Genomic DNA, 144,179 nt, shown 5'->3' with positions numbered 1-144,179 from the left:
GTTTCCTTTATTTATTTATTTTTTTTTGTAGTACTAGGGCTTGAACACAGGGCCTCACTCTTTCACTTAGCTTCTTGGCTAAGGGCTGGAGCTCTGCCACTTGAGCCACAGCTCCATTTCCAACTTTTTGGTGGCTAATGAGAGATAAGAGTGTCATGGACTTTCTTGCTCGAGCTGTTTTTTTTTTGTTTGTTTCTGTTTTTGTTTTCCAGTCCTGGGGCTTGAACTCAGGCCTGGGCACTGTCCCTGAGCTTCTTTTGCTCAAGGCTAGCACTGTACCACTTGAGGCACAGTGCCACTTCCGACTTTTTCTGTCTATGTGGCACTGAGGAATCCAACCCAGGGCTTCACACATGCTAGGCAAGCACTCTACCACTAAGCCATATTTTCTAGCCCGTTCAGGTTGGTTTTGAACCATAATCTTCAAATCTCAGGCTTCAGATTAGCTGGGATTACAGGCATGAACCTTGGGTGCCTGGCAACATTATAGTTTTTTTTTTTCTCTCTCTCCTCCCTAGCAGGTGGGTAGATCCATAACCCCAGACTCCTGAGTGAGCCCAGCTAGAATTGTCATCTCTACTGTCCCTTATAATTACAAACAGAGAGTTAGCCAAACAGCCATTTCAGCTAATTCACATTAAGAACACTGGACTGTAGTCCATTTTGTTTTACTTCACAACTAATAAGCTGGGAGGACCTGGAAATACCCAGGCCTCAACTCAACTCACCATCTGCAACATGGGGCCCTGCAAGTACCTTAGAGCTAACGGCCTACTGCTCTTTGGAAGGGGATAGCTATTCTGCCTGAAAACTTTCTTCTATAGCAAAGACACCAAAGTGGGGGAAAGGGAAACTGATGGGAAATAAAAAAGGAACACCAAACTCTTTCACAGTAAGTTTATTTTCTACAATTTACAGCACAGGCAACAGAATTGTGTCCCAAATATCTGGAAAAACAGAAATAAAGGCAGTGATTATGAGCACTAGCAGTGGATGCACAGGACCACCAGACAAACAAAGTACCCCTTTCCCCTGGTGGGGTGGAACTCAGAAATGTCAACTGCTTCATCACTGGGCAGCCTGGCTTGGCTGTTCTCACCTCTGCTCAGAAGGGGTACTGGTAGGAGAGAGCGATGGCTCTTTACACACAGAATGATTTAATACCACCACTGGCGACATGACAGATAAACTCACGATTCCAAATCACTAAGCTGGGGTTTTTTCCACCCATATTTATTTGGTTGTTTGCACATAACAACAGTAGCATTTGTGGGTGAGCAGATTTGAGGACCTGGCCATTACTGCTAGCAAGAAAACACAAACAAGTCAGGATGCCCCAGCCAGGTCAGCAGCCTTCACTCCTGTGTGACCACAGGGTAGGGGGCCCAGGGCTGCCGTGATGGCTTGAGGTGGTGTTGGAACAAGCTAAATGTGTATCCTTTACTTAAAGTGCTAGTATTCCCTCCATCTCAAAACTTTGGAAACTTTTGGATGTGATGGAAATGTGGCCTTGGGATCAAAATAGTCTGGAGCCTGTGGCTGGCTAGATTTATTTTTAGGATTATAAGAAACCTCTATCCAGCCTCTTTTATTTTGAACCTCAGTTTCTCATATGTGGGATTAAGAAACCATAGAAGATTGGGGAAGTAGAAAGAAGCTGGGATTGTGGTCAGATGGTCCAAGATTTGAGTCTCAGTACCTCCTACCAATTAGGTGATCCTCAGTATGTTACATCTTAGAGCCTTGGTTTTCCCATGAGAATTACCCACTGATTTCATTGTTTCATTCCTTCAGTAGACATTTGTTGTATATTCCTTTGCATTAGATAATACCCTGTGTGAAGTGGACACAGCTCCTGCTCACATGATATTTGTGCTCCATTGTGAGAAATTAAGTACAGATAGAAGCCAGGCACTGGTGGCTCACACCTGTAATCCTAAGCTCCTCAGGAGGCAGAGATCTGATGGTCATGGTTGAAAGCCAGCCCAGGCAGGAAAGACCTGTGACACTTATCTCTAATTAACCACCAAAAAGCCAGATGTGGAGCTGTGGCTCAAATGGTTGAGTGCTAGCCTGAAGCATAAAGCTCAGGCCCTGAGTTCAAGCTCGAGGACCAGTACAAAAACAAAAATCACACAAAAACATAAATAGATATGATGTCCTTGGTACCATGCCTGGCTTTTAATAAGCATTGAATGAGTATTTTGAGTTGGCCAGAAATTTAATTCTTAAAATTCAGTAGCATTTAGGAATACATCAATTCCTTTTTCATTTCTTTCCTGCCTCAGGACCCTTGTACATGATACACTGTCTGGCTAACTCTGTCTTTCCCTATCTATCGATATGGCTTCCTCTCTTACGTCATACCTATACTCAGATTTCACCTCTTTAGAAAAGCCATTCTTGGGAAGGTGGGCTCAGTGGTAAAGTGCTTGCCTTGTATGCATGAGGCCCAGGGTTCCATTCCTCAGCACCATATAAGCAGAAAAAGCCAGAAGTGGCGCTGTGGCTCAAGGCTAGCGCTAAGGGACAGCACCCAGGTCCAGAGTTCAGGCCGTACGACCGACACACACACACACACACACACACACACACACACACACACACACACACACACACACACACACACACACACACACACACACACACACACACACACACACACACACAGCACAAAGCCTTTTTTTTTTTTTTTGGTCGGTCGTGGGGCTTGAACTCTGGGCCTGAGTGCTGTCCCTCAGCTCTACAGCGCCACTTCCGTTTTTTTTTCTGGTGGTTTATTGGAGATAGGATTCCCACAGTCTTTCCTGCCTGGGCTGGCTTTGAACCACAATCCTCAGATCTCAGTCTCCTAAGTAGCTAGGATTACAGGCGTGAGCCACCAGCATCTGGCTACACAAAGCCATTCTTAAACATCCATGTTAATAATCCTCTTGGGAGATGGAGATCTGGAGGATCATGATTCAAAAAAAAATTTTTGAGACCCTATCTCAACCAATGAAACCTGGCTGGCATGGCATGCACATCTCATCTAGATACTATCAAAGCATAAATAAAAAGATCACTGTCCAGACCAGCCTGGGCATTAACAGGAAATCATATTTGAAAAATGACAGTAAAAAGGATTGGTGGTTTAGGTCACTTGGTAGAATGTCTGCCTGACAAGCAGAAGGTCTTGAGTTCAAACTCCAGTACCAAAAAAAAAAAAAAAAAACACAAAAAAACCATGTAACACTTGTGGAAGACACTTCAGCAGTTTCTTATACCAAGTATTTGCCTAAAATAACTGAAAACATGTATACATACAAGAACTTGTATATGATATATTCATTGCAATATTATTCATACTAGTTAAAACTAATAACAACCCAACAGGGTATCACTAAATAAATAGATAAAATGTGTGTACACACATGCACACATGGAATACTAATTAGCAATGAGAAGGAATGAACTTGTAAATGCTACAACACGTCTGATTCCATGGACGCAACATTCTGACATCAGATAGGAGTGATTATGGCTAACATGAGGGAACTTTGGAGGATGGCAATATCTGATGGTGACCTGGATATAATTGCAAATACTCACTGAAGATACTGAGGATGAGTGAGGTTAAAGCCACAAAATTATGCTGACTGCAGGAGTCTTGTGTCAGGATTTGGTACATTAATTTTTCCTGTTTTGCTTGTCTCAATTTTATAAACTTTTTACAATGATTATATGGTGCTTTGTAGAGAAAGGAGAAAAACCCAGTAATTGTGTTATTCAACAAGGAATCTATTTTGCTTCAACATTGTTTGCTTGTCATGATGCCCGTATATTACTGCTGTCATCTGTCTTTCCTTTGTGGCACTTCTGAGGGGTGAGCTGAGGAAACAGAGGCAGAAAGGTACAGAGCTTAATAGCAATGCTTTGTTCTCCTAGTTCTTGCCTTGGCTTGGCTCTCACCTGTGTGTGTGGATGAATATACAGTAGATTACTGATAGGGGACTCTCGCTCTCCTTTGCCAACTCTGCCCTCCATTCCAACTCAAGTCAACTCATGCGTCTTCCAGGCTTCAAGAGAAAGCCAGCGCCTAGGGCTGGGCAGACTGTGGTTTGTGGGCTGGGGCGGCACCCACCTCCATCGCACATTGGTCAGTAGGTTATGCATGGTCTCAGGAAGTCAAGAGCCTATTCATCAATGGAGACTCGCAAGTAAGACACCACAGGACACGGCGTCCCTCCAACAGGGCCTCTGGGTGAGGCTTTGGTGTCAACAGGCCTGTGGCCCATCCCAGACTCAGTTCATCTCCCAACTTCCCACCTATGAAAGGGCAGTCACCTCAGGAGACCCAGCCCTGCCACAGGCAGAGGATGGCTGATCAGGAGAGGCCTACATGGCCTGTGGCCTGTCCTTCCTTAGTGCCATGGTTGAATAAGACGTCTCGCTGGTCCCCGGTGTCAGGACACAGAAATTCAGGGAGGACAAAGAAGTTATCATTATAAAAACAGTTCCTAGCTGGGCGCCAGTGGCTCACACCTGTAATCCTAGCTACTCAGGAAGCTGAGATCTAAGCATCATGGTTCAAAGCCAGCCTAGGCAGGAAAGTCCATGAGATTCTTATCTCCAATAAAGTGACACTATGTCTCAAGTGTTAGAGTGCTCGTCTTGGGCTGAAGAGCTTAGGGACAGTGCCCAGGCACAGAGTTCAAGCCCCATGAATGACAAAATATCAATCCATCAATCAATCAATAAATGAAACAAACAAACAAACAAAAAACAGTTGCCAAAAAAATATACCATGGGTAGATCATACAATATTTTAGCCTTTCTAGTCAGGCAGGAAAGCTTGGGGAGGGAAATTTTGAGCAGCTGGGGTGGGTTCAGGGGAGTCACACACACATCAACTATCCCCTAAGTCTCTGCTGGATCACCTGTCATTTCCAGGTTGGAAGAAATCTTGGAGTCTGTGTCCTCCATCCAGGCACTGTTTTCAAAAATCACTTCATTATGTGAAAGCTCACATATTATTTGTGATCGTAGGAAGGTGTAAACCAAGCAGGAGTCCATGGGTAATAGACACACAATGGAATATCATTTAGTTTTAAACAAGGAAATTCTGACATGTACTATAACAGGGAAAAACCTTGAAAAGCATGCAAAGGAGGGAAGCTGCTGCACGGCTTCACTTATACAGGTATGTAGAAGAACCAGATTAAATAGAAAGCAGAATCGTGATTGCCAGGGCTGGGAGGAGGGAACAGGGAGCTCCTATCTAATGGGAACAGAGATGCAATTTGAAATGATCAAATAGTGCTAGAAATTTACCCTAGTGTGAATGATGACACTGAACTGTGCACCGAAAAATGGTTCAAAAGGTAAATTGTACATTGTGTATATTTTATCACATACATAAAGAAACACAATCTCCATACAGACTCCCTAGGCCTCACTGATTCATAAAAAAAAAAAAAACCATCAAGTTGTACCTATCATTATTTAGATCAAGTCTCTGGACAGGCAGGTATGCCCTGTTTTAATTTTTATTGGTATCAGGATTTGAACTCAGGGCCTTGAGCTGGTGCTCTATCACTTATGCCAGACCTCCAGTCCAGCTTTTTGCTGTTTATTTTAGAGAGGAAGTCTCATGGATGTTTCCTCCCAGGTTGACTTTGAGTATCTAGGGTTGTAGGCATGAGTCACAAAGCCCTCTGAGATACAAGTAACCCAGGCTGGCCTTCAACTCATGATTCTTCTGCATCCACCTCTTAAGTGCTGGGATTGCAGGCATATGCTCCCATACTGGGGCTCTGATTTTAAAAAAAGAAAGAAAGAAAGAAAAGATAATAGCAAAATAGAGGGCAAGAGAAGGAGTAACATTGTTCAAAAAGAAATTTACTCTTTACTAACTTATGTAACTGTAACCCCTCTGTACATCACCTTTACAATGACAATAAAAAAAATAAAAATAAATAGCAAAATATATGACTTGAGACCTATGCATTTCTTTGGCATTCACAGTCTCTCAGGACATGTTATCTTTGGGAAAAGCGAAGAAGTATTGTGGAAAGGCTGGTTTGGGAAAGTATCTTAGTTTCTTCATCTTAGAAAAGCTGTGATTTCTGTGTTTTGGGGAGGCCAGTTTAAAGAAGAAAGACTCCCAGAAAGAGGCCAGATGTGTTTCAGACAACTCCTAGCTGGCTTCAAGGACAAATACATGGGTTCAACATGGCTCTTTGGCCTATTTTTAGAGCCTGGAGTCAAAATTCTTCCCAGTAAACAGCCAGCAACTCTCAGGCCTATGTGACACAAGACACTAACCATGCAGGCTGCCAGCCAGGGCTACTGAGAGGTGGGCAGCATGACATACCCTCTCTGAGACCCTTAGCTAGTATTTCCAGACTCACAGGAGCTTGGTAGCCTGCTCAGCACATGGGGCAGACACTGTGCACGGGGCAGACACTGTACACAGAGCAGCCGAGGCCAGTAGTTACCAGAACAAATATAAGAGACTTATTTCCCAGTCCAAGTGCCTGGGTACCAGGCTTCCAGATCCACAGGTGTTCAGAGTCAACAGGTAGGAAACATATGAAGATTTCTAGTGTTCCTCCCCAGCCACACCAACCTTCCCTGAAAGGCACAACACAGTGTACGAAGAACATTCCAGAAGAGAAATTCTCATGTAAATCCTGCCTCTAGTATCCCTGTGATTTTGGCCCTTTTGGGCTTCAGTTATTCGGTTTGTGAACTGGCAAGAATAACATTTCCTTCAGCCTCACTTGTGTGGGTTAAGCGACAGAGTCAGGGGACATGCTTAGGCACATGACTACTAAGGTGTTTCCAGTCCCCACATAGTTATAATACTTAGTGTGGAATAAACAGAGTCAAGTCATCCTGTGTTGAGTCCCCTACCTCATCCCCTTTCTCAGAAAATGCTTCTTGTTGGTCATTAAAGTTCCAGCAATTTTGGTAACAGAATTAAGAAGGAAATATCTAGTGCACTGCAAATTATTGAGGCACACAAGAACCACCACAGGCAGCGCCATTTCCTCCCACCTCCTGGACATGTGCCTCACTTCCTCCAGGTGATGCAGGTGCATTAGGGGGAGCCAGGATGATTGTGGGATCCCCTGGGCCTTCTCTTTCTTCAGGTCCATGACTCACATGTTGGGGAGGTTGAGTTTGTCCTTCCAAAGTCCCCAAGGGCACCTGGCTGAAGCTTCACTTGGCCATCTTCTCCCTCCCAGTAAGCTCCTGCTTACAGAAGACTTGCAGCCTCAGTAGACAGATGTGTTTCCCAAGATGGGAAGTTGATATTAGCTGTCTTTCCAGATGCCTCATGTGTTTCACACTGCAAGTTCTGCCTGGGTCTGGAAGATAGAGGTGGGACAGGGTCCCTTCCTTCCTTCTGAGGTCCAGGCCCCCAGCTGCATGGTGACATCTTGGTAGGGAATAGCCCTAGACATTTCTTGGAGTAAGACCAACTTACAATTAGAGCTGGCAGGGGCAGCACACTCAGTTCTTCCAGGAGAAGTTCTAGATGGAGTACCATAGCCCACAGAACTCGGAGAACTCAGTGATTCATTCAGAGAATAACACACAGGCCTCCTTGGCTCCTGGATATTTTCTGCTAGTTTGGATTTACTTATTTCCTTGTGCCTCCACCTTAGGGGGTCTTTAGGAGACAACTGGAGCTGGCTGAAAGCAGAGAAACTGGTTCAAGGAGGATTTCCAGCTGAGAGACCTTGCTTAGCCACTGTTCCTCTCTAGGCATGAGTTTCTGCATTAGTAGAAGGGCGATAAAGTCCACTCAAGCTGGGTGCCGGTAACCCATGCCTGTAAGCCTAGCGTACTTGGGAGGCTGAAATCTGAGGATCACAATTCAAATTCAAAGCCTGGGCAGGAAAGTCCATGACACTCTTACCTCCAATAAACTACTAAAAAAAACAAAACAAAACAACAAAAAACCCACAACTAGAGCTGTGGCTCAAGGGCTAGAACGCTAGCCTTGAGCAAAAGAAGTTCATGGACAGAGCCCAGGCCCCGAGTTCAAGCCCCAGGACTGCACCAAAAAAGATGAGGGTTGTTCGGTTGAAAACACAAATGACTGGAGGATAGTTAGCGCTCTCTCTCCTTCGTTGCCGCTATCTGAGGGTGTGGCAGCAAAGATGCCATCGTCAACAGCTGGACACTGCGTTGGTTTTGAGCAGGAGGCACCCGAGCACGCTCTCCTACACACTGGGAGCCACAGGCTGGCCGGTACCATCCCTGGATCTTCTCAGATGTTCCAGGCTGGGATGGTGAGCGGTCCTTTCCGGGGCACATCCTGATGGTGGGCCACTCGCCCATTGCGCAGAGGGAGACGGCTCGGCTTAGGACCCCCACTGCTGGGCCCCGATTCGGATGGCAAGCCAGAGTCGCTGGGCTGCACATCCACCAGGACCCGCCTGCGCAGGAACCCTCCGGGCCGCTCGGTGTAGGCCTGCTGATGATGATGGCTGCCCCACTGAGCCGGGCAGAGCTGGGCCCGGAAGGCGGCCTGGAAGCCGCGGCGGAAGTTCTCGTTGAAGTAGCCGTAGATGATGGGGTTGGCGCTGCTGTGGAAGAAGGCCAGCCAGTGAGCCAGGGGGAAGGCGTACACCGACATGAAGTGCAGCTGCGGCTCGCTGAGCTCCGCGTAGTCGATGAGCAGCAGCAACGTCCACAGCGGCAGCCAGGACAGCGAGAAGAACAGCGCCACCATGACCAGCATGTGCACCACCCGGGCCTTGCGGCGCGCCGCGCGCCCGCCCTCGGCCGCCGCCGCCTCCTCGCCGCCGCGGCCGCTACCGCTGCCGTCGCACGCTGGGCCCGGCGGCGCCCGGCACAGCTTGCGCGCGATGCGTGCGTACAGAACCACCAGGAGCGCCATGGGCACCAGGTAGACGTGCGCGAAGAGCACGGCGGTGTAGACTTTGCGCATGCGCTGCTCGGGCCACGCCTCCCAGCAGGAGTAGAGCGGGTAGGAGCGGTTGCGCGCGTCCAGCAGAAAGTGCCGCTCCTCGCGGGTGACGGTCAGCGTGGCGGCCGACGGACACATGATGAGCAGGGCCAGGGCCCAGATGACCGCGATGGAGAGCAGCGCCTTGCGCACCGTCAGCTTCTCGCGGAACGGGTGCACGATGCAGCGGAACCTGCAGCACCCCTCCCGGGGTGGAGGAGAGAGGAGACAGTAGAAAGGGCGTGGGGAAGGGGCGGGGGGGTGGAGGTAGTGGGGAAGGGGAGCAGAGCTAACCTCGGGAACGGTTGGTGGGATGGAGATACCGGATGGATGCTTGTGATCTCACACTTTGGGCATGGCTCAGATACTGCACACGGAGGAATTTGCCAGCAAATTGAAGGCAGCTCACCCCTCTAATCCCCCCTCCCCCTCCCACATTGAGTGGTTAAGAAACCAAGGCAACCACACGGTTTAAAGAGATGGGACCGAGGGAAGAGCCAGCCTGGGAAGAGTGGAACCTGTGTGCGCGCGCGCACTTCTGGCGATGAAATGTTAGCCGACAGCAGGCAACGCAATCTGTGGCATTCGTTCTGTCTTTGGGAAAGCTAATTCCACCTATCAGCAAATACAAGTGCTTAGCTGGTTAAGGATGCCCCCTCACTACCATCTGGGAGCTGGGAGCTGGGGTGTGAAGCCTAAGTAAAAGGCTGTCCCTGTGCCATTTCAGCCAGCCAGCACCCTTCCGTACCTGAAGAGAAGTCTGCTGAAGGTCAACCAAGGGCCTTTCTGCTTCACCTGTACCCTGTGCTCTTGCCATCCCTTTCCCCAGCCTGACTGCAACTAGGCTGCCTCAGTGGGTTTGACCTTGGCCTTCTGGCTTCACAGCTCCACACATTCCAGAAAACACCAGAGAACAAGTAACACCTAAGACTTGTACTAGCCAAGTGTGGTGATCATGCCTATAAATCCCAGCACTTGAGAGGCTAAGCTAAGGTAAGGAGTCTAGAAGAGTTTAAGACCAGTGCAAGCTTCATAGAGAGACCCACTTTAATGAATTAGTTAATTTAAAAGCATGTCGTATTTGCAGTAAGTACAATAGCACTTAAAGGGTGGGGGAGAATCCTGGGGTAGTCTAGGAAGGCTTCTTGAAGAGGTAGAGCTGGAAGAATCCTGCAACCCAGCGCAACCCTTGGGTGAGGGTGCACCTCTCATATCACTCAACAATGTCAACAAAACAAGGATTGACAACAAAAACTGCTCACATCACCCAGACAGATAGTGAATTTGAGGTTAGAGGAACCTGGCTTCATCATGCCAGCTGCCTATCTCAATGGGTTGATGAGAAGATGAGGACACTAGATTGTAGAAGGGGCAGGGCTGAGAAGGGTTCATGATGAAGAGGGGACAAGGAAGAGGATGTGGAATTAGGCAAGAAACAAATAACATTGGCGCTTGACATTTGTGCTCTGAGCCGGAAGCTGTGCCCAAGCTGCACAGATAGAATTGTCCAAAGCCTTCGCCACCCTGTAGAGTTTTTACCATTTTACAGATAGGACTGAGGGGGCTCAGTAACTAAGTGAACTACCAGCAACACACGGTGAGGCAGTGGTAGGGACAAAAGACAAACCTGCTCCCTATTCCCTGGAAGGCAGACAAGAGACTTCAGCTGCACTGAAGATGCTGAGGATGAGGACTAAGAAGTCAATGCCATAGGAAGGTTCACAGGCTTGATGCGGGTCCAAAGGCCTTCTGAACCACATCCCATGTCTCTGGCCACATGTACAAGACTGTACTTAGTCAAGGATCTGCAGGAATTTGAAGCTGAGTAACCTAGGAATGCTGGAGATGGGGACTGAAAGCATGGACTTCAGCGACTAGCAAGGAATTATGGGCTAGAGTGAAGATGCAGGGCGAGAAGCTCCTTCCCAGGCTCCTAGCTCTGACTCCTGAGGCTGGGGTCAGACTATGGGAGGTGGGTGGGATTCCTCCCTCAGGATGAGGGCCCCCTCAAAGCTCCTCCAAGGTCCCCCAAGAAGCCACAGCAAGCTCCCTCAGGAGGCCTCCAGATCTTCCAGAAATGGGTGGTGCTGTTGTTAGCAGGTCCCTCAACTCTGAGGGGCAGCCAGTCCAGGCCTCACCTTTATGGCTCAGGATTCAGTCTTACCTGCAAAAGAGTGGCCCCGCCAGTATGGCATGGGAGACAGTGGCTCTCAGTGCTAGCCCCACCCTAGGGAAACTCACCTTTCCACTGCAATGGCCACCAGTGTGAAAACAGAAGCGGACACAGACATCCCCTGCACCAAGCCGCTCATCTTGCACGTGGCGTTGTCGAAGGGCCACCCTGCAATGACAGAGGACCCCCATGGAATGAAAGAAGCTTGGGAATCTTTCCTCCTTGTCTTGCTAGGGGTCATGCAGCCTCTGCTTACCTACATCCAGGAGAGAGGAACTGACCAACCTGAGCCATGTTTAACTATTAGAACGTTGGCCCAAATGGGCCCAAATGGCCCATTCTCTTGACCCATTTCTCTCCATGAGCATTCTCTTTGTCCCTACCTGACTTTCTGCTTCCACAGTCCTGTTTAGGTTTGAGGCCATTTCATCCTTACACTTGAGTTGTCAAGGAAAGGGAAAGGGGATGATACTAGGATGGTTCTTATCATGTAGGTCCAGATGGTCTCAAACTTTTAATCCTCCTGCCTCCTTCCACCTTCAGAGTGCTGGGATTATAACTGTGTACCTCCACACCCAGCTCATCACTTATGGTCTCCTTGTCCCTAAATCACTGTGGATTTATAGTAAGAGTCCAGCCTAGATGCAGGGGAGTTGAAGTCACAAAAGCTAGCACTTCCTTAGACAGCAAGCTGGTTCTACTTTGGAAAACTATGTACTGTATGTGCCAACTCTCTGGCCATCAGTTCCTCCCAAAGTTATATCCCAAGGACATCCGAGTACAGTCCATAAAAATCTTCACTACAATTTGTCATGATGGAGACTTGCAAACGGGGAGGCTGGTAAATTAGCTTTAAAAACAAAGCAACACCAAACCACACCTCAAAGCCCTGCTTTGTAGCATTTGCCAATTTGTGTATTATAAATCTCCTTGCTTAGCAAAGTTCAACTTCATCCAATGCAGTTGGGAAGAAGTGTGCAATTGGCTCAATGAGCTGGTCTAAGATGGCTCTAGCTACTCAGGAGGCTGAGATCTGAGGATGGCAGTTTGAAGCCAACCCAGGCAATGAAATTACTTGCCCAAAAGCTACAAGTACAGCTTTAGCTCAATTGGAGCCAAGGGGTGCCAACCTTGAGTGGAAAAGCTAAGCAATAGCACCCAGGCCCTGAGTTCAAGCCCAGTACCAGCACCAAAAAATTAAAACAGGAAACTATTGAACACAATCAGTACAACCCAAGATCCCAATTGGACACCTAGACCAGACAGTGCTAGACATAGCCCTGAAAGACAACCCAGAATACCATAGAGACCAAAAATCTCTGAACTTATCCAAAATCATATTCCTGGAATCAGATCCTGAAAGCCACAATTTAAAAAAAAACAATAAAAACCTCTCTTTTAGACTGGAGGAGGTAGTAACTGACTATTAGGGAAGGTATTATTGCATTGCTAGCTGTCCACCGTCACTTGTGTCCTATCAGAAAGGACGGACACCTAGCAGGCTACAGAGTACCAGCATTACTTTGGATGTTGCTAGAAGAGATCAGCTATGAGCCTGAATAGACTAGGCAGGGAAGATCCACCAGGTGGAAGAGAATGAATGTGAAGACACTCTCAGAAGACAGCCAGGCCCGCAAAGCAAACAAGCAGCTATTATTTTTAAATACGAGACTTCAAAACATTGTTAATGACCATGAAAGTCAGTTAGCCCATGGGGAACACCTCTGTATATTGCTCATAATTGGTCCCTGCCAAACATTTTTTCATAGGATTTGGGGTTTTGTTGTTTTGGTTTGGTTTCAGTTTTCTTTTTTGGTTTTTATTTTTTTATTTATTTTTATTTTTATTTTTTTGTCGGTTGTGGGGCTTGAACTCTGGGCCTCGGCGTTGTCTCTCAGCTCTTCAGCTCAAGGCGAGCGCTCTACCACTTGAGCTACAGCGCCACTTCCATGGTTTTTATTTTTTTAATGCTTTCTCACTATTTTTTTTTTTTTTTGGTCCGGTCGTGGGCTTGAACTCTGGGCCTGGGTGCTGTCCCTCAGCTCTTCAGCTTAAGGCTAGTGCTCTACCACTTGAGCCACAGCGCCACTTCTGGCTTTTTTTTTCCTGCTTATGTGGTGCTAAGGAATCGAACCCAGGGCCTCATGCATGCAAGGCAAGCGCTCTACCACTGAGCCACCTTCCCAGCCCCTCTCACTGTTTTAAATTGTTGGTGTTTTTATTGCTGTTAATTGTGTGGTTTGTTTACAATTCACCATGCCATGCATTTTATCTTCTTGTCATCTCCAATACTGGAGGTAGAAATTGTGATGAGTTTTACAGTTCTCTGTCTCTACACACACACACACACACACACACACACACACACACACACACACACACACACACACACACACACACGTAAAGCTTGAACTCAGGGCCTGGGCACTGCTCCTTAACTTTTTCTCTTCAGGTTGGCACTTCACCACTTGAGCCACAGCCCCACTTCCAGCTTTTTGATGGAGATAAAAAATCTCATGGACTTTCTTGCTATGGCTGGCTTTAAATTTTAGTTCTCAGATCTCAGCCTCCTGAGTATCTAGGATTACAGATGTGAACAACTAGCTCCTAACTTGATTTGTCTTATATGTTTTTATGTTTTGTTTTGTCATTCTCAGATTTGACTGCACAAATGCATCAAGACAACAATTGACAAAGCAAAAGCCTTCAACATTGAACAAATGGACTTTTGCACATTGGAAACTGCAAAATGCTCAAGATCATGCTGCTTTGTGGGCAACTGCATATGGGTTAGTGACCCACTGAGGTTTTTGAGCTTGTGGGAGGATGACTTGTCTGTTACAATAGATCAGTTGACTGAAGTCAGGCACCAGTGGTTCACACCTGTAATCCTAGCTACTTAGGAAGCTGAGATCAAAAGATCACAGTTCAAAGCCAGACCGGAGAGGAAAGTCTTTGAGACTTTTATCTCCAATTACCCACCAGAAAACTGGAAGTGGCAATGTGGCTCCAGTGGTAGTGTGCCAGCCTTGAGCTGAAGAGGTCAGGGACATAGCCCAGGCACAGAGTTCTAAATCCCATAACCAACAAAAAAAGCTGGGTTGGGCTGGGAAGTTGGCTCAGTGGTACAATGCTTGCCTCGATTGCATGAGGTCTTAGGTTCAATTCTTCAGTGCCACATAAGCAGAAAAAAGCCAGAAATGGAGCTGTGGCTCAAGTGGTAGAACGATAGTCTTGAGCTAAAGAGCTGAGGGACAGCGCCCAGGCCTAGAGTCAACCCCCATGACAAAAAAAAAAAAAAGCTGGGTAATTACAGTTATCTACTATAATCAGACATTTTGCACTTGACCTACTTTTTCTTTTTTCATTATGTTTCCCATGTTGGCTTTGAACTTACAGTCTTTCTGCTTCAGCCTTTCAAATGTTGATATAACAGATATGCACTAACATACCCAGAGTTCTTTATGAATACAGCTCATCTCCTCAAAATGGTTGTACCTATAACTGTCAATGTATATCTGAGTTTTGGTCTACAAAAACATGTAATATGATTGTGCATTTAATTGGGCAAAGTGGTCTTTGAAGTAGTCATGTTTTTATAAAAGTTTAAACCTTTTAACAGATGTTGCTTTTTGTTCTTTGGTTGGCTTTCCTAGAGCCATGGTACTAGAATTTAAACTCAATTGCTAGGCAGGTTCTCTGCTGCTGAGTCATGCCTCTTGCCCTGTTTTGCTCTGGTTATTTTTTGAGATAGGGCCTCTCTTCTTGCCCAGGTATATATCTAAATATCTGCCTATTTTATAATTCCACAAAACTAAGTTGGTAAGTATACTTCACAACACCCAATTATTGTTTGAGGAAAGGTCTTTTGAATTTGGTGACAGGTGAGTAGACCTGGATTGACCTCAAATTGCAACTTCCTAAGTATTAGGATTGCAAGCATGAGCCACTGGCCTGGTTCTTTTTAGAAATTGTATTTTCCGGGGGTGGGGGAGGGGGGGAGTATTGGGTGGGGGGACGAGGGAAGGCTGGGAAGGGATGTGAAGGGTAAACAAAGGAGGAGGCTGCAATGCTTGATAAGAAATGTACTCATTATCTTGCCCATGTAATTGTAATCCCTCTGTACAGTATGTTCATAAAAAATAAAAAAAAAAAAGAAATTGTATTTTCCAGAGTTGTCTTCTGTGCTGTTCTTTTAAATTTGCTATTGCAATACCTTAAGCTAATTTTGTTTAAAGTACATGGGAACTCTGTACTAGTATGGCAAATTTTCATTGTCTTCAATTATTTTGAAACAGTAAGGAGCAAAAAGAAATGCACAGTTAATTCCAAAGGTTGCCTACTGTATGATTCTACTTAATGACTTTTGCAAAGGACAGACTATACTTTCTGTCCCTGTAGAAAACAGATTTGTGGTACAAATCTCCCCTGCAGTACAAGGGCAGAGGCAGGGGCCAGCTTACAAAGGACAAAGGAGAGCTTTGTGGGGTGGTGAAATTGCCCCATGTGTTAATTGTTATGGTACCTGTGTGATTATGTGTTCATCAAAGTTGTGGAACTGTAAGCTAAAAAAGATAGGTTTTTTAAAATCATATGTTAAATTATACCCTAACAAAAGTAATTTAAATGTAAAACACACACATTTACAACACATTTTCCAAGAAGCTATGATAATGAAAAGACATTAAATATAATCAAACAAAACTCCTGTGGATTGTAGAGGGAGTAGGAGCATGCCTAGACAGGAATGAACAACAACATAAAAACCAAGAGCCTCACAAAAAAAGTGAAGTCACACCATGCATGCCATGAACTATGTCTGCCAGGACTCATTTAACCCTCTCCACTACAGCAAGGGGAGGAGGACGAAGGAGGAAGGGAAAAAGGGAGGGGAGAGAGAAAAAGGAAATATTATGGTTTCATTTAACTGCAGATTATATTAGAAACAACCAAATATCCATAAAAATAAATTGTAGTAAATGCATCTAGTGGAATTCTAAGCAGTTGTAAAAATTTAATAATGTCGTCTATTAACATGTAAACTGGTTTGAATAAGTCTTACAACATACTTTTTTTTTCTTTTTTTCTTTTGCTGGTCCTGGGTCTTGAACTCAGGGCCTGGGTGCTGTTCCTAAACTTTTTTTGCTCAAAGCTAGTACTCTACCACTTGAGCCACAGAACTACTTCTGGCTTTTTATGAGTAGTTTATTGGAGATAAAGAGTCTCATGGAGGGGGCTGGGAAGGTGGCTCAGTGGTAGAGTGCTTGCCTTGCATGCCTGAGGCCCTGAGTTTGATTCCTTAGCACCACATAAGCAAAAAGAAAAAAGCTGGAAGTGGCGCTGTGGCTCAAGTGGTAGAGTGCTAGCCTTGAGCTGAAGAGCTGAGGGACAGCACCCAGGCCTAGAGTTCAGGCCCCACGACCCCCCCCCCAAAAAATAAATAAATAAAAAGAGTTTCATGGACAAACCTGCCCAGGCTGGCTTCGAACCACAATCCTCAGATCTCAGCCTCCTAAGTAGCTACAATTATAGGTATGAAGCCATGCAGCCAGCTACAAGACCATTTTCTAAAAGAAAACAACTCATAGGACTGGATTTCTAAGTCTTTATTCAGAGCAAAATCTGCCTGTCCCTCCCTTCTTCCCACAGTTTCTAGTTCTGCCCCTGGGAGCTACAAGGGGGACTGAGATAACAGAGTGTGATTGCAGATAGGTTGTGAGACACTTATCAGCTTTGTAGCTACAGAGCTATCCCTTAACTTCTCTGACCCTGTTCTCTAATAAAGAATGCTTCAGTGAACTGCTGTGGGGATTAATTAAGATAAGACACGATCCACGAGTAACAATGCCTGCCACAAAGAAAAACATTAAATCAGTGCACCTACTATTTCTAGTCTAATCCCTCAGCTTCAGAATTTACAGTGGCCTCCTGGCCTTGATACTAGCCCAGCAATGATCTCTGACTGCCAAGCCTTTTAGCTTGTTGTTGTTTTTGTTTCCATGCTTTTATAGCTAAAGAGTGGATGCTGTCCCTGGCCCACACTCACCAGTGATGAGGTTGTCCACCAGGGTGGTAGGCATGCAAAAGATGCCCACCAGCAGGTCACTGATGGCCAGGTTGAGGATGAACATGTTGGTGACGGTGCGCATGTGTCGGTTCTTGAGCACGATGAAGCAGACCAGCGCATTGCCCACCATACAGAGGAGGAAGATGAGCACATAGGCCACGATGAACATGGCTGCCACAGGGGAGGAGTGCTGGTAGTAGGAGGAGAAGGTGAAGTTTGCAGCCAGGGTAGCCTCATCATCACTTTCATTCTGACTTAGGAGCCAGCTACCATTGAGAAGTTGGGAGGGCTCTCCTAGGACCAAAGAGCATGAGTCTTGGGTCAAGGAAAGATGACTGACATTTTTACCAATGAACAGTCCTACACCATGAGCCTGCCCCAGTACCCTGATTATGTGTTCAACAAATTACACCCCCACCCACTCACTCACATCCTGATCTCATACCTCATCTTGCCCAAGATGTATCCCCCAGTGTTAGTTATACATGCACGCACACACATACACACACACAACACACACCCTTTCCCTCCCCCATATCAATCCAGGTTCTATTCTTCTGGGCCTTACCTTGGGCCTCAGAGAGACTCTTAACTTCTAAGGATCATATGGCCCAGGTTCCTTATTCTCTGGTTGAACCTCTAGCTGGGTTCAGCCAACGGGAGGCACCAATGAAGTTATAACTCCTGATTCCCTCCCTGCCTGGTCCAATTCTGCCAGCTGATGTTTTCTTAATATGGGCACAACTCAATCCCATTGGGTGACTCCTGAATGTGTTTTGAATGTATCCTCCAAAAGTTTATGTGCTTAATACCCCAAATCCTGTGTTAGTGGTATTTGGAGGTGAGGCCTGAGGGAATGGCTAGGATTAGATGAGATCATAAGGATGGGCCCCTGTGAGAGTGTTAGTGGCTTTCTATGCAGAGGAAGAGAGTCCACAGCTAGCACATTTACACTATCTCACCACATGATGTCCATGCCACATTATGATACACCAGAAGCTGGAGCCTTACTTTTGGACTTGTAGCCTCCAGAACTGTTAGTCTTCATAAATTTGCTCAGTCTCAGGCATATTGTTGTAGCATTCCTCTTCTGTGGCTCTCCCTCTTCCAGACTACAGCAGCACGGTTCCCTCTCTGTGCACCAGTCAGATTTCCCACAATGAGTCCATGGCACAGGTGGCCCCACGCTGTGGGTTTCTAACTCGGGACTAGGTATGTGTTTCCCAAGCAGTGTTTTGAAGGGCTCAGTGTCCAGCCCTGCTCTTCTGGGAAGTCATTAACTGTGGTGACTCATGATGTTGTCTCACAAACTCCCCTCCTGACTTCCTCTGGGACTGGATGTGGCCCATTCCAGGGGACGGTGATTCTCTGGGGAGCCTTTTCTTCTGTTTCACTCAGGGCTTAGCCACTGACTGGGAGAACCACTAGAGGCTTAGGACCTGGGGGCTGAAGACACTCAGAGAGCTGGGAGGAAGAGTGGGACCAATGAGCTGGCACTATCAGGGCTTCTGGGACCAGCAGGGGCCACAACAGATGCCCTGGCATCTTTGGTAATAGGGCGTCGGTAGTCATCTGGCTATTTCCTGCTGGACAGGGGCACCGTGGGGCTGTATGCCGGTTGTCTAGTATGCCAGAGGGGTAGCTGGCAGGCGAGTGTACGGTTGGAGAAGAAGCAGCTGATTAACTGTTCCTCTGGTCATTTCTTGGATGTGGCTCTGGATGAATCTTTTTCCTCTAGCTAGATGGAGGGCCCTTGTAAGGGCCACCAATTCAGCCTCTTGAGATATTGTTCCCTCAGGGAAGCGCTGGGCCTCTACCATCTCCCCTTGACTGGAGACAATAGCATAGGAGGCCTGTCTTTTCCCTGTGAATCCATGCCCTTACTTTTAAGGTGATTAATAATGAGCCACAGACTCTTGACAGTTTTACCAAGATGGGAAATTGAGATGGAGCAGGGAAAGAGGAGAGGTCTTTCTGATGGATAAGAACAGGCTGATGGTGCGTTGCCACCACAGGGGAGGAGGTATCCCATACAATGGGATCCACCAAATCAGGGGAAAGGAAAAGGAGGAGGAGGAGGAGGAGGAGGAGGAGGAGGAGGAGGAGGAGGAGGAGGAGGAGGAGGAGGAGGAGGAGGAGGAGGAGGAGGAGGAGGAGGAGGAGGAAGAAGAAGATGACATGGGCTCATTGGGGGAAAAAACTAATAACAGAGGCTGCCAAGGCCAAATTAGGAGGTGTCCAGATCAAAGTGGCATGTAACTTAACAAGTAGGTCTCACCCCATAAGGGGAGTAGGACAGGAAGGCATAACCAAGAAGGAATGGAAAAATGGCCAGTCATGGATTAGGTGCTAGGAGGTAAGTTGGCGCTGGAGTGAGGATTAGAGATCATGGGGTAGGAGCCAACTCACCTCGCCCTTCAGTGCACCAATCCTGACTCTGTATATCATAGCCAAGTTAATTTCATACCAGCTTACCCATAAGCCCCATTTTTAATACATACTCATACTATTTGCTACATACTTAAACTTTCTGAGGTTTGTCTTCTTTCCTTTTGGAACAAACATTTTCAAACCCTTTCTTATAGGAAACCATTTTTTTTTCAATTCTTTTCCCAAGACTTTCTTTACTATCCTCTTTATAATTCCTTGATCTTTGTGGCTAGAGTTTAAAACTGCACATTTTTCCTTTGACTTGTGGAACTGGGTTATCTCAGAATTGCCTCAAGGCACCGCTTGGGTGGAGAAGTTCGCTAGATTTTAAGGCTAAGGGCAGGGCTAGGTCTCATTCCTCTTAGAACCTCCATTGTGTATCATGCATGTAAGAGGGCCCGTTGCTAGTGGCTGGGAGGGAAGTCCATCAGCTCCCATAACCGAGACCTGGGAAGGAATTAAGGGGCCCGAGTAGGAAGGGAAGACCAAATAGGTAGCCCCTGTATCGTCCAAACAGGAAACGGCCTTACCCACTACCTGGATCGGTTATCCTAGGCTCCAGGGTGATTGGGGTTGGCGAAGCAGGGCTTCCTCAGTCTTCAGCGGCCAGGACCTGAAGGGGGCAAGTCAGGGGAGGGAAGAACTGTACCTCCATGGCTAGGCCCAGAGGGGCATTCAGTCTTCCAGTGTCCCCTTTGATTGCACAGCAGACATGGGTTCTGGGGAGGACGGGGCTTGGGTCATTTCCTTGCTCAGTGCCCCTCCTGGCCACACTTGAAGCAGGGTCCAGGTAGTTGGCACTTTTCTCCAGAGTGTCATAGAAGGCCTTAGGGCAGCAACCAGAGCTTGGGTTGGTAGGCCACCTTTTGGCAAGAGTGGGCTTCACATTCAGCCTTTTCCTATTCCTCACGGGCATGGCAAACTTTAAAGGCCATATTCACCAGGTCACTGATAGGGGTTTGAGGGCCATCCTCTAACTTTTTCAGTTTTTTCTTTATGTCTGTGGCTGAGAAATAAAATGAGAGGCCAAAAAGATTGCCCCAGCCAGAGAGGTGGGATCCAAATGGGTGTACTTAGTCAGGGCCTTAGTAAGTTAGCTAGGAAGGCAGCAGGATACTCATCCCGAAGTTGAGTAATTTCCTGCAGTTTGCAAAGTTAATAACCTAATGGGAGGCTGCCTGTATTTCCAAAAGCCACTGAATCATCTTATCTCTACACAAGGGGCCATTGTGACTCTCAGCTATGTCTGTCTGGTATTGGCAATGAGGGTCCTGTCTGGGGACTGCCTCAGTTTCCACAGGCATGGTTGCATCTGTAAGGAGGATCTCATCCCCAGCAGCCTGGGCAGCCTGATAGACTTGCTCACGCTCCTCCGTAGTGAGAGTGGAGGAGAGTATAACATGGAGGTCATGCCAGGTGAGACATTAGACCCTCAGCTCAGTGGGGTCAGAGAGCGCGTAGGGTGGTGGACGTGCCACAGGTGGGGAGGATAACTGAGAGTGGAGAGGGTCAGGAGAGGAAGGGGGGAGCTTTTGGAGGGATCTTGCTGCATGAGCAAGATTTGAGATATGGGGCGGGAGAGACAGAGGGAGGGATGGGAATATAAGTAGAAGTATCCCTGGACATAAGGAATTTCAGCCCACTTTTAATGTCCGCTCACAGAAATTGCGGAGATCAGTTAGTGTATTGAAATTGAAAGTCCCATTTTTCAGGCCAGCACTACTGGTTATCGAGCTGGTATCTAGGCCATTCCCAGTTACAGAGGAAGATTAAGATCAGGTCTTAGGCCTAGAGGTTTGAGATTAAGCCAATAAGCAACCTAGAGGAGTATACGGGTCCAGTTTGGAATTTTGGTTTCCCATGGTGCCCAGGCAGCCTGGGGTAAAACTAAGGCTGAAGAAGGCATCCCTGTCTTAGCCAAAGAGTTACCAAATAAAAACGGAGGTGACAGAGAAGACCAGGTATCCCTTGATTGTTCTCAGCACCTAGACCAAAGACCAGAGGGAGACCCAGACATGAGCTCGTGATTTTATGGAAACGGAACAGAAGGGGCCGAGTTCCGGAGAGCAAGCCAGGACACCCTGGGAGGGTAGATGGGGACTCACCCAATCCAAATGTGGTTGGATGTGCAGAAGGCTGAGGTCCTGGTCTGATGGGGGGCAGGTGAGAGAGAGAGAGGGGTAGAGGTAGAGGCCTTGGCTGGGTTTATACAGATAACCAATAATATCCCAAGCCACTAGGTGGTCATCCATGGGATATGCACCTCTTAGGCAGGCAAAGGCCACAAGGTCTTTTCAGGTGGCTGTTTACCCCAAAGTAAACTGGGTGGGCTCTGTGCTCTGATGGAGGAGGCCTCCGGAAAGGAGGGAGGAGAAAGGCCAAGAAGGGGCAATGCCCGTTGGTCGCCCTACCGCCTTCCTGGGTTCTGCACCAGATGTAAGGTTTTAGGTGAGGAAAGGACATGCAGGAGAAGGTAAAGGTGAAGGAAGAAAAATTTATTGGGGTACGCTCCCAGGCTAACTCCCTGGTCTGGATCAGAGGTCGCACAGAGTCTGGTTGTAGCAGGGTTTATATGGCTGGGGACAGCAGGAACTCTTAGCATGTAACTTATTTTGCGAGTTTGAGCAGTTTTGGGCTAGTGCCCCCCGAAGAATGATTGGGACAGGTGGTGTATAACTGGGACAGGTGGTGAATAAGGAAGTGGCTTTTCTTGGCTGCCTCTGCCCTCCAGAGGCCTGTCACTCACAAGTTCAAAGCCTGCCTGAGCTACATAGCTTGGATTATTTCAAAAATTACAAAAAGAAGAAAGAGGAAGAGAAGAAGAAAGAGGAAGAGAAGAAGAAAGAGGAGGAGGAGGAGGGGAGGGGGGAGATACCAGGCTTTACCATATTGCAGCTGTGTCTAACCTTAGAGTTCTTCTGGTCTCCAGAAAACAAATTTCCTGGTTGTTTCACAAGTTATTAAATTGTTTTAAGTGAAGATCCAATTGAGATTTCTGTCTTTATCATTTGTTTCTATGTGACAACACTTAGTAGCATGCCACTGTGACATGGCAGGTGGATGGCTCTTCTGCGAGTTTCCCTTGGGATCTCTCTTAGGGCTGCAGCCACATCCCTGCTGTGACTGGCGATTAGTGACTGGTAGCTGGGGGGCCACAGTTCTCCACATCTTCTCTTCCCCCAGGAAGCTAGATGGTACTTCTTCAGGTATGTTGCTCTTCAGGTTCCAAGAAAGCTAATCAGCTTCCTTCTGCCACATTTTTATTAACCAAACTCAGTCTCCAGGACAGCCCAGATTCAAGTCAGTGGAGAAATGGCTTTCATCTCTTGATAGGAAGAACAGCAACATGATCTGGCCATGGATGTGTGGCTTATTGAAGGTCTTCATTGAGCCAGGTACTTGTGGCTCACACCTGTAATCTAAGGAGGCTGAGGTCTGAGGAACTTGGTTCACAGCCAGTCCAGGCAGGAAACTCTATGAGTCTTTTATCTCCAATTAACCACCAAGAAGCTGCATGTAGAGTTGTGACTCAAGTGGTAGAGCATTAGCCTTGAACAAAAGAAGGCCAGGCTCTGAGCCCTAGTACCAGTACACACACACAGACCTTTATTATAATTAATATAATCTGCCACCTCGTCCATATTGCATTTGGTTGATGTGGTTCTTTTTTTTTTTTCCCGGTTGGTCATGGGGTCTGAACTCTGGGCCTAGGCACTGTCCCTCAGCTCTTCAGGTCAAGGCTAGCGCTCTACCACTTGAGCCACAGTGCCACTTCTTTGATGTGGTTGGTTCTTGAGTCTCTTAGTTTACAGGTTCCCCTCTGTCTTTCTGCCCCCTCCCACCCGCTATTTATTTATCATGAACACTGCATTATTTGTCTAGAGAGTTTCCTGCAGACTGGATTTTTTTTTTTTTTTTTTTGCCAGTCATCATGGGGTTTGAACTTTAGGCCTGAGCACTGTCCCTGAGTTCTTCAGCTCAAAGCAAGTGTTCTACCACTTGAGCCACAGCGCCACTTCCAGTTTTCTGGTTATTAATTGGAGAGAAGAGTCTCATGAACTTTCCTTCCCTGGGCCAGTTTTGATCCTCAGATCTCAGCCTCCTGAGTAGCTAGGATTATGGGCTTGAGTCACCTGTGGTTGGCCAGACTGGATTTTACTGATTGCTCACGGTGGTCTTGGGGCCTTGTGTTTCCGGTAATTAGCTGACCAATGGGAAGGCTTCATCACTAGATTGTGTCTGGGGCCCTGGCTCTCAGGGGCCTCAGGTGGCGCTGTCTGATTCTCCACCATCAAGTTCCCCAGCAACTTTTCACTTAATATTTTCAGCAGCCACTGATAAGCATTGCTTACACCCCTAATTGCATTTTACATATAATCCACAGTCTATCATGGCCTCCAGCACTCTGTGTGGTCTGCTCTCTGTTGACATGTCCTGGTCTCATACAATGTCACTCTTCCTATCTCTTTCTTTTTGCTGTTGTTAGGGCTTGAAGTTAGGGCCCTGTTCTCTCACTTGGCTTTTCTACTCCAGGCCAGCACTCAACCATTTGGGCCACAGCTTCACTTCTGGCTTTTATTTGGTGGTTAATTGGAGATAAAAATCTATTAGACTTTCCTGCCCTGGCTGATTTGATTCATGATTCTCAGATCTCAGCCTGAATAGCTAGGATTTCAGAAGTGAGCCATTGGCACTTGGCATAACTTTCCCGTGCCCATGATGCTCTGTCCACATTGACATTCTCTTGGCTTCAACACACTCTTGCTTTTCCCAACCCCAGGGCTCTTCTTTTGGCTGTGAGTTTAAACGTTGCCTTCTCAGAAAAGGCCAACTTGACTACTCTAAATAAGTGTCCCATAATTGTCTGTCCAAGTGTCCTGCGGACACTCTTCAATCCGTCAATATTTTGTTTTCAGGATGACTATTCCCCCCTACCCCCCACCCCCACCCCGTGCTTAAGAGTTAGCTCCTGGAGAGCAGGGATCTCCCTTGTCATCTTATCATTTATTGCCTCAATGAATTGTGATTCAATACGCAGTCAATGATAATGAAATGAATTAATATTTGTAGGAAGCAGGAAAGGAGGGAAGGATGGATTCTGACACCAGGTGACACCAGGGTCCTGCACAAAGCATCTGTGTTCTCCAGGCCCTTCTAGAAAGAACCCCCAGGAAAGCCATCACTTATCACAGTCTGGTGGGAGGGCTCCCCAGGCAGCTTGCTTTGCTGATGCTCAAAATCAACACTGAATGAATCCCCACAATTGGGGGAACTGTGGCTGCAGAGAGATAGGGAAATTGCCAGAACCTTTTAGGCTGCATGCCAGCCCATCTGCTTCCCCTGATGGCTTCCCTTGGCCCTCAAGCAGCTCATTCTCCTTGGCCTCTGTCTCTGGTGTCTCACTGAGCCTAGACATTCATCTCTTGACTTAACTCAGTATCCCACAATGCACACTGGTCATTTATTATTTATTTTTGAGACAAAAGCCTAGGTTGGCCTAAGCTAGCTTGGAACTCACAATTCTCCTGCTTATGCCTACTAAAGGTTGGGATTACAGAGGTGCATCACAAGGAAAAACAACTCCTTCCTGTTCTTGGAAGCTTCCCGCTGGCACTCAACCCCACTTGAGGGCCATGCCAGCAACCAGAGACCTCATTAACACCTTGGACTCGTTCTTTCCGGGACTTGCCCAGTACCCTTGTGGTTATATCCTGTGAAATTTGTTCTTACGCTGAACTCAACTAATCCATTTTCCTTACTGAAGGAGCTCTGGAAGTCTTAGGATGTACCGATAGCTGTCTCCAGGGCTCTCTGATGAGCTCAGAGACTGTGCTGTGGATCACTGAGAGCCGGGGCTAGAGAGAATGGGATTCAGCAGTTCTTAAGATGTGGTTCCGCAACCTGCAGCATCAGCCTTTCATGGAACTTGTTAGAAATGCTCAGGCCTTGGAAAATGGAAACTGTGGAGGTTGAGACCTGGTTATCTCTTTGGGATCTTAAAGCATTGGCTGAGATTGTAACTCAGTGGCAAAGTACTTGTCTAGTATGTGCAAGACCAAGTGTTTGGCCCCCCAGAATTGGAATCCACTCCCTCTTTTTAAAGAACCCTCCAGAAGATTCTGTTGTACTCTCCAATGTGAGAGCCTCATGGCTGAAGGACTTGGAACTTTCTGGTAGGGAAAGCACACACCAGGAAGTCCCAGCCCTCCTTCCTGGTTCCTGGCCTCTTATGATATAATAGGTATATGGAAATTGCTTTTGTTGAAAGGCCCTCACTCCTCCTTTGGGCCTACACAAGTCCAAAGGGAAACTAAAAGCAGGTGCAAAGCTTGGCATCTCTGTCTCCATTTTTGTTTTTTGTTTTATGTTTTGGTGCTTGTCCTAGGGCTTGAACTCAGAGTCTGTGCGCTGTTGCTGAGCATTTTTGCTCAAGGCTAGCACTCTATTACTTAAGCTATAGCTCCACTTCCAGCTTTTTGGTGGGTAATTGGAGATAAGAGTCTCACTGACTTTGCTGCTTAGGCTGACTGTGAACTGAGAGCCTCAGATCTCAGATGTCCAAGTAGCTAGGATTACAGGTGTGAGCCATTGGCTCCTGGCTCTGTCTCTATTTCGTATCTGACTTTGCTCTGAACCCTTCTCTCTGCAGTTACATTGCAGTCATTTGGAGATCCAGGAAGGACAGGACTGGCCACAGACTGACCAGTAGCATCTTGTGAGAGGAGTAAGAACTGCTGCCCCCAGACAAAGCCTTGTTTATTATGACCAGGTGCTCTCTGACCATCCAGATGATAAGGAGACCATACTGTGACCAGGACTGTTTGTCTTACTTTGTACTGGTATTTGGGGCTTGAACTCAGAGCCTGGGTGCTGTCCCTCAGCTTTTTCTCTCGAGGCTGGCTCTCTACCACTTGAGCCATAGCTCCACATCTGGCTTTTTGGTGGTTAATTGGAGATAAAAGTCTCATGGACTTTCCTGTCCAAGCTAGCTTTGAACCACCATCCTCAGATTTCAGCCTCCTGAGTGGCACTAGAATTACAGGCATAAGCCACCAATGCCTAAAGCCCCTATCTATATCCTGGATGCTTCCTTTCCCTCTTCTTGTGGTATGTCCATACCATATAGTTAACCTCCTTTCTCTACCTTTCACTCTCTCTTTATTTGGCATATTGGGCTGAGGGTCCATACTGGACTTGTGGAACCTGGGGAGTTGAACTTCTGGCCTAGAGCTTCAAGCTACATGGGTTTCCATTGCTCATCTTTAAAGACAGAGAGACAGACAGACCAATATTTCCTGGCTCTGACCTTGGAAAGGTCATATCACCTGTCTAGAAACCAGATTCTTTGTTGTTATGATAGAAGTAAGTAGAGATTCAAGGGAATCATGCATGAGAAGAGTTTGGATGACATAGTACATAGGGGCTCAAAGCATTGAAGGTCTTTTCTGAGTGTATTAGGTGATGCAGTAAGTATAAGCATAAAACTTACATAACTCTTAGTTTGGGCCTTCCTGCTGGCTTGAGAGATGTGTGACGAGAAAGCAACTGGCACAGTACCAGTTAGGGTATGCCTTGAATGCACCCACTCCCACTAATAACTGTACCAATGCTGCCACCTGCTGGTTTGTTCTGGAGACCTTTGGTCAATCATTCCACAGGATGCACTGGAAAACACCACAGCATAAAACAGAGCAGGACAAATGGCTAAATAACCACATAAAACAAAAATTTCAAGTTTGTGGGTAATGTGACAAATGATATTTCAGAAGAACCTTTTCTTTTTTGGGGGAAGGGTCCGGTCGTGGGGCCTGAACTCTGGGCCTGGGCGCTGTCCCTCACCTCTTCAGCTGAAGGCTAGCACTCTACCACTTGAGCCATAGCGTCACTTCCAGCTTTTTTCTTTTTGCTTATATGGTGCTGAGGAATCGAACTCAGGGCCTCATGCATGCAAGGCAAGCGCTGTACCACTGAGCCACCTTCCCAGCCCCAGAAGAACCTTTTCATCAGTCAGATTGGTAAAGAGAAAGAGTGCTGAGGAGGGCCAGATGTGGCTGGGCACTGCAGCAGGAACACCAATCAAGGAGCTCCCCAGCCAGAAAACACCTAACTAGGGACCTCCTAGATTCACCATTACCCTTCAGAGGTTTATCCTAATAAATAGTATGGGGCCCATGGCCTATGGAAAACATAGGCTATAGGTCACAATGATTATAAAACAATATACACATGCATTATCAATCCTACTTCTGAATAAAACGTGGGTTCATATAAACTGTCCACAAGAGTGGTGTTTTCCTAATTGATTTTCTTAAGAATTTTCAATTAGCATAATCAGTTATCCCAGGAAGGATTCATTGTGACATTTACACACGTGTCCAATGTATCCTGATCCACCCTACTCCCTTTCTCTCTCTCCTTTACCCGCCTCCCCTTCTAAAACAATGTCTACAGGTTTCACTGTCCTAATTCCATATACACAAATAATCTATGTTAACCATATCCACCTTCATTTACCAGCTCTGTTTGCCCTCCTCCCTTCCCCAATACCCTCCCCCAACAGGATTAGTTTTGTTTGTTTTTTTATGAAGTGGCAGTATCAGCAAGCTCAGCCTGCTGGCTCAGCTGACACTCTACCATTTGAGCTCTATCTCCAGCCTCGCTTTTTGCTAATGTTGGAGGTAGAATCTCATGGACTTTTCTGCTCATGCTGGCTTCAAATCTTGTCCTTCAGATCTCAGCTTCTTTAGTAGCTAGGGTTCCAGACATGAATCATCAGTGTCCAGTTTGATATCTGTGTCTATATATCTGTATCTATATCGATATCTATATCTATGGTGCTGTCCCTTAGCTTTTTGAGGTTCCAGGCTGTTGTTCTACCTCCTGAGCCACAACTTCATTTCAGGCTTTTTTTCTGCTTAATTGGAGATAGTAGTCTTATGGACTTTCCCTCATGGGCTGGCTTTGAACTATGATCCTCAGATATCAACCTCCTGAATACCTAGGAATACAGGAGTGATCCATCAACATCTGGTATTTGTTGGCTTTTTAAAAGATTTAAAAAAAATTAGAGCAGCTGGGCACCATTGATTTATGCCTGTAATCCCATCAACTCAGAAGGCACCAGAGTTAAACTGTCTAAACCTACAGCAACACACCATTACCCTCAAGTTCATATATGCATTGGTGTGCATGCTCACAAGAGTGTCTGTTGTATATCTTATGGGTTTGAACAGAACAGTTTCTGCTCTAAAAATCCTCTGTGCACTGTCTTCATGTCTCACTCTCCTGGCAACAGGAATCTTTTTACAATTTCCATAGCTGTGGGCTTTTTTTGCAGGATGTCATAAGCTGAAATCGTATAGCCTTTGCTGATGATCTCCTTTCACTCAGTAATAAGCATTGAAGGTTCCTCGTTTCTTTTCACTGCTTGATGGCTCATTACTTTTAAAATACGAAATAATATCCCATTGTCTGGGTGTTCTGTGGCTTTTTCATTCTCACATCTACTGGCTTCCAAGTTTTGGCAATTATGTTCAGAGAGCTCCTTTAAATGGTATGTCAGATTTTTTTAAAAATATGAATTGTATGATAAGGGTATGTGGAAGGTTTTTCTTGTTGCTTTGTGTTTTGGGGCTTTAACTCAAGGTCTTGTGCTCTGTCTCTCTGTCTCTCTGTCGCTCTGTCTCTCTGTCTCTGTCTCTGTCTCTCTCTCTCTCTCTTTCTTTCTCTCTCTAGGTCATAGACTGGGACTCAAACTCATTACCTACCACCTTCAGCCACTGGCTAGCACTCTACCAACTGAGCCATGGCCTCCAACCCTAAAGGGCCTCCAACCCTAAAAAGGCTTGCTTGGCTTTTTCTACTCACAGCTGTGTCACTTGAGCCAAATCTCCACTTCTGACTTAATTGAAGGTAAGAGTCTCAGTCTCATGGATTTGTCTTAGAAACTTAATCCTCAGTTCTCAGTCTCTTGAGTAGCTAGGATTTACCAGCATGAGCCACTGGTGTCTAGCTATGTGTAGACTTTTATTAAAAAAAAAACTACTACAGAATTGCCTTCCAAAGTGACAGTGCTGTTTTGTATCCCCACCATCAAGGAAGGAGATCTCCTTCTGTTTGTGTTCTTGCTAGCATTTAGTATTGCCAATATTTGGGGTTTTGCCATTCTTATGGTATGTAGTAGCACCTCCTGGTCATTGTAATATGTAATTCCCTGATGACATTCCCTGATGGACACTTTTCCTAGGCTTACTTGCATCTGTATATCTTCTTTCGTGAGCTGTCTGATCTGATTTTTTGCCTATTTTTAATCATGCAATCCATTTTTCTTCATTGTGTTTTAAGTATATTTTAGAGAAGTTGTTTGCATGTTTTCAATAAGTAGTACTTTATCAGATTTGAATTTATTTTAGAATTATTTCTTTCATTTTTCAGTTTCTTCTCATTCTCCCTACAGTAGCTAGGGACACTTTCCTTCAGCTTTTTCATTCAAGGCCAGTGTTCTACATTTGAGACATAATTCTACTTCTAGCTTTTAGTGTTAATTGGAGATTCGAATCTCATGGACTTTGCTGCCTGAGCTGGCTTCAAACCTTGATCCTTAGATCTCAGCCTCCTGAGTAGCTAGAATTACAGGAATGAGCCACCAACAACTGGCTCAATAATTTCTTTCATGGGTCATACTGTTGGCATCATATTTAAAAGGGCTTTGCCAAGGTCTAGATTTTCTCCTATCTTATCTTCTTGGAGTTTCATAGGATTTTTGTTTGTTTGTTTGAGACAGGGTCTCCCTATGTATATAGCCCAGATTGGCCTTTAATGGAACTTCTTGTGCCTAAGCCTTCCAAGTGCTGGGATTATAGGCATGTACCACCATGACTGATTCCTAAAATGATCTTTTCTGAACAGAGTAGGTGGTACTGTGGTTTGAACTTACTCTTGCTAGGCAGGTATTCTATTGCTGAGCCATGCCTTCAGCTTTCTCAAATAATTTTTCTTTTCTTTTCTAACTTGCATTTAACTTCTCAAATTAGATACATGAGATAAAATACTGACTCTGTCAGAAGCTGTCAAATCCTGGCTGATATCCAAATCACCTAGATTTTAACAATGCACACTCTGCTCCTCCTGTTCCCCAAATGAACCAGAATCTCCAAAGGGTGGTTTGGGGGCACTAGTGTTCTTTTAAAAAGCTCCTTTGATAAGTTCCATATTGAACTGGATTTGAGAACCACCAAATTGTGTAGTCTCTGCCCTTAAGAGCCAAGATTTAATGGGGCTTAATGTTTGGGGCTTGCCAAACTCTTTGAGACTGATGAATTTTATTGCATTTCACTGGCTTTCTCTTGATACAGCATGAAATAGTCCCTGTCTGGAGGGAAGCTGTGGCTTTTGAGAGCAAAGGCTCTTCTTCCCAATGCGTGACCCATACTCTGATGGAACAGGTGAGCACTGAGGACATGGCTCACTTTGTATCCTGTGCCCAGCATAGTAACATTTTTCCTTGGAGACCTAGCCCTCTTCCCTGCATGCATGTTTCAAAAACTGTTCTTCCCTTCTACTAGACGACTACCACCCCTTTCTAGTAGATTCCCATTGTTGGTCAGTTAGCCAGACCACATTTCTGTTGCTTGTAACCCCAGTGTCCTGGCCAATACAATGGGATTAAAATAAAGCATCCCGAACCTCCCAGAGTCTGCAGACTCTTATATTCAGAATATCAGTAAGTATAGGCATGAACCACCAGCACCTGGCAGAATGGTTGATTTGAGGTGATATTGCCTCCCTAACGCACTTCCAGCTTTGTAAAGTTGATACTGTGAGTACTGTGTGTATCATCTAATCCTTGACCAAATGGCAAGAAGCAAGGCCAAAGCTATTTGGATCATCTGAGAAGTAATATCCAAAGAGAAGTAATAGATAAAAACACCTCACCCCTCAGGAATCCATTCTTCCATGCAATTTATTTCCCAACCACACATCACTAGCCAGAGTCTCAGCCTCTGAGTTGCTTGTGTTTGTGTGTGTGTGTGTGTGTGTGTGTGTGTGTGTGTGTGTGTGTGTGTGTGTGTGTGTGTGTGTGTGTGTGTGGAGAGGCTTGGACAGATTTGTTCACTTGGATGAGGAAATGACTCATGACAACAAGCAGTGCTATATCTTTTGGTCATTTCCATTTCAAAAGGAGTCAGACCTTCAATCAGAAAATGCAAAGCTCTTGACCAAATTTGAGTTCCTAATGAGAGCAGCAAAAGGCTTTGGAGAAGGGGAGACTGAGTGGGATTCTTTTTATGTTTATATTTTTAGAAGACTTCATAGAAATTAGCCATGTTATCTGTGCCTGGGTTTGTAAACTCAGCTTTGCGCTGTTGCTAAGCACTCAATGATTGAGCCTAAGAACTGATCCTGTCTCTCCTCAACTCACCGCTGTCCACTGGATATGGCTCCAGTGAGAACTGCATCAATCTGTTCTCAGTTTCCCCAGCAGCAGCTGACATCACTCCTGTTTCCCACTCTTAGCCAGACCACAAAGTGACAAAGTCACCGGGAAAAACCTGTTTGGCTGGGCCCCACAAGGCTATACCCTGGAATGTCCCTAGAATCTGGGCTACTTGTGCAGAAAGAGCCAATGGAATGACCAGAGCCAGTTCAAGGCAAGCTGTATATGAAGGGGTAGGCTTCACTCTGTGTGTGTGTGTGTGTGTGTGTGTGTGTGTATATTTGTTCAAATCCTGGGGACTTGAACTCAGGGCCTGGGCCCTGTGCATTAGCTTTTTCATTCAAGGTTGGTGCTCTATCATTTGAACCACAGCTCTACTTCTGGATTTTTTTTTTTGGTGGTTAATTGGAAATAAGAATCTTGTGGACGCGGGCTGGGAAGGTGGCTCAGTGGAAGAGTGCTTGCCTTGCATGCATGAGGCCCTGGGTTCGATTCCTTAGCACCACATAAGCAAAAAAAGCCAGAAGTGAGGCTATGGCTCAAGTGGTAGAGCGCTAGCCTTGAGCTGAAGAGCTGAGGGACAGCACCCAGGCCCAGAGTTCAGGCCCCACGACTGAGAAAAAAAAAAAAAGCATCTTGTGGACGGGCTGGGAAGGTGGCTCAGTGGTAGAGCGCTTGCCTTGCATGCATGAGGCCCTGCGTTCAATTCCTCAGCACCACGTAAGCAGAAAAAGCTGGAAGTGGCTCTGTGGCTTAAGTGATAGAGCACTAGCCTTGAGCTGAAGAGCTGAGGGACAGCACCCAGGCCCAGAATTCAGGCCCCATGACCGGACCCCCCCCCCCCAAAAAAAAGAATCTTGTGGCCATTCCTGTCTGAGTTGGCTTTAAACTGTGATCTTCATATCTCAGCCTCCTACACAGCAGGGGATTACAGGTGTGAACCACTGGCACCTGGCTGGATTTCAGTTTTATCATCTAAGTGGGGACGATGCTGTCTCCTTGTAACCTGCCTGGGCAGCTCGAGGGCAGTGAACTGCTTTGTGGAAAAGAACAAGGCACATGGTCCCTGACAGCTGCATTTTCAAGGGATACAAAAAAGCAGATGATGGAGGGGGCCTGGGTAGCTTGCTCCTGTCTCTGTTCCTCTCTCCATGAAATCCTTCCCTTGCATGGGCCCTTCTTCACAAGAATGCTCACCTCCAACCAATGTGGGCATCCATCCTGTAGCTCAAGTTCCCAGGCTGGGTAGACAGTTGTGAAGATTGCCAGGGGCCCTCAGAAAGCTACTGCTTTGGGGTTCAGCTGGGCCTGGGCTTGGGGAATGGATCATATCTGCTGACTAATCCCATAGCCTATACCACACTATGGCTGGTGGAGAAGGTAAATAGGAGGGGGAAAGGGATCACTGCCCAGCTAGCTCTAGCAACTTAGCTGGAATTCAACAGGCTGCCTGTCTCTTCCTAGGGGTTAGGAGAAGGCTTTGGGCCCTCAGATACCTTCCAGATTATATTTTTGGTCCTGTCATCCAAGAACTCTCTTTCTGACCCAAGTCATTAGTCAAATCTGTCAGGCCTGTGGGTTCAAGGAAGCTGGGAGCTGAGGAGGCCCGCTCTGAGTTGTTCCTGATGAGGGACTGAATTATCTTACTGCAACATGTCCCCTGTAATCCTAGGTCTTCTCCTCACAGACATAGAACCAGAGCAAGCCCTGGCCCCAGCATCACCCTCCTGTCCCTTGTCTCTATCCCATGCTGCCATCCCAGGACACAGGCCCAGCTACTGGTCAGTCTCCCCAGTAAGCTTTTCTAAGAACATAAGCCATCATCTTCCATTGCAAATTGATGCCATTGATTTTCTGGAACTTCAGGGTTCTAGCTTTCATGTGCATTTACATCTCATCGTCTTAGTTCCAATTAAACTTTCCAGTGGGTAGAGATAACACCCTGTGGGGGTTTCGGCTCCTGGCCACAGATTTGATAAGCATGTGTGCTATTTTCCCTGTCAGGAACTCTGAGATTGCTATCAAGGCTTTAATAACTCCCCCCATTCTGCATTGTTTATCCTCCGATATTCTTGCCAGGGATCTCTATCAATTGTCAGAGGTTTCATGAGATTTTTTTTTTTTTTGCAATATCCTGCTGAACTGATGTAAGTCATCGTTTCACCTCTCAAAAACCAGACTGAAAGAAGAAATTTGGCAAGTTCAGCACAACTCAATGAGCATTATATGATTGTCTTTCTTTTGGAATTTTTTTGTTTGCTTGTTTGTTTTGAAGTGCTAGGGATTGAACCCATAACTTGAGGCATGTCTGGTAAAGTGTTCTACCACTGAGCTACATCCCCAGCCCTGAACATGCCTTGTTGTTGCTGTTACGTTTGCGTGTTATAAAGCATTTCTGAGCAGAGGGGGCAGGGGGAGAGAAAGAGAAAGAGAGAGAACAAGAGCAGTGTTTGTATGTGTGTGTGTGTGTGTGTGAGAGAGAGAGAGAGAGAGAGAGAGAGAGAGAGAGAGAGAGAGAGAGAGAGAGAGAGAGAGAGAGAGAGAGAGAGAGAGAGAGAGAGAGAACATCACTGAAATTTCACACTCAGCTATAACTCAGATGAATGATGTGTTTGGAAGGTTTTGCACCACATTTTCTTGACTCAAAGATTTCAGCAGAGGTACATGCTTTTTGTACTGCCCACAGACCCATCCTACCTACTCCTAGAGGGGGCTCTGCTTTGCTTTCTTTGAAGCCACAACTAGTCGCAATCCAAACTGTAGGAGCAGAGTCACCTTCAACCAGCAGTCCTCGAGGGGCAAACAGCGGCAGTGCCCCATCCTCTGTGGGGCAAATCACCCATGTACTCTGCAATTTTCTCAGAGGATTTCTAGTGGGTTGCAACCTTCAAATGCCCATAACTAAAACTAACTCATTAATGCACCTGTTTTCTGTCTTCTTTTGTTTTTAATAGGTATGTGTGTGTCATGTCAACAAATAAGATTCTAAGCACAGTCTTTAGTGTAGGTCACCGCAGGCATGCCTCATCTTCCATTTAATGTATTCAATTTATAGACATTTAGATGGTCTCTGGTTCTGCATAGCCATCAGCCTGCTCATGCACACATCCTATTAGGTGTCAGGACAGCTCCCTTTGGAAGAATTGTGGATTGTGTCATTGCTTTGTTGTCTCCCAAGTGTTCACTTTGTGTTCCTAATTTCCTCTGGAATTTTAGTAGAGGTCAATATCAACCTTTGCAGTTTAGAGGCTTTTAGAAAAATATCACCTATTTTCTCTTTTTTAAAGAAAAATTAGGATATTTACCCATTTTCAGGCTTTTGGGTACTTTTTTTTTTTTACATTCCCTGTAATTTCTGACAGTGTTTACATGCTCTGGCGCCTCCGGCTCCCTGAATTGTCACTTGTCTGGTTTTTGAGAGGTGAGCTCTTTGCAGGTGGCTCAATGCTTTTTTCTCATCACACCCCGGTAGTGATTTCCTCTTTATGCTCTTTAGCTCATAATTTGAAATGAAATTGCCTATACCCTGCTCTGCCTGCCCCAAAGCCCTAAGTCCTGAATAGATTTTTGTTTTTGGTCTTTACTTAGTCTTTGAAAGCTCTTTGCTCTGCCTTTGCCAATCCCCCCAGCTTTTGCTCACTCCATGCTTCATTAATGTTATTCTTACAAATCCCACCAATCTTTCAGCTTCATGTGGGGCCATATATGCCTTGCATCTCTAGTATATGTGTTCTTCAAACACTTGCTTTCTGGAAAACTCCAAGTGCAGTCCTCCAAGATTTTCCATACCCTTCGTTAGTTCTCTACATCAAGGTTTGCAATAATTGGAATTTCAGCTTTATGAGTCTTTGTAGTAGCCTTCTCTTACTAGCATGGATTTGTACAATATCTTGTCTTCTTTTAGGCTCCCTGATACACTGTAAATGTAAGTTCTGTTGATCAACAGATGGGTGACAGAAAGATATAGGCACCATCTCAGAGACATCCAAGAAGCCAACAGATTAACACTCACTCCTCTTGTTTCTTAGCTTAAATATAGTTTCCATTGTCTGCTTGAGAGGAGGATCTGACTCTTCCCACACCCTCCATATACTTGGTAAAACAGGAGCAAGCAAGGAAGCAAGCAATGCCTTACACCATTGTCTCTTCCTGTCCCAAGGCTAAGAAATCTCCCTCTCTGTTTCCAGAGACAGAATTCCTGTCTGCGTGGAAGCATCTTCTCCTGTCTCCTCTGTGAGGTCTCCATCTCCTCCTCTTCCCCACCCTGTGTGCAGGCTAAGTTGGCCACAGTGTCTCTACAGCCAGTAGCTAAGCTGTCCCCACTTGAATCCAGACCAGCCTCTGCTCAGACAGAGATGTGTGCAGACATAGAGATACCCCCTCCATCTGTCAGTGTGTCTCTCTCACACAAGACACAGAGGCACCCCAGATTTGTCTCTTTTTCCCTCTCTTAGTGTCTCTGTCACACGCATGCATACATGCACTCACACATACATGCACACACATACATGCATGTGTGTGTGTGTGTGTGTGTGTGTGTGTGTGTGTGTGTGTGTGTGATTCAGCTCCTGGTTCTAGACAATCACGGTGTCTAGTCCTATTGCCCCTTTCCTCTCCTTCGACCCCCTGCTCTTGAGTCAGTCCCCCACCCCAGCCCTGGGGTCACTCACCCTCCATATCTCCCACTTCTGTTTGTCCTGGTACAGTCTCCGGTGGAGGGAGGCAGCAGACACCTTTGGTGGGCAGGGGCACAGGGGCGTCTCCAGGCCTCGCTCGGTCAGCCCTGCGCCCCTGCCTGTGCTGTCTGCGGGGTTAGGGGCCGGGCGGAGGCGGGCAAGGGGCGCTTGCAGGTCTCAGGCCCCGCGGGCTCCAGCCGGCTCCCCTGGGGTCCAGGCTGAAGCTCCCGTACAGCTCAGCTGTCCTCCGGACTCTGCCGCCTGCCCGCAGCCCCACGCCTGCGGGGCTGGAGGGAGGAGGGAGGGGGCTTGCGCGGCGCTGTCGCCATAGCACCCGATACACCTGTGCCGGCCGAGGGAGGGCGCCCTGGCTCGCGTCCCCCTCACCCTCTCCCCCCAGAACTCCGTGCCCACCCAGCAGCCCCGCGAAGTCCCGGCAGCGACACACCCATCGCCCACAGCAGCCCTGACAGACGCGCCCTACCAGTGCACCCACATCCCAGCCTCTGTCCCAACTCTCCGCTCTTTATTCCACCCCAGCCTGAGCCCCACCCCCCATCCCCCACCAGCCACCCTGATGTCCAGGGCGCAGATCCTCCTGGAAGGAGATGAGAAGTAGGACTTCACAGGAGGACCACCAGGAAGGAGCTTGGAGGGAGCTCCATCAACTTCTGTGCTTTCCCAGAAGAGGGGACAAGTGTCCAGTAGATGACCCACCGGCTTTGGAATTAGCCAGCCCAGACATTCCGCAGTTTACCCTCACTGCGCCGGACTCCGTTTCTGCTGTAGTGACTTTGAGGAGCGTAAAATGAGGATGGCAAAGTATCTTCCCTGCACATGCTAGCTGCTTACTAATAGGATTGGGGCCACTAGTAGGATTGGGGACCATCATACCCTCTCACCAATTCCAACCCCAGTCAGACAACCAATAGACAGCCCTGAAGATTGGAGGTGGGGGGGTTGGGGGCTTGAACTCAGAGCCTGGGGGCTGTCCCTTAGCTTTTTTGCTCAAGACTGGTGCTCTAACATTTGATCCACACCTCCATTCCTAGCTTGTGTGGTATGTTAATTGGAGATAAGCATCTCACAGGCTTTCCTGCCCAAGCTGGGTTTGAAATTTGCTCCTCACATCGGAACCTCCTGAGTAGCTAGGATTACAGGTATAAGCCACCGAAGCCCTGCAAGCACTGCAGATTTTTCATCATCTGAAGGAAGATCCCAGGTTCTAGACAGAAGAAAGGGAATATTCTGTTCCTTCCTTTCTTTGGAGTGCTAGAGTTCCCTTCTGAAACTTCTTATATCTCTGTGGACTAGCAGTCCTCAATCCTGGCTCATACATTAAAATCATTTGAGGTGGGGAAGTGGTGTTTCAAATACAATAAGCATTGCTGACACTGGGGCAGGTCAATTGCTTCTCACTTGATCCAATGGGATCTGTACCCATGGCTGGTGAAGGCACCTGAGCTTCCTGGTTGGTTTTCTCTTCTTCCTTTTTTTTTTTTAAACTCCTTTCAAAATTCTACCTTGTATGGACCAAGTAGAGACTTATTGCTGCAATCTTTCACCATTCCCCCCCCTCCCCTTGGGGTCCTGACTTCACAGAACTCACGGTCAGCTGTGGGAGATAAAAGAGTGAATGAGTGCTGGCCTTGCCATCTCCCCTATCCCAGCTACACTTCCTAAGTCTTGTACATGACGTCACCCCTCCCCAACTTACAGCCCCTTTTGGGCTGCCAGGTGTCTGCTCGTTTAAACCTGCATGCTTCTAGGTTCCTTAAAAACAGCTCATGGCCACGTGTTGCCCACTTCTCCAATCCCATTGCATCCAATCCCATTGTATCTCGCTCCAGAACTGGACATGTTCCTCACTGACAATCTGGTACTCCTCTTACCCTCTGCTATGCCTTAGTGTGAGCTCTACACTCTGACGGGTGACCATCTATCCCTTTTACTGCCTATCAGCCTGTGTCCTGTGCCACACTCAGCTCTCTGCTCCCTGTGTCTAGAACAACTTGCCTAAAAGTTGTGTGTGTGTGTGAGAGAGAGAAAGACAGAGAGAGAGATAAAGAGAAAGAGAGAGAGAAAGAGAGAGAAAGAGAGAGAGAGAGAGAGAACACAAGCACATGCACATGTGTGTGCCTGTACTGGGGCTTGAACTCAGGGCCTGAATGCTATCCCTAAGCTTCTTTAGCTCAAGGCTATCACTCTACCACTTGAGCCACAGCTCTACTTCTGGGTTTTTTTGTTTTGTAGTTCAGTGAAGATAATGGTCTCATGCACTTGCCTGCCCAGTTGGCTTTGAACCACAATACTCAGGTCTCAGCCTCCTGAGTAGTTAGGATTACAAGCATGAATCATCAGTTCAGCTACCAAGGACATTTTAACACCCTCTCTACCGGTGCTCATGTCTCATCCCTACCGATAAATCAGTAAGTTTGGGGTGGGATTCAGATCAGTAGCGTGTGAAGATCCTGGGGGCTTCCAATGTACAACAGAGTTGAAAACCACTCAGCCACATTCTAGTAGCAGTTATCTTCCTGTGCCTGCCATTCTAGTTGGTGTGTGATCTTCTTCCTTTGGAGTAATGCTTTTGGGTAGTAATGCTTTTGGCTTAACAGTAGAAATGCATTTAAGCTCTGCTGACAAATTGAAGATCAAAGATTCCTGCCTTCTCAGAACTTTCCAGCACTCACTGCCTGCCTTTGATATCCTCACAGAAGTGTGTGTGTGTGTGTGTGTGTGTGTGTGTGTGTGTGTATACCAATACTGGGGCATGAACTCAGGCCTGGGCACTGTCCCTTAGCTTTTTCACTCAAGGCTAATGCTCTATCACCTGAGTCACAGCTTCACTTTTTGGTGGTAGTTAATTGGAGATCAGTCTTTCAGACTTTCCTGCCCTGGCTGGTTTCAGATCTTGATCCTCAGATCTCTGCCCCCTGAGTAGCTAGGATTTGAGATGTGACCCGCTGGCACCCTGCCAATATGTCAATTTTGAAAAAAGCACCCTCTAGAGCAGAGCCTGTCTTCTCATCCATCACAGTGACTACCTCACACAGCAGCCTCGCTGGATGCCACTGGTGTCAATGGAAGACTCAAGGCCTGGGCTGGCCTCACACATGAACTCTTCTCTAAGTGCATTTGGAAGCAGGTTCTGAGATACCCAGGAGAAGGGTTGTCATGAAGCCAAAGAGTGCCCCGAGGAGAAGCTCCCCTGTGGTAGCGATGTCAGGTATTGCCCTGGCTGGAAATGCACATGGGCCTTTGGGGAAAGGAAAGTCATTGGGGTAGCTGCCATTTTGAAAAGGCTCAGAATCCCCAGGGAAAGGGGTCTCAGGGTGGTGGAAATGTGGCCCGTTGCTGGCATATGATGAGCATATTTGATGGGCATATTTTGATGGGGATGTGGGGGTGGGAGTGGTGACTATCCTTCCCAAAAGCCAGAAACCACTCCTCTTCTCTGAAGCCAGGCTCTGAGGAGCCCTTCAAAATGTTTTTTTTTTTTTTTTAATGCTTATTAGTAGCCAGGTGCTGGTAGCTCTTTCCTGTAATCCTAGCTACTCAGGAGGATGATGTCTGAGGATCATGGTTTGAAGCCAGCCTAGAAAGTAAAATCCATGAGACTCTTATCTCTAATTAAGCACCAAAAAATCCAGAAGCGGAGCTGTGGCTCAAGTGGTAGAGTGATAACCTTGTGCAAAAGAGCTCAGGGACAGCACCCAGGCCCTGAGTTCAAGCCCCTGACTACCCCACTCCAAAAAATGAAATCTTATTAGTGAGCTCTCCCCAAGGAAGCAACTATGCATCATTAACTGCATTTATAAGTGACAAGATGGGTTCTGATGGCTGACTCACTCCAACTTCACATGGAGGGAAAGAGGCCAAGAGCACCAAGTTGGTGCTGCAGGTCTCTACAGGCTGCAGGAAGGACCTGGCACCTGCTAGGAGCCAGAAACCTCCAGGAACGTGGTGTTCCCATCTCTGAAGTGGGATTTCTTTGAACTGGAATAACTTTCTCACTCGGAGAGTTTACCTTCTCCCCACAGTCTAACTGTGTCTGAGAAAGGACCATCAGACACACTGAGAAGACCAGTTCTCGGGCCTGGGTTTGTGCTCTGTCCAGTGAAGTTATATGTTAGCTGTGGATTTCTTGGCAGGAGAAAATATATGCCCACCACTGGTTATTTATTGCTTGTTAAAGCATAGATTTTAGAATCTAGATTTCTTTTTTGAAGGGGTTAGTGATTGAATCCAAGGCCTCATAAATACTAGGCACATTCTCTACTACTGAGCTTGCTCAAGATTCTACCTTTTTTTCTTTTTAAAAATTAAATTAGGGCTGGGAAGGTGGCTCAGTGGTAGAGTGCTTGCCTTGCATGCATGAGGCCCTGGGATCAATTCCTCAGCACCACATAAGCAGAAAAAGCCTGAAGTGGTGCTATGGCTCAAGTGGTAGAGTACTAGCCTTGAGCTGAAGAGTTGAGGTACAGCACCCAGGCCCAGAATTCAGGACCCACAACCAGAAAAAAAAATTAATTTACTTAAATTTACTTTTGGTAGCATGGGATTTGAATTTTTGGCCTTACATTTCCTAGTCAGCATTTTATCCCTTGAGCCACACTTCCAGTCCCTTCTCCCCCAATATGGACTTTACTATTTTTTAAAAGAATCCTTTTGAACACTACAAACTACAAAGTAAAAGGAGATTGCTAGAAACCTAGTGAATACATTTTACCTGCATGAAAAAAATGATCAAAACCACTTATTTAATAAATTTGCCCAATCACCAGTTATCAGTTATGACATTCTTCTTAAGGTTACTGTATCCTCATTTCAAATCCTATTACATGTTATCTCTTCAAGATGGACTTAATGGGGCTGGGAATGTGGCTTAGTGTGCTTGCCTAGCATACATGAAGCCCTGGGTTAAATTCCTCAGTACCACATAAACAGAAAAAGCCAGAGGTGGCACTTTGGCTCAAGTGGTGGAGTGATAACCTTGTGCAAAAGAAGCTCAAGGACAGCACCCAGGCCCCAAGTTCATGCCCCAGAACTGGCAAAACAAAAACAGAAACAACAACAAAAAGATAAACTTTACCAAATTTATTGGCTAATAAGAATGTCAGCATTTTTTTTTTTTTGGGTCCAGTCGTAGGGCCTGAACTCTGGGCCTGGGTGCTGTCCCTCATCTCTTCAGCTCAAGGCTAGTGCTCTACCACTTGAGCCACAGCGCCATTTCCGGCTTTTTTCTTTTTGCTTATGTGGTGTTGAGGAATTGAACCCAGGGCCTCAGGCATGCAACGCAAGCGCTCTACCACTGAGCCACCTTCCCAGCCCCAGCATTTTCTTTTATCAATTAAAAAACTCCCAAAATATTAAGGCGTGACATGGATCAAGATGCATTGTACTCATAAACTGATGTTGAATGGAAACTACTTTGTACAACTTACTTAAAGATAAAAGAAGTGCAGGGCACCGGTGGCTCATGCCTGTAATCCTAGCTACTCAGGAGGCTGCGATCTGAGGATCTCGGTTCAAAGCCAGCCCGGGCAAGAAAGTCCGTGAGACCCTTATCTCCAATAAACCATAGAAAACCAGAAGTGGCACCATGGCTCAAGTGGTAAAGCACTAGCCTTGAGCTGAAGAGCACAGGGACAGAGGCCAACCCCAGAGTTCAAGCACCACGACTGACAAAAAAAAAAAAAAAGATAATAAAAGAATAATTAAAAAGCACTTTCCAAAATATTCATTTTTAACATGTCCTTTCATCCCAGAAAAAAGGGGCTACATTTTCTCCCTATTGACCAAATACGCAGATAAATAACAAGAAAGATAAAAATAAAAAGGCAGCCATTAAAATAAATACATTAATTATTTAGAAATATTTGGCTTATGACAATTTAAAAAATGGCAAATAGGGTATGTTACTAGCCACAGGCTTGAATGTTCTTCATTTGTAGCATAGCCTTTGGGTGCTGTTGCTGCTAATTATCTCTAAGTACAAAGAGTCTCATCCAACCCCTCTACTTTGTCTTCAGGACTTCTTTCTCAATTCCAACAAGGATTATAATAAGACTGCAGGCAGAGAGCCATGCCTGACCCAAAACAGCAATCTCATAAAGGTGAAATTTCAGGCAATGAGACCAAAGAACAGGGTTTCTATGGGTAATAACTCACTCTCTCTTGGGCTCTGTATATTGGTTCTGAGATACTCCTCTTAGGAAAAGACCAGACACAGCTGGGTGCAGGTATCTCATGCCAATAATTCTAGCTGAGACCTGAGGATCACAGTTCAAAGCCATCCCGAGAAGGAAAGCCAATAAGACTTTATCTCCAATTAACCAGCAAAAAAAGCTAGAAATGGAGCTGTGGCTCAAAGAGCAGAGTACCAGCCTTGAGCAAAAAAGGCTAAGGGACACCCTGAATACCAGCACAATTAAGAGAAATAAAAAAAGAAGCAGCCTCATGTTTTGTGAGGGTCTGGGGAATGTCAAGGCATGAAGGATTTCCTATTGATGTTCAATCTTGTTCAGCTAGTCAATGATAGACATTCTGTACCTATGATGTTCCAGGCATTGCTCAGAGCTGGGCACACAGCAGAAACCAAAACAGATAAAGAAGCTGGTGAGAGTCTGAAGACAATAAACAATAGATAAAATAGGAATTAAGTATAGTTGATGACAAGCATTGTGAATAAAAGAAAAGCTGAGCAGGCTAAAAGGAAGATACAGGTAGCATAGGCTAGTTAGGGTAAGCCTTGATTTGAGCAGACATGATTGGGCGGGGCAGGGGGCAGTGGGATTGGCCATGAGAATATAGGGTGGAAGAACAGCATGCAAAGACCCTGAGACACGCATGGGGAGGGAGGGGGAGAACAGCTGGGAGCCAGTATGTCTTGTGTGTACTGAAAGAAACCAGTGAAGTCACAGAGGGCAGATAACACCATGCTTGGAAGACCATCATGGGGCCTCAACATTACCCTACAGGGAACGGATCCGAAGCTGATGAGTGACTGGTGACCTAGAACTCTGCGTGCTTATGTGGAGGGTTCATAGGAATGTGTCCAGGAGCACAGCTGTTGGCTTTATTTCCTGTCTGGTCCACTGGCTCAGATCCCTAGGGAAGATGATGCCCTAACTTAGGTGCTCCCCATCTTCTGCAAGGAAGTGCACACACCTAGACTCACACCAGGCTGCAGCTGGCTCCTGGTCAAGGCCTTGAATAACTCATTATCCAGCCTTGTTAGTTGTCCTCAGAGGCCTGAAACAGAGTGTTGTTTAACCACGCACATGGGATGAGCAGAAAGCTGTCAGTTTCTCATTTTTATGAATTAAATGTTCCATCCGCTTTTGGATATGCTCCAAGGATATGTGCCATACAGCTCTGCAGTACCACTAGAAAGGCAAAAGACTTGTCTGAATGCAGAAGGTTTTGCCCACAGTGGCAGCATTAAGCAGTGGTGAGAGGAAATTCTCAGGGGGTGTGAAGTAGGCACAATATTGAGGTAATCACCTGCATCATGTGTTGTTAGCTGGCATGAAATGATAACCTAAGACATACGGTCTAATGATTAGACACCTGTTTGATTTCTTATTTCTTTGTTAAGTGGTCCTTTCATTTGGTGGTCTGTACGGGGATAGGTTCCCTGGTGGATTTGCTCCCTTGTTGCTTTAATTAGAAATAAAAGGGCTTTTGTGACAAAGACTCCTTTTGCTACAGTTCAAAGCCATCCTGGGCACAAAGAATCCCTCTAAAACTCTATCTCCCAGCTAATCAGCCCAGAGCCAGGCTGGAGGCATGGCTCAAGACTCACCTCTAAGTATCCAGCCGAAGGCTGAAAGTGGCATTGTGACTCTTTAGAGCACTAGCCTTGAGCAGAAGTGCTCAGGGACAGTGCCCAGGCCTTGAGTCCAAACCCAGTAAATGCCAACCGGGACAAGCTATCCCAGCAATGGATGCTGAGACACTCACCAGGACAAAGTCAGTCCTGACAACGGAAAACCATGGAGAGGCATAAGAGGAGATGACATCCTAAATGGAGTCACTTTACGCTCCCCCTTTCAAAATTAATCAGAGCCGGGAGATAAAGAGAAATAGTTGCTTGCCCACCTGATGTCCATACCTGTCTACCTTCTAACTGGACAGAAAGTTACAGTCTTGCCTTTGTTACCTGCTATTTGTATTTATAGCAGCCTCTGACTTGTACTCCCAACCAATCCATGATAATCTCCCCTACCCAGTTGCCCAAAAGACCCTAGACACCCCCTTTCTGTCTTCCTGCCCCAACTCCAGTTATTCCTCCTTCCCTGTAGTGGGTGGCAACTGGGCTTATACTCCAAATGGAATGTTTCTGGCCCATGGCCAATGTGTGTTCTCCTATATCATCCATGTTAACTGACCTTGTCACCTTGGCAGCTGTTTGCCTGATCTTTCCAAAAGTCTCTTTCAACAGGATAACATCCCCCGCCCAGGATACCATCTGAGAACAAGTCAAGGCCATCCTGTTCCTACAGGTAACGGGAGACATCACTTACCCTGCCCTGCCTTGCCCAGTCCGGACCCGGACCCTAAAGATCCTGGCACCAGGGATTCCTTGAAATTCCCTAGGCCAACAGGAAATAGCCCAAAGAGCCCTTGACACCCCTTGGCTCTGTTATCTTTAAATATCTCTGTTACCTCCTCCTCAGGTTACTGTGATCCGAAAGCAGGAAAAGTCTTACTCCCTTCCTCCAGGATGCCTGGAGGCAGGTACCATGCTATGTCTCCAATCCGAGACAGAAAAGGCAATTTCAGGTCTTTGATAGCCCCTTCTGGGAATCAATCCCTCCATGGTATATCCCTCCATATCCCTCTCTTGGGCTGCTAACAGCAGCCTTAACAGCAATTTTGCCTTTTATTAATTGTCTCGCATTTTAGATAACTGTTGTCATGGAAAAAGGAGGTCCTTTACCAACCAAACTGTCAAGCAGATGCTTCTTGGATGGTACCCGGCTGAGCAATGAAGCAGGGACCCCTGACTATTTCACCCCTTTACAGCAGGAAGTAGCTCCAGAAGAAACAACCTCCACCCGTACCCCCGGGCTTGGTACCCCCAATTTTTTTATTAAACAACAGAGCAGGGGAATGTAAGCATTATGCCCATCTTTGGTCCTCAGCTCCACCCAGACCTGAGCTCCTCCTTGTCCTGGAGTTCCTGCCATACAGCTGGCCTCTCCCTGTCTCTACCCAGACCCACCTGAGCTCTCATCTACCTCACTTCTTACTTCTGCGAGACCCTGCTGTTACCTAGATAGTGGAGGGTGCCATGTGCTCCTTCTCTGGGGGAAGTATGGCTCCTCTAATAAACCTTGTAATAATCTTTCTCCTGTGCCCTGCCTGCCTCTGTGTGGTCTCCTGGGATGGATGTGATGGATCCTTTCACTTATGACATGTCCCTTTTCTTAGGAATAGGTGGTCCAGACTCTGGCCTCCCTGGCACAGACACCAGTCAGCATACAGGTTGAACCCAGCATCCCAGAGCCATGCTCTGCTCTAGGCCTGCCCTCTTTGGTCTTGGTGTTTCTCCCAGGGCTCTTTAGAGGCCTCTGGGATGGCTGCCAATTCACCCTGCCAAGAACTCCCTGCTCCCCTGGCTGGATTTCTGAGAAAGGACCTACACCTTCTAAAGAGTGGCTTCAAAGTATTCTAGGGCTCAATACAGTATTCTGGGGAAAATTTATCATGAAAAACTGGTAGTCACTCTCAGCTTTGTGTCTGCATTAGCTCCATCAGTTCTTCAACTTCTTCAATTTAGCTGCACAATTCCAGGAAACTCATACACACAAGTCAGATGTAAAGAACTATTGCTTATCCCAGGAATTTCCAGAATCACTTAAAGGAACATTAAACTACTTCATGCTCTGTGTGTGTGTGTGTGTGTGTGTGTGTGTGTGTGTGTGTGTGTGTGTGTGTGTGTGTGTGTGTGTGTGTGTGTGTGTGTGTGTGTGTGTGTGTGTGTGTGTGCACATGTGCGCATGTGCACATGTGCCAGTACTAGAGCTTGAACTCAAGGCCTGGACACTGTTCTATTTAAATTTCTTTTTGTCTGTCATGGGGCTTGAACTCTAGACCTGGCTGTTGTCCCTGAGCTCTTCAGCTCAAGGCTAGTGTTCTACCACTTGAGCCACAGCACCACTTCTGGTCTCCTGGTGATTAATTGGAGATAAGAGTCTCATGGACTTTCCAGCATGGTCTGGCTTTGAACCATGATCCTCAGATCTCAGCATCTTGAGTAGCTAGGATTACAGGCATGAACCACCAGTCTCCCACCCCCTTTTTTCCCTTTTTTTTAAAAAAAATTGGAGGACAGCGGGCTGAGGATGTGGGCTGGGCTGCGCCTCCCAGTGTGTGTCACTGCGGGCAGCTGCGGGGACCTCACGGAGGGAACGGAGTGTTCAGGGAGCACGCCTCTCGATTCCATCCGCACGTGCTGATTCAAAAGCTATTAATGAGGGGGGACCAAGATGGCGACGGGGCAGTAGGGAAACGCCACAGCTCTCTCCAACCAAAAAGAGAGTTCGAGTTCCAACGCTTAATCTCCCCAAGAGACCGACAACAACAAAAAGACGAACACTCAGAGAAAAACCAGAGGCGGAGAATAACAAAAAAGAAAGAGGAAAAGAATTTCAAAACAGAGAAAAGCGAAGACCCCTCCCCCAACCTTTACTGGCCGCGCGGCAGCGCGCCAAGCCGCCGGCCAGCCGGCCTGGCAGGGGCTGTGGGAGCCCCAGAGAAACAGCAGAGACACAGGGGGCCACTTTCAGAACATCTGGTACTGGTTTGCAGAACAGCAGATCACCAGGAACAGAGAAACCTACCAGCCGGGAGTCTCCACGAGGATCCCACCCCCACCCCTCACTCTCCACCCGAGCAGAGAGGCTCCATCCCGCCAAAGTCGCTCGGCATCAGCAGAGTGACAAAAGGACCTGCGGCAGACCACCCGGCCCGCCGGATCGCGATCTCAACGATCCAGCACTCTCCACCCGAGCAGAGAGGTTCCATCCCGCCAAAGCGGCTCGGCGCGACAAAGGGTCCTGTCTGCAGACCACCCGCCCGCCCGATCACGATCGCAACAACCCGGCGGGGTCACTTGGGCCCCAGAGGTACCGAGAAGAAGCTGCCTGAGCGTGGACACTCTTGACCCAACAGCTTCGACAGAGGCAGAGACAGAAAAGAATCACACAGAGCCACCACCGCCCAACCCAGCCCGGATTGCAACAACAACTGACGACCTACACCACACAGAAACAACCAGCTCCAGGGTGAGTACCCCACAGGGGAAGTGTATCCCTCAAGGGAGACCAGAGCTGGAGGGAATCCCCAGACCCTGACCTAGACTCCCTACCCCAGCACCCGGACCACAGGACCCACTAAAACTGGGAACTGTTTGAGAGCTCCACCAGCCCGTGGAGCACACTCAGCTGGCCAGGCTAGAGCAAGAGCACCCCTGGAAGGGAGCTTAAATGCCCAAGCCAGGAACAGCGCCCCTGGGTCAAGACTACCAACAGTAGAAGAAATTTGAACTGTGTCCCCCAGGCTGTATAACCTAGGGGGTATACACATCAGCACAGGCCTAACAAGCGCGCTCCAGGCTGGGGCCGGAACCAAGCCCGGGGATCCGGCACCTGAACAACACAACCAACTCCTCCCAATTGAAGTAAAAAGCTGAGCATACGCCTCAACAGAGGGGAGAAAACCAGGAAACAACACTCCCCCGGGAAGCACGCCTGTGACAACAAAAGACCTGGAGGCCCAGGACAAGAGAAGCCCAAACCCCACCAAAACTCCACCCATATACCCTAGACTGGGAATTGGGCAACACAGGCTGCCAGCACCTGATAGTAAGCAGGAGCTCAGACTGTTAAGGCGGCTCAGCAATAGAGTGATAGTCTTGGATGTATGAGGCCCTGGATCTGATTCCTCAGCATCACAAAAGCAAAAAGGGTCAGAAGTGGTGCTGTGGCTCAAACGGTAGGGTGCCAGCCTTGAGCTGAAAAGCTGAGGGACAGCACCCAAACCTAGAGTTCAAGCCCACAACCAGCCCAAAACAAATAAACAAAAACACATCAGGAGCCCATAGCAGACTCCAGCATTTGGGAGAGTGCATCCAGAGCATCTGTTCTTCACAAGAGCACCCGTAGGAGCAAACACAAGCAGTCTAGGCTGCTCAACCCTTCCAAAGGCGGGAACTGTCAGCAATCTACAGCAGAGAGCTGAGAATCCTAAGTAAGTCAGAATAGCAGCTGGAAATAGGCTCCCAACAGAACCCAGATCAGGCACAGACTCTCTCTACCAATACAGAATCAGCAACCAAGCAAAGACAGACACACCAAAACAAAATTGAAGAGCAGTCTCCTGAACCTCCATGCGAAAATCACAGAGAAAAATCACAAGGTTTACTACCACCCAGGACAGCAAGCTCACCTCAAAAGCCAGCAGCCACACAGGGGAGAGCCCCAGTGGGAGCAAAGCAGGAATGGAAGACAAAGGCTACTTCCAAGGGTTGCTGGAGGCAATGACTCAAGAAATAAAGCGAGAAATTTATCAGAAATTGAAAGAGCACAAGGATGAACTATCCAAAGAGATACAGGGTATCAAACAAGAGATGCATGCAAAAATAGAAGCTGCACAAACCTCAATAAGAAGTGAGATAAACGCCAAATTAGAGGTAATGCATACCTCATTGAGAGGTGAGATCAGTACTCTGAGAACCAACATTGAATCCATAAAGGGATCCATTTCCTCCATGCAAACCACAATAGAAGCCACTGTCAACAGAGTGAATGAAATGGAAGGTCGAGTGTCAGATACAGAAGACAGAATACACCAACTGGACCAAAAAGTGACAGATATGGAAAAATTACTCAAATTAAACCAAAGGGATATTCAAGAGCAAGCAGATAATGCTAAAAAATTTAACCTTCGCATAATTGGAGTGGACGAAGGTGAGGAATTCCAGAGCAAGGGAATGCAACACCTATTTAACAAGATAATCAATGAAAATTTTCCCCACCTCAAAAACGACCATCTTAACTACATCACAAAAGCTTATCGAACACCCAACAAGCAAGACCCCAGGAGAAACACTTCTAGACACATTATAGTAAAAATGATAGATCTGAATAATAAGGAAACAATCCTGCATGCAGCAAAAATGAAGAAGGAGCTATACTACAATGGGAAAAAAATAAGAATTACTGCAGATCTCTCCACACAAACAATGAATGCAAGAAAAGCCTGGGAAAGCACCATACGAGCCCTGAGAGCCAATAACTGCCAACCCAGACTGATCTACCCGGCAAAGCTAGCATTCACATTTGATGGAGAACTGAAAACTTTTAATAGCAAAGAAAAACTAAATGAATACATAAACATTAAGCCAGCATTACAAAGAATTCTAAGAGGGGGGACACAACCTGAAGAAAGCAGCCAGGAACTGGGGCCTGCCCCAAACAGGCATTACTCAAAGTCTAACTGAGCAAGCACAGGAGGAAAGGAAAAAAGAAAAACTTAGGAAAACGGAATGGCAGGGACAACAATGCATCTCTCTATACTTTCTCTTAATATAAATGGGCTGAATTCGCCAATTAAAAGAAAACGAACTGAGGACTGGATAAGAAAACAAGACCCATCCATCTGTTGCCTTCAGGAGACCCACCTCTCAGCCAAACATACAAACAAACTCAGAGTGAAGGGGTGGAAAAGGATCTACCAATCAAACGCCCCCAGTAAGAAAGCAGGTGTAGCTATCCTGATATCTGACAAAATAAACTTTTCATTAAAATCAGTACAGAAAGACAAGGACGGACACTACATATTAATAAAGGGAACAATCCAAGAGGAGGATATAACCATCATCAACTTATATGCCCCAAATATTGGTGCACCCAGATATGTCAAACAAATGCTCTCAAACTTACAGAATAAAATAGATCCCAATACGATAATACTAGGAGACTTTAACACACCACTCTCACCAAAGGACAGGTCTACCAACCAGAGGATTGGCAAAGAAGCTACCGAATTAAGAGAGGCCATACTTCAAGCGGAATTAACTGACATCTACCGAGTATTTCACCCTAAAACAACACAGTACACATTCTTCTCAGCAGCTCACGGAACTTTCTCCAAAATAGACCATATCATAGTTCATGCAAGGAACTTAAGCAAATACAAAGGGATCGACATAATCCCCTGTATCCTATCTGACCACAGTGGAATCAAGCTAGCTCTCAATAACAAAGCATACCGCAGAAATTTCTCCAATACATGGAAATTGAACAGCACACTCCTTAACAATGCCTGGATAACAGAAGAGATCAGAGAAGAAATAAAGCACTTCCTACAACTCAATGAAAATGAAAACACCTCACAAAGAAACTTGTGGGACACAGCAAAAGCAGTCCTGAGGGGCAAATTTATTGCCCTCAGTGCCCACATCAAGAGAATGGAGACAGACCAAGTAAATAACCTCATGTTGCAATTAAAACAGCTAGAAAAACAGGAAAAAATGGAACCTAAAGCTACTAGAAGAAGCCAGATAACCAAATTAAAAGCAGAGATTAACCAATTAGAAAATCAGAAAACCATAACCAAAATAAACCAAACAAAAAGCTGGTTCTTTGAAAAAATAAACAAAATTGATGGCCCATTGGCTAGATTAATTAAAAAAAGAAGAGAGGAAACCCATATTAATAGGATTAGGGATGCCACGGGAAACATCACCACACGTACCCAAGATATCCAAACAATTCTAACAGACTACTTTCAAAAGCTATACTCTCTAAAGGAAGAAAATCGGGCAGAAATGGATGCATTTTTAGAGAAATACAAGTTGCCCAAACTGAGCAAAGAAGAAGTTAACCAATTAAATAAGCCAATATCCTATAATGAGATACAGGAAGCTATCAAAAGTCTTCCAACAAAAAAAAGCCCAGGACCAGATGGATTCACAGCAGAATTCTATAAGACCTTTAAACAAGAACTAATACCCATACTCCTCAAGCTCTTCAGAGAAACAGAGAAGGAAGGAGCTATCCCAAACTCATTCTACGAAGCCAATATCACACTCATCCCCAAACCAGGCAAAGACCCAACCAAAAAGGAGAATTACAGGCCAATCTCCTTGATGAACACAGATGCAAAGATCCTTAACAAGATTCTAGCTAACAGAATCCAGAAACACATAAAAAAAATAATTCACTATGACCAGGTAGGCTTCATCCCAGAGACACAGGGATGGTTTAACATACGTAAGTCAATAAATGTAATCCAACATATCAACAGAGCCAAGGTCAAGAATCACATGATTATCGCTACAGATGCAGAAAAGGCCTTTGACAAAATTCAACATTCATTCATGCTAAAAGCTCTGGAGAAAATAGGAATAGAAGGAACATTTCTAAAAACAATAAAAGCCATTTATGACAGACCAATAGCCAATATTATACTTAATGGGGAAAAGCTACAACCAATTCTCCTAAAATCAGGAACAAGGCAAGGATGCCCACTGTCTCCACTCCTCTTCAATATAGTCCTAGAACCCTTAGCCAGGGCAATAAGGCAAGAAAAAGACATTAAAGGGATCCTCATAGGAAAAGAAGAAGTTAAACTATCCCTTTTTGCAGACGACATGATACTATACCTCCACGATCCCAAAAACTCCATCCCCAAACTCTTAGAAATCATAAATCACTTCGGCAAAATAGCAGGATACAAAATAAACCCACAAAAATCAGTTGCCTTCCTATACACTGATAATGTACAGGAAGAGAGGGAAATAAAGGGAGCAACCCCATTCACAATAACCTCCCGAAAAATAAAATATTTAGGAATTAACCTAACCAAAGATGTAAAAGAACTATTTAATGAGAACTATAAAAAGTTAAAGAAAGAAATTGCAGAAGACACTAGGAAATGGAAAGACCTCCCATGCTCCTGGATAGGCCGACTTAATATAGTAAAGATGGTAATACTTCCAAAACTAATATACAAATTCAACGCAATTCCTATTAAAATCCCAATGACGTACATCACTGAAATACAGAAAACAGTCCAAAAATTCATATGGAACAACAAAAGACCTAGAATAGCCAAAACAATTCTAGGGGATAAAGACAATATGGGAGGGCTATCCATGCCGAACTTCAAACTCTACTACAGAGCTATAATAACAAAGACAGCATGGTACTGGCACAAAAACAGACCCGAAGACCAATGGAACAGAATAGAAGATCCAGAAATAAATCCACAGGCCTACAGCCAGCTGATATTCGACAAAGGAGCCAAAGACATACAATGGAAGAAACACAGCCTCTTCAACCGTTGGTGCTGGGAAAACTGGGCAGCCACATGCAGAAAACTAAAAGTGGACCCCAGCCTATCACCATGCACCAACATCAACTCAAAATGGATTAAAGACCTTAACATTAAACCTGAATCTCTGAAACTACTGCAGGACAGAGTAGGAGAGACACTTGAACTAATAGGCACAGGAAGGAACTTCCTGAACAGAGTCCCAGGGTCACAACAAATTGGAGAGAGACTCGACAAATGGGACTACCTTAAAATAAAAAGCTTCTGCACAGATAAAGCTATCGCAACCAAGCTAGAAAGACAACCAACTAATTGGGAAAAAATATTTACCAGCAATATATCAGACAAGGGGTTAACATCCTGTATATACAGGGAACTCAAGAAACTAATCCCTCCCAAACCCAACACACCAATTACTAAATGGGCAAGGGAACTAAAGAGGGACTTCTCAAATGAAGAAATAAAAATGGCAAAGAAACACATGAGGAAATGTTCATCATCCCTGGTGGTGAAGGAAATGCAAATAAAGACAACCCTGAGATACCACCTTACCCCAGTCAGAATGTCCCACATCCACAAATCAGCCAACGACAAATGCTGGAGGGGATGTGGAGAACGAGGAACGCTATTACACTGCTGGTGGGAATGTACACTCATACAACCACTTTGGAAAGCAGTCTGGAGGGTCCTTAGAAAGCTAAAGATTGACCTCCCTTACGACCCAGTCATACCACTTCTAGGCATCTACCCTGAACAACAGGAACCAATATACAAGGACACGTGCACCTCCATGTTTATTGCAGCACTGTTCGCAATAGCTAGGATATGGAAACAACCTAGATGCCCCACCACAGATGAATGGATCCAAAAATTGTGGTATCTATACACAATGGAATATTATGCAGCCATTAGAAATGACAAAATAATGGCATTTGCAGGGAAATGGATGGAGCTAGAAGGAATCATGTTGAGCGAGGTAAGCCAAGAACGAAGAGACAAACAGTACATGGTCTCCCTGATAAGTGGATGATGAATCCAAAATGTTAGGTGATATGACAAAACTAACAGGACTTAAGAAACAAAGAACTCCCACTCATCTGGTTGAACCACTACTAAATATCCCCATGCTGCTGATCACATATATGGTATATAACATATGAGCACCGTTATATATTACAGACTGTGATAGACAATTTGCTCCAGGAAAGTTAGAATGAACTTGTGACTTTAAATGAGCATCATTATTCCACAATACTGTGAATTTCCGGAAATTAAGTAATCACTTAATCACGATCAAAAAAAAAAAAAAAAAAGAACCTTGGGGAAGGGAGGGAGGGAGGGGATGGTAGGGGGAAAACAATGGAGGGGGTAACAATGTTCAAGAGGAAGTGGAAGTGTACTCATTACCTCACTCATGTAACTGTAACCCTCTGTATAGTATCTCTACAATAAAAAAAATTAAAAAAAAAAAAAAAAAAAAAATTAAGTAGCTGTACAAAGGGTTTCAGTTCTATAAGTTAGGTTATGAATATAATGCATCTTGATCAATGTCACCCCCTTCCATGTTTTCCCCCATTTTCCCTCCCATCCCCTACCCTGTTACATAGTTCAAATATTTACATAATGTGCATTGAATATAATGATTGTATTTACTCACTCTTCCTCCCTCCATTCCTATGCAAACCCCTACCCCCATCTCTTATGTTGTTTTGCTCAAGGTTGGCACTACACCACTTGAGCCACATCTCCACTTCTGGCTTTTTGGTGGTTAATTGGAGATAAGTCTCTGACTTTTCTGCTGGGATGGCTTCAAACTGTGATCCTCAGGTCTCAGCCTCCTGAGTAGCTAGGATTACAGGTAAGAGCCACTGGTGCCCAGGTCTCCTAAATGCTTAGTAGCACGGAGAGACATTCTATCTCAAGACTCTGAACCTTTACCTTGAAATGCCCCTCCACTGTCTCCACCTATCCTAACCTAGGCCATGATCTTTACCAAATCCTGACCCAGATTTCTTCCCTTGCCATGAAAGGCCCTGCCTAAAGTCAGTGCCAAAGTTTCATTCCCTCCTATGCCATCTCAGATACCCTAGGAGGAAACGGCAGTGGACTCTCCAAAGGTAGGCAGAGTGGGACAAGCCTTTGTGCAGGTGAACTGGATTTGGCAGACTTGGCCTCTTGACCTTTGGTATAAGGGGCTGATCCCTAGGGGACAGCTGATCTTGAGTAGTGACTATGAGCTCCAGAAAGGCCCTTGGGATCTCCTGGTATAGCCTCTGTACTTTACAGATGGACAAGGCCTGCAAGGAGCGGGAGGGGGAAAGCTAGCTAGGATTACCACAGGGGATAAAATGAGCTAACATCTGTAATGTGTTTAGACATTGCCTGGTACCCACTGAGCTCAGGCCTCTCGTGGAATCTGAACTGTTATCGAGGACAAACTCAAGTGGGCTTCTCAGAGTTACAGAATAAAATGCAAACTTCACCTTGAACTTAGAACATTTAGAGCTCAGAAATGGAGTGTTCAGATTCCGAACGAGGCCCACATCGGCCTGAACGTCTGACTCCACAGTTCTGAGGCGGGTTGAGGATTTCTCACACCTCCCTGGTGCTGTTGTGGTCCACAGCCTCTCTTTGAGGACCACAGGCTCAGAGGAACAAATAACAAGTGGGGGAAATGGTGGCGCCAACCGTGGCAATGGGGCTAGCAGGTCTCTCCATCCCTCCCCAGGGCCCATGGGCTTCCCCCCAGGGCCAACACTGGCTGTTCTGCAGCAGCAGCCTGTGGACCATTTTGCTGCACCTGGGCCCACCTGAGACTGTTCTGTGTATTAGCTTGGTCTAGCTGCCTTTACTTTGTGCTGCCCACAGAGGGGGCAGTTCCTCTTTGCAGGTGTGCAGGTATCAGGCTCCTGGAGGGCTGTGTAAGATAAATCAAACACCAACCAGGGATATGAGCCAACACAATCTTTATTGCAAACTGAAGCTTTTGGCTCAATCACACTGGGAGCTTGGATTTGGGGTTTTTTCCAGTTGTCCAAGCTTGCTCAGAGAAGCCAGGGCACACAGTGTAAGCTGAGCAGAAAACAGCTTCTAGAACAATCCCCTCAAAGAGCCTGAGGAGAGGACCTGGGGATGTAGGCACATAGGAACAAACCGGAGTTAGGGTCAGAGGGCCAGGCACCGCATCTCCTGGTGACCATGACTATTCCCACTGCTGGGACTGTCAAGCATTCTGGAAAGATCTAAGAGGCCAAGGGTTTCCCAGGGCTGGTTAGGAGGAGGTGGGGAGAGCTGGGCGAGCTTTCCTCTTACCCTCCCAGGACATGTGACAGTTATACCTGTAAAGTGATTAGTCATTTGGGGATCTTGTGAAAGATGCAGATTCTGACTCAGAAAACCTGTGTGTGTTCGGGTGTGTGTGTACGGAGTGGGGCTGAGCCTCTGCATTTTTATTTTCATTATTCTATTTTTGAGACAGGGTCTCACTAAATTGCCAAGCTGGCCTCAAACTCTTGACCTCCTGACTCCAGTTCCAGAGAGCTGGGATCACAGATGTGCAGCACCATACTGGATCAAGACTTCATTTCTCAGCAGCCTTTGTACAATGTGGACAATCCTCATCCCAAGGACATGAGGGTGGGGGTAAGGGTGGGATGGGCATACCAGCCTAGACTGCAATTCAGCCTTCTCTTGTCTCAATTATCCACAGCTATTCTCAGTAGCCCTGGAGATGTCCTGACATCTTCCCTTGGAGACTTTTTCCCCCAGTGTTTGGCAGACCAAGTCTTGGGATAGTAGGCACAGGCTGAATAGGACTCTCTGGGACTCAATGATCAGGGCTGGGTCTTTGGTCTAACCTGTGAGCTCCTGGGCCAGGGAAGGGATGTGGAGGACATTCTGAGTTGGGATTCCTGCTCTGAATGGTGAAAGCAACCTAGCTCTGCCCACGTCCTGGAGTGTCAGGAGCCTCCACAGAAGTAGACAAAAGCTCTAGGCCAGTGGGAGTCTGCGGCAGCAGAACCCACTGCTTGCACAGGGGAGGTGTGGGAGGCAGAGTCCTAGGGGGCCAGGGCTTCTCTAAAGCAGAGACTGGTTTTTGTTTGTTTTTATGTTTTACCCAGAACAAGAGCTCAGCCTTCTCCTGGTAGAGGGCCAGCCATTCCTGCTTGCCCGGAACTGTGCTGTCATTAGCAATGAGAGTCCCATGGGAAACCTCTCAGTCCTAGGCTGAATAATCATCCCTAGAATCTGGGTAGAGGGCCCCCAAATGGTCAGATGATTGGGGTTCGGTGGTGGTCTCCAAGCTGGCTCATCACATATCTGGTGATCTGTGGTGCCTTTGTTCCCAGGGGCTAGATCGAATAGCCAGGCCACTGTTGGAGGGAGGCTGAAGTGAGGGTGGTCATCTAATGTCTGGGACCAGAACCACAGGCATAGGTAGCTTTGTTGTCTCTGGACCAGTCTGCTGTGGCTCAGGGGGCGGTGACCAGGCAGACCCTGGTCATTCATAGGGAGGGGTGAGGCACCCAGAATTCTCTACCCTGCCACCGCCTTCCTCTTCTTCCTCTTCTCCTCCTCCTTCTTCTTTTTTTTTGTCTATCATGGGGCTTGAACTCAGGGCCTGGGCACTATCCCTGAGCCTTTATTTTCCTCAAGGATATCACTCTACCACTTTGAGCCATAGCACCACTTCTGCTTTTTTGATGGTTAATTGGAGATAAGGTTCTCATAGATTTTCCTGCCTGGGTTGGCTCTGAACCATGATCCTCAGATCTCAGCCTCCCAAGGAGCTAGGATTACAGATGTGAGCCAGCCTGGTGTCCAGCCCCACGGATTTCTTAATCATGAGGAAGTTACAGAGCAGCCTTGATTTGCTCCCCAGTGTCTCATCCTGCAGCTCCCAAGCTTCTTCATAACTGTTTTCGCCCAGCTGTAGGGCCATGCCACACCCTCCACAGCATCCAGAGGACTCCTGGTTCTGGTTCCTGCCAGTCCTGGATATGGCCAAGACCAGGGCACTGTGAAGAGCTTCATCCAGCTCAGTTCTCAGGAAACAATAAATAGGTGTCTTCTCAGCACTAGGAATAAGACCTCTAACACGAAGAGATCCCTTCCACCCCCAGAAGTTCAGCAGGGCTCATCTACAGGCTCAGGGTGGGGTGGTGTCTGAGAATGTGGAGGAAAATCCTCCCAGGGTCTCAAAATAGGCAAAGGCTCCCCATCACCATTGTTCCTCTAAGTAACAAGGCTCAGAGAGGGCAGGAATTCTACCCAAGTTTGCACAGCAGCTATGAGTGCCTAGAGCTTAGGCTCAGGTGGGCCCTGGCCTCCTCCCTCTGGGCATCCCAGGCTGCCTACAGCACTAAGCTAGCTATCCAGGCCTGGCTGCACCCCTCACTCTGCGCTGGTCAGCCCACCCATCCCCACTCCCCCAAGTTTGCCCTCCTATGGGCCCCTGGGTCTCCCTCCTCTCAGGGTGCCAGGCCAGTGGCCACTGTCCCTTGCTGGGTGGGCACGAGGAGGGTGGTCTACGGTGGAGGGGCCCGAGCGCCTTCTGGAGACAGGAGCATGTCAAATTTGATGAGGGGTGGGGCGATCACGCGCACCTCGGCATTCAGTGGGTTGAAGCGGAGGTTGATGGTGCGTAGGGCAGGCATGGCGGCCAGCTTCTCCACTGGCACATCTGTGGAAACAGAAGGAAGAGGTTAGAGGGGTGGGCACACAAAGAAGGGCAATGGGGCATGCACATGCCATGGTACAAGTGCTCAGCTCTAGCTACAGGTACAGTGGTAGGGCTATCAGGAGCCCTCCAGGATATCTGCAGCTACTTGGAGGTAAGAGCTTCTATGAACAAGAACCAGTTGTGGGCTGGGAAGGTGGCTTAGTGGTAGAGTGCTTGCCTAGACTGCATAAAGCCCTGGGTTCAATTCCTCAGTACCACCTACACAGAAAAAGCCAGAAGTGGCTCAAAGTAGAGTGCTAGCCTTGAGCAAAAGAAGCTCAGGGACAGGTTCCAGGACCTGAGATCAAGCATCATGGCTGATAAAAAACAAAACAAAACAAAAAAGTTGCTTCAAAAAGTTAAAATATAGGATTGCCGGGGCTGGGAATGTGGCTCAGTGGTAGAGTGCTTGCCTTGCATGCATGAGGTCCTGGGTTTGATTCCTCAGCACCACATAAGCAGAAAAAGCAGAAGTGGCATTCAGCCTTGAGCTGAAGAGCTGGGGGACAGTGCCCAGGCCCAGAGTTCAGGCCCCACAACTGACTCTGTGTGTGTGTGTGTGTGTGTGTGTGTGTATGTGTACACACACATATGTATATATGATTGCCAGGTGAGGCAGCACATGGACCCCTAGTAGGATGGGAAGAATGAAAGATAGGTACTTAAATGCTGGTACAGGAGAGCTCACAACAGAACAATTCACAACAGCCAAGTGTCCATCAGTATACACATGGAATATTATTTAACTGTAAAAAAAATTAAGTTTTTTTCTGGTCTTAGGGCTTGAACTGAGGGCCTGGGCACTTCCTTGAGCATTTTTTTGCTTAAGTCTAGCACTCTACCACTTTGAACCACAGCATTATTTCCTGTTGGTTTTTTGTTTGGTCTTGTGGGTTTTTTGTGTGTGTGTGTGGTTAATTGGAGATAAGAGTTTCACAGGCTTTCCTGCCTGGGTTAGCTTTGAACCACAATCCTCAGATCTCAGCCTCCTGAGATGCTAGGATTATAGGCATGAACCACCAGTGCCAGGCAGGAATGAAATTCTGATACATATTTTGACATAGATGAACCCAGACAACACTGCTAATGAGAGGGGAGGAACCAAAGGACAAATACTGTATTATTCCCTTTCAAAGGCATGTAGAATAATGATGTTCATGGAGACAGAAAGTAGACTTGGAGTCATAAGGGACTTGGGGAAAGGGCACTGAGGCATCATTGCTTAATAGTTAGAGTGTCTAAGTGTAGAAACCTTTTAGAAATGGATGGTGTCCATGGGAGTACAACACTGTAAATATCACTAATGCTACTGAGTAGTGAAATGGTGAAAATAGCCAGGGATAGTAAGGCATGCCTGTAATCCCAGCACTTGAGAAGCGGAGGCAGGAGAATGGTGAATTTGAGGACAGCTTGGGCTACACCGGAAGTTCCAGGTCAGCATCAGTAACATAGTGAGTCTTGGTTTCAATCAATACATAAAATGGCAAAATTTGTTATGTATAATGTCACGATTTTAAACAATAATATCCTATGTCAAAACCCACTGACATGCCAGATGCCAGTGGCTCACACCTCTAATCCTAGCTAATCAGGAGGCTGAGATCTAAGGATCATGGTTCAAAGCCAGACCGGGCAGAAAAGTCTCCATGAGACTCTTATCTTCAATTAACCACTCAAAAACTGGAAATGGAGTTATGGTTCAAAGTGGTAGATCACTAGCCTTGAGCAAAAAGAGCTCAGGGACAGTGTGCAGGCTGATTTCAAGCCATATGACTGACAAACAAAAAACAAACAAAAAAACCAACACTGACTTGTGTACTTCTAATATATGAAATAAGTGACAAGTGAATTGTACGGCTATGAAAACACAAAGTGCATTATGCTCATAAAGGGAAGAATATTCGCCGAGAGAGAAGAGGCTGCATTTGCTCATAGGTGTAATTCTTGATGGCTTTGGGGCCATTCTCCATCTTGCCCTGCCTTTCTGCCCCCTGTGAGCTCCTAAAGAGGGAGACATGACTGTCTTGGCCCCACCTAGGGCAGAAATGTGACCTCATTAAGACTCATCATGGGCCTCCCTCCCTCCTGTGTCAGTGCTCTGCAAGAGTCTCTGGTCTGGGACTTTCCAGGTTAGATCAATGCAGATCATCACCCGCACATGGAATGTTCTCTAGAAGCAAAGCCATTTATCTCCAGCTACAGCTCTGCTCTCCAACCTTCAATGTATAGAAATGGGACATCTAGTTTCAAATCATCATCTACTGGATTGATGTGAAGATAGCAGGGCATGCCTCAAAGATCACCTAGAAAGCCACTCTGCAGCAAATGCAGAGTTAACAGTGGATCTCCTTATACCAGTAGGCTGTTATAAGTGAAGAGCCAGAGCACATCATCTGGATCTGGAGTGCGGCAGACACTCAGCCTGAAGCCCTAGCGCTACTACTTTCTGGCATCATCCCTTCCTACCACTGTGACAGAGAGCCTTCCTTTTGTGTTATGATGAGATCAGGAGTATGTGTCTTTCTCAGGATACCACACCAGGAGGCAAAAAGCCCATCCTTTCTCATTCTTTTTTGAGCCATTCCTTTGGCCCTTTTTGCTATCATCATCATCATCATCATCATCATCATCATCATCATGATTATTGTGTGTATGCACACAGCGTGTGCCAATCCTGGAGCTTGAACTCAGGGCCTGGGCCTTGTCCCTCAGCTTTTTTGCTAAAGGTTGGAGCTCTACCACATTTGGCTTCTTGGTGGCTAATTGGAGATAAGAGTCTCATGGACTTTCCTGTCTGAGCTAGCAGATCTCAGCCTCCTAAATAGTTAGGATTCTAGGCATGAGACTTCAGGTCCTGGCATCATTATTTTTCAAACAGGGTCTCAAATTTATGGCCCAGATCGGCTTGGACCACAATCTTCCTATTGATAATTCCCACATAGCTAGGATGACAGATGCACACCACGCTTCACTTTTCATTGACTGGGATGGGAGAACTCTCAAATTTTTTGACTAGCCTTGAATTGTGATCCTCCCAAACTCCCCTTCTCAAGTACCTAGGATTATAAACGTGAATCACCGCACTGATTACAAAGCCATCTTGAATGTTAATTTTGATCATCTGGTCAGTGTGGCATTCTGTTTCTCCACTGTATAATTACTATTGGTTTTTCCTTCCTTTGCAATTAGCAAGAGATCCATGGGGACATATTTCAAGAAGCATGCAAACATCCGTCTCCTAGCCAACATTTCACATCCCTTGCCCCTAGGTTTAGCAGACACAGAGGGTTCTCACTCATTTGATCTTCACAAACTAATGATCTTCTAATACCAGCCAGCTCTCAGCATGTCTAAGTAGGCCATAGCCTGCTCTCTGTTCTTATGAACCAGTTTATTACTAACATGGACCCCCATGGATCTAGTGATTTGTAGGTCTTTATTGTATTTGATTAATTTGGTGCTCATGTTATTCCAGATTTGGCCAGTGGGAGCCCCTTGAAATGGCTCCTTGGATGGCACCCAGGGCCTTGAACATACTAGGCAAGCACTCTACTACCAAGCTCTACCTGCCCCCGTCCCCCCACTCCCCCAGAAGCCCAGTCCTTCCCAGGGCTGCTGACATACTCCCAGCATTTTGAGACACGCTTCCTTAATTTCTGGAGATTCATCACAAGCCTTCCCTGCTCAGTCCTAGAGTCATCCACATCTGGGAAGAATTCTGAGTCCTTTTCATGGCAAAGGGCATTAGTGCCCACTAACAAGAGTGCTACTAAGGCACATTGTATAGTCCATGCATAGAGCCCATGTATAGCTCACCCACCGGCTAATATTGCTGCCATGTGCTCCATGCCATGACCCTGGTGCACTCACCTCTCTGCTCTGCCAATAATGGATAGCCAGGTGGCTAATCTGTCCTTAAGGGCTGCTGTGAAAATGTCTTTGGATACACATAACGAGTGGGATCAATTGCTCCTTCAAAGGATGTGTGTGTGCATATGGTAAACCACTGCTTTTCTGAACTCCAGCCAGCTTTCTTAAGCCTCTAGTCTCCCTGTCCCTGTATGAACTTACTAGCCTCTCAGCTTTTTTGGGGGGTGGGAGGAAGGGGAGTGTTGGAAGATAGTGCTTGTGTTAGAATGGGGTCCCAATTCACAGGAAGAACACTGGCTACAGGAAAGACAGTGGTTTTCACTAGATGTCTGGCAAGGGGGTTAAGAGAAGGACAGGAGTGAGCCCTGGAAGAGGTGCTGAGGAGGGGCTGGTTCTAGAGACTGGGAAGGCTAAGGTAGGAAGGAAGACAGGCTGTTCCCAGAACTCAGAACACAGGGCTACGTGGGGTAGACCTACCCCAGGGAACAGAGAAAAAAGCTGAGTGATTAGCGTTCATTAACACCACCCACCTCCTTCAGATGCAAATGTGGATGACACACTTGCCAGCAGCCTGGCCTGGCTTCTCCCTGTTGCCTGTGGTAGTTGTAGGCTCTCTTCTTTCAAGGTGGCTCCCACTTTCCCTACCACTAATGACAGAGGAGAGAAGGGCTTATTGTTAAGCTGGGTGTCACTGGCTTGCTCTTGCTTGTAATCCTAGCTATGAAGGAGGCTGAGAGTTGAGGATAGTAATTCAAAACCAGCCTGGATATTAAAGCCCATGAGATTCTTAACTTCAATTAACCAGAAAAAAAAAATTGAAAGTGGAGCTGTGGCTTAAGTGGTAGAGAGCCAGCCATGAGAGAAAAAGCTCAGGCCTGAGTTTAAGCCCCAATACTGGCACGCGCGCGCACACACACACACACACACACACACACACACACACACACACACACACACACACACACACACACACACACACACACACACACACACACACACACACACACACACACACACACACACACACACACACACACGCTCCTTGGACTATGCTTTCCCTGACCAGGTGTGTGTGGGATCCCCTCTGTCTTTCATCATCCTTTGCAACTGCATTTTAAGCAATGAAATAATTTCATAGGCATCAACTTCCATGGAACACAGAAGTAAACCAAGGCTCAAGGTCTTGCCTAAAGGACCCAGAAAAGGAGGAAGATGCTGGGCCCTGCTCTACAGAGTTCCTCATGATGACCTATTTTGTACATAAGGAAACCATTGTCACCAAGCCAGTGAGTGGTGGCAGTCCTGATCGCGAAGCCTAAGTGTTTCATCCCTCACTCAGGGAATCAAGGCCAAGGCCAAGACCAGAACCCAGTCTCCCTGCTCTGACCTTCAGCCTCTAAGGGTTGTCAAGACATCCTTTTTTCAGGCTGAGAATGTGGCTTAGTGGTAGAGTGCTTGTCTGGCATGCATGAAACCCTGGGTTCAATTCCTCAGTACCACATAAACAGAATAAGCCAGAAGTGGCACTGTGGCTCAAGTGGTAGAGAGCTAGCCTTGAAGAAAAGCTCAGGGACAGTGCCCAAGCCTTGAGTTCAAGCCCCAGGACTGGCAAAAAAAAAGAGAGAGAGACATCCATTTTTCAGGGATGGAGGAACAACTTTTGCTAATCTATCTCTCCTGCCACTGAAGGTTATTAGTGATGCCTCAGTTTCTCCAGAGAGGGTTATATTGGAAGCTAAGGACCCTTTCCATGCTAGACTCCACGGCTTCTCTGTTCCTCAGCCAGGTTGGTCTACAGCCTGCACAGCAGCCAGGGAGCTCCCTGGAATGCCATTGTCCTGGGTCTTCTGAACATGACACAAATATCAGCTTTAGCCCAGCCCTGCACCTCCAGGTCTAGGGAGAGCAGCACTGCCTGGTTCTCAGCCTGTCCAAAGTCTACGACACCTCTGAACCACTCTGCGAAAGGCCGGCCTCAGTCTCCACAGGTGCAGAGAAAGAGTGGACTGGATCTTTTTCACTCAATTTATCTGTTAGAAGGCATCCAGGCAGCTAGATCAGAGGTAGGTCACCAGAGTGAGTCAAAGCTGGTAGAATTGGCCAATCAGAGCAGACAAACTAGCCAGTGATAAGCCCAAGAGGTTGGCTGAGAATTTCCAGATAAACGCTTTAGGAATTTAATTTATCCTCCCAGCACAGAGAGAGAGAGAGAAAGCTGAAGTGGAGGATATAAAACACCTGCATTTTGTAGACAAAGAAACCAAGGGTAAAGGCATCAAATAAGCCTCAACCATGTTAGCCCACCAGTAGCACAGGTAACAGAAGCTAGCTTATTGGCCTTTGGCACACCTGAAGAGGAAAGGAGCCTCCTTTTTTCCTTCCATACTGTGGGCCACTCCTCATCCCCAACCACCAGAGTCCTGCTGTTCCTCAAATCTCAGCTGAGAAGCCACCTCATGTTGCATACTTTACCTTGGTCTCCCTTTATTTACTTCTGTGCAGGTACTGACAGGCTTGAACTCAGAGCCTGAGCACTTTTACCACTTAAGACTGGTGCTCTACCTCTTGAACCACAGCTCTACTTCCAGCTTATTGCTAGTTAATTGGAGTTAAAGTCTCTCTGACTTTCCTGTCTAAGCTGGCTTCAAATCACAGTCCTCAGATCTCAGCCTTCTAAGTAGCTAGGATTACAGGCATGACCCAATGACACCTGGCTTTCCTCCAAACTTTCTTAACTCACATTCCATAGCTTTCTTGGTAACCTGTGTGTTCACACCTGTAAGTGTGATCTCTCTAGCCAGTGCCCAACCGGTTCAGTGCCTGTTGGATGAATAAATGAGTATTTCTTAGACCAGAAGTCCCTTCTGGCTTAAAATCATCCTGATCTGGGTATATAGCTACCTCCTTCCCCGCTCACCATCACTGCCTTTTCAAGTCTATAACCACAGCTGCATTTATGAGTTGGAATCCCTAGCTGGCGAGATGGATCACATTTGTAATTCCAGTTACTGGAGAGTCAGAGATTGGGAAGAATGAAGTTCAAGGCTGGCTCTGAGCAAAAAGGCAAAATTTGCCAGGCATGTGTGGTGGTATGTACTTGTCACTTGAGGAAAGCACAAATATAGGAAGATCATGGTCAAAGCCAGCTCACACAAGAAATGAGATCCTATCCCCAAAATAACTCAAGCAAAAAGGGCTAGAGTTGTGGCTCAAGTAGTAGAGCACTTGCCTAGAAAGCATGAGGACTTGAATTCAAACCCTAGTACAGTTTTAAAAAAGCAAAAACAAGAGAACAAAACAATACCAAAATGAGTTAGAATCCATCTCCAGCCCAATCTATTCTATGCACATTTGCCAAACAAGGCCAAGTCTCTGTGAACCAAAATTATGACAATTTAGAGAAAGGAAGAAAAATATTGATGAGCAAAAATAAAATCCCCGTAACTCAACACCTGGAATTAGTGGCTGCTAACGTATTAGCAAATGGCCTCTTAGACGCCATGCTGGAATAAACTTGTGCTCCAGATGGATTTTAATCATCTTTCAGATTACAAATCAGTGACAGTTTTCTGGTATGGATGAGCCACTCAGACTCCTGCTTCTGCTGTTGGACTGACAGCTTGTCTCCAACTTACTTCTTCCTGTTTCCGATAATGACAGGCTAAGTCCAACAAGCTATGAGTTATTTCCTTCATTTTTGGCCAACAACTGTAGAATGTAGGATATGAGTTAGGTTCTACAATCCTTTCTGAAGCCAGAATGACTTCCCTTAAATCTCCCAACATTCCCAAGTACACAAAAGGGACTTCTTTTTGCAAACCCTCATGTCCTAGGTGAGAACTAATGTCAAAGACTCAGTAGCTCTTGGCAGGGAAGAAAGCTAGGACAAATGAAACAGCTACCTGCCTACCTGGCCCTCCTCCCAGCTCAGACAGGATCTACCTGGCTTCCTACCTAGCCATACCCGGGGAGGCTTAGAGTAATTAACTGTGGCAGAGTTCTTGATATTCATAAAAATCACTTCCTAGGCCAGCTTGACTTCATTGCGTTAACCATTAGCATTATTGACTGGTCAACTTGCTTTATGCCAGCTGAGAAGCAGAAAAAGTAAATAAGATCACTCTGGAGCACTGTTATGCATCCCTATGACTCCATGGTCCCAAAGGACCCCAGGAGGAGGTGGGTCCAGGGAAGTGAAGGACTGGTGAGCTCCATGCACACAAGCAACCCAACAGAGAAGAGAGAGGGTTAGCGACAGCTAAGATCAAGGACATCTTGCTGAAAGCTGGAGGTGTGCTCAAGTGGCAGTATACCTACAAAGGAAGAACAACATACTAAACACACACACACACACACACACACACATACAAAGCAGGCCAACTATGGGAAGCTGGTGAGGAGGGAGAGGTGCCTGGGATAGGTATGCATTTGGGTCACACTCGCACATTTTTCTTAGACCATGCTCACAGCTGGGTGGAGCTAAGTGGGCACTAAACCTCTCCCAACTACAGAAAGCCTTGAACATCTCTGTGGGAACAAGGCAGGAAGCCAACAGAAATAGAACAGCCCTTACCCCCTACCATTTGAGCTACAGCTCCACCTGCAGCTTTTTGCTTGCTAATTGGAGCTAAGAGTCTCATGGAGCTGGTTTTGAACGTCAATCCTCAGGATCCTAGCCTCTTGAGTAGCTAGGTGTGAGCCTCCATGGAGGGCTGAGCGGGACCAGAGTATCCAAGTGCACTGATGGAGAGACTACAGCCACAGACTGAGGCTCCAGATTTGACTCAGCCATTCAGGGTAGTACTACCTCCGACAGGGCCTGAGCATTCATCAATCTCTGTCTTGTAAGATTAGATCTTGCTCTTTAGCCCAAGCTTGCTTCAAACTCTCAATTTGTGTCAGCCTCCCAAGTGCTGTAATTACAATTGTGATCCACCACACTTGGCTCTTAATCTCTCATCTTTAAAACAGCCTTTCTGCCTCTTGGTCTGTCAGTGGGGCCACAGTGACATGGAGAAGACCACAAGATGCTATCCAAGCAGGATAGTTACTAAGGTGCAGAATGTGGTGGGCAACCCTGTGCAGAGGATGAGAAACCAGGAACATTTTAAGAATCCACAATGAGCCTAAAACATATGCACGTTTGTGTGCCTGTGTGCTGGCCCTGGGACTTGAATTCAGGGCCTGGGCGGTATCCCTGAGCTTTTGTACTCAAGGCTAGCATTTTACCACTTGACCCACAGTGCTACTTCCAGCTCTTTTGGTGGTTAATTGGAGATAAAAATCATGCCAGGCACCGGGGACTCATGCCTATAATCCTAGCTACTCAGGAGGCTGAGATCTGAGGATCACAGTTTAAAGCCAGCCCAGGCTATAAACTACTAAAAAACCAGAAGTGGCACAGTGGCTCAAGTGGCAGAGTGCTTGCCTTGAGCTGAAGAGCTGAGGGACAGTGCCCAGGCCCAGAGTTCAAGCCCCATGACCAACCAAAAAAGAAAAAAAAAGAATCTCATGGACTTTCCTGCTCAGTCTCGATTCTCAGATTTCAGATTCCAGAGTAGCTAGGATTACAGGCATGAGCCACCAGCACCCAGGTACAAACACATTTTATATCCTTGAATTTAGGAGCTTCCAGGGGAGAGAGAAAAGCAAAGGAGAAAAGCACGAGTTTCCATTCCTTCCTCCTTACCCTAGTTGGGACAGCAAAGTCAGGCTAATAGACATAGAAGACAATCATTGGCCACACCTCTCTGACATGCAATCAGAGTCTACTCACAACATTTCTCTTAATAACATTGTCTTCTTGTGGCTCTGGAGATAGCTTGATGAGTAGCTCAATTTACCAGGCCCATGCCTAGCAGTTATCAGCCTCCTTGGAGCCCTTCCTCCTCCCACTGCAGCCTTGCTCTCCACCACTGGAAGCTCTTACTTAGATGCTCTGGAAAGGGCCTCAGGGATAATGACAATTTCCTGTCATTGTGGCTCAATTGCCTGTCTTGTCTAACTTCCAAGTGCATGAACAGAAGGTGACAGGCTGCAAGACAGAGAAGACAGAGCTGCCCTTCTCTTCTCCTTGGTGGTGGTCAGGTACTGATGGCTCCTTTCTAAATCCTTCTCCATCAGGGGCAATTAATGTAATTAAAACCGACTGTGTTAACCTTTCTGGGCATTACCTGGTAAGACCCCCTTCCAATTGGAAAAATGAAACAACATTCAGGATAACCCACTGGGTGAGACCTGCCCTGAAGTAACGAAATAGGCTAAATGGGAGGCATGCTGGAGATGAGGATACAGGCTAATGGAAAGGATGTCTGCAATGCCAGGGAGTTGAGGAAGGGGCAAGGAAGTGGGGTAGGTCTAGTCTACGGTATGCCAGCATGTGTCCAACAATCTACTCTTGCATTTGTAGCGTTTGTACACTTTTAATTTTCATAGTATACATCCTCTCACCAGGCTGATTTCAAACAACCACCCTAAGGGTCCTCCCAAACATAGCACCCTGGCCCGACTATGTTGAATAACACATCGGACCAGACTGCAGGCTCCTGGGAGAGGGAACTACAGCTTGGTCATCTCCCCACCAACACTGGGATTCTTTTACATAAACCTGCACTTTAAGACTGGCCTGGTGTTTCACTCTCTGGGGGGGTGTCAGTTGCATTTGGCTTTCTGACATTCCTGCCAGTCATGCTAAGGGAAACTAGGAAAGGGAGGTTCATGGGCCTGGGTTGGGCAAAGCAGCAAGCCCAGGGACATGTCAGACAGTCAGCTGGAGGGAAGATGCAAATGCAGAGAGCTGTGCCCTCCAGCCAACTTCTTCTTCTGGTCCCAAGTTTGTTATACTCTTCCCAAAGGCACTGGGGGATGGGGATGGGTATAGCTCCTCCAGGAGCTAGAATGAGGTTTTAGCAGTGCACATTTATATCCATCTCCCTTCATGCTTGGTTCATGTGTGCTCCTAAGCAGAGATGAGACTCCATGCCTGGAGCAGAAGAATGCTCAAAGACGCTTCTGTCTTACTTGCACACAGAAATCATTTGGAGTTCTTGAAGGTCATGAATTTGGAGTCTATTAGATATTCTGATTTAATGGGCATGGGATGCAGTCTGGACTCAGAGGTGTAGAAGCTTGCTGGTTAATGTGATCAGGCAGCTAGTTTGCACACCTCTGTGAGGATTAATGACAGAAGCTGGTGAAGTACTGGCAGGGAGCATTCCCACACAGGAAACCATCTTCCTGTGTGGTATGAGCCATCAGGACGAGGCTGATTGCCTGTGGGATCTGTCTCATTACCTTGAATTGTCTCTCCATACCAAGCAGGAGCGTCCTCCCTCCCACCCACCATTCTACCCCTCTGTCATAACTTCCCTATGGCTGTGGTTCTGCAACTATGTGCCAACTTTTCTCTCCCTGTCCAGCCCCCACCTCCTGAAACCAAACCAAAATGCTGTCCTGAAAAGCTGGGGCTTTACAGGAAACTGCTTGGCTTAGAATCCTGGTTCAAACCCAGATGGTGTGCTCTTGGCCAAGTTCCTTAACTTTCCCTGTGCTTCAAGGTTTCAATGAGAATTAAGCCACAGCATCCTTGAGAAGAGCTGGGGTAAAGTGGGTGGTCACTAATGACGTTACTCTAACCCACCATACAGGAGTTTCTCTTCATATCTCAGCTTGGGACCTGGCACAAAGTAGACACTCACATAAATCCATGTCTATGCCTCTACAAGCTTCTTATGCCCTGGATAAAGGCTGGACTTGATCATCAGGACTATCGAGTGTTCTCCAGCACTTTAGACAGAGCCAGGGATGGAACTGGCCAACGAACACAGTGTGGAAGCATTTGCTTGTGTTTTAATCCAGTGTCAACCAATTCCTTGCTGTTCACCTGTGTGCTGCCCACAGAACACCAACAGTATTCTGGAGTCCTGGTTTATCAAGGCCTTACCACACAGTAGCCAGCACAGAGAACGCCATTTGGACAGAGATGAAATGTGCGGGAAGTCTGCTTAGATGTCCTGTGTGCAGACATGTGTGGGTAGAGGCTGCAAACAGGAGCTGATCTCATCTGGAGTCCACGAGTCACCGCTTATTTGCATCAATCGATATTGAAGTCTGTTTGTTTACTTTCAAACCTGTCCCCCCACCAGGACTGCACAGCAGGTGGGCAAGCCCTGCACCATCTGCTTAATCGCTTTCCGAAGGCTGGCAGGCAGGAACTCTGCCTGCACCAATTACTTAATGAGCTCTAGAGTACTAGAAGAAGAGTGTGACACAGAGGGTACCAGGCTGCTACCACCTTGGAGGGTAAGCCATCCTTCCCAAGGGATCAAATCCTGACCAAGCTTGAAGGTTGCTTTGATTACCACCTCTTCTCAGATACTAAATGGCCATCTCAAATCCCTTGGTGAGGAAGAAAGGGAGTAGGGGAGAGGAAGAGGAAGGTTCTGCCATGCTAGCACCTACTGTCAGTTCCCTGCAGTTGGCCTGCCAGTTTGTACAGCCAAATTGTTACTTCTGAGTCTTTCCAAGTTATCTCAAGATCACCGACTGACCTTGGGTGACTCACGGAGGTCTTGCTCAGCTCTCACAGTCCATGATTACATTCTTACTTGCCCTCATCTCGCCTGCCCTTTGTCTCCTAACAGCCACCACCAGCTAAGCAGAGCTCCTGGCTCATCAGCACTGCTCTAAGTTCCACATAGATAAACTCTCTCAGAGGAGGAAATGGAAAAGATGAGAAATAAAACAAATTGCTGGAAAGAGAAATCCACTGACTTCCCTGAGCCCTTGCCATTAGGGGCAGCTCCTCAATCTCGCAGTTGTGGAGGGTGTGAGGCTCACTTCAGACTGTCAGGGCCCCACCCAAAACCGTGACACCCCCCCCCCCCCCCGCCCCGCCCTGACACCCATAAGGCAGCCTTGAAGATCTTAGGCTCCACAGCTGCCCTTCCTCTTCAGTTCTTCACCTTTCTGATTACTGGAGGAATGAATTTCTCTGGAGAGTTTCACTAATGGCATTCTGGCAGTAATTGTTGACAGCCTGGCCTTCAGTGATTTTTTTTTTTTTTTGGGTCCCATCGTGGGGCCTGAACTCTGGGCCTGGGCGCTGTCCCTCAGCTCTTCAGCTCAAGGCTAGCACTCTACCACTTGAGCCACAGCGCCCCTTCAGCTTTTTTCTTTTTGCTTATGTGGTACTGAGGAATCGAACCCAGGGCCTCAGGCATGCAAGGCAAGTGCTCTGCCACTGAGCCACCTTCCCAGCCCCTTCAGTGATTTTTGGAAATACCCTTTCCCCCTAGATCCCCAGGAGGATTATTGCTTCCCCTAATCCATGAGCCCAATGGGTGAAGCCTAATAGGGGAAGGTGCTTTGTAATGAGACAGTGAGACAGCTACTTCTAATTATCTACACAGCCAAGACTTAAAGAGGCCTCTCCAACGTACACTCTAAAAGTGCAAAGGTCTTGCTCAGCAATACTACTCCACAAAGAGGAGCTTTCCACTTTATAAAATGCTGTGGCTAGTCATAGTGGCATACATTTGTAATCCCAGCAACCAGGAGAAGAGACAAGAGGATTATGAGTTTGAGGTCAGCCTAGGTGACACAGTGAGATCCTGTAGAAATAAAACAAAATAATAAAAGCCGAGTATTCATCAATGCCATCGGTCCTCTAAAGGGCTGTGAGGATACAGACCATCCTTTCTAGTTTTGGATGAGGAAACTGAGTCACTGTCTTCAATTAAATGACCTTAAACAGGCGTCAGTAGTGAAGCTAAGAACTAGATATAGATCTTCAGCTTCCATTGATTCTACCATCCTTAAAGTGCGAAGCAGGAAGCTTATCAATGTCAATTATCTCCATGGCAGAAATGGCTTGGTCCCTGTCTGTGAGCTGCATGGGGCTAAGTGACCTGGAATGGTAAAGAATATGCTTCAAGGTGTGTGCATAGGGCAGGAGGAGGGGAAAAGGACTCCTAAGGGCCAGGCAGAGTGCCACAGTTCCATTGGGGCTGCCACATGTAGAGTCCTTCTGAAGAATGATGGGTGGTCAGCTGACCCCTGCCCTGCATACCGCGGCCCATAAGTCCCACCTCTGTTCAGCTCTGAAGCAGCATCTTCTGCCTCATGGGTCCTGAGTGTTAGCCTCTAGGTAAGTCACCCAGCAAACTGGAGGACAAGGAGTGAGAATGAGGCTGCTCATGGCCAGGATTGGGGTGCTCACAGCTGTATGTGGCTAGTACTAGAGTGTACCAAGTGATAGGAGAGATGGCAGGTGATCACAGACTCCCAAGACACCAGCCCTGAGTCTGGGGATGCAATCAGTTTCTCTGTTCTGCAGACAAGGCAATGGAGGCTTGCAGAGATACTTGTGTCTGCTTGTGTCTGCAATGTGCCTGGGGCTTCAGACTTGTGCCTTTTCTGCCATTAGACACTGAGAAGCAAAGGAAAGGAAGGAGGCTGCACAGGAGGTGACTATGGACGGTGGTCAGGGTTGAGTGGAGAGGACCTAGATAAGCCATGGGGAGAGAAGAGTACACTGACTTCTATTTTTTAAAATCACCTTGGGAGGTAGCGGGTGAATGATCTCCCTTCCTGTGCTAACCAGAAGAACAGGCAGGTGCACTTGGGGCATACACTGAGAAGTTCCCCTGCCCCTACAGGGTTCAAGGTGCCTTGTGCACCAAGGCCACACAGTGTGACTGATGTCTCCCAGACTGCATAGCTTCCCTCTGTGCCCTGTGAGAGACTCTGGCCCTGGGCTATAGGCAAGCCTACTCCCACGCCACCTAGAACTTAATGGGGCAAACAATTGTCAGGGGACCTTAGTAAGCATGTGACATCCATCTTTCGCTGTAGCCACAGAAATTCTGATTTAGGAAGTGTGAGAAAAGGGCCAGGAAGCTGCACTTTGAATAGGTGGTCTTGGGTATGGGCTCTGAAGAGCATGCCCAGGAAATTCTTCAAGTGGAAGGAGTTGTGCTTGGGAGAATGGTGAGACCAGGACCCCAAGATGGTACCTGCTGCTTAGGAGAGGGTCCTGCCTTGATGCTTCCCAGCTACACAGTTCACCTGGGATCTTTTCAGCTGCACATCCCGATTTGGAAGGCAGGAAGTAGAACTTGAAGTTCTGAGTTTCTACCAAGCTCTCAGGGGATGAAACTGGGAAGTGAGAGCCCAGGAGAGGTTCTTCAGCAAGCATCACAATTACCTGAAGAGGGAGGCAGCTAAAGCAGACCTTTGTCCTCCACCTGGTTTCTGGGTTGAGTAGGTCTGGGATAGGGACTGCGAAAGGGCATGTTTCAACTTCTACTGATCCTAGGACCCCACATAGTGAGAAATGAATAGCACAGGGACAGAATGGAACAAATGAAGCCTGAAGCATCCCTACAGAATATACAGGGTCTCTCTCTCTCTCTCTCTCTCTCTCTCTCTCTCTCTCTCTCTCTCTCTCTCTCTCTCTCTCTCTCTCTCTCCCTCTCTCTCTCTCTCTCTCTCTCTCTCTCTCTCTCTCTCTCTCTCTCTCATGTGTGTGTGTGTGTGTGTGTGTGTGTGTGTGTGTGTGTTTGTGTGTTGGTCCTGGGGTTGAGTACTACGTGTGTCGGCCTAGGTACTGTCCCTGAGCTTTTCCATTCAAGTTATCATTTGAACTACAACTCCACTTCTGGATTTTTGGTGGTTAACTGGAGATAAACAGATCATGCACTTTCTTATCTGGGCTGGCTTCAAACTGAGATCCATAGATCTCAGTCTCTTGAGTAGCTAGGATTATAGGCATTAGCCACTGGTGCCCACCAGTCTCTTAACTGCAGTTGCTTTGTTTGATAAAAGCACTTGTTCTTTGTTCTCTCCAAAGGAGTGTGAGGCAGAGTGGGGAAAACCAGGGAATTTAGAGTTACAGGAAGTTAGAATTCTAGCTTAATTGAAATAGTCTCTTGCTTGGCAAATAAAATATTCTAAATTCGTGATTTCCTCCTCACCCCCACATGTTCTGGCACTGAATTGCTATGTAGCAGCAAGTTAGGAGAAATTCATGATGCTGCCATGCCCACCTTCAAGTCATGTGTCAGTTACTGGGGTGAGAGAGCTAACTCCTTCATCTTCCCAAGACTCGGAACGCGGGGCCCATCGTGGACCCACATCACTGCTCTTGGTCACACTAGTGCCTCACCTTCTCACAAGTCCTCCCTGGATCCTCCTGGGAGCCCCATCCCTCAAGGACGTACTGCAAGGACACCTGGACAGCTGTGTGCTCTCTCCCTGTGGGCCATGGTGCCTCCCCTGCTGCTGACCATTTCCTATCTGGTGGCCTCATGCTTGCTCTCACTAACACCTGCAAGCAACTCGAGACCAGGATATGCAGTTCTTTCACTCAATCGCTGCAAACTCCCAACCTCTCCAGAGACCAAGTCTCCCCAAGCACTCTTGTCCATAAATACTTAAAAGCTTCCATATAGAGTTGATGCCCTGTATCCCTATGTTCTGCATAAAAAAACATTTGTATCTGTACTGAGCATGTACAGTCATTATTCCCTAAGCAATGCAGTAAAGCAACCATTTATATGCATTACAATGTGTTAAATATCATAAATTTAAAGTAAATGAGAACAGATAATTATATAAATACTTCTATCTTAGATAAGGAAACTTTAGCCTATACAGGTTTTGGTAACCCCAAGGGTCCCAGAACCAATCCTCCATGAATACTAAGAGACAACTGTACCCTTTTCTGGCTTGAAAAATATAGACACCATCTCATATCTCAGCAGCAACTTGTAAATGACTGCTTCCTGAACAAATGGTCTAAGCTACAACCCCTCCTTCTTCGGAATGCTCATAGCAAACAAGTGCCTCACAGGCCAGTGCCTCACGACCCAGGAGGCTTCCCACCTGAGTGGAAAGATTAGGAGGCTAGATGAATGAAGCTCCTGACCTGCTCCACTACTGTTCATCTGAACTGGGCCTAAGATTTGGCCACAGGCAGAGGGAGTAGTAAGATCTGAGGAAGGACTTCCAGAGCAACAACACAGGTTATTTGGGGATGAAAGCGAATGAGGAGGGATGGAGATTGTATGGTATGGAAGTATGGGCTGGGGCAGATAAGAGGCAGGCATCTAAATTGACTGAGAGCAGACACAAGATCTCTGTGGAACAATTTGGTATTTTTTTAAACTATGCCCAACAGCAAGAAATACAATTTTCTGTCATGACCTACCCCCGCCCCAGAAAATATATATGCATATATGTATACCTGTGCATGCATATAGTAAAACTGAAATTAAAAGTTACACAATAGTAATTACCATGTTACATGTGACATAGCTGACATTTTTTATTCTACTGAAAATTACTGGTCTCAGTCTAATAATTTGTCATTACAGTTCCCTACTGGCTCATGACCTGTGACAGAAATAACTGCCTCACTGGGTCTTGAGTATGTTCCAGGCATCCAGGCTATGGAATTCTGCTCTACCATTCTCTCAAGCAACAGAGTGCCTGCTGGGTACCTGTGGGAGCTGGTGTATCTACAGAGGGGAGAGCAGAGAAGAGTGACATATACAGACCAGAGGGCTCACTGTACAAGATGGTGGCAACCAGGGCAGCTGCATGCTGCAGAGATCCACCATGTGAAGACATTCAGCCACCAGGACAAACATTGCCACTTCCAGGGCTGAACTTTGAAAAGCAGACAGCTCCCAGCCTGAATGCCCCAGTAAGGTCCCTGTCCCTCTCTCCTCCAAGAATGGAGCCCTTGGCTCTTTCTCTTCCCCTTGGAATAGTCTAGAAGGGGGAGGAAGATCAAGTGACAGGAGGATGGGGAACAAGATGACCAAGTTGATCTTGGCAGTGTTCAGCTGCTGTGAGCCTCCAGGTTTTTCTGGAGCCAGGCCAGAGCATCTTTGAGGAGGTTTCTTAGGACAGATGTCCTTCTAATGCATTTGGGGCCTTTGTTTCAGAGCCATTTGTTCTCTACTTACTGAACTAAAGGTCTAAGGTAACTCATGTATCTCTGAGGTAGTTCTCATTTAAAATTTGTTTTATTTTTCTAGCACCCACTGAGGGTTCTGAAGGGAAAAGATAAACCCCTTGGAAGGCATCCAAAGCTCCTACTACTGTTATTCCAACGAGATCCTTCAGGGAATCAGCTACAACTTGAGAATAGCAAAAGCTATTTCCACAGTGAAGAACATGCAGCTGGAGGCTCTCACCTCCCTCCAACAAAGAGCCATGACAAATGGGGGCAGGGAGGTGGGGGACAGTGGAGAGGAGGCTGGGAAGGTACTACTGGTTTGGGAGTGTTAAAGCTCCCAAGTAGCAAGAATGGATCAGGGAGAGAAAGAAGTAGGCAGGGCAATGGCTGCCCTTCCACATTTCCCCTCCCTCACACTGGGGAGTGAAAAATGACCCAAGACTCCTGCAGTGGGATGGCTCCCTGTGAACAGTAAGGCACCTGCTGCTTAGGGAAAAACAGAGGCCTCTACTGGACAGGGGTAATTCTCCTATTCTCCTGCCCCAGGATCTTCATATCCCCCAACCTGGCCCAGGCTGGGCTATGCCACAGGCTGAATTGGAAACAGCTTAGTCACTGCTGTATCTCTTGCCTGGCCAGCTATGCAATAAGCACTTGGCCTTGAATTTCTCTTCAGTTTCTAGGACAGTCAAGTAGGGGTGATCACCCTGCAGATGCAATGTTGGTAAGCTGTAAGATGATCCACGTGTAACAAGTTATTACTGTCACTGTAGAAAGGCAGAGGCATGTGACTGTGGAGCTTCCACTGCAGGGGTGCTGCTGTGAGATATTATCTCTTGTGGGGAAAGACGCATGGCCCACCTTGCCTCCCAGAGACCAGTCAAGAAAACCCCATGACAGATACGAGGTTGAGACTTTGGAATCATGTGTTTTCCTCTTGGCACTTCTACAGTTTCTCTGCAACCTGATGCTCTCTCCTAATGTCTTAGGACCGGAGTTTACTCATCCAAACAGACCTGGGACAGCTCTCATGGATGGTTCCCACCTCCCACCCAGCGAGGGTCTGCCTGCTGTGGGGCTCAGAGATGGGCTCATCACAGCATGAGACAGCCATTCCTATCAGGCAGTCCAAAACAGCCCCTCCCACTTCCCCTCCCAAAATAAAACCCCTTGCTTTTAGTCAAACGACATAATGACTATAAAAGGACTTAAAAAAATAAGAGCAAAATTGAAAAAGATTAGAAGTAATAGCAGTAGCATTAGAATAAGCATTAAAGTTAGAAGCTCAGTGAGGTGAAATGCGGCCAGGCCAGCTGCAGGAGCAAGATAGAGAAATGAGGACCCAGAGACACCCAGCGAGTGCTCAGCTTCCTCTGGGAAGATGAGACTACCGGCTGAAGAGGACACTCAGTTCTTCAAAGTCTTGATGAAGCAGATATGGAAGTGCTGCCAGAGAAGGGAGGGTCTTCCTCCAACCTCAGTAGACCCCAGCTCCCTGGGGCTGTAGTTTGGAGAGGATATATATGGGATTCTTGGTCTGCCCCCACCCACCCACCCACCTACCCGTGGTGGGACCACAAGAGGCTGGGAGAGGGTATGTTTACACCAGGGAGAGGGTATAAACATATTACACCAGGAGCCACACAGAAGGTATTGTGGCATGTCTGCCCCGTGGCCCATGCTCATGCACATGGAGGCCTCTGTGAAGGCAGGGGACTCGGGCAGGAATCAATGTTGAAAGGGTTACAGTTTAAGCGTCTCAGAGATAGCCTAGGCTGACACATAGAGACCCAGAGAGGGATAGCTTGTGGTCCACAGTAGTTCAGCTCTTTGAGGAGCTCTGATCATCAACCTGCAGGATCACACAGTGGCTATCTTCTCAGGAGTCCCTCTCCTGACTGTGAAAGCGGAACCTCAAAGTTTTAGGCCCTGCAGAGTCTCATGCAACAGCAGCCCCAGACTGGGCTGGACTCACCCACAATTTCATTCTCCTCTAGGTTAATAGTCTCCAGTGCTGGCAGGGTGGTCAGCTGCTCAGGGAAGTCTTGGAACTGGTTCCGGGACAGATCAATAGACTTGAGGTGTTGCAGGCTGCTGACCTCATTGGGGAGACGATGTAGGAAGTTCCCTTCCAGGCGGAGTTCTGGAAGAAAGGAAAGAGAAATGAATGGGAAGGGGGCCTGCTCAGAAGGGCATCAAGGAAATCCCAGACCCCCCTCTCCCCTACAGGAAGTACTCTCAAGTAACTGATTCCATGTGTGTCCTACAGGAGGGTAATGTGCCCACGGCTGCATGGCCTGCCACCATCTTTCCAGCAGTGATTGGTTTCTTTTGTGTTAGAATGAAGATTTTCCTGATAGAAGCCTGAGACTAGTCAGAGTCAGGATTCTGGGATGGGCAGTCTACCTAAGAGATACCCAGTTTTCAAGTCTTTCCCTGATCCAGAGGCTCCAGGGCCAGCCAAGTTCTTCCGTGTGTCATGAGTCCTTGTTCTCTGCTTAGCCTTCACTGACCAGACATGGATGGATCCGTGCCCCAGAGAAGCTGCTCCAAAAGCTGACTAGCAACCTATGCAAGGACCTGTGCATGAAGAGGTTGGGCCAGACAGTGACCAGAGACTTTAGCATAAAGGCTAAAGCTGAAATGCTGACAGAGAGGCTGAGCAGCCCCTGGGGGACCTATGTGAGGGGGAGAACCAAGATCAACAGGTGGGAAGCATAAGGCGGGGGCTCAAGGGGAGAATGGGGAATCCTGTTGCTTGGTGCCAGGCCCAACCTGCCATCTCCACCTGTTTACTCAATCACTTAGCCTAGTTAGGTCTCAGTTTCCTCATTCTAGCAGAGGGCTGATAAGTCCTGCCTCACAGGACCACTGAGGATTGACTGAGTCTGTTAACACAGATTAAAAGCACCAGGAGAGAAATAAGAGGGGGGTCCTAGCTCCCATTCATATGTGACCATCCTGTGAGCCCCTCCTCTGTTACAAAAGCCTCCATATCTTGTCTGATTCAAAGGAAACAGAGGCTCAGGAATGTCATATGACCTGAAGAACATCTTCCCCTCTTCTCTCGAGGCCCAGCTTTGTGAGCAGATGACTAGTGCAGCCATACAAGATCTCATGTTTGGGCTGGGAAGGTGGCTCAGTGGTAGGGCGCTTGCCTTGCATGCCTGAGGCCCTGGGTTCGATTCCTCAGCACCACATAAGCAAAAAGAAAAAAGCTGGAAGTGGCGCTGTGGCTCAAGTGGTAGAGCACTGGCCTTGAGCTGAAGAGCTGAGGGACAGCGCCCAGACCCAGAGTTCAGGCCCTAGACCGGACCCCCCCCCCCAAAAAAAAAAAAAGATCTCATGCTCAGAAGGGGCCTACCCTTGTGGTGGAATGTTCTGTAAGGCCTTCTCCAAAGTCTTCATCATTTTACCTTTGAATCATTGTTCAGTAAGTATAACTAGGGTGGTAGAGTCTGAGCTCAAACACAACCCTACCTTCCTGGTCCCTCTGGGATGAGCTGTCAGTAGCTCTTGCTCCCTGGGAGGGCCCTGGACTTGCTTGGTATCCTTTAGTTCCTATTCTGTGACTGATACAACCTCTACCCTTAACAGAGAGTCCAAGTCAGGCTCTGTGTTGTCAGGAGATCAAGGTGGGAGCTGTTCCTAACCTCTGGCCCAGAATCCTTAGTATGCCAGTATCCATCAGTATGTCTGGTAGGCGGCCAGCTAGAGGCTGAATTTTGACAAGTGTAAGCTCCCACCCTCTCGAAGCCTGTCCTAGCACCTACTGTGTTAAAAGACTCTTGAAGTTACCTGGCTGCTATGGGATAGGCCAGGGCAAAGCAGTTGGGAAGAGCAGAAAACCAGCCACTGCCAGGCCCAAGAATGCATGTGTGAGAGAGGCGGACTTGCATTGGGGGAGGCCCTGGGCATTTGTGAGCCTGTGTTGTCTCTGTTCCTCCTTCCAACCTTTCCTAGCAAGGCTGGAGTTCTTTCTGGCTCACTCAAAACACCTCCAGGAACCAGGCACATAATACAGTTGTATAATTTCCTGATCTCATATGTGAGCTAAATGCTCTGATAATGGCACATAAAGCTAGTACGCACAAAGCTAGTAACACAAAGTTGAATGGTATAATTAGCTCTTAGCCTCCATTTTTTCTTATTGACAATGACATTAAGTAACCAAGCGCAGAGTTGGCAAAAGAAAGGAGGCAGCTTTCCATTCACTTTAAGGCACTTCCCTCAACTGGCAATTTCTTTTACAACTACTTAAAGATAATAAAAAAGTTTTAATTTTTTGAAAGTCTTATACTTCAAGTTGGGGGGGGGAGGGTGTTGAGCCATTGTGATGCTAGCCCCACCCCTCCCCCAGGGCTCTGTACTATTGTACAGCTCTAGAAGGTGACCTTGGGTTGAGGGAGATGCTCTTAAGTCCCAACAGCCCACCAAGGTTTGGTTGTACACACCTATACTACCAGCATTCAGGAGGGCAAAGCAGGAAATTCCAAGTTTAAGGCCAGCTTGGGTAACACAGAGAGTTCCAAGCCACCTGGGTGGGCCTACACAAGGAGACCCTGTCTCCAAACAAACAAACAAACAAAACCCTCCAACTGGCTCAGACCTGTAATCCTAGCAACTCAGGAGGATGAGATCTGAGGATCAAGGTTCAAAGCCAGCCTGGGGAAGATAGTCCATGAGACTCTTAACTCCAATTAACCACCAGAAAATTGGAAGTGGAGCTATGGCTCAAAGTGGTAGAGTGCTGGCCTTGAGCGAAAAAGCCCTGGGACAGTATCCAGGCCCTGAGTTCAAAACCTACAACCAACCAATTAATCAATCAATCAAGATAAACAATTTGAAAAATACCAAGCCAGGTTCCAGCTATTTGGAACAATGATCCTTAGATTTCAGCTTCCTGACTTAGCTAGGATTACAGGGGTGAGCCACCAGCAACTGACTTTACTGTGTCATTACTGAAATGTTAGTCCATCTAAAAGAAGAATTCTTCCAGCTGGTTTTTGTCTCCTCCCCTACAGTATTCATTTCCAACTATTTTCCAACTGCTGACCTCCTCCCATGAGAACACTGTCTGCATGAATATGGGGCTTTCAGAAAAGTACTCACAACACTGCCCAGAATAGTAAGCACTCAGTCAATATGAAGGTCTCAGAGACCTTGTCAGGCAACCTGCCCTGGCCGAACTAGCTCTCAGGCTAGCAGCGTCCCTGGAAAAGGGAGCCTCACTTCCCTGGAAGGTTCTGATTGGTGCTCATGGCAAGAACTTTCATCTATCTAATCAAGGAAGGTTAAAACCAAGAGGTAGGCTCTATCTGATACCCTGGAGGAGAAAAAATGAGGCCCACCACCCAATTTAGTAGCTCTCAACATCCCTCATACCCAAGATAGCATGTTTGGGGTCATATTTGGAGCTGAGTGAAAGACAATGATGTCTGTGAGAGGCACAGACTGCTTTCTGAGAACTCCCATGGACTTGTACCTAGGGGCACTGCTTGCTGCTCATGTCCATGTCGGAAAGGACTGTGTGTTGCTTCTGCCTGGCTCCAAAGTCCTAGAGACATAGACCAAAGGGCTTTTGACTGGTCCCACTGCTACCTGTGTCCACCCACAGGACACAACCCCATCTGGTGCTCACATATCACGAGGGCTCACATATCACTGAGTGCCCTCGGAAAAGACTTTGGGTCTGGGCAGGGAGGGGCATTGGTGTCTACTGGTTTTCCCAGGATCCCTTGCTGCCCCTTGCTTCTCACTCCAACCACGTCACTGCCTGCTTCTACTACAGAGACCAAGACCTGTGGTCAGGAAGCCCTAGGCTGGAGAAAAGAGCAGCTTCCCAAGAAAAGTAGACTGGAGCCAAAGGAACAGTGGGCAGAAACAGGGATAAATGGCCATGTGGGGGCCGGAGAACCTGGGCAGCAGCGCTGATATCATCCTGAAGTTCTTTGTGGACCCTAAGCACTCAGCACAGGACCTAACATAGGGCATGCTGCTGGAAGAGAGCACATATTTCTTGAATAAATGAACAAGCAGATGGAGGACCATTAGATGGTTACAGGCTGACTTGACCTGAATTCCCTACTCTCCCTGCTATTCCCAGGTCTGCACAAGACTAGCCCTGCAGTGGGGTAGTGTGGAGGTAGGGAGAGCTCTACAACCATCAGCTGAAGGAGAAGCTTCCTCTATAAGTCTAGGCTCAGACCTTCTCTCTGTCCAGAAACAGTGGGGTTCAGAACACAGTGGCTAGCCTCTGTGTCATCGTGTCAAGCTGCCAGATAAAATGCAGGACATGTCAGGCATGGTGGCTGGATGATAAAATTCCTCTGCTTTCTTTCTACTCTATTCTGCCAGAGTTCACCATTGCACTCAGATGCTGAGTGCATCATGTATTGCCTATTCAAAAGCAAACAAGATGGACTTCCAAATGAAGCAGTGGAACGTGGCAAGTGTGATTGAAACACAAACATTATTCAGAGACAGCAACAAATGGAGTGGAAAGACAGGCTATGAGGGGCCATGAAGCACTCTAAACTGTAGAGCAGAGCAAAGGAGACTTGCTGGAAGGGCAAGGGAGAGGACTGCAGTCCTCTGTCACAGAGCTCAGGCCCTGGAGGGTACAGACATGGAGTTGATTCAGTCACAGCCCTAGTGTTCCAGGTCTGCCCCCTCCCCTTGTGTACTGATGGGCAGAGGAGCTTGCTGGAGCCAGCTGTCTTCCAGGAGGGAGGAGGTGTCCCCTGCTTCTAGGGCAAGAACACCTATCCAGGCTCCCTCCAACAGCTCTCCTGGGGGACTGGAGTTGTTCCTTCTAGTTCTGAGTTGGTTGATCTTGCTAGCAGATGTTCTGCTCTATGTAGCGGCCTTAAAATGCATAGGCTCTCACCTCCATAATTGTATCTCTGATTTTAGCCTAAGGATATGGAGGCCTGTGAGATTGGGTTCCTTAAACCCTGCTAGGGAGGATGACCCTGCTGTTAAGTGTGCACACAGAAGTCCTGACAGGCCTTTGCTCCACTGAGGTCATCCAGGTAACCTCAGGGGCCAGAAATCCTTCAGAGCTGATGGCAACATAGCATGCGAGGGGCCACAACACCATCACTGCCTCTGTATCAGAAGGATCAGCAATAGGGGAATGGCTCATTTTGCACAACTTAAAGGAGTTGGACCCTCCAAGACTCCTCCATTCCAGGGATGGAAGATGTGAGGGAACAGAAAACGTGGTCCCCAGCAGTAGATCTGATAGCTCAACTACAACCAAGACATCAGAAGCTGATTTCCAGGTCTGCCAGTATTCCATGGCACATTTCTGAACCGTCTTTGGTCCACTAAGAGACATGAGGAGAAGTAAACTCAGAGGACTGAAGCCACGTGGGGAGTGGGGCAGAACAGTGCTCTGTGACTTCATCCTCTAGTGCACTGGGGTCCATGACCTTTCCAAGGATGCCTCCATTGGTCCTCAGCTTTGGAGATTTATCATGCCCAAGGTACCCCCTTCCTTATTCTTCCTTCCCAGAGCACTAGGAAGCAGGCCCTCCCAGGGCACTGTCCACATTATCTATGATCCTTCCCAGCCTCCTCCAAGTACAGAGGCAGCTAGGAATGGAGAGAGTAGCCCTCTCTCCTTCACCCTTTGCCTGTCTGTGTGAATGCCCTCTGTCCATGTCATCCTCAGACACCACATTCAGGGTGCTCAGAGCAGAAGGCTGCTCTCCCAGGGGCTTATACAGGAAATGATGCTATGTTCTCTCTGGTATACCCTGTGCCTTGTCAGGGGGAGTAACAGAGCTCTCTTCCCACCTGTCATGTTGGCTGAGGTAATAAGGAAAACTGTCAGCTTTATTTTTGTGTGTGTGGCAGTAATCAAAGAGCCCTGTGGTGAGGACACAGGGCTGCCTGGGGAGCTGGGGAGGCCTCATAAAAGGCTCTGTGGGGTGTCCATTTTGAGACCCCAGGCTCTGAAGAGATGGAGGCACTTATTCCCTACCAGAGAGCAATCCAAGAACCCAAGCTTGGCAAAAACATTAGAAAGAGACAAAAAAAAAAAAGCCTGTCAATGATGGGGGGAAAAAATCAATAAAAAATGAACTACAATCCAGGCGCTGGTGGCTCATGCTTGTAATCCTAGCCACTCAGGAGCCTGAGATCTGAAGATTGTGGTTCAAAGCCAGCCCAGGCAGGAACGTCCATGAGACTCTTATCTCTAATTAACCACCAGAAAAATGGAAGTGGTGCTATGGCTCAAGTGGTAGAGCACTTGCCTTGAGCTGAAGAGCTTGGGGATAGCATCCAGGCCCAGAGTTTAAGACCCACGACTAACCCCACCACCACCTCTAAAAAAAGAACTAAAGTCCAAGACAATGTCTCAGCTCCACACTGCTTGATAGATAGGTTATTATCCCTTACCTAGTGCCTAATCAAGAGTTATCTCTGACAGGCCAGGCTCCATTGGATCTGGTTTTCTCCAGCTTCATGGCCCTTCATGCAGCAAGCCTCCACAGACAGCCTGGTCTGACTGACCAGAATAGCACAAGACCCCCTGCCCATCCTTGTCCACAATGATGCACCCTGTAGCAGTCCCACTGCTGCTCCAGGGGACATATGATCTGCTGAGCAGGATCTTGGGACTTGGATGAAGATAAAGCCTGGGGCTTAGCCTTCAAGGTCCCTCTATCTTCTTCATCTTCCTACCTTCATGCCTCAACTTCCCATACTTCTGCTGTGTGGATGCCTCTCAGCTTTTCCATGGGCCTATTCCAACCATCCTCCCAGGGTCTTTCCACATTGTTTCCATGCTGGCAGAGATGACTCCTTGGGTCAGGCCCCGCCAACACATCTATATCTCTGCTCTGTGACATTCATTCCTGTTTCATCTTTCCAATCATTTCCCCAAACACACTTTTTATCTTCTAAAAGATGCTTCAGAAATTATCCCTTTATCTGGCAAACACCTACTCATCTATCAATTCCTGCTTTAAGCAATTTCCTCTGGAAGCATTTTGATTTTTCCCCACTCACCAGAACAGAATTGATTTCCACCTCCTAGTCATCCATGCACTCTTGAGTTGATGTCCACCACCCGCCCCTCACATTATCATGTGGCTGTGTCTGCTCAGATGCCTGTCTCCCTTGCCAGGCGGCCCCACATCTATTTCAGTATTCTTGTTCCCAAATGATATGGGTGTGTGAGGGATAAACAGTTGCCACGGAGCCAGATAGCTGTGCGCCTGGTGAATTGGAGCATTCATTCTGTCACTCGCCTGGGCAACCCCTCACCCTCTACTGGACCAGGACAGAGGCACAAGCATCCATGGGACTGAGAATGGCAGGGGGGAGAGCTTGAATGTCTTGACAATGGTTCCATCAAAACAGAACTTTTTACTCTGAAGCTACTGCAAGAGAGTAGAAGAGACATTAGAACTTACAGTTACAGGCAGGGACTTCCTGAATAGTCCCAGGGGTGCAATAGATAGGAGACAGACTCGACAAGTAGTATTACATTAAAATAAGAATTTTCTGCACAGTGAAGGACATAGTTACTAAACTAGAAAGACAGCCAGCCAATTGGGAAAAGATCTTTACCAGCAATATATCAGACAAAGGCCTAATATCCAATATATACAAGGAACTCAAGAAACTAACTCCTCCCAAACTTAATACACCAATTACTAAATGGGAAAGGGAGCCAAGAAGACACTTCTCAGAAGAAGAGGTAAGAATGGCAAAGAAACACATGAGGACATGCTCATCATCTCAGCCATAAAGGAAATGCAAATCAAAATAACCCTGAGATACCATCTTACCCCAGTTAGATTGGCTGACATTTTGAATTCTAACAACAACAAATACTGGCGGGCGGGGATGTGGGGGAAAAGGAACCCTACTGCACTGCTGGTGGAATGTAAACTAGTACAACCACTCTGGAAAGCAGTCTGGAAGTTCCTCAAAAAACTACATTCCTACAACCCAGACATACCACTCCTTGGCATCTACCCTGAGCATCATGAGCCAGGAAATGATAAGGACAGTTGCACATTCATGTTCATTGCTACCCTATTCACAACAGCCAAGATAAGGAAACAATCCAGATGCCGCGCAATGGATCCAAAAATGTTGTCTTTATATACAATGGAATTTTACACAGCCATTACAAAGAATAAAATAATGTCATTTTCAGGGAAATGGATGGAACTAGACAAATCATGTTAAAGAGAGCAGAAAGACAAACAGCATGTGTTCTTCTTGATATATATACAAGTTAGATCTACAACGTACTGGGATATGACAAAGCACACAGAATTCTAGATATCCACATACAGAGAGACCAAAAGATAGTCTTAGGAGATAATCACAATGTGAAATACCTAAGCACTTCTTCATATGCATATAAAATTATATATATATATATATATATATATATACATATATATATATATAAACAAACTCCAAAGATATAAAAACAAATGACTTTTTTCTTAATTTGCTTTTCTCCTTATGTTGACTCTGTATTTCTGGTATTTCTGACATTGCAGAGGGTGGGGAGAAGGTGCAGAATCAGAGGAAAAAGTGTGGAAAATGCAGCAGTGGAGCACACTGGCTGCACTGGACATTGATGAAAGTGAACTATGCAACTCATTGGTGGAGATGGGAGGGAGGGAATGAGGGAACAAATGGCACTATGCAAAAGGAAATGTACTTATTACCTGACCTATGTAAAAGTAACCCCTCTGATATCACCTCTAAAACAATAAAGTAAATTAGAAAAAAGTGATAATACTTCTATTAAAAATAGAATTTTTTGTCTACAACCTGCAGCTAGCATTTGCTCAGTATCCTAACCCATTATCTATAGCACCAGCCCAGGATATGGGACAGCTGCAATTATTAACTGTAGGAAGTCAGATTGTTACTTGTAGCAACAATGCAAAAGGCCAATCAATAACCCTGTAACAACTGGTCCTGAATGTCAGGACTCAATAATTTAGAGCTTCCCTGATTCGTGTCTCCTCTTCCAATGAGGAACCGGAGAAACACACACACACACACACACACACACACACACACACACACACACACACACACACACACACACACACACACACACACACACACACACACACACCGGAGAAACACACACACACACACACACACACACACACACACACACACACACACACACACACACACACACACACACACACACACACACACACACACACACACACACACACACACACACCTCTGTCTGAAAAGCTCCTCAATTGATTCTGATTTCAGCTAGGGACAAGTAGGTGAGGAAAGCAAGCAGAGAAAAGCAGGCCCAGGCACCAGGGATGGCTCCTGGGAAATGGACCCGCAGTCATCAGAACTTTTCACTTTATAGGTATGAAGGCAACGAGCATTGTGAGTCTTCCCAGAAGCGACCCTCCCCTTCCTCTGTACGATTCTCTGTGAACCTTGCTGGTAGCCTTTCCAGGACCTCCTGACCCCCTTCTGAGCCATTTTGCACAAGCTTCTTCCTATTGGAAGTAGCGGGACTAGGTTTGTCCATTGCCTTCTGGGCATGCCTCCTCAAGGAAGCCTGCCAAGCTTAAAACCTGCTGCGTGAGGTAGACTTGCCCTAGCTGCTCCTGTGCCACTGGCAATCTTAAATCCTTCTCATGCCTTAGCAGCCAGGGAACCCTCGAAGGCAGAGACTACCTTTCCTAGGCTTCTCCTGCTCTCTCCCATCCCCCTGCCCTATCATTCTGCAAACACACAAGTGACTGGGTTGTAGCATCTTGGCACAGGTGGCAGGAAGCAGCGTTGCCTTCAGAGAAAGGAGTGGGTGCCATGGTGTCAGCATCAGGCTCAGCCATCCAAAAGAGCCATTTCCGAAGCTCTGCAATGCCCACCACTGGCTTCCTGCCCATCTGCCTCCTGGCACCACAGCTGTGTGCTCTGTGTGCCCAGAAAGAAAATGCCAACTGGCATCATTCACTCCTAAGCTAGGAATGCAGCACGGTGAACAATGCTGCATGGGGTATGTAAAGGCCCTCATTCAAGTCTACCAAGAATTCATTATTGCCGGGCCTCAGGGCCTAAATGCCCTCTCTGCTGGTCTGTTCAAAACAGAAGAATCAATGGAAGACCCACACCCTTAGCCCTCACTCAATCTGATTCACAACCAGCTGGGGGCTGATGTTGACTCAGGTCTCTCTTCAAAGTTGACCCCTAGGAATGACTTTATAGGTTGGCTTGACCTAGGACTGGCTTTGGTAATGTCCCTCATACAGAGTGAGAGCCTGGAGGACAAGGGTTTGCCACTCCCTGTGGGCCTGAACTGTTGACCAGGGCCTACCTCTGAGCTGACTGAACGTGGTCATAAACTTGCTGGTGAGGGACTTGAGCTCATTGTTCGCCAGCGTGATGAGGTGGATTTGGTCAGAGACATTCCGCAGGACCTTGTAGATGCCAATGGGGAAGGAAACCAGCTTGCACTCTGCCAGGTCTGCAGCCAAAGGACAAACACAGATCAGAGTTATCAGCCACAGCTGCTGAAGAAACTGCCCAGACCCACAGGGACCCAACACATCTCTCCTCCTGCCTGTCTCATTCCTGACTTTAGAACCTGCCCTTTTTCTCCCAGAAGGCCCCTGTCAGCAACATCTAGTACTTTCTTTTTTTTCTGGGGTCCAGTTGTGGGGCCTGAACTCTGGGCCTGGGAGCTGTCCCTCAGCTCTTCAGCTCAAGGCTAGCACTCTACCACTTGAGCCACAGCGCCACTTTCGGCTTTTTTCTTTTTGCTTATGTGGTGTTAAGAAATAAAACCCAGGGTCTCAGGCAGGCAAGGCAAGTGCTCTACCACTGAGCCACTTTCCCAGCCCACATCTAGTACTTTCTGTGTTACTACTGCCTGCTAGCAGTTGGTCATGGGGCCTGAACTCTGGGCCTGGGCACTGTCCCTCAGCTCTTCAGCTCAAGACTAGCACTCTACCACTTGAGCCACAGTGCCACTTCCAGCTTTTTCTGCTTATTTGGTGCTAAGGAATTGAACCTAGGGCCTCTTGCATGCAAGGCAAGCAGTCTACCACTGAGCAAAAACCTTGAGCAAAAAAGCTCAGGGACAGTGACCAGGCCCTGAGTTCAAGCCCCAGAAATGGCAAAAAAGAAGGAGGAGGAGGACGAGGAGGACGAGGAGGATGAAGAGGAGGAGGAGGAGGAGGAGGAAAGAAGAGGGGAAGGAGAAGGAGAAGAGAAGGGAAGGAAGGAAAGAATGGAAGAAAGAAAAAGAAAAAAGAAAGTAAGAAGAAAGGAAGGAAGGAAGGAAGGAAGCAAGCAAGCAAGCAAACAAACAAACAAGCAAGCAAGCAAGCAAGCAAGCAAGAAAGAAAGGCGAAAGGATGGAAAAAAGGAAAGAAAGAGTACAATGCACCCAGGCCTGTCACAAAGCTGCCAGGCTCCAAAGAAGCAGCCAGGAAGCTTCTATGCATAATTTCCTGGTGGCTCCTCAGTGATTGAACAGTGACTGTGTGACCCCTGAGACCACTCCCCCATATGCACCCAGGAGAGTGTAGACACAGACCCACACATACAACCACTTTACATGATGCAGTGTTATGCATAATAAAGTAGAACAAGCCAAATGTCCATCAATGGTCCATCAATGAGAAATGGACCAACTACATATGTCAAAAAATAAATTAATTAATAAACTCAGGCATAAAAAGGAAATGCCAAAGTGTGCTAGAATATGATGGATATAAAAACATGATGCCAAGTCAACCCTATCACAAAAGCCACACGTTATATTGCTCCCCCCCCTTTTTTTTTTGTTGGTTGTGTGGCTTGAACTCAGGGCCTGGGCTCTGTCCCTGAGCCTCTTTGTGCTGATGGCTAATGTGGCTCCCTTTATAATAAATGCCAGATGAGGCAAGTCCACAGGGACAGGAAGTATATTAGTGGTAGCACAGAGATAGAAGGGAAGAGATGATAGGGGTGATGACTATGGGGTTGGGGGCTCTTTACAGGGAAAATAAAATGCTCTTAAATTGGATATTGGTGATGATTGCACAACCTTATGAATACTGTATAACAAAGCCAAGGAATGGTACATTGTTGTTATTTTTTTTAACTTTATCATTTGATCCATGTGTCAACATAGTATACTTTAAATGGATGAATTATATGGCAAGTGAGTTACTCTCCATGATGCTGACATATGGGAACACGTGTGTATGTATTTAAGGTCACACCCAAACACCAAAATCTCAGAGCTCAGAAATTAGATGGAAATTAGACTGCCTAGCTTATCCTCTAGGTTTCCTCATCTGTAAAATTAGACTATTATCCTATGCCTGCAGGGTTGTCATGGAAACAATCATAAAATGATGGCTCACAGATCACCTGGAAGCTAAGTGGGCAGAGGGCCATCTCTGTTGTCTCCTCCCCTCCCACTGTGCTGTCAATCTCCTCTTTACTCTATCCACCTCCTCCTTGCCTCTAGACTAGCACCCACCCCACATCTTCCTGAAGCATGCTGGGGAAATGATTATCTCCTGATCCTGGTCCCCAGGAGATCTCATGACTCTGCCAACATCACCCCATCTAGCTCAGCAAGACCCTTTTCTCCAGAAAGGCCAAGCCCTTCCAAGCCTCTGAACCTTTGCAGATGGCTCTAAAACAACTATGTAAACTTCCATAACATTTGTATTATACACCAGAATAAGCCAGGTGCCAGTGGCTCCCACCTGTAATCCTAGCTACTCAGGAGGCATCTGAGGATCGTGGTTCAAAGCCAGGCTGGGCAGGAAAGTCTGTGAGGCTCTTATGTCCAATTAACCAAAAGTAGCACTGTGGCTCAAAGTAGAAGAGTGCTAGCCTTGAGTCAAAAATCTCAGGGACAGCCCCCAGGCCCTGAGTTCAAGTTCCCATGACCAACAACAAAAAAAAAATTTTTTTTTAAAGAAAAACAAAGGCATGGATTTAAAAGGCCCTATTCCTAACAGCAACAATAATACAGAGTATACTATACAGAAATGGTCATAATTAAAACTCTTCTCCTTCAACTGCCCTATGGAATTTCTACTCTTGCTTTAAGACCCAGTTCAAATGTCATCTCCTCTTTGAAGCCATCTCTGACTGCCCTAAGCAATTACTGCCCCAGCCACTTTTCCCACTAATCTAGAAATATACTACCAAACCCTACCCTCCCCCCAAACAAAACAAAACAAACAGTGCCTAATATTCAACATAGGTGGCCTTGCTGAGCTGGTCCGAGAAAAGGAAAAGGACAGACAGACAAAAGGGCAAAGGTCCAGATGACTAAGAGTCTATGGACTTCTCTGCCAGGTAGCCTGTCAAGAAGTATGATCAGTGCCTCTCGGTCCAGGGCTGCAAATAACTATAGTCCTGCTGTTTGTTATTCAGTGTCAGGGCCACCAGCCTGTATTAGCAAGTGAGGTCAGCAGAAGAGAGGTCAAGTTCCAAGTAGGAACAGATAAGAGAACAAGCTTCAGAAGAGACCAAGAACTGAGCTGAAAGTTTACCAGCACTTCAGACTGAGACTCTGGGGTAAGCTAGGGATTCTAGGAAGAGCAATATTCAAACAATGAACCCCTTACTGCTTTGTGCCAGATGCACAAAGGACTAGAAAGAATTTTCACAGAGTCCTTTGGTTAGGAGCAGGCCAATTTCATTATATAGGTCAGAAGCAACATCAAGGATACTGCAGTTTTCCTTAAAACAAGATGTATCTGAAGGATATCTTCATGGGCACCAGTGGCTCACACCTGTAACCCTAGCTACTTAAGAAGCTTAAGATCTAGGATCATGGTTACACACACACACACACACACACACACACACACACACACACACACACACACACACACACACACACACACACGTCTTTAGTTTTCAGCATCCCTGAGTAGGTCTTGAAAGTTCTAGCCAATGAAAGAAAAAGCACAGACATCTGGTACAGGCCCCCAATATTATTATGTGCATATAAAGTGAATACACCAGCTCAGAAATGCAGAGCAGTCATGTGGAAAGCCACAAGCATTAAAAAGTGACCAGCAAAGCAATCAAAATAGGCTGTCAATTCATAACAGCAATAAAATAAAGTTTTTAAAGAACTTGTTCCAAGTCTTTCCATTTCCTAACAAATGGGGCAATGTCATTCTTAAGTGAAGTAAGTCAGGCCCAAAGAAACATAGGTCCCATGGTTTCCCTTATTTGCAATAACTAATACATGTGTAGGACAAGTAGAAAAGGCCAAAAACTATGTACATATAACCATATAAAATGATGTTAAGTGAAATGAACCCCAAGATAGGGACATAAATACCTTTTTTTCTTTCTTGCTATTGTTTCTAACATATTTATAATGTACCATGTGATTTTTTTGTTGCTTTGTATGTTCCTCCCCCATGGTATAACCCCTGTTTTCACTGTATTTGATGTCGGTGCCCTGCATCCTGTATATACACTTCTCTAATTTGGGGAGAGGAAGGGAAAAAACAAAATGCTTAAATAAGGATGCTGGTTGACCCATTGTAACAATGAGATGTACAAAACACTATGTTGAAAATGAACTTTACAACTTGGGCCGGGGAAGGGTATTGTAGTTGTGGAGGTAGGAGGGAAGGGATGGTAGGGGGAAAACAAAGGAGGAGACAACAATGCTCAATAGGAATACTTGTTAACTTGCTCATGTAACTGTAACCCCCCTGTGCAGCATTTTTACAATAAAAAAAAGTATTAAAAAAAAGAACCTATTCCAAATAACAGCAATAATATAAAATAGACAATCATAATAGAAAATGTATCTAACCATCTGACCATTAAGAAAAGTTCAGAAGCCTTTTTTGTTATGCTTTTTTATTTTTAGAACCAGTACTGAGGCTTGAATTTGGGAACTTGTGCTCTTGTCTAACCTTTTTTATTCAAGGCTGGAGCTCTACACTTGAGTCTCCATTTCCAAGTGTTGGGTTTTTTGTTCATTTGTTTGTTTGTTTGCTAGTTAATTGGAGATAAGAATCTTGCAGGATTTTTCTGCCTTGCTGGCTTTGAACTTAAGATGTTCAGATCTCAGCCTCCTGAGTAGTTAAGGATTACAAGTATAGGCCACCAAAGAATGGCTTAATACATGTGGTTTTGTCCAAGTGAAATTTAAAATAAAAGAGAGAAAAAGCAAAGAGATTTCAGAACAAAACATTTAAAATCCTATATGCATATAAAGCATCTAAACTAACAAGTCCCATGCTTTGGTCAGCTGTTTAAATCACTGTGTGATCTGCTGAGTAGTTCTATATCCTTAATTTTGCAAAAATACAGTATGAATCCAAAAGAGCAAATGGTATCCCAAAAGCAAGGTTGAAAATACTGTGCTTAATTTAAGAGAAAAAGTGAAAAGTTTTAAATTGCCAAAAAGCAGCACTTCTTTAGTGGAAGTCAGTGGTCTTGTGGGAAAAATGAACTCAAGTATCTACAGCGAACTCCATGTGTCCTGAGCATATATAGGTTTTCCTCAATGACAATCCTTTGAACCACATTACCTATGGATATCAAGGGTATACTGTTAATACATTATTATATAATGACATATTAACCAATGCTAAATTAAGGAATGACTCATCAACTAAATGTCTGAATTGGAAAAACAAAAAGGGCTCAATCTAAGAATAAAAATCAATTCGAGATAGATTTTATACTTTATATATTTTATTGAAATACAACCAGACAAAATCAGAATAACAGAAGCTCTTAACTGAGGGTATTTTTCCAATCTATGTGCCATAGAACAATCATTAAAAAACAGACCCAGGGCTGGGAAGGTAGCTCAGCGGTAGAGTGCATGCCTTGCAAGCATGAGGCCCTGGGTTCGATTCCTCAGCACCACATACACAGAAAAAGCCGGAAGTGGCGCTATGGCTCCAGTGGTAGAGCGCTCGCCTTGAGCTGAAGAGCTGAGGGACAGCGCCCAGGCCCAGAGTTCAGGCACCATGACTGGCAAAAAAAAAAAAAAAAACCAGACCCAAATTGTATAAAAATATGAAACACTAGACACTTAAGAAATAAAAACAGACTATGTGCCAGTGGCTTATATCTATAATCCTAGTTATTCTGGGCTCTAAGGATTGAGGTTCAAAACCAGCCTAGGCAGGAAAGTCTGTGAGATTTCTTTTTTTTTTTGGTCGGTTTTGGGGCCTGAACTCTGGGCCTGGGCGCTGTCCCTCAGCTTTTCAGCTCAAGGCTAGCGCTCTACCACTTGAGCCACAGCATCACTTCCGGCTTTTTCTGCTTATGTGATGAATCAAACCTAGGGCCTCATGCATGCAAAGCAAGCACATAAATAAAACTTCTTTTATTATTAAATAAGGATTTAAAATAATCTACAAATATAATAAAAACTGTTTTTATTATTGAAGATATTATTAAATTTAAAAAAATTAAGACCAATTAGAAAATCCTCTTTGCTATTATGATCAGGATTGGCATCCTACACTTTAATTGGAAATGCTGTGAGAGGAGCTCTTAGGCAGGGAGCAGGTAATGTTGACAACCAGTAATGTTGACAACTAAAATGAAAAGAGCAACTCACTGGCCCTTATGGGATTTGCAAAGTGGTGGGCAATTATTTTTCCCTGCATTTTCATTAGCCTCAATTATATGTACAATAGGGCTTCCGTTTGATATGCCCCCATATGCATACAGTGTACCTTGATGAGACTCACCCCCTCTATCACTCTCCCTCCCTGCTTCCCAATCTGCAATTCTTGATAAAAGTAAGGAAAAAAAAAAGAAAATCAAATCTTCTTTTATTTTGTATGAGCATTGCAAAAATGGAAAATTTAACAGATAGTAAAATCTATTCAACATTTTTGAAATTTGCAATGCTTTCACTAATGAGACTGACCATATCATATTCCATAGTGAATTGACTATTTTTATGTGCCCTATGGAAAATCCAGCTCATGTCTCTGGCTATTTTTCTAGCTGTTTATCACTGAAAGGCTGGTAAAGTTCCTAAACAGAGCCCAGGACCATGAACTGAAATCTCTGAAGCCAAAATAAGTCCTTCCTCCCTTACATTGTTCATGCCACACAAAGTGTGACTAATATAGTAGACATGTCCACAGACAACAAAAGGACTGTGTTTCAAGCTTGGTAATTAATATCAGGTCATACTGGCTCCTTTCTCAGCACTAGACAGCAGCTAGACCCCACATGTCTTTCCCCAGAAACTTGAGCAATTATAATTATTGCCAAAGGCCAACGAGAATGGCCTTAAGTCTCCAATTAGAACAGTATTTCATGTTCATAAAGAAACCTGTTAGCAGAATGCACAGATCCTTTATGAAAGCTATCACATAATTAATTCTAATGAATAACTGATGAAAATTAACCTTTGGGCAGAACCAAGTTAGAATAAACAAAATCCAGGAAGGAAGCAAATCTTTTATATGAAAGTAAGAAGACTGAGCTGAGCTTGCCCTAGGGCTTAGAGAGACAAAACTCTGACCCTGCCAGTCCTTGTTAAGAAGTAGGATTGGCACAGTGAAATCAACAGAGAATAGTCTCAGGAGAAAAGCACCAAATTGTACTACCTAAGCACTTCTTCATTTGTATATAAAATAATATGCATACTGAAAAGAACTCCAAAGATAAGGAAACAAAAGAACTCTTCTTAATTTGTCCTATTGTTTTTAGATGACTCTGATTCTTCACCTCAAATATGGTGTATCCATGTGTACATCTAAGGGAAGGTGGGTGCAGAGCACAGAATCAGAGGGGGTCCATCAGCTGCACTGGACATTGATGAAAGTGAACTAAGCAACTCAAGGGCAGTGATGGAAGGGAGGAAATGAGAGAAAGAGGAACAGCTGATACTAAGCAAAAGGAAAGAAAGGTACATACTACCCGATTTGTAAAAAAATAGTTTTATTGTTAAAGGTTATAGAATTCATAAGCAGTACACATTAAGATAATGATGACTAGCACTGTGAAGATCAAAAGGTGTTTGTGGCTTACCTGGGACAGTCAGCTGCTGGGGAGGGAAGAATGGGTTATCACATTTCTGGTGTGCAGATAGATCTCCCATGGTTCACAATGAAACACTACAAACTTCAGTTTCCATGGAGTTTGAGGAGGACTTGAGTTGAAAGGGCAAATGTAAGAAATATCAAGGTATACCAGGAGTTTGCATTTGTCACTTACTGCAGAGCTCAAGAGCCTCTTATGCCCCTGGCTACATCACTAGCCAATCATCTCCAGAGACCTGGTATTTGCCATTCTGGACTCCAGACAGTGCTGTTCAGACTTGGCCTTGCACTGGACGTGCCTGAAGAGGTGTGCAGACCTCTAAGAACTAGTCTCATCGCAGAGATGCAAATTCAGTTAGTGGGGGCTGGGATTTGGAAGTCAGGCTTTTGAAAAGCTGCTTGGATTATTCTAATATACTAATGGGGTAGAGCTACTCTAATGTGGTAGAGGGCTTACCTAGCAAACTCAAGGCCCTGATTTCAAACCCCAATACTGCCAAAATGTGAGTATCTTGTATGCATGGAATACAAAGTGCCCAAGGACTTTATATACTCTCACAACCACCCCACCAGCAGTAGAGAACCAAGAGCAGAACCATTCTGCTCCTCCATACTATTTTACCACTGTGGAAACTCAGCCAGAACAGGCAAATGGAGGAGCTGGAGCCAGGATAGAGGTTGAGGGCCACAGAGAGCTCTCACCCAGGGGCTTGATCTCACAAAAAGAGATTTTTCTGGAACATGAAAATGAAAACCAGATCTAGGCCCACTGGGATGAGTCAGGGCCCACTTTGCCAGATGAAATGACAGCACCTCCAGGAAGAAGCAAATACTAGAGACTCAGCATATATCCAATGGGAGAGTCAGACTTCTAGTCTCTGAAATGCTACTTAGTCTGCAGAGCAGGGACATGCTGACAGAATTTAGGCAGCAATAAACTGCCTCATTGCTCAGGCATCACCCAGCACTGTGGCCCACAACTCTTAGCAGAAGTGCCTGACCCAGCATTCACCCTGTAGCTGTCAAAGGCCCACAGAGCAGCAGGAGCCCCATCCCCTTGACTGGTCCTCTCTCCATTCTCTTCTTTCTCCTTTCCCTCCTCCTCCCCTTTCCTAAGACCTCTGTTCTCAGGCCTTTGGGCCCTGTTTTGGTGTTTAACTTCTGATCTCTACAGCAGTGTTTCCCTCTTGTTCCCTGTGCAGTGCCACTTATAAAGGGACCAGCACAAGAGGAAGTGCTTAGTGAGCATTACAAAAGTCTAGAAAGTTCTAGCACAACAGCAGTAGCAAGAAGGTCAGCAAGAGAGACAGGCAGAGGCTACTTCTGGAAGGGTCATTTCTGGGATGCAAGGAGACCATTGTCTGTGAGTTTAGGGTAGGGGGTTCACTTTCTACTTCATGAGCACCTGAGTCACATGGAATTTTTAGATCAGGTGCTGTGACTTTTTGTTTGTTTGTTTTTGTGACTTTTTATAAATACCCTCAGTTTAAAGTAAATGACATCCCTAACATCTAGCTGTCCTTGCTAACAAAGCTGAGTCTACAGAGACTTGGTCCAATAGGAATGGAGGGCCAAGCTCCAGTAGCTATGGAGCATGGTGGCTATACCCTCAAGATTCACTACATATTTGAATCCTGAATCTCATAGGTACTTTATCATCAACCTATGTGAGACCCCAACCTGGCAAGCTAATGAGGTAGCTGCAGTGTCTTTGCTTTGAGGTGAAGACTGGGACCTGGGTTCCGGACTCAGGCATCACACATCCAATCAGGACACATGCTACTGACCCAAGACACAGACTTAAGAAGGAAGATCTCAGGTCCAAACCAAGGCTTTCCTGGGGCCAGTTTTCTAGTTGTGGGACCATGAGTAAGTTACCCCAGCTCAAGGTCTTCTTCAGTACAGTGAAGAGGGGATTTCACCCAAAACCAGCATGTAAATCTTCACAACTTCATCCTTCACAACAGCCTGAAAGTAGAAACAACCCAAATGCCCACCAATGGGAGAATGGATAAACAAAATATGATCTATCCATACACTGGAATACTATTCATCCATAAGAAGGGATGAAATTAAGCCAGGTACAGTGGCTCATGTTTATAATTCCATCTTCTTAGGAGGTGGTGATTCAGGAGGTTTGAGGCCAGCCTGGGAAAAAAGTTATTGCCCCCTTTTGTAATCAATAAAGCTGGCATACCTATTATCCCAGCTATGCAGGCGAACTAAATAGGGGTTCACAGTCCAGGATAAAAAATGTGAGGTTAAAATGTGAGCTACTATTTTAAAAGCAACTAAAGCAAAGAGAGGTGGGTGGGGGAGGTGGCATGGAGGCTCAAGTGGTAAGGTACCTGCCTAACAAGCACAAAGCCCTGAGCTCAACTCCAGAACTGGGAGAGGAAGGAAAGAAAGAAGGAAGGAAGGAAGGAAGGAAGGAAGGAAGGAAGGAAGGAAGGAAGGAAGGAAGGAAGGAAGGAAGGTAGGAAGGGAGGGAGGGAGGGAGGGAGGGAGGGAGGGAGGGAGGGAGGGAGGGAGGGAGGGAGGGAGGGAGGGAGGGAGGGAAAGAGAGAGAGGGAGAGAGAGAGGGAGAGAGAGAGGGAAAGAGGGAGGAAGGGAAGGAAGGAAAGAAGGAAGGAAGGAAGGAAGGAAGGAAGGAAGGAAGGAAGGAAGGAAGGAAGGAAGGAAGGGAAGGAGGGAGGGACGGACGGGAGGGAAGGAGGGAGGGAGGGACGGGAGGGATGGGAGAGAGGGACGGGAGGGAAGGGAGGAAAGAAATGAAATTCTGACAAAGGCTATAATATAAATGAACCTTCAGGGTGCTAAGTAAAAAAAAATAAGCCAGGAAAGGACAAATGTTTCATGATTCTATTTATATTCAATGTCCAGACGAGGGAGACAGTCTACAGAGTCAAAAAGCAGACCTATGTTGGCCAGGGGTGGAGGAGGGCAGGGGAATAAATAGAGGTATGGGACTAACTGTGACTATGAGGAAATAAAGCTCTGTTTCATAAGTGAAGGAAATGCTGTAGAATTAGAGAGTTGTGGTGGCTGCCCAACCTTGGGGATATACTAAAGGCATAAAATGAATGTCTGCACAGTGTCTGGCAGACAGTTACATTGGGTAAACAGGAGCTGCTGCTATGAGGATTCAAAGATATTAGTTTGGAAACAAGTTCTCACTATGTAGTCCAATTTGGATACAAACTTTCCATCTCAGGTCTCTACTACCCAAGGGCCAGGATTACAGGTTTGCATGCACTATCATGCTCAGCTGCAAAGATAATTAATTTTTGTTGAGAATCTATTACAGCCGTGCTCTAGCTAAAAGAAAAGGACTCCTAGCCCTGCACTTAGTCTAACAATTTCACAAGAAGCCAGCCACATGTGCTATCACCATATGTGAGGCTTTCAGGGAAAAGCAATCCCTGTTTATTCCTGGCAAACCAGTCAGCCACAGTAAGAAGAAACCAAGCTGGGAGCCAGTGGCTCATGCCTGTAATTCTAGCTTCTCAGGAGGCTGAGATCTAAGGTTCATGGTTCAAAGCCAGCCTGGGCAGGAAAGTCCAACAGACTCTTATCTCCAATTAACCACCAGAAAACAGGAAGTGGCACTGTGGCTCAAGTGGTAGAGCACTCACATTGAACAAAAGAGCTCACGGACAGCGCCCAGACCCAGAGTTCAAGCCCCACAACCAACACACACACACACACACACACACACACACACACATACACACACACACACACACAGAGGGAGGAGGAGGAGAACGAGGAGGAGAGTAAGAAGAAAGCACACCAATATGGTAATTTAAAACAAAAATGAACTCTACATAGAGTACAACCAAATGCCAGTAACTGATTTGAGATAGTTATCTGATTTAATGTAATCAGTGACTCATTGCAAATACATTGTTATGAAAAGGAGTCAAAACAGCCTCAGTGATGATGACAGTACTGTCACTGAGAGCTCTGAGGAATGTCAGCTGGTCCCAGCGGAAGCCATGAAGGTCAACCTGGGCCTTTGGAGGCCTGCATGGGTCTTCTGTTAGGATAATCACCACAGTCAGCACTCTCACCCCCATGAGTCTTGACAACCACCACCACCAAGGGAGGGGGCTGATATCCATCCTTTTCTGCAGATAAAGAAATTAAGGTCCAGGGAAGTTAAGACTTTGCTCAAAGTCACACAGTAAGTAAGGAAAGGGTGGAACTTGACTTCCTCTTAAAGATCTTGCCCTATAGAATGGGGAGCAAGATTCTAATCTGCTGCTGCCCTTCATGCTTCAAGTGACCTTGGACAGGTCACTTTCATGGTCTCAAGTTCTAGGTTTATAAGATATATAAGATACTCATGTCAGCCAGGCACTGGTGGCTCATGCCACCAGCAGGCTGAGATCTGAGGATCACAGTTCAAAGCCAACCTGAGTAAGAAAGTCTGTGAGACTCTTATCATCAATTAAGCATCAGTAAACCAGAAGTGGCACTGTGGCTCAAAGTGGTAGACTGCCAACCTTGAGCAAAAAAGTTCAAGGACAGGCCAAGTTCAAGCATGATGACAGACAAAATTTTAAAATAATAATAATAAAAGATGTCCATGTCCTTATTGCATATTTACCAGCTCTGTCAGGGCCCCTCCATCCTGTGATATCTTACATATCCCTAAGTGAACATAGCAGTTCATAACATAAAGCAGTTATTTATGCATTTGTCTCTCATCTTGCCTTTTTCGGGGCAGGAATTGCGTCCCCCATGGTGGGTGGCACATTGAAGATGGCACAAGAGGTTGATTACACAAGAGGCCAATAGAATCAAGTTCAGATTCCCACACAAGCATTGCTGGCTGAGAGAATCAAGGCAAATCTTTGCAACTCAGAGCCCAATTTCTCCTTCTTTGATATAAAATAAATAAATAGTCACATCTCTCCAGAGCTGTTGAACAAACCAGACACACTCATTCATTCCATAATTATTTCCAGGGTACCCACATCTATCCTTGCCCAACAATGGATGGAAAGCTGGATGGAGGCCCAGTCTGGGAAGAGCTTACATTCTAGTATTATGGGGAAAAAGGCAGTAAACAGAGATGTGAACACAGAGAGAAAATGTCTAGCAAGGAAACAAAACAGCATCCTAGGACAGCAGGTGATAATGGAGGTGGAGAGGAAGCATTTTCCACAGAAAGCAGCATTTAGCTAAGGCAAGAAAAAAAAAGGAGCAAGATACATAAAGATCTGGGCAAAGGAGGGCTCAGGCAGGAATAACAGGCAGCACAAAAGCCTAATAGGACACCTGCTAGGACTCAGTAATTACCTCCCCTCTTCCTCTCACCTTCCCAGTGTGTCCTCCTCCGCAGGGCGGTGCACAGAGATAGCACATAACGAGTAAATGTTTGCCAAGAAGAATTTGACAAAGTAAGTAATCTTAGGGATAAATAAGAACATGACAAAAAAAATATACATTTTAGAAACTATTCAGACAAGGCAAGGCTGACAACAATTAGAAGGATCTTAAATTCATCCTCATCTTTGACGATAATGACCTTTTGCTACACCTAGCTCCAGGAACTGACTGTAATTTCCTGAACTTAGTGATCAAGAGCTCACCCCAAGTGGGCAGTTGCCACATTTGCAGCTCAGATTTCGCTACGGGCTGCACTGGAGAATGCCTGACTTTGCTGGGTCCCTCCAATCTGTACCTCTGTCACAAGCAGCCTAATCAGTCTTAGCCACTTTGGTATTTCTGAAAGGATTTAGTTTCAATAAACACCTCAGCCTGGTTAATTTGCTTACCCTAAAGCTAACAGCTACATGCTTGAGCCATCTTTTAAAGTTTCCAAATTATCTATTTGGTTATTTCTCTGAGGTAGGGCATTTCTATTCTTCTGCAAACATACTTTTTGAAGCTGCAGAATTACCCATGCAGTTGCAAAGATATTTTCCCCTTTTAAAAAATATTACTCCAGCCGGGCGCTGGTGGCTCACGCCTGTAATCCTAGCTACTCAGGAGGCTGAGATCTGAGGATCGCGGTTCAAAGCCAGCCCGGGCAGGAGAGACCGTGAGACTCCTATCTCCAATAAACCACCAGAAAACCGGAAGTGGCGCTGTAGCTCAAGTGGTAGAGCGCTCGCCTTGAGCTGAAGAGCTGAGGGACAGCGCCCAGGCCCAGAGTTCAAGCCCCACGACCGACAAAAAAAAAAAAAAAAATTACTCCAGGGCTGGGAAGGTGGCTCAGTGGTAGAGCGCTTGCCTTGCATGCCTGAGGCCCTGGGTTCGATTCCTCAGCACCACATAAGCAAAAAGAAAAAAGCCGGAAGTGGTGCTGTGGCTCAAGTGGTAGAGCGCTAGCCTTGAGCTGAAGAGCTGAGGGACAGCGCCTAGGCCTAGAGTTCAGGCCCCACGACTGGACCCCCCCCCAAAAAAAAAAAAATATATATATATATATATATATATATATATATATATATATATATTGCTCCAAGCCAGGTGTTGATGGTTCATGTCTATAATCCTAGCTACTCAGGGGGCTGAGATCTGAGGATCACAGTTCAAAGTCAGTCCAAGGAAAGACTATGAGACTCTTATCTCCAATTAACCAACAAAAAGCCAGAAATGGAGCTATGGCTTGTAAGAACCCTTCACAACCATCCCAGGGGACCATGTGGAGGCAAGCAGGCACAGAAGAAAGATTATTATAAGGTTTATTAAAGGGGCCATATCTTCTGTGAGAGGAAACGCATGGTGTGCCCCATCCAAGTGGCAGGTAGTTCTGGGGCCCATAGTGAGGTAGATGCATGCAGAAGTAGGTCTGGGTGGAGAGAGGGAGTAGCCAGCTGTATGGCAGGAACTCTAGGACAGGAAGGAGCTCAGGTCTGGGTGGAGCTGTGGACCAGAGGTGGGGATAATGTTAACATGGCTAAGTGGTATGGCACTAGGCTTGAGCGAGAAAGATAAGGGATAGCACCAAGGCCCTGAGCTCAGTATTGACACAAACAAGTAAATACTGCTCCAGTATACCAGGGTCAGGCAGGGCTCTTCTGCAGAAATCTCCAATTCCAGCTATCTTGAAGCATGTTGTACGGGGACCCCCAACTTATCCTAATCCCATTATCCACCACCAAGGGCCCAGGCTTCCCCAGATAACCAGGTGCTCACTTGGCCCTCTGCCCTCTTCATGTGTCTCTGCCCACCAGCTTTACCTCCTGAAGATGCCACTTGGCATCTTACACCTATCAAGTTATCATCCTAAACCTGGCTAGGTCACGTCATTCTCTTGATCAAAAGCCATCTGAGATTCCTGTCACCAAGCCAGATCAGGGATAGCAGTGACAGCTCACACACTCATTTAACTTAACTAAATTAAGAGGCTACCCATGTGTCTTTAATAGGAAATTATTTCCTTACAGCACGAGTTTGCTGTGCACAAAACAGCACCTCCTAACCATCCAAACAACAGTCTCTGCAAGGTTAAGCATGTGGGCTCTGCCCTTGTGTGCTTTGTACAAATCCCCTCCCAACCCTTTCTTATCAGTATGGCCCTATGGGGGAGTTTGCTTTGCCCTTCTGTGTCTCAGTTTCCACCCTATAATATGGGTTAACTACAGTTACCTCTAAGAGCTAATGATGGTTAATTAACTCAGGAAATGTGTAGTACATGAAGCAATAAGGCACTTGAGGGATTGTATGCTCTTTCCTTCACAGGTCATTTTGATTCTGTGTGTGTGGAAAAAAAATTTTTTTTTGGTCAGTTATGCAGCTTGCACTTGGGGCCTGGGCACTGTCCTTGAGCTTTTTCACTCAAGGCAAGCACTCTACCACTTTGAGCCATGGCACCACCTCTAGTTTTCTGGTGGTTAACTGAAGACAAGAGTTTCACAGACTTTCCTGCCCTGGCTGATTTTGAACCACAATCCTCAGATCTCAGCCTCTTAAATAGCTAGGATTACAGGCGTGAGCCACCAGCGCCCAGCTTCTGTGTGAGATTTGGGGGGGGGGCGGTCGGTCCCTGCACTCTTCAGCTCAAGGCAAGCACTCTACCGCTTGAGCCACAGTCACAGTGCCACTTCTGGTTTTCTAGTGGTTTATTGGAGATAAGAGTCTCATGGACTTTTCTGCCTGGGCTGGCTTTGAACCATGATCCTCAGATCTCAGCCTCCTGAGTAGCTAGGATTACAGGCGTGAGCCACCAGCACCCGGCCTGTGAGATCTTTACCCATATTCTCTCTTTCAACTCTAACTCCTGTGTGAAGTAGAGTCAACCTCTGCTTTACCTTTGGCTTAACTCCTGCTATCCTGTCCTTCCCCATAGGAGCTACTCCTTCCCACCTGCAGGATGCCAGACCTTTACCCTCACAGATCCCTTCACCTAGGATCCTCTTTCCCCCATGCCCACATCCTACACCTGGTTCACTTAAAGGCTCAGCTGAATTGCCACCTCTTCTAGGCAAAGCCCCCAGCGTGATGCTTCACCAGCATCCTGTGTGTTCAGCACCAGAGAATGCAAGCAGATGAACCCCTTCCGGCTGCCTGTCAAGTCTGTGAGTATGGTGTATAGTCACAGGACTTCCCATCAGCCAGGCCAGCTAGGAACCTGCCTCTAGGGCTGCGTTTCCCCTACAGATCACTGCTCCATCTGAATTTCAGTGTCCTTGCTGTGGAGAGATACGCTCAACCCCCTCTATGGGGCTTCCCTGGTGACAACTCAGAACCATCTCCACAGCAGAAGGTCCAGAAGGGGGAAGAAAGAAGATTGGGTGGTTCATACGGGATGAGGAGATTCGCTCAATCATCACTGTGACTGGTATTCTGAGTCCTCCCCTGGGGGAGCACGGTGGAGAACAGGGCACATAAGACATGAGTTGGCTGGGTTTGGGGTCAGCCCCTGTTCCTCCATGACCTCTACTCTTATCCTTTCTCCCTCTGGAAGTCTGAGATCCACAGAGGAGCTGGACTGGAGTGGGTAGGGATTTCGGCCATTGAGACTTTAAAGCTCTAGAAGGGTCCAGGGAAGCCCAAGGAGGAGACCTGGGCCATATCTGCATGGCTTTGGGTGTGGTGTCTCCCTCCACTGCTACGAGTGGAACAAGTCCTAGGACCCCAACCAACCAATCTCAGCCCTAGCCATTTCAGAGGGAGCCAGCTTGACCCCAACAAGGCATCACAACTGCTCCTCTGGTTCCACAAGACACTGTCCTGTAGGAGGAAGGGACTGGGAGACCAGAGGACAGGGCAGGGGAGGCCTGGCTTCTCTCAATCTACCCTTCTATGCCTCCTGGTCTCTGGCCCAAAAATTACTGTTGCTTTTCAATGAGACACGTACACGTTTTAAATATCCTCCCAAGTGGGAATGACAGGGGAAATCTGTTCTTCCTCCATCCCAGAAACTGCTTCCAATCCCCATCACTGAGCTGCTCCTGTTCCCTCCACCCTCCTATGCCTTATGCTGTGGTGTCCAGAGAGGCCCCCACAGAGCTCCACAAACAACCTGGGCACAAAAAGGCAATGCTAGCCCAGTCACAATGGGCAGCATTTGCCAGAACCCCACCTGCTCTCTCCTCACCTCCCAGCAGGCACTGTCTGCCAATGTCTAGACAGGACTCACTGTACCTCCCTTTCTAAGCATTTGCTGCTCTCAAAAGTAGCTCAGAAGCAGCCAGAACCCTGCAGATACCCAGGGAAGCTGACACTAACCATACACCTCTAAGACAAGCAGGCAATCAAGCCCAGATCCTGTATTTCTGCTGGCTGCTGCACAGAACCAATTTGCCTTCAGCGAAGCTGCCTTGCTCCTTGAACTCTAGTGATTTTTTTCCCCCTCAAGTTGGTTATTTGCATCTGAGTAATCACCTCACACCCCCACTGGGGGCTCAGCTACACTTCCTTTCTCTGTGCTCGCATTCATCTTACCAGGCACAGCCCCTGACCCCTGCACAAATGTTTACTGACCGCCTCTGCAGCCATGGCCAGCCCACGCTCTCCCACTCCAAGGGCCAAAGAGAATGTGCATGTATCCAAAGGTGTAGGGAACAGCCCTATGTGAGCAGAAAGGAGACTAAGCCACAGAGATGTTTCCCAGCAAGGCTGTGGCTGAGCTGAGACTCAAGTCCACACCCATGGGCATCTGTGACAGGGCGCTTCCTGTCACCACACAGCCCTCTCCTGACATGGGTATGAAGAGCCACAAGGGCTCCAGGATGCACAGAGCAAGGCCTGGGTAGCCTTGAATGTCCATAAATAGCAGTGTAGGTCAACTCACTGGCGTATGTGCACTCGATGAGAAACTACACAACCATGAAAAGGTCAAACTGTGGTATAACCAACCACTGGAAGAGTCTTAGAAGCATAAAGCTGAACAGCTGAATGTGATGGTACACACCTGTAATCCCAGTCAAATCAGAAGGCAGAGATAGGAGAACAAGGTTCAAGGCCAGCCTGGGCAAAAGCTAGTGAAGACTAGGGTACAGCTCAAGTGGTAGAATACTTGCCTAGCAAACATAAGGCCTTGAGTTCAAACTCCATTAACACCAAAAGAGAAAGAGAAAGAAAGAAAAAGAGAAAAAAGAAAGAAAGGAAAGAAAGAGAAAGAGAAAGAATAAAACCAAACCAAGCAAAGCTATATTGTTTAAAGGTACACATACAGAAAGTACTAAAGAGAAGCACCAACTAGAGACAAATATATCCCAACAGTGAGAGCTAGCTCTGGGGTGGGAGGGGCTTCTAGGGATTCTGATCATGGACTCTGAGAAGACCTGGAGAGTAGTTACATGTTCATTTGCTTTATAACTACACAAATTCTGTGTGTACATGTATATAATGATTGAGCTTGGGTACCAGTGGTTCAGTTACCTGTAATCCTAGCTATTCAGGAGGCTCAGATCTGAGGATCACAGTTCAAAGCTACCCTGAGCAGGAAAGTCCATAAATTAAACACCAAAAAGCTGGAAATGGAGCTGTGTCTCAAGTGATGGAACACTAGCCTTGAGCAAAAAAAAAAAAAAATGTTCTAGGATGGTGCCTGATGCTCTGAGTTCAAGAGCAGTGTGTGTGTGCGCGCACTCACACACACACACACACTCACACACACACAAATTGCAGGACTCAAGTTGCAGATTTTCTATTTATGTGATGGGAGTTCTCTCTAAAGAATAAACACCTAGCCACATGCAGGTTCATGCCTGGAATCCTAGCTACTCAGGAAGCTGAGATCTGAGGTTCAAATCCATTGCAGGCACGAAAGTCTGTGATATTCTTTTTTTTTTTTTTTTTGGTCAGTCGTGAGGCTTGAACTCTGGGCCTGGGCGCTTTCCCTCAGCTCTTCAGCTCAAGGCCAGTGCTCTACCACTTGAGCTACAGCGCCACTTTGTGATATTCTTATCTCCAATTAACCAGGAAACCAAAGTGACACTGTGGCTCAAAATGGAAGAGTGCTAATTGAGCTCAGGGACAGTGCCCAAGCTCTGGGTTCAAGCCCTACAATGGACCAAAAAAAAAAAAAAAAAAAAAAAAAGAATGAATACTTAGGCTGAGCCTTAAAATATGGGAAGGGTGGTGGCTCACACTTGTAAACCTAACATATTTAGGAGTAGAGATCAGGAAGACTGAGGTTCAAAGTCAGCCCTGGCAAAACATTGCTTGAGACCTCCCAAAACACAAATAAATCATGGAGGAAGAGAAGGGGAGAGGAAGGAGGGAAGAAGAGAGGGAAGGAGAGGTCTTCGGTCATCCATAGTTTTGTGGGATAAACTTGAGTTCTACCCTTAGAGCAAGCAGCCACCAGTGAGGATTTAACAGAGACAATGGCGGAAGGTCAGGGATGCTTCTTGCACTTGACAGATAAGAACTGGATCAATGACAGGCAGTTGAAGTAAATCCTCAACTCTAGCTTCCTCATTTCTGACCAGTGTCCTGACTACAAACCTGAGCTCCCCTCTTCCTTTCAGCTCACAAAATCCACTCTCCTGAAAGTCTGCCCTGCAGAACTAACTGACAGGCACCAACATGGCACACACCTCTTGGAGCTCTGCCCCAGGAGACATTTGGCAGTGTTTAGAAACAAATCTGATAGTCACCATTGCAAGACAGGGGTACTTACTCTGGTGAAGGAGATTAATAATGTTGTATCTTCTATCTCCCCCGGCAATCTGGGTACTCCCTGAGCACCTGGTCTTTGGGGTTGGGTACATACAAGTGGCTGCTCAGTGTATATTGAAAAAGAGTATCCACCCAGACTTGGGATCTGGCGCCTCTCCGCACCCACCCGCAGGAACAGCCCAGTCCTGGGTGGTGGCAACGGTGACAAACGACTCCAGACTCGCGGCAGGGCCCTGGCATCTCTGCACCAACCTGCATAAGTGGCCCAGCCCAGTCTGGGGCTGCAGCAGCAGCCAAGGTGAACGACCCTAGACTCGCGGCTCGGCACCTCTCTACCCCAGTCCATGGAAGCAGCGTAGCCCATCCCGTGGCAGCGGCGACCGCAGCAGTGACATCAAACGACCCCAGATTCGCACAGCCCTGCGCCTCCCTGCACCGGCCTGCAGAAGTGGTCCAGCCCAGGGCAGCAGCGTTGAGAAACCCCAGACCTGTGGCAGCTGACCTGGACAGCATAAACAGTGGCAAAGGCTATGAAGCACAGACCCAGACAGCACCACCACCCAGCATAGCCCACAATCATCTCAACGAACTCGGAATGCAGCGGTAACCAGCAAACTACAGCACACAAAAACAGCGATCTGCAACAGCACTGCTGGACAGCTCCTAATCAGGATAAATGTACCTCACAGGGAACATCCCTCCTTCATCTAACACCTCCCCCCCCCCCATGGGAGACCGGCACTGGTGATAACCTCCCAGAACTTGACTTGGACCTACCACCTGGTCTACAGGTCCTAAGGAAGCTGGGAGCTGTGCAAGTGCACCAGCAACCAGCGGGCACACTCAGCCCACTAGGCTTGATCAAGAGCATCCCTGGGAGAGAACACAAGCAGTTTAGGCTGCTGGTCCTTGACTAAAAACAGGAACTGCCTAGAATATCTAGTAGGCAGTTGAAGGAACCTGACCTGCATCCCAGGCAGGAACTCTAGCCATCTTAACTGCCTGCCCCTGACTGGTCAGGATCTGAGTGCACACCCCAGCAGAGGGCGGAGTGTGTTTGCCAACCACAAACTAACAGGAGTAAGCCCTACCTGAGTCAGAGCAGAGCAGCTGGAAAGCTGCCCCTCCCACAACAGAACCTCTAACCAGGTTCTCTCAACCAGCCCAGCACTGAGAGCAAGCTACATCAATTGCCACATCCAGAACCAAGCAAAGATAGCCACCTAGTGACTAAAACAATCAGAGCCTGGAATTGGTCTCCAACAATCCTGAAACCACATGCAAAAATCACAAGATTCATCAACAGCCAAGATAGTAAACCAGACTCAAAGGCCAGCAACCACACAGGGGAGAATGCTGGTGGAAGCAAAAAAGAAATGGAAGACAAGCGCTACATCCAAGAGATGATAGAGGCAACGACTCAAGAAATAGATCAGATATTTAAAGAACAAAGGAACAAGCTATCAAAAGAGACCCAGGCATTCAAATAAGAAATGCACTCAAAAATAGATGTAGTACACACCTCGCTAAAAGATTAGATTAATACTCTATGGAACAACATAGAAATTATAAATGGTTCAATTTCCTCCATGCAAACCACAACAGAAGCCACAGTTAATAGAGTGAATGAAATGGAAAATAGAATATCTGAAAATAGAATATCTGATACTGAAAAAAGTTAGAAATGGAAAAAAAAACACTCAAAATATGCCAAAGGGAAGTCCAAGAACAAGCCGACTGTGCCAAGAAATTTAACCTTAATATAATTGGGGTGGACAAAGGGGAAGAATACCAGAATAAAGGAATACAACACGTATTCAATAAGATCATCACCAAAAATTTCCCCAGTATTAAAAGAGAAAATCTTACCTACATAACAGAGGCCTACAGAACATCTAACAAGCAAGATCCCAGGAAGAACACTGCTAGGCACATTATAGTAAAAATGTTAGCTCTTAACAATAAAGAAACAATCTTGTGCACAGCAAAAGCAAAGAAGGAGCTATACTACAATGGGAAAAAATTAGAACCACTGCAGATCTCTCCACACAGACACTGAATGCAAGGAAAGCTTGGGAAAGCCCTGAGAACCAATAACTGCCAGCCCAGACTGTTATATCCAGCAAAGCTAGCATTCACATTTGAGAAACTAAAATTTTTAATAGTAAAGAAAAATAAAATGAATTCATGAACAATAAGCCAGCATTACGAAGAATATTAAGAGAGATATTACAATCCAAAGAAAGCAATCAAGAACAAGGATCCATACCAGTTAGATATCATTAGGAGACCAACTTAGTAAACATAGGAGGAAAGGAAAGAAAAACTTAGGAAAGTAGGAAAATGACAGAAAACACAATATACCCCTCCATAATAATTGTAAATATTAATGGACTCAATTCACCAATCAAAAGAAAAAGAACTGCAGATTGAATCAGAAAATAAAATCCATCAATTTGCTATCTTCAAAAGACCCACCTCACAACCAAAGATAAAAGCAAACTCTGAGTGAAAGGATGGAGGAAGATCTACCATGTAAATGCCCCCCACCAAGAAGTCAGGAGTTGCCATTCTGATATCTGATCAAATAAACTGTACATTAAAATAATTATGAAAAGACAAAGAAGGTCACTACATATTAATACAGGGAACAATCTAAGAAGAGGATATCACCATTGTCAATCTATATGCCCCAAACATTGGTGCACCCACATATGTTAAGCAAATACTCTCAGATTTACAGGAAAAGATGGATCCAAATACAATAATACTAGGAGACTTTAATACTCCACTCTCACCAAAGGACAGGTCTACCAACCAAAGAATTGGCAAAGACGTCTCTGAATTAAATGACACCATATCTCAAGCAACAACAACCCAGTACACATTCTTCTCAGCAGCCCAGGAAACTTTCTAAAATACATCGTGGGGGGGGAGGGGGGTATGATTGGGTGGGGGGGAGGGGGGAGGCTGGGAAGGGAGATGAAGGGTAAACAAAGGAGGAGGCTGCAATGCTTGGTAAGAAATGTATGCATTATCCTGACAATGTAATTGTAACCCCTCTGTACAGTATGTTCTCAAATAAAATAAAATAAAATTAAAAAAAATACATCGTAGCTTAGCTCATACAAGGAATTTAAGCAAATACAAGAGGATTGACATAATCCTCTGTATTCTATCTGACCAGAGTAGAATCAAACTAGTTCTTAATAACAAGGCATACAGTAGAAAAAACTCAAACATGGAAATTAAACAGCACACTGCTGAGCAACACATGAGTCACAGAAGAAATTAAAGAGTTCCTACAATTCAATGAAAATGAAAATATATCACAAAGAAACCTATGGGACACAGTGAAGCAGTCCTGAGGGGCAAATTTATTGCCCTCAATGCACACATCAAGAAAACAGAGACAAAGACACTAGGAAATGGAAAGACTTTCCATGCTGTTGGAGAGGCAGACTTAATATAATGAAAACGGCAATACTGACAAAATTAATATACAAATTCAATGCAATTCCTATTAAAATCCCAATAACGTACATTTCTGAAATACAGAAAACAGTCCAAAAATTCATATGGAACAACAAAAGACCTAGAATAGCCAAAACAATTCTAGGCAAAAAAGACAACATAGGAGGAATCTCAATGCCGGACTTCAAACTCTACTATAGACCCATAATAACAAAGACAGCATGGTACTGGCACAAAAACAGACCCAAAGACCAATGGAATAGAATAGAAGATCAAGAAATAAAAGCACACACCTACAGTCTGCTGATATTTGACAAAGGGGCCAAAGACATACAGTGAAAGAAACACAGCCTCTTCAACTACTGGGAAAACTGGACGGCCACATGCAGAAAAATGAAAGTGGACCCCAGCCTTATCACCATGCACCAACATCAACTCAAAATGGATTAAAGACCTTAACATCAAACCTGAAACTCTGAAACTATTGCAGGACAGAGCAGGAGAGACACTTGAACTAATAGGCATAGGCAGGAACTTCTTGAACAGCATCCCAGTGTCACAACAAATTGGAGAGAGACTGGACAAATGGGAATGCCTTAAAATAAAAAGTTTCTGCACAGCTAAAGCTATAGCAACCAAGCTAAAAAGACAACCAACTAATTGGGAAAAAATATTTACCAGCAATATATCAGACAAAGCGGTTAATATCCAGTATATACAGGGAACTCAAGAAACTAATCCCTCCTAAACCTAACAAAACAATTACTAAATGGGCAAGGGAACTAAAGAGAGACTTCTCAGAAGGAGAGATAGAAATGGCAAAGAAACACATGAGGAAATGTTCACCATCCCTGGTTGTGAAGGAAATACAAATAAAGACAACCCTGAGATACCACCTTACCCCAGTCAGAATGGCCCACATCCTAAAGTCAGCCAACGACAAATGCTGGAGGGGATGCAAAGAAAGAGGAACCCTATTACACTGCTGGTGGGAATGTACACTTATACAACCACTTTGGAAAGCAGTCTGAAGGGTCCTCAGAAAGCTAAATATTGACCTTCCTTATGACCCAGTCATACCACTTCTAGGCATCTATCCTGAACAACAGGAACCAGTATACAAGGACACATGCACCTCCATGTTTATTGCAGCACTGTTTACAATAGCCAGGATAAGGAAACAACCTTGATGTCCCACCACAGATGAATGGTTCCAAAAATTGTGGTATCTATATACAATGGAATATTATGCAGCCATTAGATAGAACAAAATAATGGCATATGCAGGGAAATGGATGGAGCTAGAAGAAATCATATTGAGCGAGGTAAGCCAAGAGCAGAGACAAACAGCACCTGGTCTCCCTGATAAGTGAATGTTAAATCCAAAATGTAAGGTGATATGACAAAATTAGCAGACTTAAGAAACAAAGGACTTCCACTCATCTGGTCGAATCACTACTAAATAACCCCATGCTGCTGATCACATATATGGTATATATGTGCACACCAAGAGGGAAACCAGAACTAGAGGGAATCAGGAAAAACATACAACAGTGGGACCCATCAGATGCACTGACATTGACCAAAATGAACTAAACAACTCAATGGCAGTGATGGGAAGGAGGAAACAAATGGGAAAGAGGGAACAGCTTATGCTATGCAAAACAAAGGAATGTACATATCATCCAATGTGGAAGAAATAACTGTATTGCAAAGCTCATAGAACTCATAAATGTTATAGACCATGATAGAGAATTTGCTCCATGAAAGTTAGAATGTGTTTGTGACTTTAACTAAGCATCACTATCCCACAATACTGTGAAATTTGGGAAATTATGTAACCACTTAATCACAATAAAAAAAATTGAAAAAAGAAAGAAAGAAAGAAAGAAAACAGAGACAGACCAAGTAAACAATCTCATGATGCAACTAAAAGTGCTAGAGAAACAAGAAAAAGTTGAACCTGAAGTTGCTAGATGGAGTATGATAATCAAATTAAGAGCTGAAATTAACAAGATAGAGACTAAGAAAACTATAAATAAAATTAATAAAACAAAAGGCTAGCTTTTTTAAAAAAATCAATAAAATTGATGGACCATTGGCAAGATTAACTAAAAAAAGAAGAGAGGAGCCCAAATCAATAAGATCAGAGATGCCACAGGAAAAATTACAACAAACATCCAAGATACAAACAATTATAAAGAAATATTTTTTTTAAAAAAAGAAATATTTCCAGACTATACTCACAAGGGAAGGAAAACCTAGCAGAAATGGATGAATTTCTAGAGAAATACAAATTGCCCAAACTGAACCAAGAAGAAATAAATCAATTCACTATGCCAATAACCTACAATGAGCTAGAGGATGCAATCAGAAGCATTCCAACAAGGAAAAGCCCAGGACCAGATGGATTCACTTCGGAATTCTAAGACCTTTAAACAGGTACTAATACCCATATTCCTCAAGCTCTTCAGAGAAATAGAAGCAGAGGGAGTAATCCCAAACTCATTCTATGAAACCATTATCACACTTATTCCCAAACCAGGCAAAGATCCAACCAAAAAAGAGAACTACAGACCAATCTCTTTGATGAACACAGATGCAAAGCTCCTCAATAAAATTCTAGCCAACAGAATCCAGAAACATATTTTTAAAAATCATACATTATGACCAAGTAGGCTTCATCCCAGAGATGCAGGGATAGTTTAACATATGTAAATCAATAACTGTAATCCATCACATCAACAGATCCAAGGTCAAGAACCACATGATTATCTCCGTTGATGAGGAAAAGGTTTTTGATAAAATACAGCACCCATTCATGTTAAAATAGGAATATAAGGAATATTCCTTACAACAATAAAAGCCATATACGACAGACCAATAGCCAATATTATACTTAATGGGGAAAAACTACAACGAATTCCCCTAAAAATAGGAACAGGGCAAGGATGCCCACTCTCTCTACTTTTCAATATAGTTCTGGAATCCTTAGCCAGAGCAATAAAGCAAGAAAAAGACATTAAAGGTATCCACATAGTGGAGGAAGAAGTTAAACTATCTCTTTTTGCAGATGACATAATTTTGTATCTTAATGATCCCAAAAGCTCCAGCCCCAAACTCTTAGAGCTTATAAACCACTTTGGCAAAGTAGCAGGATACAAAATTAACACACAAAAATCAGTCGCCTTTCTGTACACCAATAATGTACAAGCAGAAAGGGAAATCAAGGAAACAACCTCATTCACAATAACCTCAAAAAAAATTAAAGTATCTAGGAATTAACCTAACCAAAGATGTGAAGAGTCTATTTCATGAAAACTATAAAAGCCTTAAAAAAGGAATCATAGAGGATACCAGGAAATGGAAAGACCTCCCATGTTCCTAGACAGGCAGAATTAATATAGTGAAAATGGCCATACTGCCAAAATTGATATACACATTTAATGCAATTCCCATTAAAACCCCAATGATGAAATCAACTTGAAGTTCAATAAAGCTTTTTCAAAACTCCTTCAAAAGCTCTTGCTCAGATTTATTGCTCAGAGATGGATCTCTACCACTTAAGCCATGATTCTAGTCTGGCATCTTGCTAGTTCATTTGAAATGAAGTTTCACAGACTTTTCTGCTCAAGTTAGCTTCAAACCTCAATTGTCTGATCCTAATCACCCAAGTAGGTAGAAATATAGGCATGAGCCACAGGGCCCAGCTTAATTACAATATTTGTTGTTCCCTTAATTGGTCAATGAAGTTCTTAGGTCAGCACAAAGTTCATAGAAAGTTAGTCTTTCCTTTTATTTTTCTTTTCTTTCAAAAGGCAAGTAGATGAAGTAGTATTCTGTTTTTAAAATGAATTCCATTCACTCATTTATGCTTTATAGTAAGCTGCCTATTTTGTCCTATTAAATATTTTATTAGAAAAAAAATAAAACCCCAATGATGTACTTTACTGAAATAGAGAAAACAGTCCAAAATTTCATATGGAACAACAAAAGACCTAGAATAGCCAAAGCAATTCTGGGCAAAAGAAAGAATGCAGGAGGGATCACGATACTGGATTTAAAGCTCTACTATAGAGCCATAATAACAAAGGCAGCTTGGTACTGGCACAAAAAGAGACCCAAAGACCAATGGAACAGACTAGAGGACCCAGAAATAAAGCTGCATATGTACAGTCAGTTGATATTTGACAAAGGAGGTAAAGACATACAGTGGAATAATCATAACCTCTTCAAATATTGGTGCTGGGGAAACTGGGTGGCCACATGCAGAAAAATGAAAGTGGACCCTAGCCTATCACCATGCACTAACATCAACTCAAAATGGATTAAAGACCTTAACATCAAACCTGAAACTCTGAAACTACTGCAGGACAGAGTAGAAGAGACACTTGAACTTATAGGCACAGGCAGGAACTTCTTGAACAGCATCCCAGTGTCACAACAAATTGGAGAGAGACTGGACAAATGGGATGCCTTAAAATAAAAAGTTTCTGCACAGCTAAAGCTATAGCAACCAAGCTAAAAAGACAACCAACTAATTGGGAAAAAATATGTACCAGCAAAATATCAGACAAAGCGGTTAATATCCAGTATATACAGGGAACTCAAGAAACTAATCCCTCCTAAACCTAACAAAACAATTACTAAATGGGCAAGGGAACTAAAGAGAGACTTCTCAGAAGGAGAAATAGAAATGGCAAAGAAACACATGAGGAAATGGGAATGTATACCAATACAACCACTTTGGAAAGCAGTCTGAAGGGTCCTCAGAAAGCTAAATATAGATCTCCCCTATGACCCAGCCATACCACTCCTAGGCATCTACCCTGAACAACAGGAACCAGTATACAAAGACACATGCAGCTCCATGTTTATTGCAGCACTGTTCACAATAGCCAAGATTTGGAAACAACCCAGATGCCCCACTACTGATGAGTGGATCCAAAAACTGTAGTGCCTACATACAATGGAATATTATGCATTAACATTTGTCCATTAGAAAGGACAAAATAATGGCATTTTCAGGGAAATGGATGGAACTATAGCAAATTCTTTTGAGTGAGGTAAGCCAAGAACAAAGAGACAAATGGCACATGGTCACCCTGATATGTGGATGCTAAACCCAAAATCCAAGAAGATATGACTAAGTAAACAGGACTGGAGAAACAAAGGACAGCCACTCATTTTGTTGTATCGTTACTAAATGACTCCATGTTCTTGACCATATATATGGTAGATATACGCACACAATGGAGGGAAGCCGGAAGGAGGAAACAGAATAAGTGGGAAATGGAACAACATACAACAAAGGAGCCCATCAGCTGCACTGGACATAGAAGGAAAAGAACTAAGCAACCCAAAGACAGCGATGGGAAGGGAGAAATGAGAGGGAAAGAGGGAACGGCTTACACTAAGCAAAAGGAAAGAAATGTGAACATCACCTGATGTGGAAGAAATCATTTGTATTGTAAAAGCTCATAGAATTCGCAAACTTTATAGACCATGAGAATGACAATTTGCCTTGCGAAGGGTAAAATGTGTTTGTGATTTTAACTCTCAATATTCCACAATATTGTGAAATATGTGAAATTTATGTAATCACCTAATTTCCATTTTTAAAATAAAGTGAGAGAAGGGATGGGTTAGGAGCGATGGGGTCAATGTTATCAGATACCTTGTATTCATATTCTGTTTTGTAGAATGGGGACTTCTTTGTACAAGTACTTAAAGATAATAATAATAATGATAATAAAAATGTTAAAATGCTTTTTTTTAAAGCATCCAGTGGTAGTTTCTGATTTGGGGGTTCTATAGTAAATACTTCCTGAGCACTTTTACTCAAAAAAAAAAAAAAAAAAAAAAAGTACTATCAGAGCCCTGCAGTGGCTGGGAAGGAGTAGGAACAAAGTGGATCTCAGGTTCCCAACACCACTAGACCAATGACAGAACGCCATCTGCTGGTAAATATGGGAGAAAAGCACTTGGCCAGTACGATGGGAAGGGGCCTGGTCTCACAGCCCTGGTCTCCCTGCTGGGTTATTTCAGTTTCCAGCTAGCTGCTTAGTCCTGGTCTTTCCCGCCTCCCCCACCCCCACCTAGTGGTATGCCACATCCCAGTATTGCAGCCCATTTCTATCTGTTACCTCTGTACCCATGCAGAGGTCTGCCCAGCCCTCTGTAAGCACCAGGGGAAAGAATTTATTTACAAAATGTTCTCAAAATTTGAGGCAGATCACCAGTCCCCTTCTGAGAGTTTGTAGATTCATGTTGTTTACCCACTACTTACATGATTCTGACAAGAAGAAATCTCTGTGCCCTTGAGTCAGGTACCTAGACAATACCCAAATTACCATTTATAAAGGAAAAATGAAGCTGAATGTCAATGGCTTATGCTTGTAATCCTAGCTCCTCAAGAGGCTGAGATTCAAAGGATTATAGTTCAAAGTCAAGGAGGCAGAAAAGCCCTTGAGATTCCATCTCCAATTAAGCAGCAAAAAGCCAATTTGGAGATAGCCACAAGCAAGCAAGCTCAAGTTCAAGTCCCAGTATCAGAAAAAAAATTATTTTTACTTTATTGTTGTTTTAGAGGTGATATACAGCATGATTACCTTTACATACTTCAGGTAATAAGTACATTTTCTTCCACTTTGAATAGTACCATCTGTTCATTTATTCTCTCCCATTCTCTCCCTCCCATCTCTGCCCACAAGTTGCCCGGTTCACTTTCATCAATGTCCAGAAGAAAAAAAAATTAATTAAACTTCAAATTAACAATATCTCTTCCTCAAAAGATGCTGTGAAGAGAATGAAAGACAAGGCAAAGGCTGGAAACCATAGTACAAAACACACGCCAGATAAAGAACCTTGGAATATATAAAGAGCCTTCAAAAGTTAATGAGAAAAAAGTATACATAGACATTTTATCAAAGACAAATGGATGAAGCCTAGAAGGATCAACTCATACCTATATTCCCCAGCTACCCAAGAGGATTGTTGTATTTCTATAAATACAGTTATCCATGAGGAACCGGTTCCAGGGTGACCCCTCCATCCCAAAGAACAAAATCCAGGCACACAGCAGTCTGTGTGTTTCTGCCTTGGAATGGAACAGGGCACAGTAGTCTAACCCCACAGACCATTATAGAGAAGGGCAAGATCAGACTAAGACCCTGGGTTGGGGGTGGGGTGGGTTTTAGGACCCAAGGGAGTCAGTCCAGACCAGCCTGAGATGGCACACAGAGGAAGTATTAACTTGAGGAGCCAGGAGGGGTCAGAAAGGAGGGTGAGATTTCAAGCCCCACGACCGACAAAAAAAAAAAAAAAAAAAAAGAAAGGAGGGCTCCTAAAAGTCTAGAAAACGACGCTGGTACTGGGAGTGGGGGGAGCTGGGACAGGAGTGGCTTCCATTCAAGCTGGGGGACTTCAGAGGGCCAGATGGAAAGGAGCCCACTTGCTGGGGGAGAAAGAAGCTGGAGTGGGAGGTTGGCGGGCTGGGATCCACAGTTCAGGTTACAGGTTCAGGAGATAGAAGCTGGACCCAGCTGCAGCTTGGGCTCTGAGGCACCCGGAAGGCTGGAGGAATGAGGGTGTGGAGATGAGAACAGCCATAATTAGCTATTTCCAGCCTGTTTCCAGGACTCCCACGCACCTGCATCCCACCGGTGTAAGACATAAGAGCTGCCTAATACACCAGCTATTCTCTTCTTCTCAAGTTTTGACAGTAATAAATTCATCACAACGCATTTCAAAAGTGCAGGTGATCATTTCTGAGTCCCTTTTGCATCTTGTTTTATTTTCTTCCATCTTCTCTTCTACATATACACATATGTTCTGCATAATCAGTACCTTACTGAATACACAGATTAGGACCTTGTGTTTCCCAATGCATGTAACATGAGAATGTTGTCGATCTTTATCCAGGAGTACAGTGAAATGTTTCTCACCACTGTTATGGGCTATATAAATGACACTGTATAACTGTGTGAGAACTTATTTAAACTACTTTCTGCTTTCTGATGCTGTATGTTTAGTTGTTTCACATTGTTTGCTTTTTTTGGTCGTTGTTGTTGGTCATGGGACTTGAACTCGGGGCCTAGATACTGCCCCTGAGCTTTGTCATTCAAGGCTAGTGCTCTACCACTTTGAGCTACAGTGTAACTTCCATTTTTCTGCTGGTTTACTGGAGATAAGTGTCTCATGGACTTTCCTGCCTGGGTTGACTTTGAATGGCGATCCTACTGCTTACTATTGTTATACGAGAATCATATTGATTACCTTCACTTATCTTTCAAGACCCAATTCAATTCCCACCTCCTCCAGGAAGCCTCCCAGGACTACCTCACCTGCTGTCTTACTATCTCACAGGGGGTAGGCTGGTCTCAAGCCCAGGGCTCACCTACCTCCCACACTTTGTAAACAGCAGGTACTGTGCTGACTATGTACAGCCCAGACTGGATCCCATGCCCACACAGGCTGAAGTCCAGACTCCCCAGCACAGCCTTCCAACTGTGTCCCTCCCAATGCCTGGGATGGTCGTCTCCTCCCCCAGGGGGCTTCCCCAACTCCCCAGGTCAGAATTCAGTTCTCTCTCTCTCTCTCCCAGGATCCTTCAGCCCCCACACAGCTGGATAAGATGACGCTGCACACATCCTCCCACCCCCTGACACTTTAAGTCAGAGAGGTCATGCAGAGACTTGCCAATCTGTTTTGCACTCTGCACTAGGAAGCAATGGGAAACAGCCAATGGAGACCTGTCTGTGACACCTGGCATGGTGTTTCCGTGCTGTGAGGGCTGAGGCCCCACTTCCAGCCATGGGGGATGAGGAAACATTAAAAACAATAGCTTCCAAGCTGGGCTTCCATGGCTAACACCTAGTTACTCAGGAGGCTGAGATTTGAGGATCACAATTTGAAGCCAACCTGGGCAGGAAAGTCTGTGGGACTTTTATCTTCACTTAACTACCCAAAAAAGCCAGAAGTGGAGCGGAAGCTGAAATGGTAGAGTGCTAGCCTTAAGCCAAAGAAGCTCAGGGACAATACCCAGACCCTGAGTTCAAGCCCCCAAGAGAAGAACACACACACACACACACACTGCCATTTTCTGAGCTCACAGAATGCCAAGCACATGACAGATATCATTTTATCATCCAGATGAGGGAGACACAACATCCTTATTCATAGATGAAGAAATTGATGCTTAATAGGTGAGCCTCAGCAATCTGACAGGGTACCAGATTGACAACTCAGGCCCCTAGCACATAAAGGCTGGCTTGTTGGACGCAATATTAGTGATGGAGAACTTTGAACATGGGTAGCATATTAGTGATGAGTGCAAATATCCAGACATTTTAATGGGGGCCCAGAACCAACAGCTCACCAGGGGTAAGACTTGCTCAGAGACTCAGCTCCAAATTCTACAGAGAACAAGTTAGATCTCTGGTAGAAGAGACACTGTATATACTTTGGCTCAGTTCAACAACCTACCCTGCCATGTGCTAACAGTTCCTAACTAGCCTTAGTGAGGACTAGAAGGGTACAGCATGGGAGCAGCAAAAGACCACAGGGTCCATACCCTCTAGAAAGGCTCTACAGAGAAAGGAAGGGTGAATGGGGTAAGGCTGGGGACTTCCTGGAAGAGGCAGTGTCCATCCTAAAGATTGAATATCCCTCCATATCCTGGGCCACCACCCCTTGACCCAAGTCTTTATTCTAGACACATTTGATGAGTCACAGCTCAGAAAAATACTCTACCTTTCTAGTCTGGGTCCTTGCTCAGCAGTAACCACCACAGAAATGCTCCTCTGTCAGCTGCAGAGATGCAGACACACAGCCCCAGGAAGTTTACTCACCTATAAACTTCTACTCTATAGCTGAAGCCTGCCTGTCTGTAACAATAGGTGATCATCCAAGACAGTACTCTGCTCTAGTCCCCTGGGTGCCCAAACATGCCTGTAACTCCACAGTGGTGGAGCATACGCTCCAGTGGGATGGACAGACAGACATGGACACACACACATACACACAACACACACACACACACCACCACCACCACCACCACACTCATGCCCACCAAACATACACAGGTAATTTGCACTGTATCCTCAGCTGTCCTTCGTCATGAACATCTGCTGATGCTGGAGGCAGTGGTACACACCTGTAATCCTAGAGCTACTCTAGAGGCTGAGAGGTGATGATTGCTATCTGAAGCCAGCCCACGCACTCAAGTGAGACTCTTATCTCTAATTAACTACCAAAAAGCTGGAAGTGGAGCCGTGGCTCAAGTTGTACAAGTTCAGCCTTGAGAGCAAAAGCTAATGAAGAGAACCCTGGAGATCCCGAGTTTAAGCCCTAGCACAGGCATAAAGTACAATCAAATAAAAGTAAAATTTGCCTAATTCAACTCAACAGGATGGTCTACTTAAATGCTTGGAGTGTGGGAGTAACTCACAAGCTAAAATGCTACAATCAATGCAAAACAAAAGACACAACTCAAGTGAAATATGGAATGCAAGGAGGCCTCCCGAAAGGGCTAAACCCCCCAACACTCACTTATCTGTTGCCCCTCCCTCTTGTCCTCATCTGAAGAAAGAATAGCCATGCCTGTCATCAGTCACCATAGAAGGGCTGTGACAATCCAATAAGGTGACACAACACAGGTTACAGTGACAATCCAATAAGGTGACAACACAGGGGCCTGGAATTTGTGCATGGGGCAACCAGCTGGTGCCACCCTGCTATTTCAGTCAGTCCAAGGGCAAGTACCCAGGATCCATCACTCAGACCCCATAGTAAGAACTATGTCTTCCATGGGAACCCAGACCACACACAACTGCCACAAGCACAGCCCATGTCCCATCAAACCCTTGCCCTCATGGTCAGGGCACACCTCACCTGGGCCCCTTCATCTCTTCCCGAGTCACTTCTAAGCTGACTTCACAAACCATCCCAGGGCAGTGGAAAAACCAGGCCTCACTCACCCAGGGTGTCAGAGCCGCTCTCCACTGTTTCGTTGACCTTCCTTGCAACTCTGGCCACAGCCTCACCCATTTTCTTCAACATGCAGCCGTAGGTAGCCTGCTCCCAGCCCCCAGGCTGGTCTGCTTCTCACAAAGGGGCCTGTGTCTGGGGAAAATGCAGGGCCATGAAGCACTCTCCTGCCAGCTGGAACCCCACCCTCCTCAGCATCCTCTTCCCCAAGATCCAGGTAGCTAGAAAGCCCCAGGACAGGTCCAGGCCACCCACCTCTCTTGTGAGGCAGAGCCTAGGCCACAGTCAGAGTAGGCTTTGCAAAGGCTCATCGCGTATCAGGAGAAGACAGCTGGCCCCTCCTGCTTTTCTGGTAGGAAGTACACATGAGTATGACCTCACCAAACACAGGACTCAAGCCTGAACCTGTGGCCAGATAGGTGAGAACTCAGGTGTATGCTGATCTATGACTCAACAGGTAGGATGCTGGGAAGAAGGCGGGCCCAGCCAACTATAGAAGAAAGACACCTGCCCTCCACCCGCACTGTGCCCTATACTTGCACTTCCTCCAGCTCACCCCATTCCCATCTTCCAGGCTCCTCCTGCACAGCAGGAAGTGGGCACGCCAAGGCAAATGAAGCTCACAGTCTGCAGGTGGTTGGGCCCTCAGCATGAACTTCCTTCCCTTGGCCAGTCTGCAGGGAAGGTTACAGCACTAGCCTGTACACCTGATTATCAGCCTGATGCTGAGTTTATCTGCAAGCAGGGGGGAGGTGCTGGAAATGAGAAAAGGGAAATCTGATCACTAGGGGAGAAAGGCTACAGAAAACAGCCAGAAGTCAGTGGCTCACACCTATAATCCTCTTCCGGAGGCTGAGATCTGAGGATTGAGGTTTGAAGCCAGCCTGGATAGGGAACTCGGTAAGACTTATTTACAATTCACCAAAACTCAGAAGTAAAGCTATGGTTCAAGTAGTAGAATACCAGCTTTGAGTAAAAGAGCTAAGGGACAGTACCTAGGCACTGAGTGCAAGTCTCAGTACCAATACACACACACATACACACACACTATCATCTATCTATCTATCTATCTATCTATCTATCTATCTATCTATCTATCTATCTATCTATCTATCTATCTATCTATCTATCTATCTATTTATCTATCTATCTATCTATCTATCTATCTATCTATCTATCATGTTAAAGACATAGTCATCATAAAATTATAAGCACGAGGACATAAAAGACATAAAAATGTTCCCAACTTTCCATTTATTACAGAGTGGGAAACTAAGACAGAAGGAGTAGCTAAGTGACCAAGACAAGGTTAAAGTGACTGAGTAGCAAAACCCAGGCCAGGCCAGGCCAGGTCCATGTCCATCCTACCTGTAGCTCTCTATCTCCAATCCCAGCTCTAAAGGCAGCTTGAGGAGCTCTACCCAAGGCCAGAGGCAAGTCTGGGAGGGCACAGAGCAGGGGGTGGGAGCAATGCTCAGAGCTGACAGCAGATAGACACAATGCTCCTGGACTCAGCTGAACAAGCAGGACAGGTATGGCCAATCTACCTCTCCTCTCTATGTGTTTCTCCAAGGGGCTGACACATGGTGCACTGGTACAGGCCAAACGCCCAACTCTACTACTTAGTAACTGAGAAGCTTTGGTAGAGTTTCCCAACAATTGGGCCCAGTTTCTTCATCTGAGTAAGAAATGTGTCAATATTCAATTTCCTCAGTTAACACCACTGAGAAAATATATGGATCTGCCTAGATCAGAACCTAGGACACATATCCAACAAAGGCTACTTGAAGAAACAAAGCAGTATACATGAAGGTATGACACCAGCAGCGAATCCCCCAGTTTCTTACTCATATGAATCTCAGCAAACAACTCAGTGAAACTCATCCTTAAGGAATGAGTAGAATTCCTGCTTCTCCACCTCCAGGAAGTCTCCCCAGACTGCCCTAGCCTTCAAGATTCTCTCCTCCCTCTGAGTTTCAGTAGCACTTAATGACTTAGGACAAGTCATTTAGGTTGTTTATGAGCTTTAAAACCACACACACACACACACACACACACACACACACACACACACACACACACACGCACACACACACACACGCACACGCACGCACGCACGCATACACATACACAAACACACACATGCACACTCATACACACACCATCTCACCTGGCTATCTCTCTCCCAGGCCAGATAACAAAACATACAGGCTCAGGTTGTATAGGGCTCAGGATAAAGACTCCAGATAGAATAGAGAACAAACTTGGGATGACGTGGGGCTGGAGTGAGTTCCAAAAATCATCAACAAAATTACTACTTCACTCACTGTTCCTTTTACTCCCAAGGCAGAGTCAGTTTGTCAAAAATAACAAGAATTGCTGGGCACCAGTGGCTCATGTCTGTAATCCTAGGCACTCAGAAGAGGCTGAGATCTGAATATCATTGTTCAAAGCCAGTCTAGACAAACAAATACTGAGGTGATTCTTTTTTTTTTGGGGGGGGGCGTCAGTAGTGGGGCTTGAACTCTGGGCTTGGGCGCTGTCCCTGCGCTCTTCAGCTCAAGGCAAGCACTCTACCACTTGAGCCACAGCGCCACTTCCAGTTTTCTAGTGGTTTATTGGAAATAACAGTCTCATTTCCTGCTCAGGCTGGCTTTGAACCCTGAACTGAGGTGATTGTTATCTTTGGAGATTCTTATCTTTAACTGACCAGCCCAATACAGAACTGGAGGTGTGGCTCAAGTAGAGTAACAGCCCAGAGTGGAAAAAAATCTGTGATAGCCTGAGACCAGGACTTCAAACTGTAGTAACAACAGCAAAAATAAATAAAAGAAGGAGGAGGAGGAGAGCAAGAGGAGGAGGAAGAAGAAGAAGAAAATGAAGAGGAGGAGGAGGAGGAGGACTTTAGTATCAACCAGGAGCTCAAAAAGAAAGGCTAAGGGAAGTGGGATAAAGAAACTTATTTTTCCTTTAAGCTGTAGACCTGCCTGGAACTTTCTGCAAAAGCCCCTGGGCTAGGCTGCCCTGGGATGTGAGGGGCCCCAGTGTCTACAAACAATTTGAGTCAATCAGAAATCATCATATGTCAGCACTGTTTGAACAATCAGGATACAAGGGTGGCCTTGCTGGAACCACAACTGAAACACAGGCCCCCATGGCAGCTTCATAGGCCAAGTTCTAGCCTCCAAGAGACACAAGGGAGTTGGAGAGAATCCTAAAGGGGAGAAACAGGAGCCATGATCCAGTCTTGGTCTTCATCTATGGACCCTCCAGCTAGATGGCACTAGTCCCAGGTATTAGAAAGGAGGCTTTAGAGGGGCTGGGAAGGTGGCTCAGTGGTAGAGCCCTTGCTTTGCATGCTTGAGGCCCTGGGTTCGATTCCTCAGCACCACATAAACAAAAAGAAAAAATAAGCCGGAAGTGGCGCTGTGGCTCAAGTGGTAGAGCACTAGCCTTGAGCTGAAGAGCTGAGGGACAGCGCCCAGGCCCAGAGTTCAGGCCCCAAGACTGGACCCCAAAAAAAAGAAAGGAGGCCTTAGAAATGTTCCAGGGGGGACTGGGAAGGTGGCTCAGTGGTAGAGTGCTTGCCTTGCATGCATGAGGCCCTGGGTTCGATTCCTCAGCACCACATAAGAGCAAAAAGAAAAAAAGCCGGAAGTGGCACTGTGGCTCAAGTGGTAGAGCGCTAGCCTTGAGCTGAAGAGCTGAGGGACAGCACCCACGACCGGACCCCCCTAAAAAAAAAGGAAGAAAGAAAAAGAAATGTTCCAGGGGGCTGGTAAGGCTCAGTGGTAGAGTGCTTGCCTTGCATGTGAGGCCCTGGGTTTGATTCCTTAGCACCACATAAACAGAAAAGCTGGGAGTGACGCTGTGGTTCAAGTGGTAGAGCACTAGCCTTGAGCTGAAGAGCTGAGGGTCAGGGCCCAAGCCTAGAGTACTTCCCTGTTCCCCTGCAGACATGGCCCCAGGGGAAGGAACAAGGTCCAAGAGCTGGACACCTGCTTCCCATAGGCCTATCCTCTGACTGGAGCAACTAATCCAAGCAAAGTTTTGGAAAGTTGAGGTGTGTACAGCAGCCTCATTTGTAAAATGGAAATGCCACCTTCAACTGGACTGTCACTTCAAGAAAGGCCCAGCCAAAGCATTAAATGTACAGTACATACAGGAAGTTTGGATATAATAAACTGAAATACAGGAAAAAAAAAAAAAAGTTGCCCTAAGCCTGGCACTGGTGGCTCACACTTACAATCCTAGCTACTCAGGCTGAGATCTGAGGACCAAAGGTCCAAGTGAACCCCAGGCAAAAACTCTGTAAAACTCTTTATCTCCAACTAACCAGCAAAAGGCAGGATGTGGAGCTGTGGTTCAAGTGGTACAGAATCAGCCTTGAGCAAACTACCTCAAGGAACAGATCAAAAAGGACAGTGCTTAGTCCCTGAGATCAAGCCTCCTAACAGGTGCGTGGGTGCAGGAGAGCATGCACCCCCCTCCCATATTGCCCTGCTTTGTGGGAGGTGCCAATACTGTCCTCCCTGTGTGTGAGAGAGGAGAGAGGAGGCAGCATTTAAACCAACTAGCCCGGTGACTAGCCCCTTACAGGCAAGAACTCTACCTTATCTGCGGTCCCAAGAGCTCTGCAAAGGAGCCTCTGCGACACCACGTCCGCACCAGCTGCTCCTATATTTAGTTTCTGGTGTGGTCAATTGGGAACTTTAGAGCCTGGCAGCCGCTCTGGCCAGCAACCGGAGCCTCCCGAGCCATGCGCGCCAGCTGCCCCCACTGCCGGCTCTAGCCTGGCCGATCGATCATGCCAGGGTGAAGATGCGGGTGGGGGGAAGGAGAGGAGTGGAGGGCTTGCTCCCGACCCCAGTAGCCCCAAAGGCCCACTCGCGGCAGGACAGGGCTTGACCCACTTTCCCACCCCCAGGAAGAGAGACCGCTGGGGCGTGATCGGGACGCGACGGCGCCTGGTTTCTGCGCCATGGGGTTTGAGGAGCCCCACGTGAGCTCCCTTATAGGTTCCTCTGCACCCCTGGACTGCGTCTCCCCTGAACTGTAAGGGTGGCCAGGCCAGGATTCCCCGAGCACTGCACATCAGGTTCACCTCGATGCCTGCAGCGAGGGGCTCAATGTGGGACCCCCAGCTTGCCTGGCAGAAGCGGACGAGGCGGATAAAGCAAGCAGGTGGGGCCGTGGGTGGACGCGGAGGCCCGGGGACTGCTCTGCGGGGAGACGCGCTGCGGGACAGGGACTACAGACCCCCGCAACCCCCCGCTCCTCTCGAGCGGAAGCAAACCCCGAAAAGTGTCACTCTGGGGACGAAATACACAGCAGCATCTCCCGGCAAGGGCGCCTCCCTCGAGAAACGGAAGCCCACCCAGGAGCGCTTCCTCCGGGCATCCCGGTACCCACTGCTCCCCTCCCCGGGCCATCGCGGTCCAGCCGCAGAGCGCAAGCCACACCGGAGACGCCACGGCCCCCTTCCCGCCACAGCTGGTGACGTGGGGGGGGGGAGGGGACGCTGCAAATACCCGGACACTGATCACCCTCTCCCCCCCCAACACACACCCTGCAACGCTTGGCCTCGGACTATGTTTACTTTGCGGGGCTCGAAGCGTGTGGCCCGATCCCGGGAGGCTTTGGGCTCCACTTACAGCAGCAATGCCTCCCAGCGCCCCGCGCAGCGCAGTCACGCTCCCGCGGTCACCGGCGACGCCCCTAGCAAGTTCGGAGCTCCGCGGGGAGGAGCGTGCGAGGCCGCAGGGCCTGTGCGCACGACCTCTCGACCAATCGCTGCTTCAGGATGGACTCGGGGGAGGAGCTAGCCCAGGTCCCGAACCGCGCGCACCAATCAGCGCGCGGGTCCTTACGCGCGCTCCCGAACGCAGGGAGGGACCGCTTTGTGTTCTGTTGTGAGTGCGCTTGCCGGGCGGGCGTGCAACCTCGGGTGTGCCTTGTACCCCAACATCCAGAGGACTGAGGTGCCGCCAAGGTTGGTTTTTCTCGAGTATTGGAGCAGAATTAACTGGATCAGGGGTACTTTTGAGGAGAGAGGAAGAGAGAGGAGAGAGACAGAGAGACAGAGAGAGAGGATGGAGCATTGGAAAACTTCATGTGGTGTCTTCGAGCGCCCATTCAGGTTCTGGCTGTATTGTTAATTCAGCTTTGGAAAGCCCAATGTTCTTTCCCGTCCGTTATCGGGAGTTAAAAGTGTTTAACTAGCCGGGCGCTGGTGGCTCACGCCTGTAATCCTAGCTACTCAGGAGGCTGAGATCTGAGGATCTCGGTTCAAAGCCAGCCCGGGCAGGAGAGACCCTGAGACTCCTATCTCCAATAAACCACCAGAAAACCGGAAGTGGCGCTGTAGCTCAAGTGGTAGAGTGCTCGCTTTGAGCTGAAGAGCTGAGGGACAGCGCCCAGGCCCAGAGTTCAAGCTCCACGGCCCACAAAAAAAAAAAAGTGTTTAACTACTTCACGAGGTCGTTATAAGGATTAACCCAAGGAAGATTTAGAGAAATGCCAAGCCTACCCATGACTGGGGCTTCCCAGTGGTTCCTAGTTTGAACTCAGGGCCTCTGGCTTGCTAGACGTGCTCTACCACATGAGCCACGCCTCCAACACTACTTTTTACTGGTTATTTTGGAGATGGAGTCTCACAGACTTTTCTCCCAGAACTAGCTTTGAACCTTGATCCTCCAGATCTCAGCCTCCTTGAATAGTTAGGATTATAGTCAAGAGCCACTTGAGCATGAATCATAGCTTTGTGTGTGTGTGTGTGTGTAGGTAGGTACTGGGACTTGAACTCAGGGCCTGGGCACTGTCCTTTAGCTTTTTCTCTGGAGGCTGGCCCTCCTACTTGAGCCACACCTCCACTTCTGGCTTTTTGGTGGCTAATTGGAGATAAGAGTCTCATGAAAGTTTCTGCTAGGCTGGCTCCAATTCTCAGATCTCAGCCTCCTGAGCTAATGAAGGACCCTAGGCAGGACCCACCAAACAGCCTTTATAGGCAATATGGGAAGACAAAAGAGATGGGGCTCTCACTTCACACAGTGACAGTGATAAACATGCTAAAGCTCTGTTACACAGAAGCAAGCATTAAGTATGGGGAGTCTTGAAGGAAGTATATTTCATTCTGTTCTTGGGGGTCTTAGGAAGTCTAAGGACCACATATTCCCTTGTGACTTGAGGTTATGGGTTGAATTGTGCCCCCCCACAAAAAAAAGATATGTTAAGATACTAATTCCTAGTACCTCTGAATGTGACCTTATTTAGATGTAATTATAGATGTAATTATAGGGTCATTATAGATGTAATTAGTTAAGGTAAGGACAAACTGGAGCAGGGTGGGCTATTAATCCAGTATGATTGATACTCTTAGAAGAGAAGGGACCCATGGAGAGAACACCATGTAAATCTGATGGAGGCAAAGATAGCTTGATGTGCCTGCAAGCCAAGGAATGCCAGAAGATGAGGACAAGGACCAGACTTTCTCCACATCCTTCAGAAAGGAACCGACCCTCTCAGTATCAATTTCAGATGTTTAGCTTTCTGAATTATGAAATAATACATTTCTGTTGTTTTCATTACCCAACTGGACACAGCAGTGCCTGTCTGTAGACCCAGCTATTCAGGAGGCTGAGACAAGAAGATCATTTGAGCTTATGAGTTCAAGACCAGCCTGGGCAACATAGCTAGTTCCTAGTATAACAGGTCCTAAAACCTACTTCTACTAAAAAGCACTGACTCCTTAAGTGAGCCTACAAGTTAACTAAAAGCAGGAGAAAAGCCAGACATCTCAGCCTTCATTTTTAATCTGGCTCTTTCCTTTGTCTTAAGACTTAGGTTCAAACTCTGGCTGAACTCATATAATCATGTTACTCACTCACATGTCCATGTAAAACCAACACCTAACCAATCACCCCCTTCAGTGCTTCCACTATCAGCCTCTACACTATCCTCTTCCAAAATCCCCCAAAGACACCTGGAAGTCTCCACTCATTGTCCCAAACCTGCAGTATCCATTGATTCTGGGAACATCAGAGACTCCTACATAGATCACCCCAAGAAGAGATGACACCCCCAACTCAGAGCAGTTATCTCCTGAGAGCTAGACTGTCCCCATCAAGCGACACTTTGAAGATTACTTAACCCTGCATACCTCTCACTCTCTGCCTCAATTCTTTCTCTATTTTTTTTTTTTTTTGCGGGGGGTCTGGTCGTGGGCCTGAACTCTGGGCCTGGGTGCTGTCCCTCAGCTCTTCAGCTCAAGGCTAGCGCTCTACCACTTAAGCCACAATGCCACTTCTGGCTTTTTTTCTGCTTATGTGGTACTGAGGAATCGAACCCAGGGCCTCATGCATGCAAGGCAAGCGCTCTACCACTGAGCCACCTTCCCAGCCCCTTCTTTCTCTATTTAAACTGAAAGCTAGCCAGATGTCAGTGGCTCATGCCTGTAATCCTAGCTACTCAGGAGGCTGAGACCTGAGGATCGTGATTCAAAGCCAGCTGGGCAGAAAAGTCTGTGAGACTCTTATTTCCAATTAACCACCAGAAAACTGGACATGGTGTTGTGTCTCAAGGTGGCACTATCCTTAAGCAAAAGAGCTAAGAGACAGCACCCAGGCCCTGAGTTCAAGGCTGATGAATGACAAAAAACAAAAAACCCTAAAGTTCATGAGCTCAAATGCTTACATTTCCCTCTTCCCAACAGAGCTGTGTTGATTAAACCCTTTCCTGTCCCTGAGCTCTCTTGCTCAAGGCTAGTGTTCTACCACTTTGAGCTACAGCTCTACTTCTAGCTGTCTAGTGGTTAATTAGAGGAGAGTTTCATGGACTTTCCTGCCTTGGTTGGCTTTGAAGGGTGATCCTCAGATCTCAGCCTCTGATTAGCTAAGATTACAGGCATGAGCCAATAGTGCCTGGCTTTTGCTGTTGCTGCTGCTTTCTTCATCTCCTCCCCCTCCCCCTCCTCTTCCTCCTCCTCCTTCTTCTTCTTGTCCTGGGGCTTGAACCTCAGGGCCTGGGCTCTATCCCTGAGCCTCTTTGTGTTCAAGGCTAGCGCTCTACCATTTGAGCCACAGTGCCACTTCTGGCTTTTTCTGTTTATGTTGTACTGAGGAATTGAACTCAGGACTTCATGCATGCTAAGCAAGCACTCTACCACTAAGTCACATTCCCAGCCCTTGCTCTTTTTTTAAATGGTACTGGGGTTGAACCTAGGGCCTCATGCTTACTAGATAGGTACTCTACTACTGTGCTATGCATCCAGCCCTTTTTTACTTTTAGTTATTTTTTCTGATACAGTTTCAGGAAGACATTTTCTTGGTGAAAAATCTTATCCAGCTCCAACCATCTCCCCAGAAGAGATCCAGAGCTTCCTTGGACACTGGCACTTAAGGGTGTGGCACAAGTCTGGTAACCTAAGTTCAAAGTCACATACCCTTCATCCACAGAGACTCATATACTTTGCCAAGGCTCAAAAACAGCCCTTCTTGCCGGGTGCTGGTGGCTCACACCTGTAATCCTAACTACTTAGGAGGCTGAGATTTGAGGATCACAGTTCCAAGCCAGCCCGGGCAGGAAAGTCCGTGAGACTCTTATCTACAATAAACCACTAGAAAACCAGAAGTAGCGTTGTGGCTCAAGTGGTAGAGCGCTCCCCTTGAGCTGAAGAGCACAAGGACAGCGCCCAAGCCCAGAGTTCAAGCCCCACGACCAACCAAAAAAAAAAAAAAAAAAACAGACTTTAGCCAGGCATGGTGACACATACTTGTAATCCCAGCTAATCAGGAGACTGAGGCTGTAAGGCTGTGAGCTCAAGGTAGGCCTGGGCAACATAGTGAGACCCCATTTCAAAAAACTAAATGTTGAAGTTCTACTCCTTACTACCTCAGCATGTGATCTCATTTGGAGAGTTCACAATGGTAATCAAGTTTAAAGTGAGGTCCTTAAGGTGGGCCAAGGCAATATGGCTATGTCTTTATAAAAAAAGGGACATTTACATACAGACAAATATACTCACAGAGAAGACAATATGAAGTGACACAGAGAGAAAATGTGTGAAACAGATCTTTCCCTCAGTCCTCAGGAAGAAACAGCCTGTGACACCTTGATTTTGGACTTCTAGCCTCTAGAACTAAAAGACAATAAGGCAATGAACCACAAACCCACCTGGTCTGTGCTCCGTCCCTCCCTCCCTTCCTTCCTTCCCCCCACCCCTCTCTCTCCTTCTTTTCTGATGGTAGTGGGGCTTGAACTCAAGGCCTGCGAATGCTGTCCCTTAACTTTTTTACTCAAAGCTGGCACTCTACAACTTGAGCCACACCTCCACTTTTGACATTTTTTTCTGGTTAATTGAATATAATAGTCTCATGGACTTTTCTGCCTGAGCTGGCTTCAAACCTTGATTTTCATATCTTAGCTTCCTGAGTAGCTAGGATATGAGCCATCCCAGCTTGTTGCGTTTTCAACAGCAGCCCTAGCAAATGGATACAAGGCCATATACTTTTCCTTCCTTTTTCTACTCTCTTCACATGAGCCTGTACTTCACACTTCTTATGGGGAAAGAGCATCTGAATGGAAGCAAAATGTGATGTCTCATGGACATGTGTGGTCAAGAACCCCCCCCTCCCATCATCCTCTACTTCCCCATATCTCCCACTTGAATGTACCTCTCTCTGCTGAGTCACCAACAGCCAAGGACTCTTAAACTGTTGTCCTCAGACATAAGGGCGTCCCCCAGTGCACCTTCCAGAAAGTTAAGCCTGGTGACAAGTGTCTACAACCAGGTACTATAAGATTTGAAAAAGGGATTCAGAATCCTCAGGACACTTGCATTCTACCATGGGAAGTATGATTCACACTAGTGAAATAAAAAAGCATTTCTCAAGCCCCAGGCTTTGCAAGCCACTTTCTTGATTTTTCTGTTGTCTGAGCTCCCCCTAGTGGTGAGGCTGAGGACTCATGTGGTGAGGGGGTGTAGGGCCGGTGGTTTACAGCTTGCAAATCTTCAGCATGTTCTACAAATCAGGGACAGTGCCTAGGCCCTGAGTTCAAGCCCCACAACTAACAAAAACAAAAAACCAAAGAGATAGAGGCAGGACAATCAGGAGTTCAAGCAGGCTTGGGCTATATATCAAAGGCCTGTCCCAATATAAGTAAACAAACAAAATAACAGGAATAAATGCCATTAATTTCTGCAAATAACTCATGTGACAAAGCCTGCACTGGGAACCCTTTGTTCCTTAAGGAGTCTGGCAAGTGTTAGGGGGGATAAGAAAGACACCTTAGTTGATTCAAAATGATTGATATTTGTGAAGCCCTAAATTGGATCTCCAGCATGGAAAGGAAAAACATAAGGCAGAGGGAGGGAGGGAGGGAAGGAAGGAAGGGAAGGAAGGAAGGGAAGGAAGGAAGGGAGGGAGGGAGGGAGGGAAAGAATTTGTGAAGGCTCTAGACATGAGATAAGAATAAAGTAGAAAATTCTGGGCTAGGAAGGTGGCTCAGTGGTAGAGTGCTTGCCTTGCATGCATGAGGCCCTGGGTTCGATTCCTCAGCACCATATAAGAAAAAAGAAAAAAGCCAGAAGTGGCGCTGTGGCTCAAGTAGTGGAGCACTAACCTTGAGCTGAAGAGCTGAGGAACAGCTCCCAGGCCCAGAGTTCAGGCCCCACGACTGGAACCAAAAAAAAAAAAAAATTCTATATGGCATAATGGCATAAACAGGTTGTTCTTATTTCATGGGGACTGGTGACAATTTTATGTTGGGGTGTCATCTGGCGTGCCATCACTTGAGAGCCATCCCCATGGGGAAAGTGCATTGCTGCACAAGCCAAGTGGCCCAAGGCTGATTGAAGGCCTCTGGTACTGGCAGTGGTGTTGCAGGTGGGGGATCTGGGAAAGGAGTGTGGATGGTGTAATCGGGAGCAGGGATTCCTTGTGTAAGACCTGTGAGTAATTGCAGAAACTGTTTATCTGTAAAAGAAAAAGAGCTGTGGGGAACCTGGAAGCCTTATTCCAGTGCAGAAGGGCTTTCTTGCATAATCACCCTCTTACACTGGAGGGCAGAGCTGAATCTACTTAAAGGAGTTCCTGGCCAGATCCATTTCAGTTTACTATAAGCACAAATTTTCACCAATCTGACTTTCCCAGTAAAGGTAACTACCTGGAGATGGGTTTCCCCACTCTGGAACAGCTCAATCTTCACCTGAGTGACAGTTTATTAATAATGTACATGAACGCGCTGAAGTGGAGGTAGGACTTTAATCGCCATTTTCTAACATTGACTCCTGGGCTTGGGAGGGTGTGATCCAGGCACACTTAAGTTGTGAAATAATGTGCTAGTAAAGCTGACAAGCAGAGAGCATGTTTATGCAAGGCTCTGAGCTCAAACTGTACCACCAAATAATAGTAGTAGTAACTAAATAAAAAGCCCAACTTCTAGGCTGCAACTTAGATATATAGGAACAGGGACTATTTGGAAATAGGACTCAAGAACTTGAATGTAGGGCTGGGAATGTGGCTCAGTGGTACAGTGCTTGCCTAGCATGCAGGAAGCCCTGGGTTTGATTCCTCAGAACCATATACACAGAAAAAAAGCCTGAAGGGACGCTGTGGTTCAAGTGGTAGCATGCTAGCCTTGAGCCAAAGAAGCTCAGAGACAGTGCCCTGGCCCTGAGTTCAAACCCCATGACAGGCAAAAAAAAAAAAAATAGAAAGAATGTGTGATAAGCTCAGGAAACTCAGAGCTTGGAACCCACTACCTTGGGGCAAAGTGAAACAAAATGAACTCAAAGTCTTGAAACGTGATGATGAAATTGTCTACAAAACCCATAGAGATGGTGCCTGTATTTCATGTCCATTTAATACAACATAGTTTATTATTGCTTACTTACAAGTTAGGTTAGGTATAAAACAACCAGTTGTCCAACCACCGACATGAACTGAAAACATTAAGATGTTTTTATAGGAAGATATACTTTGAGTTTGAAAGAAAACGTAGCTTCACGATAAAGAAAAGGAGTAGTAGAATCTAATTGTGAAATATGTGCTTGTAATGCTGCCAAGCAGATAGTGTGTTAGAGCCAAAACTTGTTATTTACAGAATCAGTGACTCATTCTTTCCTAGCTCAGATCACATGCTATTAAATATATGTTTGTGCCTATGGAAGAGGACTTTCATTGAAACTTCTGTGATTTTTTGGAGGCATTTTCTTGGATATTTCATCTTGGATAGCTTGAGTGACTAGCCCGTTGCTGAATTATTTAGGATGGGATGGTAAAGTGGCTTTTTTCTACCAGAGGCCTTACACTACTTATGCAATACACACACACACACACACACACACACACACACACACACACACACACACACACACACTTTGAACATGAGGAAACTAAGGCACAGAGAAGTAAAAAAAAAAAACTGTTAAAGGTCACACAGCAGTCTGGAGATGTAGCTCAAGTGGCAGAGTGCAAAACCCATAAGAGACAGCCATAGAAAGGGCTATTGTGAGAAAAACACAATATCTGAACATCTGAAATGCCATAGTAAAGCCTTTTGGTGAATTAATCTGTGCTAAAAAGAAATGACTAATAGGAAAATAAAAGAGGCTCTGTTGGTGCCAGTCAGAGGGGGTGAGACTTCAGGGGCTTGAATAAGGATGGATGCAGTTAAAGTAGTTTGTATGCATGAAAATAGAATAATGGAACCTGTTGAAGTGGGTAAAGGAGAGTGGTAGGGAGGGTGAGGGATATATTTATTCTTGTGGAAATTTGTACAAGACTCCATAACACTACATCTTAAATAAAGTCATTTGTTTCTCTCTCAGGAAACAAATAATCCAGAGGAGGTTGATAGTCCTGCTTCAAAACCAAAACTGCCAGTTTCTTTGTCATCTTTAACACCATCTTGCCAGCTCTGGGTATAAGAGTGCAGGTGTAAATATACTGCTTCTAAGGTAGCAGGACCAGGACAAGTCCCTTTGCCGTTAACAGATGGTTGAAGTCAGGTACCATAGTTCATACCTGTAATCCTAGCTACTCAGAAGGCTGGGATCTGAGGATCAGGACTCAAAGCCAGCTTGGACAACAAAGTCCATGAGACTTCTATCTCCAATTAATACCAGAAAGCCAGAAGTGGAACTGTGAGTCAATTGGTAGAGCTACAGCCTTGGGCAAAAAAGCTAAGGGCAATGCCCAGGTCCTGAGTTCAAGCCTCAATACCAACACACACACACACACACACACACACACACACACACACACACACACACACACACACACACACACACACACACACACACACACACTAGAACAAAACAAAGTAAAACAGAACAAAACAAGATAAAACAAAACAAAAACCCAGAAACAAACTGCACACATTACTTTTCATTTATGCTCCAAAGTCCTCATTTAAGTCATTGTCTATGGCTACCTAGTCATGTGCCTAGCCACAGCTTCCAGGTTTTTCAGAAGGTGCGTATGAATCCCAAGAAATAAATATTGTTTCTCATGTTCAGCCTACTGGACCTAAGGAAATATAATTTATAAATATAGAGCTTGTATCTCTATTCTAAGTATGGGCTCCCTGAAGAAAGGGCTGAGATCAACAACACTAAGGCATCTGTGATGTGGCACAGGGCTGGAGAGTGCATATGCTTAGATGTTTCTGATTATTTGTTTAGATACAAATAGGGCAGGCAATCCTTAATTTGTCCATCTTCAACACTCTGGTAGCTCAGGCTTCCTTGTTTCTGTCTCATCAGGATATCAGCAGGTGATGTGTATGTGTTGTTAGTCCAATACCTACATCCCTCTTTCTTCTACCAATAGATCCCCATTTCATAGAGGGGCAGTTGTATGCCAAATAAACTGTCATTTTCTCTATCTCTCTTGAAACTAGGGGAAAACATGTTGTGGCCTGGCAATTGTATTAGTTTGTGACATCTGCTCCAACAGAGGACTACAGAGTAGTTATAGAGAAATATATTATTGTTAGGCTTTAAAGGCTAGAAGTCAGAACCTGAGGTGTCAGCAGGACTGGTTCCTTCTGAGAGCTGTGAGAGAAAGATCCTTTCCAGGCCATCTGTAGACGGTCATCTCCTCCTGGTGCTTGTTACACATGATTTCCTTCACTGTACATCTGCCTCTGTGTCCACATATACCCTTTCTATGATGACCAGTCATAGTAGATTGAATTCACTCTGATGCCTTCAGTTTAACTTGATCACTGCTGTCAAGATCTGTCTCTAAGATCCTGGGGATGGGGGTTAAAAAGGCTGAGGTCAAGGTGCTGCTGATAGCTTCTTGGTAAGGGATCTCTTGCCAGCTGCTGGTACCTGTCGTCTGGGTGATCCTCATATGGAGGACAGAACTCAGCAACTCCTAGCAGCCCTATCAGACTAGATCTCTACCTTATGACCACATTTAACCCTAATTACTTCCATTTTGTCTCCATCTGCAAAGACATCTTGTTTTAGGGCTTCAATATAAGAATTTTGATGAGGCATCATTTAGTTCTTAGCATTTCATGTATTCACCTTTATATCTATACCTATGTAGCATTTCATGGGCCTTTCTGGTATTTGAGGGTTATTGTTGTTATTGTTGTTTGTTTTTAATAGGGTCTCAACATTGCCCACTCTGATTTCAAACTCCTAGTGATTCTACTACCTCAGCTTCCTGAGTAGCTGGGATTATATGTTTATGCCCTATACTTGGCTAATGGATCTTATTAACCCAGAAAACTAGATTTTCCCTCCTCTTAACTGTACCCCTTCCTTCTCCTCTTGTCCTCTTTATCCTTCTCAGCTGCCTTCCTTCCTTCTTTCCTTCCCCTCTCCTCCCCCCCTCCTTTTTTTGTTGGTTGTTCTTATTGTTGTTATGATTGCTTGAGATCAAACCCAGCACCTCAGACATGGCAGCCAAAGGCTCTTCCACTGAGCTACTCCCCAGTCCCAGCTTGCTGAGACAGAGGGTGGGGGAAGAGAGAGAGAATCAGAGACAGGTAGGAAGACAGAATGATTGACTAGTGTGAGAATTCTACAAGATGTATTCTGTTACTTTTGCTATATTCTATTGGATTGCAAAAAGTCTCAGGTCTAAGTCTCAGGACCCATTTACACTCAAGTTGTGACACCAGGAATGGGGATCATGAAAGCCTTATTACCCAACAACCAGGCAAATGAAATCACGTGCATAAAGGTCTTGGGAAGTAGGGGAGCAGGGCCCATTGGAAAGACAGAAGTAAAGAAAGCAAGAGAGAGAAGGGTAAGAGATGTAGCCAGACTACATAGAACTCTACAACATATTCTAAGAGGCATGAGGAGCTATGGAAGACTATGGTGACACAACCCAAAACTCACAGGCTGTCACTACTACCCAGAGCCTGAGTCCAATCCAGCGTAGATGGGTAAATAACCCCATCCAAACTCATAAGGAAGACAGGATTGCAAGGCAGATAGGACTTATTGCTCGATAGTCTAGGTTTGTCCCTTGACCTGGCGGTGGGGCCACATTAGGGGCTGAGTAAAAACTTCAGGATGAATTGGATAGATACTGGAAAGCCACATAGCTTATTCAGACCCTACATAGAGAAACAGATCTGTAATCAAGTCAGTCTTTTACCCTGAGCCCAACCACACCCACTCAGTCACCACAACAAGATTCCCTGGAGAATCCTGGGCTCCACCCAACACAGGGCAGAATCTCCCAGATACAGAATCTCTTGCCTCAACTTGGCAAGTTCTGCCCTTGGCTCCAGGTTCAGTACACAGTGTACTTGGCCCTTGGGCTGTGGCCAGCCCAGGGTGTGGTACATGGTTCAGTATATTATGACTGTATTTCATTTCAAAAGTGCTCTATCACCCAGTGTGGAAGAAATACTGTATTGCAAAGCTCATAGAACTCACAAATGTTATAGACCACAATAGACAATTTGCCCCATGAAAGTTAGAATGTGTTTGTGACTTTAAGCATCACTCTCCCACAATACTGTGAAATTTGGGAAATTATGTAATCACTTAATCACAATAAAGAATTTGGCAAAAAAGGTGCTCTCTTTTGGTTGAACTTAAACTCTCAAATCCAGCACATCCATATCCCCCAGATGTAGTGAGGCCTTAAGTATGTTGCTCTCTCTGACATTGCCTTCACCCTGCAAAATGGGAGTATAGAATGAAAGTTGGACCCATGAAGGGTCTATTATCAAGATACAGAAGAAAGGCAGAAATGGCAGGTGCTGAATTATAGGAGTAAACAGGCAGATAGAAACTGGTTTATTTTGGTAGAGAACTTGAAGTAACTTTGAACAAGCTATACCTACAATAACCGAGAAAGAAAACTTATTACCTGATATGACCCTCTCTGTTCCGACTCCTGGCTGTCTTGCCTCTGGCACTTTCCTAGATCCAGTTTGGTGCCTAGTCATCCTCCCTACCAGCCAAACTTTGGCTTGCCTGACATTTAATCCTCAGAATGGCCTCTAAAGGACTTCTTCCTCCTGCTTTTCAGACAACCTGTGCTCGGTGAACTGTTCCTAACAACTATGAGAGGCCAGAGACATTTCTACAGATACAACAGATCAGTTTGGGCAAGCTAGCTTCTCTGGGGCTGCTTCCTTATCAGTAAAGTATGGCAGGCAGAGGATTATTAGAGATGAAAGCTCTCAAGGCATCAAGCATAACACCTGCCCTTTTTAGATGCTTAGAAATGCTATCAGGTAGCCAGGAGCCAGTGGCTCACAGTTGTAATCCTAGCTACTCAAGAGACTGAAATCAGAGGATCAGGGTTCAAAGCTAGTGGAGGTGTGTCTCAATGGTAAAATGCCAGCCTTGAGAGAAAAATGCTAAGTGAGAGTGTGAAGCCCTGAGTTCAAGCCCAGTATAATAATAATAATAATAACAATATCTGCTATTTCTACTACATGCACAATACAGCTTGTCTCTTTGGTTTCAGGAGTTTAGGAAATGGATTATGAAGTATAATCCCAATGAGTTTAGCATATTTGGTAATCAAGAGTGGGTGGCCAAAGGACAGGTCACACTCTAGGAGTACAGAAAGTGTACAGGACTACCAGCCAGAAACATAAATTCTTGTTCCAGCCCCATCAGAAGCCACCTGCAAGACCTTGGAGAAGTCAGTTATCTTTTTGGAGTGTTTCTTAATCTGTAAAATGTAGATAAGACTAACCAGCAGCCTGCTTCTGTCACTGGGCTGTGGCTAGTCCCCATAAGGGTTGTAAGAGTGTTCTGTGTATTGGAAAATGGTTATCCAGTTTCAAGGGAGGGCTATTCTTGTGATTCAGATCTAGTGTGGGGGTAGCTGTGCACAGCCAAGTGCAGCCCCCTGCAGCCCTGGGAAGGAAGGAACCAGAGGGGATAGGGGGGGCAAGTGGGGGCAGGGAGTTAGAGGGAATAAATGGGGGGGGGAGGAGGGAACCAAATGCTGGAGTATAGGAAAGTTATCTCCAGGTTAGGGACACCAAGGCCACCTCCTTTTGCTTCCCCTCAAGGGAGGGTTGAACCCAGGACCTAGCATATACTAGGTAAGCACTCTTTCCCTGAGGTAGGTCCCTAGTCTGATCACTTCAATTTTTTTTAAACTCTATTAATAATATGTATTGTGTATGTTGGTCTTGGGGCTTGAACTCTGGGTACTATCTCTGAGCTTTCTTGCTCAAGGCTAGTACTCTACCAATTGAGCCATAGCTCTACTTTCAGCATTTTTGTAGTATTTTATTGGAGATGAGTCTCACAGGTTTTCCTGCCTAGGTTGGCTTCAAACCATGACCCTCAGATCTCAGCCTCCTGAGTAACTAATAGATGTGAGCCATCCTGATCTGCTTAATTTTTTTCAGGGCCTGGGCACTGTCCCTGAGCCTCTTTGTGATAAAGGCTAGCACTCTACCACTTGATCCATAGCACCACTTCCAGCTTTTCCTGAGTGGTTTTTTGGAGATAAGAATGTCATGGACTTTTCTGCCTGGGCAGGCTTCAAACTGTGATCTTCAGATCTCAGCCTACTAAGTAGCTAAGATTACAGGCATGAGCCATCGGCGCCTGGCTGACCTGCTTAATTATATTAATGAAAAATTTTAAACCCTAAGACAGGATTGCCGATATGTAATATATTTTGAGGTCCTGTAAAGAAGGCATGGTAACTCCTACCCTGAATGGTGGGTGGGGTATTAGGGATAAAATCTCTGGAAGGCATTGGGCACAGCACCAGCCTTGAAGCTTGCAAATGCTATCTGTTAATATCACCTTCTCATTACAATACAGTCTGCCTCTTCATTTTGGTGAATAACGTGCTGTCTCTTCTATTGCTATCTTGATAAGGATACAGGTAGGAATCTAGAGGGTCACAAGTGCTCAGCAGCTATAAAGATAATACCTAACGTACACATTCAGGGCTAGAAGAGGCCTCCTGAGCTCTCATGGTAGGCTCTAGAGAAGAGGAGAGTTATGTTTTTTCTTATGGTATATCCATAAGTGACATACTAATTAGCCATAAAAAGGAACACACTACTGCTACAAGCAACACATTATGGAATTAAAAGGCTAGGTACAGAAATAGTACCTACAGGGGCTGGGAATGTGGCTTAGTGAAAGAGTGCTTGCCTAGCATACATGAAGCCCTGGGTTAGATTCCTCAGTACCACATAAACAGAAAAAGCCAGAAGTGGCATTGTAGCTCAAGTGATAGAACACTAGCCTTGAGCACAAAAAGGCTCAGGGACAGAGCCCAGGCCCTGATTTCAAGCCCTAGGATGGAAAAAAATTGTACATACAGTGTGATTCCATTTATATAAAAATTTAGAACAGATGAAATAGTATGACAGAAAGCAGAATATTGGAGCTTGGATCTGTGGCTCATACCTATAATCTCAGCTACTCAGGAGGCTGAGGCCTGTATAGATTGTGATTCAACATCAGCTTGGGCAGAACAGTCCAAGAGACTCTATCTCCAATAAACTAGCAAAATGTCAGACTGAAGGTATGGCTCAAGTGGTAAAGGACCAGCCATGAACAAGAAAACGGAATGCTGCAGCTACTAACAAAATAAATGAAAGGCAGATGATGTCCCTTCACCCCAAGACTTGGAAATACTACTCTGGTTCAGCTTTCTTTCATTTCACTTTGCTTCAGACAATTTCTAGTCCTGCCATCTATGTTTAACTTTTCTACCATCTTCCTCCTTTGCACTGGCATTCTGTTCCCAGAATGCTAGAAATCTATAATTATAGACAGATCAAAGAAGGCTACATTTTGTAAACCATACACATCATAAGCTCTCCACAAGTGTAAACTTAGCATTGTGCCTTTCCTTTCCACTAGAAATGTCTCTCTTTTGACATATCAGAAGCCTCAGAGTCTTTCAGGGTTACGTTCAATCTTTATGTCCTCTATTCTGGGGGCTCCAGAGTACAGGATAGTCTGAGGATTCTTCTTTCTGAACTCTGGGCTCTTACCATGAAATCAGTACCATGTCATATCCTGGCTAGGACCTGTGCTCTATGTTTCTTTACCTATGTCAAGTACCTGTTTGACCTTCTCTACAATAATCACAGTTGGGTTAAATTCTCAATACCCCTTAGGCTCAGTTTCACCATTTGTAGCACAGAAATGGTGGCAGCTTTATTGGGCCTAGCCATAATTCTTTTGATCCTGTCTTGAGCCTATTGTGGGAACTTAGCACAGCAGTTCTCAAAAGTGTGGTTTGGAAAGCCTTGTGAGGTCAGCAAACTTCCCTTTTCTCAACTAAATAGCCACGTGATGCTCTTTTCTTCATATACCCAAAACAAAAAACAAAAACAAAAACCAAAAACATGACCACAGGTTGAATGAAGAAAGAGCTATGAGAATATAGCAGCTTTCTATTCAGCCAGATATTAAAGTGTTTGCAAAAAGTGAAACACAGCCACTCCCCCCCCTCTTTGGAAAACATAG

At 46.0% G+C, this 144,179-nt stretch overlaps 2 protein-coding genes across 7 annotated transcripts; both read right to left on the bottom strand.

Moving 5' to 3' along the window:
* Positions 1-4,412: 4,412 nt before the first annotated feature.
* Npffr1 (neuropeptide FF receptor 1) lies at positions 4,413-17,648 on the bottom strand. Its single transcript, XM_070020502.1, has 4 exons — positions 17,636-17,648; positions 17,185-17,520; positions 11,207-11,306; positions 4,413-9,158 (listed from the first exon to the last, which is right to left on the bottom strand). Exons 1-4 carry the CDS (start codon positions 17,646-17,648, stop codon positions 8,264-8,266), a joined length of 1,344 nt encoding a protein of 447 aa, XP_069876603.1. The 3' UTR covers positions 4,413-8,263.
* Positions 17,649-56,056: 38,408 nt separating this feature from the next.
* On the bottom strand, positions 56,057-128,965 carry Lrrc20 (leucine rich repeat containing 20). Of its 6 annotated transcripts, none has more exons than XM_070020919.1 (5): positions 128,887-128,965; positions 123,223-123,367; positions 88,999-89,148; positions 78,631-78,798; positions 56,057-58,780 (listed from the first exon to the last, which is right to left on the bottom strand). In XM_070020919.1, the coding sequence occupies exons 2-5, from the start codon at positions 123,302-123,304 to the stop codon at positions 58,626-58,628; spliced, it is 555 nt and encodes a 184-aa protein (XP_069877020.1). In that variant the 5' UTR covers positions 123,305-123,367; positions 128,887-128,965; the 3' UTR covers positions 56,057-58,625. The 6 variants fall into 6 exon arrangements, with proteins under 6 accessions (XP_069877020.1, XP_069877022.1, XP_069877021.1 ...); XM_070020921.1 differs by lacking the exon at positions 128,887-128,965 and adding an exon at positions 128,801-128,818; XM_070020920.1 differs by lacking the exon at positions 128,887-128,965 and adding an exon at positions 127,845-128,016.
* Between the last annotated feature and the right edge of the window lie 15,214 nt (positions 128,966-144,179).

Source organism: Dipodomys merriami, unplaced genomic scaffold (assembly GCF_024711535.1).
Source record: "Dipodomys merriami isolate MVZ:Mamm:240054 unplaced genomic scaffold, mDipMer1.0.p SCAF_14, whole genome shotgun sequence".
NCBI lineage: Eukaryota > Metazoa > Chordata > Mammalia > Rodentia > Heteromyidae > Dipodomys > Dipodomys merriami.
Note: the sequence above shows the minus strand (reverse complement) of the source record. Positions and strands in the feature narration are given on the sequence as shown.

What these genes read in the sequence shown, in the direction of transcription:
- Npffr1 (XM_070020502.1), bottom strand. An exon ending in GGTGGACAACCTCATCACTG is followed by an intron (nt 11,307 to 17,184) that starts GTGAGTGTGGGC and finishes CTGTCATTGCAG; the next exon opens with GGTGGCCCTTCGACAACGCC. An exon ending in GTGGCCATTGCAGTGGAAAG is followed by an intron (nt 9,159 to 11,206) that starts GTGAGTTTCCCT and finishes GGGGTGCTGCAG; the next exon opens with GTTCCGCTGCATCGTGCACC.
- Lrrc20 (XM_070020919.1), bottom strand. Translation starts at nt 123,304, where the DNA reads ATGTTGAAGAAAATGGGTGAGGCTGTGGCCAGAGTTGCAAGGAAGGTC. An exon ending in GAGCGGCTCTGACACCCTGG is followed by an intron (nt 89,149 to 123,222) that starts GTGAGTGAGGCC and finishes CTTTGGCTGCAG; the next exon opens with ACCTGGCAGAGTGCAAGCTG. An exon ending in AGAGGAGAATGAAATTGTGG is followed by an intron (nt 58,781 to 78,630) that starts GTGAGTCCAGCC and finishes CTGTTTCCACAG; the next exon opens with ATGTGCCAGTGGAGAAGCTG.